The 121870-nt window shown below is 33.2% G+C and overlaps 5 protein-coding genes across 7 annotated transcripts; 4 read left to right on the top strand and 1 right to left on the bottom strand.

Moving 5' to 3' along the window:
• The first annotated feature begins 6850 nt into the window (after positions 1 to 6850).
• LOC127727172 (uncharacterized) lies at positions 6851 to 13970 on the top strand. The gene is made up of 5 exons (XM_052234620.1): positions 6851 to 7536; positions 8029 to 8172; positions 9415 to 9569; positions 12114 to 12262; positions 13352 to 13970. The coding sequence occupies exons 1-5, from the start codon at positions 7334 to 7336 to the stop codon at positions 13490 to 13492; spliced, it is 792 nt and encodes a 263-aa protein (XP_052090580.1). The 5' UTR covers positions 6851 to 7333; the 3' UTR covers positions 13493 to 13970.
• A 12882-nt stretch (positions 13971 to 26852) lies between these two features.
• LOC127727170 (galactoside alpha-(1,2)-fucosyltransferase 1-like) lies at positions 26853 to 42686 on the bottom strand. The gene is made up of 3 exons (XM_052234617.1): positions 42596 to 42686; positions 41937 to 41964; positions 26853 to 30677 (listed from the first exon to the last, which is right to left on the bottom strand). The coding sequence occupies exons 1-3, from the start codon at positions 42626 to 42628 to the stop codon at positions 29704 to 29706; spliced, it is 1035 nt and encodes a 344-aa protein (XP_052090577.1). The 5' UTR covers positions 42629 to 42686; the 3' UTR covers positions 26853 to 29703.
• Positions 42687 to 54876: 12190 nt separating this feature from the next.
• Positions 54877 to 68023, top strand: LOC127727169 (uncharacterized). Its single transcript, XM_052234616.1, has 3 exons — positions 54877 to 54970; positions 55274 to 55364; positions 64603 to 68023. Exons 1-3 carry the CDS (start codon positions 54932 to 54934, stop codon positions 65508 to 65510), a joined length of 1038 nt encoding a protein of 345 aa, XP_052090576.1. The 5' UTR covers positions 54877 to 54931; the 3' UTR covers positions 65511 to 68023.
• Positions 68024 to 69379: 1356 nt separating this feature from the next.
• Positions 69380 to 88335, top strand: LOC127727171 (beta-1,3-galactosyltransferase brn-like). 2 transcript variants are annotated; one of them, XM_052234618.1, is made up of 2 exons: positions 69380 to 69479; positions 86601 to 88335. In XM_052234618.1, exons 1-2 carry the CDS (start codon positions 69448 to 69450, stop codon positions 87586 to 87588), a joined length of 1020 nt encoding a protein of 339 aa, XP_052090578.1. In that variant the 5' UTR covers positions 69380 to 69447; the 3' UTR covers positions 87589 to 88335. The 2 variants fall into 2 exon arrangements, with proteins under 2 accessions (XP_052090578.1, XP_052090579.1); XM_052234619.1 differs by lacking the exon at positions 86601 to 88335 and adding an exon at positions 74230 to 76957.
• A 12091-nt stretch (positions 88336 to 100426) lies between these two features.
• On the top strand, positions 100427 to 115349 carry LOC127727168 (uncharacterized). Of its 2 annotated transcripts, none has more exons than XM_052234615.1 (5): positions 100427 to 100558; positions 101834 to 102212; positions 103309 to 103478; positions 108097 to 108314; positions 115063 to 115349. In XM_052234615.1, exons 1-5 carry the CDS (start codon positions 100463 to 100465, stop codon positions 115235 to 115237), a joined length of 1038 nt encoding a protein of 345 aa, XP_052090575.1. In that variant the 5' UTR covers positions 100427 to 100462; the 3' UTR covers positions 115238 to 115349. The 2 variants fall into 2 exon arrangements, with proteins under 2 accessions (XP_052090575.1, XP_052090574.1); XM_052234614.1 differs by having other exon boundaries at positions 101834 to 102416.
• The last annotated feature ends 6521 nt before the right edge of the window (positions 115350 to 121870 follow it).

Below are 121870 nucleotides of genomic sequence, written 5' to 3'. Positions count from 1 at the left end.
GGAGAAGTAATTGGATGCCATTATTTTGCAGTGTCGTCTTTTCAAGTTTCTATGTAACCCATACAAAATCTGGTGAACCCCCTACCGTCCAGATTCCCCGAAAGGTCTTTTTCAGAAAAAATGATGATTTTGTAAGCATTATTATGACAAACTTGAGGAGATCATCAATATGACATACCTGCGGAGATCATCAATATGACACACCTGTGGAGATCAATAATAAGACATACCCGAGGAGATTATCAATATGACATACCTGTAGAGATCAATAATATGACATACCCGAGGACATCATCAGTATGACATACCTGTGGAAATCATCAATATGACATACCTGTGGATATCAATAATATGACATACCCGAGAACATCATCAATATGACATACCCAATGAGATCATCAATATGACATACCTGTGGTGATCATAAATATGACATACCTGAGGAAATCATCAATATGACATACCCGAAGAGATCATCAATATGACATACCGGGCGAGATCATCAATATAACATACCCGTGGAGATCATCAATATAACATAACAGAGGAGATCATCAAAATAACAAACATGAGGAGATCATCAATATGACTTACCTGAGAAGATCATCAACATGACATACACGAGGAGATCATCAATATGACATACCGGACGAGATCATCAATATGACATAACAGAGGAGATCATCAAAATAACAAACATGAGGAGATCATCAATATGATATACCCGAAGAGATCATCAATGTGACATAGCTAAGGAGATCATCAATATGACATACCTGTGGAGATCATCGATATGACATACCTGAAGAGATAGATCATCAATATGACATACCCGAGGAGATCATCACAATGACAAACATGAGGAGATCATTAATATGACATACCCGAGAAGATCATCAATATGACATACCCGAGGAGATCATCAATGTGACATAGCTGAGGAAGTAACCAATACGGAATACGTGAGGAGATCATTAATATGACATACTTGAGGCGATCATCAATATCATATATATGAGGAGATAATCAATATGACATACCTGAGGAGATCATTAATATGACACACCTGTGGAGATCATCAGAATGACATACCTGTGGAGATCAACAGTAGGACATACCTGTAGAGATCAACAGTATGATATACCTGTGGAGATAATCAATATGACATACATGAGGAGATCATCAATTAAATAAACATGAGGAGATCATCAATATGAAATATATGAGGAGATCATTAGTATGACATACCTGTGGAGATCTTCAATATGACATACCTGAGGCGATCATCAATATCACATACATGAGGAGACCATCAATATGACATACATGAGGAGATCATCAATAAAAAAAACATGAGGAGATCATCAATATGAAATATATAAGGAGATCATCAGTATGACATACCTGTGGAGATCATCAATTTGACATACCCGTGGAGATCAGCAATTTGAAATACGTGAGGAGATCATAAATATGACATACCTGTGGTGATCAATAATATGACATAACTGTGGAGATCAGCAATATGACATTTCTGAGGAGATCATCAATATGACACACCTATGGTGATCAATAATATGACATACCTGTGGAGATCATCAACATGACATACCTGTGGTGATCATCAATATTACATACAAGAGAATATCATCAATATGATAAACCCGACGGGATCATCAATATGACATACCTGATGAGATAATCAATATGACATACCTGTGGAGATCATCAAAATGACAGATATGAGGAGATCATCAATATGACATACCTGAGGAGATCATCAATGTGACATTCCTGAGGAGATCATCAATATGACATTTCTGAGATCATGAATATGACACAGCCGTGGTGATCATGAATATGCCATACCTGTGAAATCATCAATATGACAAACCTGAGGAGATAATTGATATGACATAGATGACAAGATCATCAATATGACATACCTGAGGAGATCATCAATATGAAACACCTGTGGAGATTATCAGTATGACATACCTGTGGATTCAATAGTATGATATACCTGTGGGGATCATGAATATGACATACCTGATGAGATTATAAATATGATATACATGAGGAGATCATCAATATGACATACCTGTGGAGCTCATCAGTATGATATAACTGTAGAGATAATCATTATCACATACATGAGGAGATCATTACTATGACATACCTGTGGAAATAATCAATATGACATACCTGAGGAGATCATCAATATGACAAACATGAGAAGATCATAAATATGACATACCCAAGGAGATCATCAATATGACATACCTGAGGAGATCACCAATATGACAAACCTGTGAAATTATCAATATGACAAACCTGAGGAGAAAATTAATATGACATAAATGACAAGATCATCAATATGACATACATGAGGAGATCATCAATATGACATACATGAGGAGATCATCGATATGACATACATGAGGAGATCATCAGTATGACATACCTGTGGAGATCATCAATATGACATACCTGAGGAGATCATGAGTTTTACATACCTGTGGAGATCATCAATATGACATACCCGAGGAGACCATCTATATGACATACCTGTGGAGATCATCAATGTGACATACCTGTGGAGAAAATTAATATGACATAGATGACAAGATCATCAATATGACATACCTGTGGAAATCATCAATATGACATACCCGAGGAGATGATCAAAATGACAAACATGAGGAGATCATCAATATGACATACCCAAGGAGATCATCAATATGACATAGCTGAGGAGATCATCAATGTGAAATAGCTGATGAGATCATCAATATGAAATAGCTGAGGAGATCATCAATGTGAAATAGCTGATGAGATCATCAATATGACATAGCTGAGGAGATCATTAATATGACACACCTGTGGAGATCATCAGAATGACATACTTGTGGAGATCAACAGTATGACATACCTGTAGAGATCAACAGTATGATATACCTGTGGAGATAATCAATATGACATACATGAGGAGATCATTAGTATGACAAACATGAGGAGATCATTAGTATGACATACCTGTAGAGATCATCAATATGACATACCTGAGGCAATCACCAATATGACAAACATGAGGAGATCTTCAATATAACATACATGAGGAGATCATCAATATGATATACCCTTGGAGATCATCAATATGACATACATGAGGAGATCATATATATGACATACATGAGGAGATCATATATATTACATACACGAGGAGATCATTAATATAACATACATGAGAAGATCATCAATATGACATACCCGAGGAGATCAGCATTATGACATACCCGTGGAGATCATCAATATGGAATACGTGAGGAGATCATCAATATGACATACCTGTAGAGATCAATAATATGACATACCTGTGGAGATAATCAATATGACATACCTGAGGATATCACCAATATGACACACCTGTGTAGATCATCAGTATGACATACCTGTGGAGATCAACAGTATGACATACCTGTGGAGATTATCAATATGACATACCCGATGAGATCATCAATATGACATACATAAGGAGATCATCAATATGACATACTGTGGAGATCATCAGTATGATATACCTGTGGAGATAATCAATATGACATACATGAGGAGATCATAAATATGACATACAAGAGGAGATCATCAATATGATATACATGAGGAAATCATCAATATGACATACCCTTGGAGATCATCAATATGACATACATGAGGAGATCACACGTACATGTATGACATACACGAGGAGATCATCAATATAACATACATGAGGAGATCATCAATATAACATACATGAGGAGATCATCAATATGACATACCCTTGGAGATCATCAATATGACATACATGAGGAGATCACATATATGACATACAGGAGGAGATCATCAATATAACATACATGAGGAGATCATTAATATGACATACATGAGGAGATCATCGATATGACATACATGAGGAGATCATCAGTATAACATACCTGTGGAGATCATCAATATGACATACCTGAGGCGTTGATCAATATGACATACATGAGGAGATCATGAGTTTTACATACCTGTGGAGATCATCAATATGACAAACCCGAGGAGACCATCAATATGACATACCTGTGGAGATCATCAATGTGACATTCCTGTGGAGAAAATTAATATGACATAGATGACAAGATCATCAATATGACAAACCTGTGGAAATCATCAATATGACATACCCGAGGAGATGATCAAAATGACAAACATGAGGAGATCATCAATATGACATACCCGAGGAGATCATCAATATGACATAGCTGAGGAGATCATCAATGTGACATAGCTGAGGAGATCATCAATATGACATAAAGGGTCCCAAAATGACTAGTGTAAAAACAATTCAAACAGGAAAACCAAAGGTCTAATCTCTTTAAAAAACGAGAAACGAGAAACACTTATGCACCACATCAAACGACAACCACTGAACAACAGGCTCCTGACTTAGGACAGGTGCATACAAATGCAGCGGGTTTGAACGTTCAACAGGCGCTAACCTTCATCCTAACCTGAAACAGTAGCGTAACATTACAACTTAAAAAGACACACTATAAAATATCAATTGAAATTGCTTAACTGATTCAACCAAAAAGATATCTGAAACGGACTTCACCAAGATGCTTAATAATTATTGACAACATATTTGTTACATTTTGAGGGCTATTTTTGACAGACACTCGGCATTCATATGGACACGAACTGTACTCCTCTTCTTGGAGACTTGTTTCTTTATTTTGAATTTCCACGTAAGACTTTCAAGAAAAATTAAAATCGTTTGACATATCATTAAACTAATGATGCGTTTTATGATTTACAGAACGTTTAAACACAATTTTAATCATCTACTGGTTACTTTGACATGTTATTTGCCCTAAAATTAATCAACTACAATCCCGTCCTCCTTCCCCGAATGTGACCTACCGAATAAGACATATTACCGGGTTTGTACTTACATGAGCAACACGACGGGTGCCACATGTGGAGCAGGATCTGCTAACCATTCCGGAGCACCTGAGATCATCCACAGTTTTTGGTGGGGTTCGTGTTGCTCAGTCTTCAGTTTTCTATGTTGTGTTTTGTGTACTGTTGTTTGTCTGTTTATCTGTTTGTCTTTTTTTTTAGCCATGGCGTTCGTTAGTTTATTTTTGACTATTTATGAATTTGAATGTCCCTTTGGTATCTTTCGCCTCTCTTGTTCGTCTTAGCTACTATTGTTTATAAATAGATAATATAACATCACCGAATGAGACTTATTTCCAAATTTGTACATATATATGTAACACAACGGGTGCCACGCTGGAGCAGGATCTGCTTAACCTACAAAAGCACTAGACATCACCCCCGGTTATTGGTGGGGTTTGTTTTGCTTAGTCGTTATTTTTCTATTTCTATGTTGTGTTTCGTAGACTTTGGTTTATTCCGCTCTCTTTTAGAATTCATCTTGAATGACAGCTACCAGCAAAACATTTCAAATTAAGTTTTAAGTATGTCTATCAAACCTGATTTGATATTTATCTAGTTGGATACTTTTTCGGATAGATTATATGCCCAAACTACAATAGTTTATTTTGAATGACAGCAGCAATCTTTTTTTTCTCAAAATGAAAACACACCTCCTCCTTGTGAGTAGTGAGCATGTCGTAGTAATAAACTCAAAAAAGTCAATTATGGGTATGGGCTCACTTTTGCGTATTTGTGTACAGTTTCCTACGGCAAAGTTGTTTGCCAAGAATGGTGAGAATAATGGCCATTGATTGTCCTAATCCTATAAAGCTCCGTTATTATTTGCCGTATATTTGGTAATTTCTAGCTTTAGTAGAGACGCATTACAAAAAGAAAGAAGATTTACATTTGTGAGTAGTGAGCATGTCGTAGTAATAAACTCAAAAAAGTCCCCGTAGGATTTCGATAGAAAATACATGTTCATGGCATAGCTTCCTACAGCATGTAATTCCTGATATGTTCACTTCATATACAAAGAAATGGACATTTGTTAAGGGTTTTAAGGAAATACACAATATCTGATACACCGTAAACTAATAAAAAATTTGCATCGACATCTGTACTAAGATCGTTTTATTTTCTGTTCTAAAACACCTCTGAATCATGGTTTAGCCATAATGTACTAAATATAAATAAGAAGATGTGGTATGAGTGCCAATGAGACAACTATCCATCCAAGTCACAACGTGTAAAAAGTAAACAATTATAGGTCAAAGTACGGCCTTCAACACGGAGCCTTGGCTCACATCGAACAGCAAGCTTTAAAGTTATATAAGTTGGTATTAGTTCATCTATTTTTTATGTAGTAAATGTCACAGGCAAATCATCTTAGTTTAAAGTACAGCAAGCAAAACAACTTCCAGATACTTTTATTTCCTTAAATTGTTCATATGCTTTTGCCAAAATATCCGTTTTCTGTATTTGTTTTTTGGTTTTTGTTTTTGTTTTGTTTTTATGCTTTTTTTGTGTTTTTTCCTTTTTTTGGCAAGGAACGAATATCTTGATTCGTATCCTTGAACTTATATATTCTGTCTTTGATTGGATTTTGTTTCTAAACTAATATTTTATTTTCTTATCATGTCCCTTACTAACATTTCTGCCTCGTTGACTTCGGCTATCTCATACATCTCTGTGGACTAGACACTAAGGACTTTTTTCTAAACGCCTTCACATATTGAGCTGATTTTTAGTATGTGAGTCTACAATAATGAGTTGTTCCGCTCCGCTGATGTTTGCTGAAATTACGGACTGTAGATTTTGACAATTTTGTGAAAATAACAGTTATACGGACTTTCATTCTTAGATTTCCACAGAGCTTTTTTGCGCGAGCGGGTCCATTCGATCGTTCCGACACATCTAGTCTATAACTAGGTCCATAAAAATTTTGGAGAACTTCTAGTTATCGGGATTATATTGGAAAGATTTTCCTGTAAGTAGCGACCCTTTATCAAGTTAATAATGATCTATTGGAAACATAAGCCCTGAGATATCGCATCAACTGAAAGAGATGTTTGGCTCATTCTTTCAATCTGTCTTTCAGTTTGGAAAGAGTGATTCCTGTGTAAAACGAAGAGAAGTAACATATTGTTACACTAATGCACAAAGTTATTTCAGTAGCTTGGTTTAGCAATGCCTGTACTGCACACATATAATTTAAACCGCCAACTTAGACTTTCATACAATATGTTAACTCACATAACGAAACCTTTGTTCTAAAATCTCTATATATATAAATAACGAGAGGTCACGACTGATTAGAAAACTAAACATTGAACAAAGATACTAAACATAGAATAGATCAATGCTTGGCTTGAACATATCACTTATTTTGGTAATTTTCATAATGTGTTTTTCATTTGAACATGCATCGTGGTGGCACCTACATCCGCACATGGCCTGGAACGATGTGATAGGTGAATCTCACATCAACACTGAAATCCATGGTACCATGTTTGTCGTCGATTTGTTTGATGTACCTAAAAGCATTATTGATAATCTCCACAGGTATGTCATATTGTTGATTACAAAATATCTATTCTTGCTGAAAAATGCCTTTCGGGGGATCTGCTTAAAAAAATGGGAAACATAGAAATTAAAAGGACGACACTGCAAAATAATGGCATCCAATTATTTTCCGAAAGCGCATTTCTTTTCTGCCGTAAAACATATACTAAACACTTATGTAATTTCCATTTATTATGTATTTGGTACCGAACTTTATTAGTAAATTTTACTGCTTATTTTCTTTTTTTTTATTTAGTAATACTGAGTCGATTATATTACTGGTGAGCTATTAATCTTCTGGCTTCAGTAGCATTCCAATTATGTGTTGCAAACATACATCCTCATATGTAACTTATGAATTGTGTCGTTATGAATAATAATGACCCCACTACCTCTGACAATTTGTAATAAACTGTTGTTGCTACTATATTAAAACCGTACGTCATATTTGTACTAATTCTTTCCATGTAATATTTTGTTTTCAAAAATCAGGAATGGGAAGAAGGTGATATGTTACTTTTCGGCTGGAACGAAAGAAAATTGGCGAAACGATGCCGGCGAGTTTCCATCTAATGGACTTGGAGTTCCTAATAAGGACTGGCCAGGCGAGACATGGGTGGACATCAGAAATAGTCAGTGTGTATATATCATTTTTGCAACGCCTACGACGAATGCCACAGAATGCGAGACATAAGGATATAATCCGGCGGCGCTATTGGCGATGTAAAATATTTGTATAAAGCTTTATACTTCCGGTGGTAAAAAACATGTATGTTTCATACCTTTTATACAGATGCCTTTAATATGTAACAAATGTTCTGTCTGTCATATGTCCATTGTCCTCGAACTCATTTTAAGCGACAAGTTAAAAAAATAATAGTTTTATCGTCATGGGAGTTTTTCACTCATTATGCGTAATAGGACAACTAAATGTAATGTATGGAATAATTGTAAGGTGTAGATATCAGTTTGGCATCTTTCTTCTGACCTTGGCCTCATTTCGTGGTTTATTCGTAAGTTAAGTTTCCTTAGTTTGGTACTATAAGCAATAGGTCAACTATGTTTGGTGTGTGAAATGATTGTGAGGTGTACATGTATACCTCTCAGTGTTCATCTGATCTGACCTCAATGTCCAGGTAATTGGGCAATGTTAAGTTTCTTTGTAAAGTCTGTTCCTTTGAAACTGAAAAAGTCAGCTATATTTGGTGTATGGAAAGATTGCAAGGCGAACATGTCCTTCTAGCTTGGTTCATCTGGATCATTGGTATTACTGTATGTGATACATGTAGTAAAACCTTTATCAAGTTTATGTGATACACGTAGTAAAATCTTTATCTTTCAACTTAAAGTCAATCATGGTCAGTAAAGCAGGCGAGACATGTCATCAGCGTGTTCGAGTGGGTCAAAACAAAGACTTTATTATTATTTGCTGCTTCTCAGTGGGAGGCTGATCGGTTCTGGAGATGTATCTTCTCCGACTATTGACTTGAGGGCCAGCCCATTAAAATGTGTCAGTCTGGTTCATAGCATGATATATTTATGTCCCATTAACATGTCATTTTCCTGAATATGCATTTGGTGGTGGTACATCTTACAAAGTCTAACCGATTTATTTTGCAAAGAATACCACTCAAACCAGTGCTAGGGGCCGTCATTGAGATAAAGAATAGCAACAAATGCGCTGTTCCTTTGGTTTGTGTGCTTTTTGCTTTGCTTTGCTTTGCTGTGCATGTATTTGTTTTATGTCATGGATTGATACTCCATATCCTTTGTTTTTCTATTATGTAACATAATACTTAGCGCCGAAAGTTAATTTGCCATCAATCAATCGAAATCATTAAATCAATACAATATTTCATAATATTATCATGTTTGCAGAGTTAGACGTATAATGAGAGATCGGATTGAATATGCAAATTCCCGACATTGTGATGGTGTAGATCCGGATAATGTAAATGGATGGTCACAGAATCAAGCAGGACTCCATTTAACACAAGATGATCAATTAGACTATAACAGATATTTAGCGACAGGTAATACATGTTTATACTTTGACATCCTTTCTTCGTCCTTGTCAAACTTTGTAATAATGATACTAGTGAACTATACATATGTTACACATTAGAATTTCCTCACAGAATTTTTAATTCCACGTTGACTTTTAAAAGATATAAACGAACTTTAGATATCAAAATTTAGAGGTGGATATCAAGGAAATCCAATTTCATCTGAACGACGGTTTTTCGATTGGGCAATGTTTATTTCAACGTCCAACTATTGCATATCACGTGCACACAACGTATGATACCGATTTTTGTGGGCGAGACACGTGTTTCTGGATTAATCTTCATAAAGTACACTACGATAGAGACAAAAAGTTCCGAAAGCATTGCAATATGAAACATTAAAACCGGACACTGTGAAATTAAGTGTTTACATATTACATCTCCAGCAAAAACTGAAACTTGATCTTTTCAAGGACTTTATTTCTTATAAACAAGAAAACGTTCTGGTAAGTAGTGAAAATAAAAACAAATTGAAATAAAATCAAAATATCCATATATTCAATCCCCCCTAAAAAAGAAAACGACGAGTACAGCAGGCTATAGAAGCTTTATTTGAAATTGGTTTAAAATGTTGCTATGAGCATAAATTCCCTTAGTATCCACTTCAATTTATTTTTCTGCTAGTTGTTTACCTCTCTGGAACATGCCAATTATCTGTTTATGTTTGCATATGGAGATCAGAGATGTGCAGAAATCAAAATACCAAAATAATCGAATGCAGCAAATATTAACTCTTTTCAAATTAACTTACTTGGACCTTATCCCGATGTACACATTGAATGCGAATACATCGTGAAGACCGCAAATACATGTACAAAAATCGTTTTTTGTCTTTAATGTTTAAATCTGCACAGACACATCTTTTAAGTCGTTATATTCACGAAAAGACAATGTTTATATATTGAAAGTTCTCGTGACAAGAGCAGACCGGCGCACTCAAAAACTTAGAGGTGGAAAATAGGTATATTGTGGGGAATTGTGACATGCTAAAAACTAGGTGAAACACTCCAAAAATTGGTTATCACGAATTTACGGAATAAGTTAAAGTTTTTTTTTGTAATTCGCAATAACCGATTAAATTCGTGATCACATTTTTTGTAATTCGTGATAACGGATAAAATACGTGTTGACGAATTGTATTGCGCTGTAAAACTAATCATTGTAAATAATTAAAGTGAATTTATTTATATTTGTTTTCCTTATGACATTATAATCTTAATCAGAATCGAAACCACCAATATATATTAGATTCTCTTACCGATGATTATGACAGTTTGTCGAATAAGGGATTATTTGCTAGCACTTTTTTGTGATACACCAAGTCAAACTTCAAATATTAGTTGAAGACTTAATGGTGTAAAACATCAACAATGCAGCTTTTTCTGTGATAAATAGTGATTTCAAGTCTTAAATGACATACGGGCGACGCCTGCATGCGAAGTGTGTGTCTCCCAAATAAAACATTCTAGAGCTTTCGTTTCCGTGGTGGAGGAATGCTTCTTGCTGGAGTGCCGTTGGGCCGGCGGATTCGGGTTGTGGGAGTAATGGTTATCCTTTCGGGAGTTTTGAGTTTGGTTGACGATTGTTGAATTTTCTGTGTCACGAACGGCCGCGGGCGTGTTCCAATTAAAATGGCCGCATTACCGTACTTATGATTGATTGAGACACCATTGAATGAGACTTGTCACTACACATAGACTTATAATGAGAAACAGACAGGTGCCACTAGAAAAACAGGATCTGCCAACCCTTCCACAACACTTGCGACCACCAGCCGTTTTTGATGGGGTTCGTTTTGCTCAGTCTATACGATTTTTATGTAGTGTTTAGTGGACTTGATTGTCTTTTTGTAGTCTTCGTATTTTGTCAAGGCGTTGTCAGTTTTTCTTAAACTTGTGCAGTTACTTTTTTAATTTCAAATAATGTCAGTGGGTCCAATTTTAGGCCGAGATTTGTATAGTGTTTCAACAGTAGTCATATAGGTGTATTCTATTGGCTCATTTTATGAAATGTGTGTTTTAATTATAATGATCGCTCTTTCAAAGGTTTAGGACAGGAAAGATCACATTCAAATCATAAACAATCTCCATAATTTTAATTCCCCTCGTTGCTTTTAAGGTTTTGTGATTAAAATGAAATGTGTGTTATATTTCATTAAAATAACAGCCAATGCAACGACACATAGCTATTTGTTGTTTTTTGAACATATTTTTTATACAAAGTTTCGTTTTTTAAATGTGTATATAGATGATAATTACATTTTAATTTTTTATACGGAAATTGATATACATTTACATTTTCATAGAAAATGAAATACTTTGGGATCGACATCATTTTTTTTCAAACGAGTTACGAATCTTTTGCCTGTTTCTACTGGTTTACTTTGAAAGTCCCATTTGATAAAACAAGATATCATTATCTTTCAACAGAATACGAATTAAAGATCTCTGTCCAAGAAGAAGATTTTCTTGAGTTATGCACTATATTTTACTTTCGAAAATAAATTTGCAGTGGCACATGAAAATGGTTTAGCTATAGGACTGAAGAACGATGTAAGCCAAATTAGTGACCTGGTAGGCGACTTTGACTTCGCCATAAACGAATCCTGTATGGAGTATCACGAATGTGACCTGTACAAACCTTTTTTTGATGCTAGAAAGGTATACTGAAAATATATTACATTTTCCTTGTTAAACTCAAATCAAAAATATAATGAAAACTACACAATATGATATAACAGTTTATTTTATAACCGACCTGTATATAATGCGGATTTTGATTCAGTAAGAATTGTAAATCTCTATTTAAACTCAACTGGTGATTTCACTTTTCCTTGAAAAAAAAGCTAACCAGTTTCTGATTCTCATACTCAATTAATCAACATCTTCATCTGACAGAAGTAGTTTTTTCTTTCTCTTTTATTTACATCAGAACCATGAGTTGGTGTCTATCGACAGTTATCCATTGGAATCACTTTCAATCCCAATTTGAGGTTGAATCGAAGTTGATTAAAATTCAATTAAAACAATGATAAAAATTGTAAACATTAAACTATAAAAGAGAGGCGAAAGATATCAAAGGGACATTCAAACTCATAAGTCGAAAAATAAATTGACAACGTCATGGAAAAAAACACGAAAAAAAAAACCAAGAGACAAACAATAGTATACAAAACATAAGCCCACAAAAAAAAACGGGTGATCTCATGTGATTTGGAAGAGTCATCAAATTCTGCTCCACATGTGGCACCCGTCGTGTTGCTCATGTAAGTACCAAGCCGGTGATAACTTTAATTCGGTAGGTCACATTCGGAAAAATATGACGGGATAAAGTTAAGTTTAGTTTACTTACCACATGATGCAGTATGGATGTCTAAATGAAGTGCGTTATAATGTTTCTTTCACATCCACGCAGAATGTGTTCAAGAACTAAGACTGACACTCGACTAATATTTAGAAGAAAAAACAAACAGATCTTGATTTGGGACTTCATATGCTATAATTTTACTTCGGTAAAAGTAGACGAACTTGACCCAATATCAAAGAAGGCTGTCATCGCAAGTTTGTTTTAGGAAGTATGAATATAAGAAGAAGTTGAGTTGAAGTTAGTAAGACAATAATTTAATAACATAATAAACCAGAAACAAGTACTGAATTTTTTTCCGGATCAGGAATTTTTGTATCATTTATTATTTTGTCATCTTGGTAGGCACCGTTAGTCTTTCATACATTTGATTTATTCAATTTTAGCCGGTGTTCCACATCCAATACGTGAGCTCTATCACAGAAGGTCACCAGAAGCAAGAAGAGATATGCTCATCGTCAAACCGACCTCAGGACATGAATACTTTAATCAAAGTTGGAATGAAAAACTGGAAACTTGCTTGTTGAATTTTTTTCCAGTAATGAGCATCTTCGCGGCGTACTTGTTTTTATTGAAATCGTCTGAACAAACGACCATATTGTTTTATTTTATTAGTACAATACTGATGAATACTGCATATGTGTCATCATGATATGTTTTGTCCTAGATTATTGGCGGTTAGCTGATATATAACCTTATGCTAGCCTACTTGAGAAAAAAATGTAAATCATGTTAATAAATGCATTGATTTTGCTGTCGCAATTTGAGTAAATAGTACTACTTGCGATTGCAAAAGCAATTTGAAATCGGCAAGCATTGATTTTTTTTTATTTCTTATTTTGGACGTAAACGGAACCGGTACGACGCAGAGCATTCCGGCGGACAAATCTTTGATTGGTGTAAGATTTCAATACTGGTTTATTTTTTTTTTCTCATTTTGGTTCAGTTTAGTAGTAATTTTGACAGAATTAATCAACTGCGACGTGACTTCACGCCACCCAATGTTTGTGAGAGTCAAGCAAGTCACCTTATACCTTATTTATATAATATGTAGCAAAGGGACATTCAAACTCATAAGTCCAAAATAAAATGAAAACGTCATGGCAAAAAAATAAGACCAGAAGACAAACAACAGTATACAAAGCACAGCATAGAAAACTAAAGACTGAGCAAAACGAACCCCAAACAAAAAACGTGTTCATGGAAAATAAATGTATTCTATTCAAATATATCTACTAGTATGTCTAAATGATATATGTACAAATACACTTTTGAAAATTGTTGGGAAAACTCTGCAGCGTATTGGCCCTCTTTCTCTTATCAACAAAGTAGATAAGGTGATGGCTCTTGAAAATTAAAATAATAATCTATAAATTGATGCGTTCAAACTGATTTTCTGGATTTACTTTCATCAGGAACACAACAACCATAAAATGTGAAAGCCAAAGATGTACATGTACTGGAATACTTTAAAGCTTTTTTACCGAAAGGTTCCTCAAAAGAATAGCAAAATCCACCTAGGCTTAACTTGTCAACTTTGCCTCAGTGAATTGGAACCTTAGTGTTTTAATAATTTACAATATTATCAACAGATAATGAAAGTAAGGTGTGCTACTTTTGGAATGCTAGTTTAATATTTCTTTATAATGAAATGAAGGACAGAGCAACAAGAGGACACTAGTGAGTTAACAGTTGAAGAGGAAATACAAAATAGTTATCAAAGCTATAATAAGAATAATTCACTTGATGGTTGCTTGTGCATTAAATTGGTTAAAAGGTGGATCAAACTGAAGGATTACTTCATGAAAACAGCGTCAGTTCATCCAACATCGACTGGTCGGTTCATGATCGAACGAGCAATAGTATCTCACATTTATTTAACAAATGAGGTTATATAAGACCTCCTTGATTTAACTAACCACTATGGTGCTTTGGTTGAAAGGTGAACACCTGGAGTACCGGAGGAAAATCTAGTGACAAAAAGTAATCACCCTTACTGAGTCAGTGTTCGGCCCAAACACTATGGATTATATTTTCACAAGAAAACATTCTGGTCGATTTTAATATAATTAAAAATAATAGATAAAAAGACAGACTAACTATACAATGTTATCATGTGCCTCTTAATTTAGGAATATGCCATGGAAAGAATAGATGTAGACATAATGGGACCATAACCGCTCACTGAACGAAATAACAGATATGTAATCCACCCGACAAGGAAACAGAAACAATAATAAACAATAAAATGTGTGTTGAACATCTTGTGAAGCTTTATGGAGTGCCGATGCATATTTGCATATCAAGATACAAACTTCGAATCAAAAAGAAAAGAAAGGATATGGGGTATTCATCTATGACACAAAATCAGTACATGCTCAGCAAAAAACACAAAAAGCAAAGGAGCAGCGTTTTATTGCTGTTTTTATCTCAAAGTTAAACTAATGCCTTCTATACGGAGCAAAAACTCTCAGATCACTGAAAGGTACGGCCGGTTTGAAGGCTACTAGTAATCCATGAACTCTGTAAACTTTTATAAGTGGATGAAACGAGGAATATTGCACTTCATTCCCAATCCGATGGAATGGTTGAGCGTTAAAACTCATGTATGGAAGCAATGCTAGCTACATGTGTGGATAACGAATAGCAGAACTGGCATTACAGATGATAGCATATCGTAGCGCGGAACATGACACTACCAAGACACCCAATTGACTTGTTATACGGAACTGTTAGTAACGATGAGCATTTTGATAAACACCCGGATTATTTGATACACATGAGGACAATGTACATAAATTTGCCCGTGACAAAAATGAATATAAATTGCATGCGTCCGAAGCGCTTTTCTGAATTTATATTCATCAGGAACCCAAACAGTTGGAGACTTATATGACCAAAAAGGGCCTTAAAATTATAGCCAAATCCATTTAAGGTCAACTTTGCCTGAGGGAGTTAAAACCTTAGTTTCTTGATAATTCATAATAGATATAAGAAGATGTGGTATGAGTGCCAATGAGACAACTCTCCATCCAAGTCAAAATTTTATAAAAGTAAATCTATAAACGGACAATTTAACAAAGGTTTGTAATAAATCATGTCAGTACCGAAGTACTGACAACTGAGCTGATGATACTCTCGGGGACCGATAGTCCATCAGCAACAGTATCAAGAAAACATTAATAATGCCAGTGATAAACATGAATGGTTTTATTACTACAATGTTAATTTTAAACCGTAGGCTGTTAGAGATGCCGTATGGGTACATGAATCTAAGCCAAACGTTATGATTAGTCCGAAACTAGTATAATTTGGGTGGATCCTATCTTGTTAAACTGAACAGTTTTAGTTACTTGGTTTATCAAATTCAAAAGTCCGAATCAACAAGACCAAGAGTTGTGCAATGGACTAGAACCGTATTATGGAGTATGGAGTTTTTGACATTTGGTTAATTGAAACTGTAATTCAAAAAGACATTGATTCTCAGACTACCGCAGTTGATGATCATTTTAAATCTGACAATGAACATTACGATATCACTAATTTACCAACAGACAATATTAAATACAGTCGCGGACATCGTGTAAAGGATCCACATTTTCGCTTTTCATCCTGTATCTAAAGCTCGTACAAACACATTTTATATTTTCCGACAATATACATATATTGTATATATAAACAAGTCTAAATTGAAAACAACGTTCAAACATATGATTGCTTTGGATAAAAACTGCAATTTTTATACGTGTGCATGCAAAACAAATTTCTTGATAGAGGGGTCTAAATACAGCACAAACAACATTTTCCAAAAGACCAAAAAAGTGAAAAAGTATATTTTAACAAAACGCATTTGACTAGCAGGTCGAACAACGGATATTCTTAAATCCTGCTGACTGCCATGGCGACTGCCGAATAAACGGATCACCAGATGTAACAAAATGGATCTTAATTATTAATTTAATACCAAACAGAAAACAATAAACTTGCGGAAAAGATGGTATACCGCAAACATGAGGTGCAAAAATTTGTACCCCATATCCGGATTTCGACAATTAATGTCTCTTCAGTGATGTTAGGAATCGAAACGGTATTTGTAAGGCCATATGATTTACCTCAATTTAGAATTGACTCTTGGATTTTGAAGAGTCGAAATAAGATGAACGGATTATATAAACCCGAAGGCAAATATAATACAAGCCCAAACGAAAAAATATAAACAAGTCTAAATTGAAAACAACGTTCAAACCTATGATTGCGTTGGATAAAAACCGCAATTTTTATACGTGTACATGCAAAACAAATTTCTTGGTAGAGGGGTCTAAATACAGCACAAACAACATTTTCCAAAAGACCAAAAAAGTAAATAAGTATATTTTAACAAAACGCATTTGACTAGCAGGTCGAACAACGGATTATCTTAAACCCTGCTGACTGCCATGGCGATTGCCAAATATATATATAATATGTCTTTATTGGCACTCAAGATATTGAAATCAAAATTGGCATGTAAAACAAATGTAAATTATAGCACACTCATGAAAGTCTCTTTGTTTTCTTCGTAAAGTCCAATTGTGGTGAACTCTTTTTTTTCTTTTTTTCTTTATTGTAAAGCTGTTGTCAATTAAAAATGGTAATTGAAAAAAAAGAAAGAAATTCCGCAAGAAAAATCATACTGTTGTGCAATTTCATATGTTTCTCTTTACAAAATGTTTCTAATATTTCATTAAATTAACTTTTGAATTCCAATTTTAAATATCAATATATTTTATAGTATACGAATTAGAAACAAGAATATTTAAAACTGGTATGAATTATACAAGTCGATGCGATAAAACTGTAAATTATCGGCAATAATAGTTAATACATCCGTTTACACATTTCCGCTTCTGTACAATATCTGTTATTAAGCCCGAGAACACAGATATTTCGTAGTGCATTTCTTTTATACAATAAATTTAGATTTAAAAACTCGCACCTGCTCTATCTCAAAAAGATTTCTACAGTGCAGTTTACTACTATTGGGGCAAATTATATCAAAATGATAGAAAAGTCTACCAGTTCTAACTCAAAATACGGACAGTTCTATGTTAAGGGATTCAATGATTCAGTTTGACTTCAGACATACTAATTTTTGACCTTTTTTAACTGGACCAAATCAAAACATTTCCTAAATATTCATCAGCCAAATATTTTTGACATACTATACTTTGGACTATATTTGCAAATCAAATGACGATAACTGTGTCCTCGGACTATTAACTTCCCCGACAACGAAATCGATACGATTATCGACTGTAAATTAAATAAATCCCATCAAACAATATATTTATTATGAATGTATTTATTATGTCCCAGGAAAAATATAGTTGGTCATTGATCAAATGTGTCAAGGTCATTCAAATGATAAAAATATTAAGGACCATTGTTAAAAGAATCCATTATTTATAGTTTATTGGTTTCAAAAACATTTCGTTTTCGTAATTTTCATTTTTTCCTCGAAACACCTGTCTCATAATTAGACAACTCCGATTTTGGCCAACGATTGACAGCTTTTGACTCTTCAGAACAGAACGTATTGAATGAATGTGTCTAACAGTACAATACATTCGCTTCAAAAGCTTAAGGTAAACTGAATTTTTCTTCGTAGGAATTTTTTTCATTGTAAATATCTTTTAAGATATTTAAAATATTAGTTGTTAGATATGAAAAAATAAGGACAATATAAAGAACCCAAATTCAACATGTTAATAATTTATAAGTAAATTTCACATCACTTCAATTATTAATGTTATTTCTATGTCAAATGTTGATGACCTAACTTGGAATAAAAATATTCTTCAATAAGATTTTGAAACAAATTGACTCGCATGTAAATATATCATTGCACATTGAAGAAATATAAAGTGTGTGTAAAAATTACTTCAAATCATTTAAGTCCGATTAGTATAAGATGTTTAAAGTTTAATTTTACAAATTTTCCATATTGTCATATAGTATTGTTCAGATACAATCAAATGAGGCACTTGATTTCCCGGAATGCGGTAAAACGCTCATTTGAATCAGCTTAGAAGAATACTCCACAGCAATTAAGGATGTAGTTAGGTGAAATAAAAAAAATCTAGAATTTAAAATTTGTACTATAAGTCAGAAGAACATTATTTAAGGAACAAAATAAGCTAAAAATATTGATAGGTTATGGAACTCCTTTTTGAGATATTTGATTTTTTTAAGAAATGTCGGGAAAAGGCTGACTCCGACTGTTACCTTATATCTAACATTGGCATTATTTGGGTCTCAAATCGTAAGAAAAAAATCTAGAATCTGCTTAAATTTTTGTAATGACCTTTTTATGACCTATTAAAGTCTTCTGTGAAAAGAAAAAAAAGGGTGATATGGGGAAAAATATTTTACACTGTCGTAGGAAAAACCCAAGGAGTCCGAACATCTGACAAAAATTCCTAAACCTCACCTGAGTACATCCTTAAGAAGAAATCGAGAGGCCAGAAAAAAAAAACGTCAAAGAAAGACAGACAACACTCCCACAGGAACAAACAACCAGCCACAAGAACAAAAAACCAGCCATAAGAATAAATAACCAGCCACAAGCACAAACAACCAGCCACAAGAACAAACAACCAGCCCTATGAACAAACAACTAGTCACAAGAACAAACAACCAGCCACAATAACAAACAACCAGTCACAACAACAAACAACCGGCCAAAACAACAAACAACCAGCCACAAGAACAAACAACCAGCCCTATGAACAAACAACTAGTCACAAGAACAAACAACCAGCCACAATAACAAACAATCAGCCACAACAACAAACAACCAGTCATAACAACAAACAACCGGCCAAAACAACAAACAACCGGCCACAACAACACACACTCGGCCTCAACAACAAACAACCAGTCACAAGAACAAACAACCGACCACAACAACACACACCCGGCCACAACAACAAACAACCGGCCACAAGAACAAACAACATTGTCAAAAAAACAACATTACCACAAGAACAAACATCATTATCACAAGAACAAACAACATTACCACAAGAACAAACAACATTACCACAAGAACAAACAATATTGTCACAAGAACAAACACCATTACCACAAGAACAAACAACATTACCACAAGAACAAACCACATTGTCACAAGAACAAACAATATTGTCACAAGAACAAACAACTTTGTCGCAAGAAAAAACAATATTGTCACAAGAACAAACAATATTGTCACAAGAACAAACAACACAAAAGAACAAACAACATTGGCGCAAGAACAAACAACATTGTCACACGAACAAAAAATATTGTCACAAGAACAAACAAAATTGCCACAAAACACTAGAAAGAAAACTAAAGAGCAGTTCACGAACACAATCAAGATCCTTGGGTAGAATCAGGGGCTTGAACAATCGGAATGTACTAATATAAATAAGAAGATGTGGTATGATTGCTAATGAGACAACTCTCCACAAGAGACCAAATGACACAAAAATTAACAACTATAGGTCACCGTGCGGCCTTCAACAATGAGCAAAGCCCATACCGCATAGTCAGCTATAAAAGGCCCCGAAATGACAAATGTAAAACAATTCAACCAAGAAAACTAACAGCCTGGTTTATGTACAAAATAATGAACAGCAACAGACTACAACCACTGAATTACAGGCTCTTGGCTTGAGACAGGCACATACAGAATGTGGCGGGGTTAAACTCGTTTGAAGGCGCCGACCCTCCCCTAACTTGGGACAGTGGTGTAACAGTCCACCATAAGAACAAACTATAAAAATCAGTTGAAAAAGGCTTAACTCATCAGATGGAAACAAATAGAAATACATCTAACAAAAACACAGAGTGAACGTTGACGGGTACTTATACATACCCACAACAAAAAGACACTAAGTACAGATCTGAGAGTACTCGTAGGTACTGACAGCTAGTTCAAAGCCAATAACAACTAATAAAACAGATCATGCATCTAGGACTAAAATATCAATCAGTACACTTCCAACATCCAATGGATTTAGTGTAAAGACGTCATAAACAGTCAGAGAAAAACATGACCTTGTGCAATGCCAAGATACAGGTATCGACAGATTGTAGAGTCATGAATATGCATATGTATATACAAATAATATTTAGTTTGATTTTAATTTACTGATAACAAAATCAATATTAATAACAATAAAAACAATATTCAAAGATCTAATTACAGTGTTGAATTGGTAGCCTTTTAGAATAAGTTTATTTAAAGGATCGATAAGTTTACCCGGATCGTTTCTAAATTTCCGGGCACGGTAAACAACATCTCCGTAAAATGAGGATGTGCTATCCCGTTTGAAATAAGTTTTCTACATGTACAACCAAACTTCATAACCAAATCGTTATATCTATGTAAGAATTTAGTAAAGGTTTTAAGTAATTTGTGGTAACAAAATCCCTGACTTAATAATTTACCAGTAATACATAGATTACATACATTGAAATCCAAAAACGTCACAACAGACACCGTCATAGCGAACGAGTTGTGTTATATAAGCACCGTAAGATGGTGACAAGTATCTTTTGCGCATTTAGTTTGAAACAGTACAGTTTTTTTATACAAACTACGTGAATGCAGTGAGTGTTATTGAGAAAAAAAAAAACACACACAAAAAAACACAAACTCAGAAAAAGTGAATGGTACGGGCAACATCATGAATTCAGGAATACGTTTCTGCTGCGAAGTTTGGGTTTTTCTCAAGTAAAGTGGTAAGCAGAAAAGGCAGTTTTCTATACATCTAACTATTATGTATTATTCAAGATGATTTAGTAAGACCAACTTCGATTGCCAAGTCAGTCAGATGAACGTCGGACCAACCAATTTAAAATCTTATAAAATTCTAGCGTTTCAGTAAAGACCTCTTCTAATGTAAATAAATTACTGCAATAAATGCTTATATTTAGATATTGAATTGAATGTTATCTATTTCATTAAGTAAATGCAAATTGTATAAAGCTACATGTAGGTCCAAACAGCTCAAATATCTTGCATGTACGTAAAAGATGTTCGAAAGGACACTTTTATATATTCATAATTTCTCCACGATTTAAAGTTCATCATGCATTCGTTCTAAAAAAAAAATGTTTAGAAGAAATAAGTTGAAAGAAACCAAAAAGGTAATTGCTAGCAAATTTACTACTATTGTAAAGCTAGAAAAAAATTATTGTTATGCTCAAAATACGTGCGATACCATAATGATTTGTTTATCGAAACTTAACAATGACGCCAGTAAAGAATAATGTTAATCAAAACACTAGGTTTACTTCTGTAGTTTATTTTTTGAGGCATTGAGAGATATTTGACGCTCCCGCAAGTTTAAAAGTCTATTGTAAATAAAGTCCTTAAGTGGGTGTAACAGACACAGGTTTACCTGATCTGACCCAGCCAATTGGGTGACCTGACCGCGCCAAAGGATGGCCACAACAATATATATCATAGGCTCCCTTTATTTTTACAAATATTTACACCCAAGTTACTTTTCTGAACCTTTTATCTGATAAACAAAGACATATTTGTGTCTATAAATTTTCCTTTAAAATTTAGGTTTGTCTTCCAAAATAATAAGTTTTCTTACACTCCGATTACTCCATTTGTTTAATATGTTTCATCTGTTGGAAAACTGACAATCCTTGTCAATTAAGATTGGAGTCGAACGCACCTGTCACGTGCCGGTTTCGAACTCAAACCTTCAGTGTTGACAGGCTAGTGATACAGTAGTTCGACTTCTTAGACCACTCGGCCACAGATGCTCTCTTTGATGATGAAATCCGTTACATATTCGTAAGACTGATTCTGTCTTTTGATAGACCTTCACGGTTCCAATGTTTTCAAACGGACTAAATGTTAAAATGTTAGAAAAATTCTAAAAACCCTGAAGCTGATGTCGCAATGTTTGGCACATTCTAAAATTCAAATATTTATATACTTGTATGATTTTAGAAATTGATTCAACTTTAATCACGTGACTTTAATCTACGGTTACCTATCTACTTTCTGGAAGTCTTTATTACGGAGAATTATTTATTTTTCGTTTGATACTTATTTCCATGTATTATATAGGAAAAAATACTCATTTAAGGTACCAGGCTTATAATTGAGTACGCCAGACGCCCGTTTTGTCTTCAAAAGGCTCATCAGAGATGCTCGAATTAAAAAGGGGAACAGGATTAACAGGTATAAAAATGATACCAAAGGGAGAATTGAAACAGAAGTCATACAGAGACAAACATCAATCTACTATAGTATACGTGTCATAAAATACTGAAGAATGGGGAACACGAACCCCACCAAAATCCGTACGTGATCCCTCAGGTGATCCGGATGTGTAAGCAGATCGTGCTCCACATGTGGTAACCGTCGTGATACTCATGGTAAGTAGATCCTGCTCAACATGTGGCAACCGTCGTGTTGCTCATGGTAAGTACAATTTCTTGGTTAAATGAACCTTTATGAATATTCTTTTCTTGCGTTCGATGCTTTTTATGGATTTACCATCACCCGGAACGCTCAAAACTAAACAAATGAAAATCAGATAAATGTTAAGTCTCATTTGGTGGTGTCATTATATAGGAAAAAAGCACTCGAGAACAGCTACATTAATTGAAACATATCTGTGGTCATCTGTGGCAAATATTCAGTAACGGCAACTAACTCTTGATACCGCTCGTTTTAACCTCATCTAGTACTGAAAATGATACATTTTATTTACTGATGAGTTGACAAGTTTTCATTTCTTTCTTGAACCTGACAAAAATCCTACAATTTAGTTATAGTGAGGCTTTAGTGACCTTATAGCTTCAAACTCCTAGGGCATTTTTCCAATTTTCATGAGGTAGATATGGACGATTAACAATGATATGTAATTCAATATGGCATCAACCCAATATTATTGAAATATAGAGTGTATGTATCGAAATTGATGGCTTCGATCTCTTATTGAATGTGAAACTAATCTAATGTCTTAAATGGCAGATAATTTTAATAAGACAGTAATAAATACATGTCACATCGTTTGACCAGAGAAATATAAAAACATCGTATTTTTTTATTTTTGACAATTAGAAGCAGTTTTGTATTTAACATGACGAATTGAATTTGTTCGTCTATATAAATTTTTGCATATGAATAAACATTATTTTGTAAGTTTGCTCTAAAGTAGGCTCAATTATACTAAACCTTTTTTAAATATGAAACTACATATACAAATTATTAAGAAAAGGGGAATCCCCATGACAAATTATAAAGACAACTCAAATTTACATCATGGCATAATCCAGTTATTTTTAAAAGCAGGGAAGTTTGGGATTTTATGGATTCGACTTTGGATAGTGTGATTTTTTTCTGATTCAGTTTACTTGACTTTGAAAAAATAAATCCCGAGAAAGATGGGTACTACACACATTTTTTTTAAATTTTATATAACTTCAGAGCAGGTTACCATGATTTGTTTATTATAATATAGAAAAATGGAGATGGCAAAACATTGACCGCAGTGAAAAGAAATATACTTTATGTAACTACGGCGATATAGGCGATGGATTTATAATTATTTGTTTTGTTGTTCTCTGTTGAAAAACGAACGTAAGTTATCTTTGTAAATGTTCACATAGGCCAAGTATTATGTCAATTAACTCACTGTTTGGTAATTGAAAACATTCAGTTTTAAAAATTGCGTTAATTCATTAAGTGTATTAATAAAAAGGTTAGTCCCTCCTTGTACTTGTATATTGTCACTCTTAATTTCTTTATATTTCGTTTAACAGTTTAGTATACATGTATAACTTTGTACTTCATCTTAAAAAAAGCACAATTCATTTGTTTACCCTTAATTTTATAGTATTTTTATTGATATTCTCTGTAAACTTATACTTAGTTTTTAAAGAAGAACCCTACATCTGAATCCTCCGATGAATTACATTGTGACTTGTGCATTTAAACCAAGAAAAATTTTATTTTACAAGGGGATAACTACTTAGAGACATTAGTATTGCCCTCAGTTTTGAAGAATATGCGATATTTTCTTTAAACAAGTGTGCATCTATTTGGAAAAAAAAAGGTCGCAAATGTTCCGCAAAGCTCTATGTTCATAGTAGTTTGAAATAAAAAGACAAATTTACATCCAATAAAAATTCAAACAGTATATTTATATTGTTTCTTATAAACTACGACATTTCTAATAAGTATTTAGTTCTTTTGTTCAACACATGCAGAAGCCCCTGCCAGTGTAACATTTCAACCCTTTTTAAAACAAATATGCATTCAATTCATTTTATTTCCGTAGTAAGTATGATAGTACATTCTATTGTCCGTCAATTGCGATCATTCACTTGTACAATACGATTTTTGTTGTTTTGCTTGTATCAATCGGTGAATGAATAGGACTTTGCGATTTGTTTCGTTTGTGATTCGTAACAATGTTATATATGAATGACCAAACGCTAAGCTACTGTCTATTCGTTGTATAGAATGAAAACAAAAGAGAAATGTGCAACCCATTACAGGAGACGATACAACATTAAACAAATATTCTTTCAATTCATTTCACTTCCGTAGTAACATAGTACATTCCATTGTCGGTCACCTGTGTCAATTCACGAGCACGATTGTTGCTGCATTTGTATCTTTCGGCCAATGAAATGGGAGGTTACAACATGTTTGTTTGTGACAGGCCAGAAGGGTAATCAATGAATAACCAAACGCTAAACTTGGCTGCAGTTCAGTGTATTGTGGTATGAAATAATTATCTCACTAAACATATCTCCATTTTGGTAAATTAAAAAAATACATGATTTTCAATGAAACAACGCAGTATGGACACTCTGTAGCAATACCAGCATACAGTTTAGTTACATCCCTACCATATGGCTTACATTTAATATAGGCCAATATAAAAATAAAAGATGAGGTATGATCTTGTAAAATGTAAATAAGAAGATGTGGTATGAGTGCCAATGAGACAACTCTCCATCCAAGTCACAATGTTTAAACAGTTAACAATTATAAGTCAATGTACGGCCTTCAACACGGAGCCTTGGCTCACACCGAGCAGCAAGCTATAAAGGGCCGTGCTATATACCATTGAGGGATACCTATATACAAAAAATTAATACTAATCTTAATTTCAATTTTATTAAATCGCAATCAGCTATAACACTGAGGCATATCACCACACTTTTGAAGAGAAGTTTGCCAGTCATTATAAAGATCACCAAAAAATATATTAATGATTGTCTTTTATTGAGAAAATCTGTATAATTTTTATTTTTTTATTTTTTGATATGTATCCTTTTTTGTTCATGGACATTAATAATTGTTTATCTGTCAATACACACATGTTTGTAGTCTTCATTTTCGTGTGAATACCACTGTCACTCTTATTTAATTATTGTCAGTTTATTATTTCAATTGTACTGTATGCCATAACCATTTAATGTAAATGTGTTTGTGCTAATAAATATTGTCTATTGTCTATTGTCTATTTAATGAGACACCTATCCATTAGTGACCAGAGAGACGAGGCTGTAATCAAATATTGGACATATACAGACTTTAAAAAAGACCAAAGCCAATACCAAAGTGAGGTCCAGGTATACAAAAATGAGAAACAATTCAAAATGGGAAAGCCAAGACTAAATCCGACGATGATTCCAAAAAAAAAGAAAGAAAAATAAGTGGAACAAATTAGTTCCGAAATGAATCATAATAACCGTATATTAATAATGCTTACATGTCACATAAAACAATCCATCATGCGTTACCAAGTCTGCTGAATTAGAATAATGGTTCATGCTTTTCAATGAATATGAATACATGTAGTATTGGCACTCTTAAAAAAAGACAACACCGATTTTTATTAATTTATACAGATTACACCATCTGTATCAATTAACTAAAATTTGTGGTGTATTAGGTAACCTGTACAAAAAATTTAAAACCCTTTCAAAGTTAAGGTTATTTATCTGAAGCAGACAAGCAGGCCATCTTTATCACTACAATACCAGCCATGATCGCTAGTAACTGTTCAAGGTCTTTTGTCATGCTGACAGATCTACTTTTAACTGATTCGGAAGACAGGGCAGCTCCCTACCAAACCTATAGGCAGGTCTGTTTTTGACAGGTCATCGTGTTTTATCTTTGTAACACCATCTCTTTGTTTGTATTTAAAATCGATTCTTGTAAACATTCACTTAATTAGTCTTTATAATTGAAATTTGAATTTCCTTGTTACATCCTTCAAATGAGAATTTTTTCAAACTATATCTTGACATATATAATTTCTGTACCTTTTTTTTTTGATTTTTTAAATATTTTGCCAGAGCTATTGAGAAATACGCATACGGTACATATTATGGTATAACATTTAAACATTAACTTAATCCACCATTTTCTATATAAGGAATTGTCTGTGCCAAGTCGGGAATATGACAGTTGTTTTTCATTCGTTTGATGTGTGTGCTTTTGATTTTGCCATTTGATAAGGGACTTTCCGTTTTGAATTTTCCTTGGAGTTCGTTATTGTTGTTATTTTACTTTTTAAAGGTTAATACTTTTAAATCAAAGAAGAAAATATTAGATTGCCAAAACACGGAATACTTTTATTAAATGTATAGCAAATGTGTCACACATTTTTACAATACAATCCACGTTGAGTTACCAAGTCAACTGATTTTGATACTGAAATAGCCAACAAATAGGACCACGCTTAATTGATGCCGGTAAGTGTTTGTAATAAAATCCACCATTGCTGAACAAGTCTAAGGTTTTCTTATACCACTACATCATTTCAATTATTGATATAAAAAAAGAAATATCAGAACTATTGATTGAGAAGGGGTGTGCTTCTTACATAAAAACAGCTACAACACTAAATAATCCACATTCAGTGAGTACTTACATCTTATACATCATAGCAAACTTGATATCAATTTAGCTACACAAGAAAAATTATCTTCTTCATATCTTTATCTTTTCTTCGATATTGACAAGGACGGACGACTTCAAGCAAGAATCTATGACAAACGTGATATTTTCAACTCTCCAGTTGTCAACTTCCAATTTCTCAGCAGTAAAATATCCTCTGCTCAATTGTATGGGTTATCATATCTCAGGTAATACGTTTCGCTTTTATGCATGTTCCCAACTTTCGGACTTCGTTAACAGAAGTGTGCTTCTTACGCAAAAACTGCTCAAACAGGGTTATGAAAATGAATGATCGAAATCGACACTACTAAGTTTTACGTTGACCATCACAAATTAGCTGACCGATACGTTGTGTCGATTTCTCAACTCACAAGCGACTTGTGTTCGAGGTGCTAAATCAGTAGATACCAGTATAGTCGTCTGATCTGGAATTTTATCGACTGTGCCCTCTTCCCGATTGCGACATTATGACTTGGTATTGATTCGTATAGCGGGTGATACATACATAGCAGGAGACCCACAACCTGTCGACGCATCCGATCTCGCCCCTTCAGAAGGTTTTTGCGATTCCCTTAGTGTTTGTTTGTTACCTTGATTTGTCTATTTTCAATCGACTTTCGTGATTTGAACATCGGTAAACTATTGTCGCCTGCATTACTCATATATTTTTAGATTTTAATATCACATTGTAATCCGTGAAATATCAGAGACACATATAAGGAACAACGGAAAACAATCAATGTTATTTCTACAGAAAAAGTACCAAAAGAAATACAGGACGAAATTGCTCCAGGACCTGCGAGATTTATCACGACTCGATGATGTCTTATTCTTTGCACTTGTATAGTAGCGAACCGAACATCAGGAACAATATAATCTTCATATGAGTTAGATAAGATTACCAATATTGATATCTCGTTAACCTATCTTGAATTAACAAATCAAATGAGAACAACTAAGAAACTAGTATGCATTAAAAAAGTACCGACACCTACTGCGCCGTACGGGCAAGCGTATTATGCTATGAATGCATCAAACACATTACGAATCCAGACTCTGTCGAATTGTTATAGTATGGAATAGGACACAATCGGTAAATTTTCAAAGCATATGACTATCATAAACAACGAACTAGTGTCACTTGGGAGATATGACTATCATAAACAACGAACTAGTGTCACTTGGGAGTTGAGACACAGACACATAATATTCGTTAACCAATTCAAGATAGAAACCATTATGCAGTGTCGAATTGTTCTCCATATAACCCCACTACAGTAGTTTTTGCGTTATGCGCACAACCCTTATAATGAAGTCCGCAAAATGTCAATATGCATGTGGTATCCTATCAATTGTAATATGTTAACACAATACGTTGGTGCATAGTATAAACCTAAACCTAAACCGTTAGATAGTTTATCAAATGCGAGATTAATTATTGCGATTTCAAGAAAATCTGCATACAGATATATGTATCAGATATCAGAATGCGAGTTCTTATTATTGCGATACTCACCCATTTGAATTATTCGCAATGATAAAAACCTCGCAATTATTTCTTAATTTACAGTAATCAATGATCACATTCTGCAGTAGTTTTGATAGTGTTTATAACTGGACGGCACTTAGGTTTTACTTTTCCTCTAATCAAAATCTTCAAATCTGATTATATGTGTCCGCCAATGGTTAAATTAAGTTTTAGTTCAATGAATTTTCATAAAGATGTTTAAAACGAGATTTGTACATGATGCAGATTATCTAAAGTCCTACCCAGTGAGGATAGTAATGATCTTCAAAATTTAGTATCCTTTCAAATCGTGAACCCTTTGCTGCAGAATCCTTCACGAATACCACTTCTCCACCAGTTAAGAAGCCGATCCACCAGCCAAACGTTCCTATTGTCATAATTGTGTGGTCACAGGCAACTGCAGTTGCCATATCAAGTTCTCTTTTACCTAATGATATATATTCTACTGGAACATGAGAAGGCATATTTTTTTTAGACCATGACATTCCATCTGATATAACTAGAAATAAAACAGCTTCATATTTTTTAGTGTAATAGTTAACAGATCTACTTAAATACTCTGGTGTTGCGATGTTAAACCCATCATCATTACCAACCTTATCGCCTCTCCTTATATGAACACCAACCAAATTAACACTCTTGCGTGACGTTATGTTACGTCGTTGCAGTATTTTATCGATTGTCTGTTTTGCTTCATGTTGTATATGCTTTCTAAATGTTAATTGCTTCTTTAGCTGTTTATCATACATATGAAAATATTTCCACGACTGAAGCCCATATCCAAGTTGAATATTATCATGTGAGCTAAAGTTCATCAAGTTTTTATGGAAAGTTGGAGATGCTTTATCTAAAATCTTACGAAACCCCTTACACAATTGTCTTGCTTCATTGAAGGTCTCATTAATTTCAAAAACCATGCTGATTTCAGTATCAGACGGTATGATAAGATTCATATTCTTAGCCCTTGCAGCAGCAAACGCAGTAGAAAATTGAAACAATCTATTTCCGAGTCCACCTTGCAAGATAGGACATATTGAACCCTTCCTGTTTTCGATCAAACTGTAATAATGTTTTGTGACTGTTGATTCTATGTATAAAGGCACCTGTGAAATTGTTTCAGCTGTCGATTTTCTTTTTATTGACACTGGCGAAATGATATCAGTCAGACTGAGTATACAGCAAACTAAAAATAGTATCAGGCCACCTAAAATGTTAAAAAGTTATAACAAGAGTTCATTAGATATGTCTGTAAAAAATTTATAACTTTGTGGCAAACGGTAACTAGGTTGATCCCAGTTCATAATGGTTTTGGATTATTGGTGTGTTTTTTTAAAAGAGCAGACGTAGAATATGTGCAAGTTTTGGTTGAACTTTTTCACTAATTTCACAGATGACGACGGATATGTTCCAATTGTCGTAACCACAACCTGTCCTCTTTTACCGGAATGTGACCTACCGAATATACTTATCACCGGGTTTTTACTTACATTAGAAACACGACGGATGACACATGTGGAACAAGATCTGCCTACCCTTCCGGAGCACCTGAGATCACCCCGGTCTTTGGTGGGGTTCGTATTGCTCAGTCTTTCGTTTTCTATGTTGTGTTTTGTGTACTATTGGTTGGCTCTTGATCTTTTTCATTATTTGCCATGACGTTGTCAGTTTATTTTCGACTTATAAGTTTGAAGGTAATATGACAGTTGATTTTATAATCGAGCGTTTGATTTTTTCAGGTTTTATAGACTTAATTCCCGCTTTTTTTAATTCAACTGGGAGTTCGGTATTTTCAGTGTATATACACATGATGTATTTTGTTTTTAGTGTTTTAATAAGCTATTTAATTGAAGTAAATCATACTTCTTAGCAGTAACATACCCGCTGCCCCATCGTATGGTAATTACATATCTCAATTGATACTTTATGCTCGTGCATGTTCACACTATACAGACTTCATATACAGGAGTGTGCTCCTTACGCAGAAACTGCTACAACGGATTTAGGAGGCGGAAAGATTAAAAGTGACACTCCGTAAATTTTATGGACACCATCTCGAACGGGTTGATCTATAGATGTATCTGTGTCTAAAATAACTAAAGACATTTTACCACGTCTTAGATTGTGGTTTACCATATACGTCGTCTGGTCTTTTAAGTACCGAACGTGACCTATTCACGAATATGACTGTTGTGGGATTTATTAGTTTTTACACAGTTTTATTTAAAAGACAAACCGACTTGGTTAGAACATACAATTAATTGCTCCCTTACTAACACAATTCTACATTAATATTCTTGTAATTGTTAGAAAATACATCGAATAACACCATTACAAACTTAATCCCGATTTTGAATTCAATTTTTAGAAATTTACCTGTGACGTCACTTTGTGTGGCGTTGATACATTCGTGTGATGCACTGTTCATAATTCTATTATGCTGTATTTGTGTACTGTCGAAAATTAATTTTAGGTGTTCGTTTTTATTCTGTGGTTAACATGTGGAAATGTTATATTATTTATTTATGTAATTTCTGTCCTGAGTGTTTTTGCATTTATTTGTACTGTATTCCTGTCACGTAATGTTGTCATTTTAACGGTATTTTCAACATTGCCATATAAGCAGGAGGTTTGGCTAGCCATAAAACCAGGATCAACCCACCATTTTTTCTTAAAATGTCCTGTACCAAGTCAGGAATATGGCAGTTGTTATCAAATAGTTCGTTTCTATGTATGTTGCATTTGCGTTTGTTTTTGTTGCACTTCATTGTTTCTATTGTTCCATTGTTTTCTTCTTATAGTTGATGTGTTTCCCTCGGTTTTAGTTTTCTGACCCGGATTTGTTTTCTTTCAATCAATTAATGACTTTTAAACAGCGGTATACTACTGTTGCCTTTATAGATATCCATTTTTTTCTATTTTTTGAAAAAAAGGAGATGTGGTACATGTATAATCGCCATTAAGATAGAGTTCGACCCAAGACCAACTGACATTAATGTAAAAAATTATCGGTCACCGTACGTCTTTAAACAATAAGCAAAAAAAGTACCGTATAGAAAGCTATCAAATTCCCGACAATACAAAATGCTCAATAATTTATTTTAGAAAATCAACTCAACATAAAAACATATGGTTTCTTTTGGATAGTTGTCTCATTGGCCTTTATACCGAATCGCCTAATTATTCGAAACTGTAAAACTCTGTAGGAAAGGGTTTTATGATTCATTAGGGGATCAGCACAAAACAAAAACTCGAAACATGTAAAAAAAAAAAAAATACAAAAGACACAATGTATCGATCTTATTCCAGTTACCTAAAGCTTGTTTCGTGCCAATTGCAAATAATAAACAAAATTAATAATGTTTTCCTATGCATCGAGCGGATTCATAATTTGGTTATGATTTAACTTATTGAGATCAAATTAAATTTTAGTCCTGACAAAGTCAATATTCAAAGATCTCAGTACAGTGATTAAAATATATTAACTTTTAAAATAATAAATAAGTTTACGTCACTCGTACATAATTGTAAGGGTTATATAAACACCATCACCGTAAACAGTAGGATGTGAAACCCCGTTTGTAATAAGGTTCCTACGGGTACGGCTAAAATTCCGAACAAAAATTGTGTATCTAAGAAAGAATTTAGTAAAAGAGAGGCGAAATATACCAAATGGACATTCAATCTCATAAGTCAAAACTTAACTGACAACGCTATGGCTAAAAAAGAAAAAGACAAACAGACAAACAACAGTACACAAAACACAACATAAAAACTAAAGACTGAGCAACACGAACACCACTAAAAACTGGGGGTGATTTCAGGTGCTCCGCAAGGGTAAGCAAATACTGCTCCGCATGTAGCACCCGTCGTGTTGCTCATGTTAGTAAGTTTCAGTAATTCGTTAAAGACGAAATCCTTAACTAAAAATTATGCATATACTCATTTATTAAAATCTAAAACGTCAGTAAAGACAAAGTTAAAGCTAACTAGTCGGGAAATATAAACAGTTTCAGACGGTGTCAAAGGAACATCACTTTTTCAAAGTAGAAAAATTGCAAAAAGATAACAAAACATCGTCTTTGGTTTGTCGTTATTTTTTTTGTCTAGAATTTCCCGTGTTAAACTGAAATATTCAAAAAAAAATGTGGAAAAGGACACGTATTACTGTTTCTATAAGATTGTAAATTGTTTCGAACTAGCTTTCAGTACTTCTAAGTACTGTTAAATCGGAACTTTGTAGGCTTTGTGTGTGCTTTGTATCGATCTGACAAGTTTAGCCCTTTTTAACTGATTTTTACACTTTGTTCTTATGTTTTGCTGTTACATCATTGTCCAAGATAAGGGGAAGGGTTGGGCGCCTGCAAACAACATTAACCCCGCCCATTTTATATGTGACTCCCAAATCAGAAGGGTAACATTCAGTGGTTGTCGTTTGTTGCTCTATATAATATTTGTTTTTCGATTATTGTTTTTTTTGCTTATATCAGGGCGTTGGTTATTTTGTTTGAATTGTTTTACATTTTGTCATGTCGCACTTTTTATGGTTTGCTATATGATATGGGTTTTGCTGATTGTGAAACGCCGTACAGTATTACGCTATAGTTGATAACATTTACGTCATTTGGTCTCCGGTGGATAGTTGTTTCATTGTTATACAGATGTGTTTGCAAGCAGAGGATTTGCAGCTTTAATCACCTCATCAAAGATTGTGCGATCGCATACAGTAGGATAGAGAGTCAAAATGTCAAAACTGTCCACCGAATTGAAAGGACCATTACAAACATAAAATTTATCTTAAACATACAAAATTCTTTACACTTCAAACATAGTTATTGCAATATTTCTATATGCCATTAAAAGAAAAGTAAAAAAGTTGAAAACAATTATTTCTATTAAAGAAAGGGATTTAGTACTAGGGACAGAAATATCAGCAAGCATCGATCAATCAATCAACTTACGTACATACATGCATAGGTTCTTAAATGAAAAAATACAAAAACATTTGTTTATTTTTGGTTGTGTGTTGGTGTTTAACGCCACTTTCAGAGACTTGGCTTAGTGATGGCCGGTTTATATTGGTGGATGAGGCCGACGTTCCCTTAGAGAACCATCGACATTTGACAGGAAAAACTGTCAATCTTTGTCATTTGATATCAGGCACAAACGGTCCGCACCACGATCGAGGTTCGAACTCACAAAATCAGAGATCACTGTCGACCATCTACTCAGACTACATCAGTCAAAGGAGTATCAGCGAAAATCTTGGGCTGATTCTCACAAATGATAAGGTTAATACTGTAAGATATTATTGCACTAATAAATTGATTACAATTATGAATAACTTTATTTCAAATAATGTTTTCGGTTCCAAATGCCTTCATAAACAATTTTCAGAAAGGAAATTTCCATTGAAAATAAGGGGCTACAATTATTTCGACATTGCGTTCGAAAAAAAAAAATTCTTGTTCCTGTATAAGAGAGAAGCGAAAGATACCAAAGGGACATTCAAACTCATAAATCGAAATTGACTGACAACGCCATGGCAAAAACGAAAAAGACAAAAAGACAAACAACTGTACAAAAAACACAACATAGAAAACTAAAGACTGAGCAATACGAACCCCATCAACAACCGGGGGTGATCTCAGGTGCTCCGGAAGGGAAAGCAAATCCTGCTCCACATGTGACACCCGTCGTGGTACTCCTATAAAAGACGTTGGTAAGTTATGGCAAGTGATTAGGAATCACGCAATAGAATTGAAACAGGATGTCAAGATTACGTAAAACAAACGGATTAAAATGTTCAGCAACGCAGAATTATGCATTTCCTTCCAAATAGGCTGGACATAAGTTGGTTCTGCACACGTTTCTGATGCCAATAATTTATTTACCCTAGGGGTTGACTGGGGCATTTAAAATTGTTATTAAATTGGTCTTTTATCAACCGGCAGTAAAACCCTTGCCAAAGTTTGGCGTTCGTTTGGTTGTGCGGGATGTATAAATTCACAATCACGTACCGCACGATTTTCAATTTTTGTTCTAAAATGTTCATTTATACATAACTTCCCCAAAAATACACCGATAACAGTATACGTGCCAAATAATGGTTAACATATGTACTAGTATTTCAATGCATCGATCCATCGACCTGATAAATATCATTTTATATATTTAACTCCAAGAGCTTGCGTTTACTATCATGATTTCCTTGATAGAGGGTTACTACTCACGAGGAAGCTATTAAACCTAGATTTCCGAGGGATGAAGTTGAAATCATTCCTTTGTAAATTTTACAGACGCCATCACGAGTTGGTCAACCGTTATGGAATATCTGTTTCACAGACGACGACGGATATGTTCCAATTGTCGTAACTACAATCCCGTCCCCTTTTCCCCGAATGTGGCCTATCGAATAAGACTTATCACCGGGTTTGTACTTTTATAAGCAACACGACGGGTGCCACATGAGGTGCAACCGAAATCACCCACAGTTTTCGTTGGGATTCGTGTTGCTCAGTCTTTGGTTTTTTATGTTGTGTTTTGTGTCTATTTGTCGTTTTCTTTTTTATCCATTGCGTTGTCAGTTTATTTTCGACTTATGAGTTAGAATGTCCCGTTGGTATCTTTCGCCTCTCTTTGATTTGTAACAGGGACTTTGTAATCGTGTAGTTATCTTTGTCTATCTACTAGCTAACAAGAGTACGACTGTTAGTTTGAAACGTTGATTCGTAAAGTTAAGAAGCATTTGATTGTTGCATTCAGGTAGTTTTAGCAAAAGTATATTACAATTCCGATCAGCGCTACAATGAGCAAAATCTTAAACCAAAGGATTTGTAACTACATGACGATATTTGCAAAATACATATTTTGGGGTAAAGCCTTGGATTTTTCTCAATATTAATAACCATATCTCAAAATGAAGCTATTTCAGAAGGTTGTACCTATTACAAGACGTTTGAAGCCCCAAATGCAAATATGTAAGACATTGTTCAAACATTTAAATACTTTTGTATTACATACTTATCTCTTATGATCTTTTAGAGTACATACAATCTAAGACTCTCTCATCTTGCAATAGTATTAAAACATTTGACTTTTCTACACTTTACACAAGTATTCCCCATTCCAAACTAAAAGACAAATTGAAAGAGTTGGTATTACTTTGTTTTATTAATAAGAATGGCGAACGTAGATACAAGTATCTTGTCTTGGGGAGGGATAAATCCTACTTTGTAAAGAATCACTTTGATTCAAACAAAAAATTCTCTGAAACTGACATTATCAAGATGCTTGATTTCTTGATTGACAACATATTTGTTACGTTTGGAGGACGTGTTTTTCAACAGACTGTCGGAATTCCAATGGGAACCAATTGTGCCCCTCTTCTTGCCGACTTGCTTCTTTATTATTATGAGGCTGACTTCACACAGGAACTTCTTAGGAGGAAAGATAAGAAGTTAGCAATATCCTTTAACTTTACGTTCCGCTATATAGATGATGTTCTCTCACTAAATAATACAAAATTTGGTGACTATGTTGAACGAATCTATCCCATCGAACTAGAGATAAAGGATATTACAGATACAGTTAAGTCTGCCTCATATCTTGACTTACATCTAGAAATTGACAATGATGGTCGGTTGAAAACAAACCTTTACGACAAAAGAGATGATTACAGCTTCCCAATTGTGAACTTTCCATTTCTATGTAGCAACATTCCAGCAGCGCCTGCATACGGAGTATATATTCCCAATTGATACGATATTCCCGGGCTTGTATTTCCTATCATGATTTCCTTGATAGAGGATTGCTGCTCACAAGGAAGCTATTAAACCAAGAGTTCCAAATGGTTAGGTTGAAATCATCCCTTCGTAAATTTTACGGACGCCATCACGAGTTGGTTGACTGTTATGAAATAACCGTTTCACAGATGATGTCCTTATGTCGTAACTACAATACCCTTCCCTTTTCACGAATGTGACCTACCGAATTAGACTATTTACCGGATTTGTAATAACATAAGCAACACGACGGGTGCCACAGGATCTGCTTACCCTTCTGGAGCACCTGAGATCACCCCCAGTTTTTTGTGGGGTTCGTGTTGCTTAGTCTTTAGATTTCTATGTTGTGTCATCTGTACTTTATTTGTCTGTTTGTCTTTTTATTTTTGGCCATGGCGTTGTCAGTTTATTTTTCGATCTATGAGTTTGACTGTCCCTCTTGTATCTTTCGTCCCTCTTTTATGAACATTTGACGGATGTGATTTGTTAGATTAAGAAAATCTGTAAAACAAAATACCACAATAAATCATGTGCTCAATAATGTCAGATTAAGCACCAAGAGAGGTTTGATAAAGCCACCACTAATTCCAAAATTTTGAAAATAAAGTTAAATTGAAATTTTGGCATCAAAGAGAGCTTTATCATATACTCTCCTTTGCTTGAACTGACATTATTGAGTTCAATTCAAGACGAAGTAAATGTTTATAGCGGTATACACCCTGTATAACCCTACTAGAGGACATCTGTCATGAAGTTATCACTTAGTTTTACTATAAAATCAAAAATGATACTGAAGGGAATATATGGCAAGTATTATAATCCTTTTCAACAACAAACACAGTTTTGATCCTCAAGGTGTACCATCAACATGCTACAATGCATATTGTTTAGTGTTGCATTCCTCGAAGAAGCTAACGAATTAAATCTTGGGGAATGATGTAAGGATCTTGACAGTGTAGGCGATGCTTCTAGGTTTCACAGAACCATGGGTTCAAATCCCGCTGTTGCGTGGACAAAGATTCGTAATAGCAATTTTTTCATAACAGCTTTATTGGGCTTAATTTGAAACGAAAGATTTGCAATCTGAAGTTTTATCCTTTTGTACCCTGAATTAATCCAATGGATAATGTCTGTCGTTAAGTAATCATATATAGTGAAGTACATTATAGAATAAAATCGATGTGACAGCATCAAAGAATTGGAGACGGTATATAAATAACACATAGCTGAAAGGGTGATAGAGCAGATTGTTACCCCGAGAAAACATTGTCGATTGAGGCGAAGCCAAGGTTGACAATGTTTATTCGAAGGGTAACAATCTGCTCTATCAGCGTCTCAGCTATGTGTTATTTGATTTATTATACTGAATGTTTTGCCATTATTGTCTTTTAAGTTTTAGTTTGAGAGTAGTTATCTATGATGTCATGTACATAACAACGTTACATATTTTAGAAAAACGACAAAAGTAAAGCAAGATGTATCTTTATTTATAGTCTATGAAAAAGTTCTGAGGCCAAAACGTATAACTTGAGCATTGTCTTGAAAAATATTGATGTAAATTCAATTTATTGTCCTTTAAATTATCGATTTTGATTGGTCTGCGTCACATTCAAAAATTGTCTCCCGCTGAGCCATAGGATAGAGTAAATTATCTTCCTCGTATTAGCCAATCAAAATCTGGCATTTTAATGTGAAGCATAATAGACTAAAATAATCACTGTTTCTGTATTAGAGAATTTATAAGACGTAGTGGATTCGTAAACGATAATCAACGAGCAACGCTGGTCGCAAGTTGATCATCGTTTCCGAATCCACCACTTCTTATAAATTCTCTAGCTTAACCCATTTCTAGTAAAACGACTGTCTGATTTACGTTTTGACAATAAACCAACGGATTTTCATAAATATAATTTCGTATTTTGTCTTTTTTATTCTATAATAGTTGGAAATGATTATATCCACACGGTTCACATCTATATTTATACATTCGACAAGTTAACATAAGTTTGATATAACTTAAATGGGGTGTTAGCTTCCTTTTTTAACACCAAATTTCATATTGGTTAATAAATATTTCATTTATAATGTTTAATCATTACAAATTATTTAAATTTAAGAGATTTTGGTATTTTTGATTTATTCAAAAAAGCATATATTGATATACAGAATTTATTTATCTTGTTCTGAAAAGTTTAAGAATTTTAATTACCAAAATTTAGAACCTTTGAAATTTATATATTATATATAGTATTCAGCAAAATTTATGATATTGTCAGAGGGCGTGCTACCAATGTGCAGTACTAATCCAAATCTATAAGGTTAGCGCATCTTCCGTATACCTACCGTTTCATATAGCTACATTTCATTTTGCTTTCCAAAATAAATAAACTTATGTGCAAACGGTTTTATTTGAACAATTATATATAAATGTTGTTTAAACTGTTTCCGTTTCATTAAGTTTAGATTATTTTAGCGTTATTACATTTGGCATCCATCGTCAATCAGTCAATAAGCTAGTATAATCTTTGGTACGCCTCCCCGAATCCCGAGCAAAATTGCTCCTGCTACAGATGTTTAAGTATGTTAATTTTTTTTTAAATTTCAATCAAGCTGTTCATAACTGTGATGGTTTAGTCGTTGGTAATGAAAGTCATAGCGGTGACATTAACAGTACGGAGTGCAAACCTAGTACCCAGAATGAAATTTTTTCATCTTTAATTTTTTCTCGACCAATCAATTTAATCTTAGGGGTATTATATATTTCATTTTCATATAATGATGAACAAACCAAGACATAATATATATTTCATAGATTACAAAAGTTAATCATCAATGAGACAGAAATCCAGTTTATTGACATGTTTTGACAATTAAGCGTTTTAAGAGTATAATTTAAATATTGATTTATGTCAGCATTCGTGGTATAGTGGTATCATGCATATACTGAAGACTGTAACGATTTACGATGAAAATACGCACGAGTTCGAACCTTTCATATGAAACTCGATTTTGAGAGGATAGAAGATCGTAAGTTAAAAGTTAAAAGTTATAATATAAGTTTTCTTAAGTTAACACTGTGGTCAGTGGATTCTTAAAAAATAATCTAAAGTAAGAACTATAGACTGACGTCAGAGAAATGGGTCAATGTTTCTGGATCCTATTTTTTATAATGTATTATCTGATATATCATGATTCAAGTATGACGATTCTTTACGGGCTAAAACATAATGATCTGCAAGATTGACGATCTTTATGCAACAATATAGCTTGTACAATATATTGTGTTATAAACCTAGTTGACATGACAAGGAAAGATTAATGAAAGCTTAATTTGTACCCAGTCTGCCTAGTATTCTACGAAGCGAGGCGAAATTTAGTGCAGACAACGTTGCCATGAAGACATGGAAGCATGGGATAAAATCCTGCTAAGTGAAGTACAAAATTTTCTGCAGCATAATAAAGGCAACAGTAGTATACCGCTGTTCGAAAACTCATAAATCGATAGAGATAAAAACAAATCCGGGTTAATCATAATAACAAAACTAACATTGTTTAACTAAATTCAGACGAAACTAATTTTAGCAATGAGGATTGCCTTGTATAACCGGATCAGGAAGAGAAAGTCTGTCATAAAGTTGTGGCATATATATATAATGACGTATAAAATAAGGGTATATTGAATAGAGTGCAAGTTTATTTTTATAATCCTTTTTGAAATACAAACGCAGATGAATCCTCAAGGTATTCCATCGTCCTACCACAATAAATCATGTGCTGTGTAAAAACACTTTAATTCTTAAGACACAACTTCCAATCTGCAAATTTTATCGGGGTCCTTTTGGGATAAATTGCTGTTTGAGCATTGAGACAAAAAAACATTTACAAATTGTATGAAAGTCTGTCATAAAGTTGTGGCATATATATATAAAGACGTATAAAATAAAGTTATATTGAATAGAGTGCAAGTTTATTTTTATAATCCTTTTTGAAATACAAACGCAGTTGAATCCTCAAGGTATTCCATCGTCCTACTACAATAAATCATGTGCTGTGTAACAACACTTTAATTCTTAAGACACAACTTCCAATCTGCAAATTTTATCGGGGTCCTTTTGGGATAAATTGCTGTTTGAGCATTGAGACAAAAAAACATTTACAAATTGTGTATTGAAACATTTTAATAGAGAATTCCCAAATGGAAAAAAGCCGGGTTATGGCTATGGCAATTCGAACGTACCCGTAGTCATTTGTTACACAAATATTTCAAAACGGTCAATTAAATAACGACGGATTCAATTAAATTTTAAATAGGTTGTTTGCAAGGACGATTTTCTTCGAGAAATGCTTTTGGATTTTCCTCTCATTATCTCTTTCCTTTCATATGGTCATGATTATAAATTTACTGTTTATAAAACTTTGGGTTTGTTTCGAAATACTTAGGATTTTCTACCCCCAGGAATAGATTACCTTAGCTGTATTTGACAAAACCATTCAGAATGTGAGGTCCTTAATGCTCTTCAACTTTAAATATTTTTATTCGAGCGTCTCTGGTGAGTTTCTTGTAGACGGAAACGCGCGTCTGGCGTACAAAAAGTAATCCTGGTAACTATGATGAGTTTATTCAGTTAAACTGCACAATCTTACAAAATTATCTACTTATGCAAGAATAGGATAATACTCACATTGGGCTAAATATTTTAACTGCTTCGCCTACAAAACATATGTTAGATACCTGTATAATTGATTTAAACGGTTAATGTTTTATTATACTCTATTCACTAGAAGATAAAAATTAATGAGAGTAATAAATGTTTTTTTTTTTATTTATGTTTGTTTGCAATTTTATTTGTACTCTCATTATCAATAGCTAAAATGTTACACATTACATTTTCATTGCGTGGTAAGGAATATTTCTCTTTGTTTATAGTATTCTTATTTTGAGTACCTTTTTATCATCTAATCAAGTATGGACTGTATACCTTATGTATATGTAAAACAGCTCTTTCTGTAGGCATATATGCAGCGCTAAAATTTATTAAATATGATCCAGGATTATTATTTAATTGTGGTACGGAAGCAACCTATAGCGCAAAGGCGTGTGTTAACACTGTTTTAATAAATCTTGGTGTCTTTTAACATACACGTATGCGATCAAGGACAGGAATTACAGCTATAGCGCTATTTGAAAAAGATGAAAATTAGATTTAGACTTTTGTACGCACATTTTTACATTACATGACGGTATGCACAGCTTCAGTTGGCTTTACTATTTTTGTTTTAGTTTTTATGTTTTTGATTTAAGTGTCATTGCTTTCTTGATATATTATAATATGTTGGTTACCTTTTCTGTCATTGTTTCCAAATCGTGTTTCATTCCTTATTTCAAATTATTTATCAAAATATTGAATATGCGAAAAAATCACTCATGGGAAAACACGTACTTCTTCGTTTATTTTCAACATTGTTATTAGCAGTTGTTACTCGGTTAACCGAATAATCATCGAAAACATCGCAGCAGGTAAGATTTTTCTGCTTAGTGAACTTCACAAATCCTTTTGAAAACAAAATGGATATTGCATGACGATGATTTTATCTTAATCCTTAATATATCAGGTGATTTTTGAGAGAAAGGAGAAGCAATAATATGGTCATTTTATGTCTGTATTTCGAAAAACGAAAGTATTATAAACATATCAAACAACGTCACTCAAATGTTAACAAGACATTAGGCTGACAGATATCAGTATCAATATTTTTTCAGTTTTTCCTTACCTACTTGATCCAGAGCTTTAAGTTACTTGAATTTTATGCAAAACTGCAAGATCGGCCAATATACCCTGAATCTGAGATCTTTTTATCAATCCTTACTTATGAACAAAATCATATATTTTGCTACAAAGATGTTAATGCGGGTAAACAATATATTTAAAAAATTGCTTGGCTCATAACGAATTTAAACAAACACTTTATATAGAGCGACCGTTTTGGCTAATATACAATGTTTATAACTAAAGGCAACAGTAGTATACCGCTGTTCGAAATTCATAAATCGATTGAGAAAAAAAACATATCCGGGTTACCAACTAAAACTGAGGGAAACACATCAAATATAAGAATAGAACTACGACACAACAGAAACACAACATTGAAATGTAACACACACAGAAACGAACTATAATATAACAGTGGCCATTTTCCTGACTTGGTACAGGACATTTTAAGAAAAAAATGATGGGTTGAACCTGGTTTTGTGGCTGGCCAAACCCCCCACTTTTATGGCAATGTTAAATATAACATTAAAATGACAACATTACATGACAGGACTACAATAAAAATAAATGGGAGAACATATAGGACAGAGAAACATACGAATAATAGCTAACAAAAGGTACCAGGTTTAAATTTTAAGACGCGCGTTTCGTCCACACAAGACTAACCAGTGACGCTCAGATCAAAAAAGTTCGAAAGCCAAAACAAGTACAAAGTTGAAGAGCATTAAAGACCAAAACTTCCAAAAAGTTGTGCCAAATACGGCTAAGGTTATATGTCTGGGATAAGAAAATCCTTAGTATTTAGAATAATTCATACTTTTGCAAACAGTAAATTTATACAAATGACCATATAATGGATATACATGATAACACCGAAGTGGTGACTAACTACAGAATAAAAACGGATACATAAAAAAACATAAACCAGCACATAAAATTTCACAGCCGAGCTAGCCAAAGAGATCAACGCAAAAAAAAAAGGTGACGTCACATTTGAATTTCTGAAATTTCCTCAAAATAGGATAGAATTAGGATAGAATTTAAGATTTGGTTTAAAATACTCATATAACATTTATTAATAACAATGAAAATTAACGTTATGGTAACATTACAATTGACTTTTCAGAATTGAAGTGTCTAGATTTTATAATCTATTCATTTATCAGTAGAATCAGCATAGTTTGCAAGGAAAGAAGAATTTTACTATTTACTTTTCAATTTCAGGGTCAACTAAAATGGCTCTTATCATACCTCGTCTTTACTAAATGTTGTCGGGATTTTATAACTGTAAAAGACTATTAAAGGACGGTTATAATTTTTTATTTGCCAGAGTTTTTATATAAATATTTTGCAAATTACTTGCTATTGTTCATCTTTCTCAAACAAATATACACAGCGGTTTGTGTTCGAACTTGCAGACAAAGCAGCCAACCATGTGGTGACGTAAATACAACACATAAGTTCTTAAGACTGACATGGTAAGTTTTTTTACATTTAGGTCCTTGTGCTCCACAGTGAGTCATATAATAAACAATCATATTATGACCACATCTCAGCTTAAGGCTTCTTGTGAACATTTATTCCAATGTGAACCAACTGTGCCCCTCTTCTTGCCGACTTGTTTCTTAATTATTATGAGGCTGACTTCATACAGGAACTTCTTAGGAAGAAAGATAATAAGTTAGCAATATCCTTTAACTTTACGTTCCGCTATATAGATGATGTTCTCTCACTAAATAATACAAAATTTGGTGACTATGTTGAACGAATCTATCCCATCGAACTAGAGATAAGGATACTACAGATACAGTTAAGTCTGCCTCATATCTTGACTTACATCTAGAAATTGACAATGAGGGTCGGTTGAAAACAAAACTTTACGACAAAAGAGATGATTTCAGCGTCCCAATTGTGAACTTTCCATTTCTATGTAGCAACATTCCAGCAGCGCCTGCATACGGAGTATATATCTCCCAATTGATACGATATTCCCGGGCTTGTATTTCCTATCATGATTTCCTTGATAGAGGATTGCTACACACAGGGAAGCTATTAAACCAAGAGTTCCAAATGGTGAAGTTGAAATCATCCCTTCGTAAATTTTACGGACGCCATCACGAGTTGGTTGACCGTTATGGAATAACCGTTTCACAGATGATATCGGATATGTTCCTTATGTCGTAACTACAATACCCTTCCCTTTTCACGAATGTGACCTACCGAATTAGACTATTTACCGGATTTGTAATAACATAAGCAACACGACGGGTGCCACATGTGGAGCAGGATCTGCTTACCCTTCCGGAGCACCTGAGATCACCCCCAGTTTTTTGTGGGGTTCGTGGTGCTTAGACTTTAGTTTTCTATGTTGTGTCATCTGTACTATTGTTTGTTTGTTTTTTGGTTTTTGGCCATGGCGTTGTCAGTTTGTTTTCGATCTATGAGTTTGAATGTCCCTCTGGTATCTTTCGTCCCTCTTTTAAAGGTCCCTACTGTATATTTGTTACCTAGACAACTATTCGGGAACCTCGTTCATCAATTTATATAGTTTGTTTTCATTATTTTCACAATCAGTGTATGTGTTCTTAACCTGGGAGGATTATACATCTTAAACCTGTGTAAAAAGTAAAATAAAAAAATACCGAACTCCAAGGAAAATTTTAAACGGAAAGTCCCTTAACAAATGGCAAAATCAAAAGCTCAAACACATCAAACGAATGGAAAACAACTGTTATATTCCTGACTTGGTACGGGCATTTCCTTATGTAGAAAATGGTGGATTAAACGTGGTTTTATAGCTAGCTAAACATCTCACTTGTATGACAGTGGCATAAAATTCTATAATATTGACAACAATGTGTGAGCAAAACAAACAGACATAATAGGTAAAAATATTACCTAAATAAATTAGGGTACAGCAGTCAACATTGTAATACATCTAATTATCGAAAATGTTGTTACCAATTTTCTTTCTCATACGTATCTGAACAAAACTGCAAAGTCATTACGGAACCAATGAACATTTTCGTATAGACGTCATCTTTGACACAATGTGTGGCTTACCACAGAGTTAGTTACATTTATAACATTGAATGTGATGCCTTCAAACTGCTCATCACATATTTGAACTCTTTCTCTGTGAAATACTGGAAATTTAACTGTTCTTAAAATTACAAAATTTTCTCACATTCAGTTATATTTGACATTACGTTCATAATAACATTTATTCGGCTCATTGTGACATTGTTATTTTTTCAGCTTTTTACCATTTGTCAAATTTATTCATAGATTAAAGTATCAGCACCTGCCTGTCTACACTTATCCTGACGTGGAAATACAACGAAGCATAGTTCGTAATTGTTACTCAACAATACGCAGCACTGAATGTGTGTCCAATGCAGCAAACCAAAGAAGTTGTGGCAACGATGGCGACATTATATTTTAATAGTACAAACTGTTAGTTAATTAAAAACACGTAGAATGACAAGAAGGAATCGAGCGTCCGGAAAAAAAAATCCAAGCAGGAGCGGAATTCCAAGTAGATGCTGTACAGCCAGTAAAAAATCCCGAGACTAGGCAATTATGTGAACTCATTGAACTGGAGTACGACGACAGTCAAGGGCTGAGGGATCTTCCTGACGAAACTGAAGACAAACTCCAACGTGTACAAAACTTTGTTAACTAAAATCTGAATTCTGCAGTCGTGCCAGAAGCAACCGGCATGCGTGAATCTACACATACATAAAACATAGCTAGTCTGATTCATAATGCGCATGAGTTTGTTCCAGCTTAGGATAGAGACTCTCTATTACAAGAACCTGCTGCTTCACCTGCAAATGCTACGTCACCAGAAGTTACTTTTTTCCTAGATCTGGGAACAGTAACGAACAAACAAAAAACAGAGCGTTTCAGAGGAGATCCCCGTCGCTCACCAATCAACACCCGTGATTCAAACTTCCATGCCTACCAATAACAATCATTATATCAATCCGTCATCGGATATAACAAGATTTCTCCTGCGTAAGGACCTGCTGATGTTCAGGTTAACAAACTTCCATGACCGGGCTGAATCTTTTCACGCATGTAAAGCCTGTTTCAAGAACGTCAGGGAAGAGTAACCAGTTTCAGACTCGAAACAGATAAACCTTATGATCAAGTGGCTAGGACAAGAGTCTGTCAAACATGCCATTAGTAAGAGGGCGTCGAACGCCAACAACCAAACAAAAAATCTACAAAGAGTATGGCAGATACTTGACGAGCGGTATGGTGCTCCAGAAATGTTGGAGGCGTCTCTCGTGAATAAACTTGTCAACTTCCCAAAGATGACTAACAAGGACAAGTAACTTCTTTATGAATTGTCTGATATTCTATCAGAAATGAAATATCACAGGGAAAATCCCAAGCTGACATGTTTGCTTGCTTACTTCGACTATTCGGAATAAAACAAATGGTGTCAAAATTGCCTTATGGACTCCAAGAAAAGTGGATAAACAGGGCTTCAAGATATACGTCCAAATACGAACTTGCCTTTCCGCCTTATACGGAATTCTCTGCATTTATCAGAGAAATAAGCAATATCAAGAACGATCATGGATTCATCATCGAATTGGAAGTCACACTAGCTACAAAAGGTGCTGCACCAAAGTTCACACCTCAGATGCACTCTAAAACCAACGGAATTTAAACAGCAGCTTTGAGACAGCAGTCAACAACAAGATCTTTGTATCCTACACCAAACAAAGCATCCGTTGAACGAATGCCTAGTGTTCCGAGCCAAGCCAATTGAAAAACGCAAACAATGGTTAAAACTAAACAATGTTTGCTACAAGTGCGACAGAAATCTACATGGATCTTAAGAGAAGGAAATATTGTGACAAGATATTAACAGTAGATGTGTTTAACAAGGACAAGGCTAAAAAAGCGATCCGGATGCACGCCATCATTGACGACCCAAGCAACCGGCCTATTTCCTCGTCGTAATTCTCCAGTCTTTTTGGTGTACGAGATAAACTGGAAAACTATACTCTATTAACGTGCTCCGGCAGAGTAGCTACTTCGAGGAAAAGAGGAAGAGATTTCGTCATGAAATCCGTACATGGTGATGTACAATTCGATTTGCCTACATTAATTGAATGTGATAATATTCCCAATAATCGGAACGAAATAACGACACCTGGTCAAACTTTGCACTATCGACACTTACAATACCTTAGCGAAAGAGTTTCACAGTTTGATAAACAGTACAAAATTCTACTGCTTATTGGAAAAGTCTTAAAAGAGAGGCGAAAGATACCAGACGGACATTCAAACTCATAAGTCGAAAATAAACTGACAACGCCATGGCTAAAAAAGAAAAAGACCGTTAGACAAACAATAGTACACAAAACACAACATAGAAAACTAAAGACTGAGCTACACGGGCCCCACCCAAAACTTGGGGTGATCTCAGGTGCTCCGGAAGAGGCACACCACCACGTCCCTGAACAACGCCAAGGACCATCCAGAGCTCCATTTGCCCAAAAGCTGAAACTGGGTTGGGTCATAGTTGGAGAGACACACATGGAAAGCAAACTGTTCCTTTCGAGGTAAACGCAAAGATAACAAACATCTTGACTAGCAAACCACAGCAAATCTTGTCACGAGACCGAAAAGAACCTTGGAGGAGCAAAATCAACTCGTTGTTCCAGATAACGACCGAAATTAATTTCAACTATCAAGGTTGGAAAAACGCATGCCATACAATTATTTGAGTGTACCGGACTCGGATCGTAGTCTAATGTATTTAAGCATGTCTCTAAATGGACACTTCTTGTTGTCACCAAAGGCAAAATCTTTGACTTCTATGGGGAATTTTTTGGATGACGCAAATTTTATTCTGGAATCACCATGACCTGAAGTTAATGGAAAAGAAATAACTTGTATTTGCAGACAGCAACCTATCCCGAAGCAAGGCCCGATGGCCAACTTCAATCCGCTTTTACACAAGCAAGGACGACTCCGAATAGGAGACCGTATCGTCAAATCGGATTTCAGTCATAGTGAAACGGAACCAGTGATCCTATCTGGACGTCATCATATAGCAATGCCTTTTGTCCGACACTACTATGACAAGATCAAACATCGAGGTTGCTATTTCACAGAGGCAGCAACTAGATCTGCCGGATGAAACGTTAGGGTGAAACGCTCAATTTCGTCTGTTACTCGCAAAACATTGACATTCCGCAAACTCAGAAGAAAACCGATTACTAACTCTCGTCTGACTAACTGTAGGACCATCTTGGATCATAGATCGCCGCTATCTTATCAAAGGAGGCGTCGTTATTCAGAAGGAATAAACACTGTGGCATACCTAGTTTCCCATAGGATGAATTACGAACCTTTTTCAGACGACCGATCGTGGACATGATTCCTGAAGATGATTATTAAGTGTCTATAGATTAGTGAAACTATGTATTAATATAGTAATCTTATATTCATATATTATTTATTCGTGGAATAGTGATATCCGATAGATATCAGTATTTTGGAACCTCTTTCATCAATTTATATAGTTTGCTTGATTATTTTCATAATCAATGTATGTTTTCCAAATCTAGGAGGATTATACATCTTAAACATGTGTAAAACATTTGATAATCGAAATTAGTGTTACCAGTTCCCTTTTCACACGTATCTCGGACAGTACTGCAAGGTCATTACGGAACCGAGGAACAGACGTCATCGTAGACACAATGTTTGGCTCAACACAGATTGAGTTACATTTATAACATTGTATGTGATGCCTTAAAACTGCTCGTCACATATTTGAACTCTTTCTCCGTGAAATACTGGAAATTTAACTGTTCTTAAAATTACAACGTTTTCTCGCATTCAACGAACTGTGCTATCATTTATATTTAACACTTTGGTCATCATAACATTTATTCAACCATTTCAAAATTGTTATTTAATTTGTATTTTTCGGCTTTTTACCATTTGTCAGATTGATTCATAGATTAAAGTATCAGCACCTGATAGTCGTATTCTGCTTGAGCCCAATCGTCGGTTATTCGTAAAGGTCCGGCCATTACAAAAAACCCGTAAAACATCGTTTTTTCTCGGCTTCTAGTAAGTGTTCTACAAAAAAACGTTCGTTACTTTTAACCAGTTTCTTAACTACTATCAAAGAACTTATCATTAACTCTTGTAATAAAACATTTGAAATAGTGGAATTAACTATTTTAGAGTGTGAAAAAATGTTTTAGATAAATTACGTGCGTTTGGTTGATTGATTGATTGTTTTAACGCCACTTTCGGCACTATTGTGCTATTTCGTGGCGGTCAGTTTTTACTGGTGGAAGAAGCCGGAGTGCCCTGAGAGAACCAATGACCTTCGATAGGAAAACTGACAATCCTAGTCAATTAAGATTAGAGTCGAGGCTAGTGATACAGTAGTTCGACTACTAAGACCATTCGGCCACCGATGCCCCTTCGTGCTTTTATTGGTCCTTTTAATTCGGATGACAGTTTTGACTTTTCAACTCTTTACACTACACTTCCACACAATTTCATCAAACAAAATTTTTCATATTTAATTAAATGGTCGTGTGAAAAATATGATTGAAAATTTATTTGCTGCAACTCATATGAAGCCTTCTTCTTTAAATAGAAAGAATATGGTAGGTGTACTTACTAGATGTGTGATGAGATGATTGAAGCTGTAAATGTTCTCCTTGCAAATATTTATGTACGTTTCGACAATGAAGTTTATCGACAGATTGTAGGTATTCCCATGGGCACCAATTTCGCCCTTTTAATAGTAGACTTGTTCCTGTACTGTTATGAAATACAGTGTATGGCCTAAAACTCGTCTAAGTTCAATTTAGTTGATAAATCCAACAACAGCTGCTACCCTTATCTTCATATTTTTCGTTAAATAATCAAGATTTTTAAAAATATACTGGCAAAATGTACCCAAAGGAACTTACTTAAAATAAATCGATATTCCATTCGTTTGATGTGTATGAGCTTTTCATTTTGCCACTTGATAAGGGACTTTCCGTTTTGAATTTTCCTTTGAGTTCGGTATTTTTGTTATTTTATTTTTTATAAACGGTAATAACTGTCTTTTCCTAGATTTGGGTATTTCAGTTTTACACGAGAAACTCGATTTTTTTGTTCCATATTGTTAGTTTTCCTTTTTTGGACGCTGATGTTCATTTTGCACCATCTAACGGTGTTTATATATCCCAACGCATTCGCTATGCCTCTATCTATACTGATGTTTTGGATTTCAATGAACGTAATCTATGTATTTGAAGGATTTCGTTACCAAATTACTTAATACCTTTACTAAATACTTTTATCAGTATAAATATTGATTTTGTTATCAGTAAATTTAAACCAAAGTAAATATTATTGTTATACACATATTTATCTTATTCTTAGAGTAAATAACTTATAATTTTTACAGTATGATAATAGCATTTCATTTACGTGAATTCCGTATTTTCTGACATGTTGCTTAGCGGGCTGATATTAAAAATTTATCAACTGCTTCCGGCTATTATCCCATGCCTTTCCATAAAGTTATTGAATGGAATTCCAACGCGTACTCGGCAAATTCCGTTAAATACACCTCAATGGTACGTTTTCAGTGAAAAACTAACAAAGTAGGATACAAAACAAATATTAGGAAACAGAAAATTATATTATGCAAAATGCAAAACAAATTATACAATAAATGCATTTTTCAAAGTTTCCAGCATAATTTAGCAAGTTACTTTACAAATGTTGACTTTTCCAAACAGTGTTCATTATGTTTTGTTGATTTTTGTCAATATAAAAATATATTATACAGTTCTTTTTCTCCTCTGTTGAGGCATATGATAGAAAGATTTCATATCGGATGTATCACATTTGGCGTCCGTCGTTCGTAAACTTTTCACTTTTTGAGAACCACTTAACAGGATCATTCTTTAAAAAATCATGTGTCTAAGACTAACATATCAATCAGTACACATCTAACATCCAATGGATTTAGTGTAAAGACGTTATTAACATTCAGAGAAAAACATGACCTTATGCAATGCAAAAATATAGGTATCGGCAGATTTTAGAACCATGAATATACTATCAGATTATTACATGTCATTTTTCATATCAGATGTATTATCAGCCCTCGCTAAATATCAGCCCTCGAGTCTTCGGTTCTTGGGTTGATATTGAACCTTGGGCTGATAATACATCTGATAAGAATCTTGGGCTGATATTGAACCTTAGGCTGATAATATATCTGATATGAAAAATGTCATGTAATAATCTGATAGTATATTCATGGTTCTAAAATCTGCCGATACCTATATTTTGCATTGCCAAATATTGTTGCGGTATATCATATTTGTTTTTCGTTCATTGTTTTGTACATAAATCAGCCCTTCATTATTTATGAAGATGTAACAAAGTGTAGAATGAATACTTTTTAAGATATCGGGTGCATGAATTTAGACGTTCTATATGATGATGCGACGTAGGCAATATCTGAAGTAACGAATTCAAAACGATCATTACTAGCATAAAAACAATACGGGTGTCACATGGGGCCAGCATTTGTTTAGCCTTTCGCAGGGTTTTTGGTTGGGTTAATGTTGCTCAGTCTTAAGTTTTTTGTGTAGTGTTTTGTAGACGTTTGTATGTCTTTGTATCGTTTTTTGTTTTTCCCCTCGCATGTTTTGTCAGTCTATGTTCGACATATATGTTTTGATTTTCCTTTCTTATGTTATGATTTTTGTTTGTTTTACTATACACGTTAACGTTTATTTTTCATAATCTCATACTTCACATTATGATCATATTTGGTCGCAAAATTTTGTACTTACTTTTGCTTGACTTCATTCCTTCAATTTTTGTGTGGCAGTTCACTATAAATGAATGAGAACAAAATATAAGAGTGATTTTCAAAAGCAACGATGCGCAGAAGATACTAACACAGTACACCAAAATTAGATTATTAAGTTTAATATTGTTACACATGTTCTTGCCTAATATGACCAGGCCCTTAAATCTGAATGTAAACAAGTGTTCATAACGACAGGTGCCACGAGTGCCACCTGTGTAGCAGGATCGGCTTACCCTTCCGGACCACTTAGGATCCACCCGGCTATTTTTTTTGGGGGGGGGGGGGGAGGGGAGAGGGGGGGGGCGTTGCTCAGTCTTTAGTTTTCTATGATGTGTTTTGTGAAATGTTTGTCATTTGGTTGGTTTTTTTTCTTTTCGACTTGATAAACTTTATATAGATAAGGTCTCACTGAATCACATTAACGGTACCAATGCAACTGCATCAGATGCGCATTTCGACTATAAATGTCTCTTCAGTGGTGCTCAAGGTCAAATTCTTTGAAAATCCAAAACTTATTAAAACATTGGAGAGCTGATAAAAATAAACAAGACAAAAAGAATAGCTAAAGTCGGCCAGAAATCAGAGTTTTGCATGAGGGAGATATATTCCCTGTTTGCAAACATTCTGTAACAGCAAATGTTTATATCCGTCGGTTTTCCAATTGGTTCTAATTGTGCAACCCTACTGTCGGACTTCTTTCATAGGAACAGAATTCAGATGATATTTTTTGAGAGACAAAAAGAAAAAACCTGTCATGCAAAATTCGAACTAAAATTTATAACAAACGTAATGATTTCAACTTTCCAACTGTTACCTAGTTCTAGGCAGTTAAATAACCTCTTCCCAAACATCCGTTACCATATCTTAATTGATACATTACGTGTATACATGTTCACAATATACAGACGTCATCAGAAGGAGTGTGCACGAGACACAAAAATGATCGAACAGAGTTATGAGGAAACAATGACTGAAATAGACACTACATAAGTTTTAATGTCATCATCATTAATTGGTTGACCGTTACAAAAAGTAATATAAACCCCTTTGCAATATGTGTTCGAAGTTTAGATATGTTTTGACTGACAGAAGACGCTACTCTGTCGACGCACAGGGTCAGCACCTTCTCGAATTCATATGATTCCCTCAACTTTTGTTAATTACCTTGATTTGTCTCCTCATTAGATCGATAATATCTAAATATCGCTTAACTTGGGTCGCCTAAATGTCAGTCGATATAAAAATAAAATATGGTATGATTTCCAGTTAAACAACTCTCTTCTAGAGACCAACTGACATAGACGTTAACAACTATAGGTCATCGTACGGCCTTCAACAAAGAGCAAAATCCATACCGCAAAGTACATTATAAAATGTCCCGAAATTAAAAATGTAAGACAATTTAAACGAAAAATCTATCGGCCTGATTTATGCACAAAACAATGAACGAAAAACTAATATGGTATACAGTAACAAACGACAGCCACTGAATTACAGGCTCCTGACTTGGGACTTTTACATACAAATACTGGAGGGGTTAAATTTAGCGCCTAACCATTCGCTTAATCAGGGACAGTGGTGTTACAGTACAATATAAGAATAAACTATAAAAATCAGTTGAAAATGGCTTAACTCATCAGATATATACAAAGCACAAAACAACATAACAAAAACACAAAAGACACAAAGAACAGATTTGAGAGTACTCTTTGTGCAATGCCAAAATATAGGTATCGACAGATTGTAGGACCGTGAACGTACATATGTGTATAACAATAATATTTAGTTGTTCAAGCATTTTATGTATTAGTGGAAAATGTAAAAACAATATTTTCTTAGTTTTTAAAGATTGGATTGGTTGCTATTGAAGGTTGTAGAATAGATTTTTCATAACCTTTCAGAATCTAGATCTGATCGACACTGAGTTCATTAGAAAATTACCCAACCACAACAAAAATATGCTTTAAACTCTAATCAAGCAAATCATACTTTATTTTTCTTAAACTGTAAATACCTTTTTCAGCGTAAAATGGCTTTAAGGAATATCAGGAACATTTTTCATTTAAAGGTAAACTATGTAAATCGAGACACATATTTCTTTATCTTTCTTCTTGACGATAAAGTTAATTTCGTCGTCTGAAATCGCTTTGCTTCATTTCGAAAAATACTTATGGACAATTTTTGTGAAAGTTTAAAAAAACATAAAATTGAATCTCACTGACATGTATCAACATAATATACATATGCTTATTTGGATAAGAACTACCGGTTTTTTCATTAAAGTATTTGGATATGCATTGAAAAACTGTATTGCTTTTCAAAACACGAAAATGCAAATTGATATATTCACACGTAATCTATTGCATTTCAGAGATGGATAAAATGTTGCCAAACCTTGTATTGTGTCCCGTTACTGATTTGCACTTTATTACTTTTTATGCATATATTGAAAGTATATCAAAGTAAGTAGTTTTATTCTAAGAGACTTTTTTGTTCGGTTCTAAGTTTACAGAATTTTAAAATAAATGAAGTAACAGTTAGACCATATGGTTGTTATATGAAGGATCAAAAGTAATACACATATTGAATCTACATTATAGGTATCCATATTACATATCGTATTGTAAAAACTAGCCATTATCAGTCCTGTTTAAGCATCATATACTATCATATACTATAAAATAGCGTGAACACATTAATGCTATATGACCAAAACAAGCCAACAATAAAGTGTATTGAAATTTTGTTATAAGTAAGGTATGAAGTAGTGCACTGAAAAAAAAGATGTGAATAGCGACAAATGTAGAAATTGAATAAACTTATTAGGTTGGTCCCACCATTTAATCCGATATAGCAATTTCAGAAACGTAATAAAAAAAAACTAGGTAACATCATATACATGACATGCATACGGATTACATCGACGCGTATACCATCAGGAAATGGCATACAAGGCTAACATGGATAACATACAATAACATCAGCAATACCTTACAGAAAATATTTACAGGAGAGAAACAATGAGAAAAATTTCCATTTAAATCTTTGATAAATCATAATCATTTTAGCCAGTTATCTGTTGTTTAATACATATAAATATGATAACAAGTAATTTAAATAACAAAAAATCCAAAACAATCTTCCCAATGTACATCAATTGATACATCAGTATTGTAAGAAATGATTCATTATATTCAACATTATTGAATCTTATATATCTCTATTACCAGGTCCAAAAGGGTCTGTTGTAATCAGTATCAGACGTAAATATCTGGTTCATGATGCCGGTAAAAAGAGGCTGACGATAGACAAATTAAGAAAACCCAATGTATTTGATAAATTACCCGAATGCATGCCTCTAATCTATACATCCCTCGTCTTCATATGCGATATTAGAATCGTAACAAATCATTTCTGATATTGAGAAAAGCATACCCAGTTATATATTGTTCAGGCTGGTATCTGGTTGAAATTAAAAGAAAGCGATGTAACTGGATCAGAGAAGGTTAAAATGGCCCAGTTGGTACATTTGGGTTGTTGACGTCTGTTTCTGTGGCCTTTAAAAGTTTAATGTAGGTACATATTTAGGATTTTGTCTATCTCATAAACTTGTTATATACAGTACGGAGCGTAGATATATTTGTACAACTTTTGAATTAAACACAGATTTTCACAAAAAAGACGATTTCGGCAGTTGCAAATACATATGGATCTTTATAATGCATAAGCATAAATTTCACTGCAAAGCAAATCATAGAAAGATAAAAGAAGGGATTAATTGTATGGGGAAAGAAATTCTAAAGTGGGCAATATTCTTATCTTAATAAGAAAGTCGGGTACACTATTTTACGTTCAGACGTGTTTGAAATTAATGTTGTGTTCTAAAAATGTACTTAACACAAATATTGAGATATAACCTCGCTTCAAGTTTCATTATTTTAATTATGAAGGGCTACGTGTTAATATAATAACATTTATGATTCGCAGTAACCAAATTTATATAAATGATCAAGTGAATTACCTTTGTAATGAGTCATGAGTGTGTTTGAATAACAAAAAACAAAAGTTTCGTCCTATTACAAATATTTATATATATATATAACTTTCAGTGTATATCGGTACATTTTAAAAATTTATGTTAACTCATTTAAAAAAAAAAATTAGACATATTGATTGATTTATTCGTAAAATGTACTAAAACAGAATAGTCGGACACACCGTTCACTAAAACCGCCTTGAATTTTTTACCAAAAGCCTGTGACAACAAACTTTATTTTTTAATCTTAAAAATGCATAACTTATCTTCTTTTCTTTTTTTGTGTTAATTATCTAGGGCAATATTTTTCAAACTTTGGAAATTTCTAGTCTGCTCTACCACGAAATATCAAAATAGATGTTTTTAGTGTTTTATTGAACTTTATCCCTGACAATCAATCAGACAATAATTTTAGATTGACAAAAGGTCTAAAAGTAAAGTAAATGATGTTTAATAGCTAGTAGATACATTGGTTTCTTACAGTGCATCTTCTCAGGATTGGCATGATACCATGTCAACATATGTATCGGTTTTCAAGAGCAAATTTGACATATTGAAAAATCTCTTTTATCTGAGAAGTAAATTTGTACAAAATCGAGTCTTACATACGGATAGACACTCATAGTTCTATGTATCCCTTCCACAACCCGAGGTAGGAACTGTAAATTACAATGAAAATGACATTAAACATGGAAACGTGATGGCAAAGCCTGTGAAAATTTGGCACAATATAACTAATACAAATATCTATAATTTTTTTTCATTTCGAAAAATACTTACGGAATGTATCCCTTGCAGTATGACTTGCTGTCAACACTACCTGGACCTGTATCTTTTTTTTTATATATTCTGGTACTAACGATTATGTCGACATTAAAAAAGAGTGGCATTATGTTTTGGCTTTTATTAAAAATCCTATATCGGATTAGGAAACCCGCAGTCAATATACGTGTACCTCCGGAAGGATTTTTTTTATCAATAAAAATAAACAATTTTCAAATTGAAAGTGTCATTCCGCTCTGAGGAGAATGAACAATACATTCGTTAGTCATGTTGAGTTTTTTTAGACAATTGCTAGAATTATCCATCGTGATAAGTTCAGTACTGTTCAGACAATTCGAGTGCAGTCAGTTAAGATCTGTTCCGTCTATGTTGTGAATGTTCAATAGTTATTATCTAAGCAGAAGAGGGACGAAAGATACCAGAGGGACAGTCAAACTCATAGATCGAAAACAAACTGACAACGCCATGGCCAAAAATAAAAACACAAACAGACAAATAATAGTACAGATGATACAACATAGAAAACTAAAGACAAAGCAACACGAACCCCACCAAAAACTGGGGGTGATCTCAGGTGGTCCGGAAGGGTAAGCAGATCCTGCTCCACATGTGGCACCCGTCGTGTTGCTTATGTTATTACAAATCCGGTAAATAGTCTAATTCGGTATGTCACATTCGTGAAAAGAAACTGCTATCGATGACATGACGTTGTACAGCTTTTCGACTAAATGTGAGTGTGACTATTCCTTTTGTATCTTTAATAGGGTTTGCAAACGGTACTTATATCAATATCATCACAGATGACTGATACAACGCAACTGCTATTGATTGTATTACGCATATAATTGACTTGTATTTTAATATAAGCAAAATATGCTGAAAACTAAAAGTACTGATTTTGTTATTATAAAACACCCATGCAACCACGCATACTATAATGCCTGATAAGACCCGAAACTATTCTACTATTTTGGCAGTTAAAGCCTAAAATGGTCATCTTAAGATGTATGACTTTAATATAATCAAATATGAAATTTCTTCATGTGTATATTGATACATTTATATTTAAATTCATCATCAGTAGATATTATGACAGATTTGCCATCATCAGGGGTCCAACTGTCAATTTTATGTTATAGTCTTAGATCTAGTAAGCATGTCTCCTTCACTTTGTTATAATACAACACCCATGCAACCACGCATCCCATAGTGTCGGGTCCTATCAGGTATTATGGGATTTGTGGTTGCATGTGTGTTTTATAATAACAAAATAATGCACTTTCGTACAATCTTGGCTTTTTTATTGTAAATAAAACCACTGCTTTGTTCATTTTAAAATTCTTATTTATATAGAACTAGATCACAGATTAATATGTAGGTTTCTTTGTGTTTGACAATCAATTGTATTGGTCTGCATTAAACATAATAATTATTTAGAAAATAAAAAAAATACGTCATATTTTTTCAAATACTTTTTAATCTAAAATGGTAACATTTTACACCCACCAATATACCCGCTTTACTATCAGAAATTGTCGTTTATATGAAAGTTGTTATAGCTATTCAGGTTTCAGGGAGATATGTAATGTGATATTTCCAATTCAATATTTTTATTCCCTATATATATACCCTAAGCCCGTAATATCGCATTATATTCCATGTTTGAAACCATAACTATACTTCTATTAATGATTACTCTTGCCTTAAGATATATATTTTAGTGCTAGGTATTTGTTGAAAATTTCTGTGTTAGTTATCTTTTAATGTATTTCGACTACCAGAATTATTGATGAACCATACCTTTTATGTTTTCGCATACGTGAAACATTTTGTAATTTGCAGTGAAATAATTTTACGTAAAGTCCATACTTTAGAACAATACATTCAGCCAAAACTTAATTATTTTGTGTGCAAATAGCATGATTTTAAATTCAAAAGAACCATTGACAAATAATGTTCATGTGTTACCCTGAAGAAGTCTTTGAGTTGGTTGACAGTTATCACCCCCCAGTTTTTGGTGGGGTTCGTCTTGCTCAGTCTTTAGTTTTCTGTGTTGTGTTTTGTGTACTGTTGTTTGTCTGTTTGTCTTTTTCTTTTTCAACCATGGCATTGTCAGTTTATTTTCGACTTATTGGTTTGAATGTCCATTTGGTATGTTTCGCCTCTCTTTCACATTCCTTTACTGTTATGTGCCTATTTGGGTAACAAAACGCCTTATAATCCATTACTGATTCCGGAATATGCGCTGCCAACCCTGTGAAGTTATCAATCAGTAGCTTTTAGCTGTGAACGATGTACAAGTATACAGCCATGTCTGGTCCGAATGGGGACGTTAAATCCGTTGCCATTGCTCTCTGCACGGAAAGTATCTTTGTTACAACTCTTTGATGGATCCATAGATGGCATGTTGCTAGTCAAATTCTGTTCCTATCCGATATACTCTCATTTTCCAGTGGCAGTCCAAATTTACTCGACCTTCATCTCGGACAGGCTCTATCACTGGACCTACCTATTTTATGTATTGTTAAAGTTCCGTCGTCTGAATTTAAAACATTTCTAATCTATCTAGATGGCTAGATCAGAGGCAAGTCAAAATGTAAGCTTGGTTTCCTCGCAGTGCGATGCAACAATTAGTAAAGATTACAAAAAACATATTAAACATCTCCGAACAAACACACATATAGCTCTTCTACACTAAACCAATATAATATAATGTAAACAATATACTATGCAAAACGTGTTATACTTAAAATTACTGTGATCACCTCGATACATACTATACAAGTATCGGACTTATATATGGCTAAAGAACGCCACCCGTAACACCGTCAAAGAAATATCCGTGCAGTACTAACACATAGACTTATAATTAAATACTAATCAAACTAGTTCTACAAACTAGTTCCACAGTTTCTAAAGATAGAAATAGAAAAGGGAAAATCCAACTATAACGGAATTGAAATAAATTTTATTTGTCCTCGTCCTGAACATGCATGAAATATTTGCTACCGGACGTTTAATCTCCGGCGCAGAGATCATATCCGTTCCGTTCAATACTACGTTAAGCAACCAACAATCAATCAAATAATTAAATTTTTGTTTGTAACCGTTGTATAGTTTACAAATTTCACCCTTTGAGATCCATTTATGCAATTGTCGTACAAAATCGTTAGCCTTGTATCTTTGGTGCTTTTTTTAAACATAATTGTCGTTTGCACCAAGTAAATATTTCATTTACTGGTAAATTCATATAAACTGAAATTAAGAGAAAATAAAGAAAGACTCTGTCGTATTCATAAATATCTGTGTAAATGACCCGCTCTTGCGCGGACTACTTTCTAGTAATGCATTTGCGATCCATTTTTGTACTTTCTTAAAAATATAAATAAGATATATCAACTCTGAAAAACTCAACAGCCTTTATATTTTCAATTAGTATATTGATGTAACAGTTGTCAGATGTGGACATATGATTGAAATTACCAATATATATCTTGTTTCGTTTTAAATGTTATATTATATATAATAACAAACAGCGATTTTTGGCAAAATTACAATTACCTTCCCAATACCTAGATATTGACTCCAAACCGGTCTGCCTATTTAAAAACATAAAACTGATAGAAAAGAGACGAAAGATGCCAAAGGGCAGATTCAAACTCATAAGTCGAAAATAAACTGACAACGCAATGGCAAAAAAAAGAGGACAAAAAGACAAATAACAGTACACAAAATACAACATAAAAAAATTAAAGACTGAGCAACAGGAACCCCACCAATAACCGGGGTGATCTCACGTGCTCCGGAAGGGTAAGCAGCCGTCGTGTTGGTCATGTATTTACGAATCCGGTTATATGTCTAACTCGGTAGGTCACATTTGGGGAAAAGAGGAAGAGATTGTTGTTGAAACAGATAACGGTCAACCAACTCGTGATGGCGTCCGTCAAATTAACGAAGTGATAATTTCAACTTCACCACTTGGAAATCTTGGTTTAATAGCTTCCTTGTGAGCAGCAACCCTCTATCAAGTAAATCATGATAGGACATACAAGCCCTGGAATATCGTATCAATTGGGAAATATGTACTCCATATGCAGGCGCTGTTGGAATGTTGCTACATTGAAATGGAAAGTTCACAATTGGGAAGCTAAAATCATCTCTTTTATCGTAAGGTTTTGTGTTCAAACAACCCTCATGGTCAATTTCTAGATTTCAAGATATGACGCAGACTCAAAAGAGGGACGAACGATACCAGAGGGACAGTCAACATCATAGATCGAAAACAAACTGACAACGCCAAGGCCAAAAATAAAAAGACAAACAGACAAATAATAGGACAGATGATACAACATAGAAAACTAAAGTCTAAGCAACACGAACCCCACCAAAAACTGGGGCTTAACCGTATCTGTTGTATCTTTTATCTCAAGTTCGATGGGATAGATGCGTCCAACATAGTCACAAAACTTTGAATTATTTAGTGAAAGAACATCATCTAGACTAAGCAACACGAACCCCCAGTTTTTGGTGGGGTTCGTGTTGCTTAGTCTTTAGTTTTCTATGTTGTGTCATCTGTACTTTTATTTGTCTGTTTGTCTTTTTATTTTTGGCCATGACGTTGTCAGTTTTTTTTCGATCTATGAGTTTGACTGTCCCTCTGGTATCTTTCGTCCCTCTTCTATATAGCGGAAAGTGAAGTTAAAGGATACTACTAACTTCTTTTCTTTCTTCCTAAGAAGCTCCGGTATGAAGTCAAGCCCATATGAATAAACACGTCGGTAGGAAGAACATCACAGTTGGTTCCCATGGGACTGCCAATTGTTTGTTGAAACACATAGTAATAAATATGAGAGAGAACTAAAAAAATGTTATGTTTTCGGAAGAAACATTTCTGTGCGACTTTTTCCATTTGATTTAAAATGCACTTTCAGTATGAATATATAACCTATAAATCATAAATCTATACATATCAGGGCCAATAAATGAGTATAACACTTATTCAAGTTCGTTCGTTGCGAGTGCTTTTTTGGAATGACTTTAATCAGGAACGCTCAAACAAAATATTTGAGACCCAAGAATGATAAATAATTAGAAACGTAAGAATTTTTATAACAAAAGAGAACTAAAAAGAAATAGCCAAATTCATCAATGTCAAAAATGAATTAGCTATTTTTATTGCTTTGTAAATATTTCTACCGAAGATGAAGAACTGGATCCTTCTTCACACTGTATTGGATACTTAAATTACAAATTGTTCTTACAACCAACGTCACATTGCTGTGTCTTCCAACGTAACTTCTTCACAAACTGTTGTCAATATAATCAGCAATTAAAAGCCGAGCTTCAGAATTATTGTCAAACTACTAATCTAAGGGCGGTGTGCAACAGATGTGGATGCTTAAATATTGCAAAGATCTGTTAGTATACATGCATACAATCTAAGTATCACACAAGTATCACACAAGTATTCCCCATTCAAAACTTATAGACAAACTGAATTGGTCTCACTGTGTATAAAAAAAAAACAAAAAAAATGGCCAACGTACATTTTGTAGATACATATATCTTGTTTCGGGTAGGGACAAACCAAACTTCGTATAAAACCATTCTGATTAAAACAAAAAATACTCTAGAAATAATATTATCAGGAAGCTTCATTTCTTGATTAACAACATATCTGTTACGCTGAAGGACGTGTTATTCAACAAACATTTGGCATTCTCAAAAATCCAACTGTGTTCCTCTAATTTCCATCTTGTTTCTTTTTTCATACGAGAAAGACTTTTTACAGGAGTTCCTTAGAAAGTATGAAAAGAAGCTATCCTTTATCTTCACCTTTAAATGTTTTATTTATTTGTAGCAAAATTCTATCAGCGCTTGCATATGTAGTATATATCTCCCAGTTAAGCATGTGGAGCAAGATCTTTCCCCTTCCGGAGCACTGAGATCACCCCCAATTTTTGGTGGGGTTCGTATCTGTACCCCTTAACGTCATGAACAACCAATTTGTGACTTTTTTTCAAGCCTGAAAAACATGTCATTTCCTCAGATGTGTGTTCCGAGGCGTCATAGCACTTACATCTGAGGCCCTTTGTTAATCCAAGTCCATGTCCTTTTTATAAGGTAGACCTTGAGGTATGTGACATGTACATGTAAAATGTGGCGGGTTTAACATCTTTCCAAGAGCTCAACTCTCACATGAACCTGGGACCGTGGTGTAACTACATAAGAACAAACTGAATAAATCTGTTGGAAAGGGCTCGACTCCACATATCGGCACAAAGCACAAAAATAACTGGCAAAAAGAAAAAAGAGAGTACCGAATTTTGATTTAGAGAAAATAAGAAATTAAAACTTGATAATATTGCTTATAACTGACTGTAAGATAAAAGGTATAAGTTTTCTAACAATGTTTTATTGCAAGAAACTGTAAGTTCCTATTTACATAGTTCAACACGCATTCATTTTCCTTAACTGCAGTCTGGTATTTGATTAAATCGAACATAAAAGTCGTATAGATATGTTTGACAACAAAACGCGGTCCGCGAGGACGTTTGAATAATTCTGACGTCAACACATAGAATAGGGCCCATATTTTAGAAAAAAAGGGCATAGATTTGTGAATATTGAATAGGACACAAATGTGAGGATAGAACATAGCTGATAAATAGCGTAGAATTAGAATGAACCTTTTCTGTTGTCTCTTTTTTAAATTGTGCACTCGAAATGGTAATTCGATGAAAAGTTTGAACCACATTGCCTGCTTTTTAAATAACTTTTAAAAGATTAATATTACATGCTTTACTTACAAATTAAACCAATCATTCGATTTTGATGCACAGGTTTAATATATCGCTATAATCAACTACATTTTTTTTCAGATTTCCAGAATTATTTGTCAGTAAAGGTTATGGGTCGTGGAAATATCAATGATCATGAAAAGGAAGGCGAATTGACATTAATAACAGCTTATTTCAACATCGGATCGTTCAAAAAAGGTCCACATCTTATATATTCACCAAGCAGATATTATACTTGGATGAAAAATTTTCGGTCTGTGAACAATTGTGTCATCCTTTATACGGACGTAATTGATTTATCGGTGCAATTTGAATTATATCGTGCACATTTTCCAAAACATATGACTAAGGTATTTATAGTGAATCAAACAAGTCTTTGGGCTTTTCAATTAAAAGCAAGAATCGAAGAGATTTATAACCAACCGGGGTATCCGAAATATTATCCAAATGTAGGTGTGCCTGCTTATTCATCTGCAATGCATGCTAAGTATGAATTAATGGAACAAGTAATAAAAGAAAAGTTATTTAGGACGAAATATATTGCATGGATCGATATAGGCTATTTTAGAAAGAAAGAACCCGGTTGTTTTAAAATGGAAACTCCTAAGGATATTAGAGATGATCATATTTTATTTTCGCAAGTAGATTTTTTCAAACATCAGCTCAATCTGACAGAAATTATATATACAAGTAGATTATATATAGCTTGCGGTTTTTTCATTGGAAGACCGGACAATCTTATGTTGTTCATTGAGGATTATAAGTCTGCCGTTGAACGCTTGCTTGAAATGAATCTAATGAACTCTGATCAGCAAGTGTTGTATATATTGTATTCATTAAAACTATCCTTTCATCCTAGGATACCAATTCAAACTTTTTTTAACCCAATGAGTTTGAAAAAAGGAAGAAACGATCGATGGTTTTTTCTTGGTAAACTCTGTCAGAGGTTTATAAAATTAAATGACAGTGTAGACACATGTATCGCTTAATAATATTTAATATATCTTTACCTGTTCAGTTCATTTACTTGGTTTTGAATGTATGCAAACAATTACAATAATTATTGTTGTTACTTTCATAATTACAAATATCAGTTGCAAGGGATTCTTGCATCCTGTGTGGAGTTCTTACTGTCCAACGCTTGCAACACGTACAAAGAGAACTTTTCCCTGAATGTGACCTACCGAATTAGACTTATTACCTGGTTTGAACTAGCATGAGCAACACGACGGGTGCCACATGTGCAGCAGGATCTGCTTACCCTTCCGGAGCACCTGAGATCACCCCTAGTTTTTGGTGGGGTTCGTGTTGCTCAGTATTTGTTTTTTTATGTTGTGTTTTATGTGCTGTTGTTTGTTTGTCTTTTTCTTTTTTAGCCATGGCGTTGTCAGTTTATTTTCTACTTATGAGTTTAAATGTCCCTTTGGTATCCTTTGCCTCTCTTTTACATACACAGTGTATCGAAGGGCAGTGTATCTATTAAAAGAAAATTAAGATGACAGAAGAAATGCTGGAAAGTAAACATTACAGACTGAGGACACACAATCGGTTGGATTAAGGTAGATCGGTGATCTCGCCATCTTGTATTATAAAAGAGCAGAACACAATCAGTCTAGATCTTAAATAAAATATGCAAATTTTGAGAGAGGAATGTAATTTATTTGTTTAACTTTTCATTACATGAAGAAAACTACGTGTTAAAATAATAAAATTAACGGTACCAATTTTTCTGCACCAGATGCACATTTCTACAATAAATGTCTCTTCAGTGATCCTCGAGTCCAAAAAAAACTCCAAAGCTTATTAAAAAATGAAAATTGTATTATAACGACTGTTTTTAGAAATTAATGATTTCCTTTATTTATATTTTCTAATTTGCCATACAAGGAGAGATAACTCTGATAACTTAACGTTTATACGGAAATGTGTACTAAATTGACTTATTTTGTTTGTTTAACAAGAAAATGAGTCCTGTGACCCAATTTTATGATTATTTTCTGAAAGCAAATTCTAAAGGCTATTTTTTTTTTAGTTTTTTCGTCTGCATTCAACATGCTTACCCTAGTTCATCCGGTTTGTATCCGAGTAAATTACAAAACACAATATGCTTATTACGACAGGGATAACATTTATTCACCAAATTTGCATTAAACATGAACATAAAACAATGAGTCTTTACCATTTCATTTACAATACAATATAAGGCACCAATGAAAAAATGGAATTATCTTGAATGGTAGCTACCCCTCTCGAGTATTATTCATCTGCAATTCTGATCATTAATGTAGGTTAAGGTCATTTTAGTTTAGAGTCAATTGTTTATAATATAACATGATGCGTCATTTGCCATTTCTGTATGATTTGTAGTTGCTTCGATCCTGGTTTTAATGTAAAACTTAACTGAAGCCATTTATAGGACAATTGAAAGTCAAAATTACCTAATTTACTGTTGACCTTCATCAATACATGACATGACTAATAATAGTTTCTATCTAATAAGTAGCTCCTAAAATCTGGAAATTTATGCAGAACTTAACTCAAGTCTTTCTGGGGTAAAATGAAGTCAGGGTCAACTGAGTTTCATATGAAAAATATTGCTCACACATCAATTTATTTTCAGCCTCTTAAATGTAAATATGCCAATGACAATGAATGAAAGCAAACCTTATTTCCTATTGCGTTCGAATGCAAGTTTCCAAACTTTAAGGATGTTCGCTACTCTGTTTCAAAATAACAAGCTTTTAAAAAGACTATTATATATTGATAGTATGAAAATAAAGAAACGAAAAAAGCAAAAAAAAAAAAATATGGGTCAGTGTGCTCGTTTTCGAGATATAAGCCATTGAAAATTTGGCGGGAAATAATTCTCTCTAGACTTTTAATATATTTAACATTGACACCTTTTTTCTTTCAAAACCGATTAAAAAATAACAAGGATTTTATAAGATTTTCAAAGAAGATACTTTAAACTATGTTTAATCAAATAATGGAAAGAAAAGTAGGGGTTAATGGGCAAATTTTTTTAATGGCACTACATGGATAAAACCAGAGGATTCCGAATATCTGGCAAAAATTCAAAAACATGAGGAGCGAACTTCCTTAAAGCTATAAAAGCAAAGGTGTAAAGCAAACAGAAACCTTTCTTTATTTCCAGTAATATGAAACAACAACTGTAGATCGTAAGATATATCTAAGGTGTTTATTGTTTGTAAAAAACAAATTAATCTCGCACTTTAAAATGTGACCTGTAGAACAAGAACTGTTTAACCTTCCTGAGCACATGAGTTCACTGTGGTGGGGTTCGTGTTGCTCTGTCTTTTGTTTTCTATGTATTATTTTGTTATTGTATGTTTTTTGTTGTTACTATTTTTGGCCATGATATTGCCTGTTGCGATTGGAATTCAATACGCACCCTTGGTATCTTCTATGTATTTTTTGAAATTTTCATTGCATTATTTGTATGCAGCATTACCTGAAATCTTATATATTAATTTATCATATTTATTCATTGCTGAACAATCGCAATAAAAAGTACAATCAGATAATTAAAAATTAGCAGTACTTAGTTTTGAATAGAACCAGGTCTATGATTTCCGTGTCAATTTCATGAACAATTTACACCACACTGAACTGCATTCATTACATATGAATATAAAACAACACAATGACCTTTGGATTATCAGTTTGTTTCTGACAGAGTTAAATTAAGAAGTTCTTTGTATGGTCATGGTCTGAATGTTATGACATGAATATGGAACATCATTAACCTAGGTCATGCTGTCATTTTTAAATATTTAAAACTTACAAAAATATGATCAACCTTTGTGCAAGTCGCTATCAGTCTACCAACAATGTTTTGCATAAATAGAAATATAAGAAGTTGTGGTAAGATTGCCAATGAGACAATTATCCATCAAACCAAAATGAAATGGATAAAAGCAGCTATAGGCAACCATACGGCCTTCAACAATGAGAAAAACCCATATCGTATAGTCGGTTATAAGATGCCCCGACATAAAAAATTGTGAAACAATTCAATTGAGAATACTAACGGTCTAATTTATAACAAAATAATTTCATGAAAAACAAATATGACAAAAATTAACCAACGACGATCACTGAACTACAGGCCTCTGACTTGGGACAGGTAGATAAAGAAAGTGACGAGCTAAACATGTATGTGAGCGGTCTTCCCTCCCCTAACCTTAAGTATTCTTCAGATCCCCGTGCATCAACATGAATTTTCATTTACATTTCATTTCTTCTTATTATAAAACTACATTTAACCATGAGCAAAACGGACAAACATACTTGGAAACTGTATGCCCCTCACGTCTATAAAAGATGAAAACAACTCTTTATATATTTCATGCATCATGATAGCAGAATCAAATAGACCACAAAAGACCAGGTAAACCAATAAATAAAAGCCAACCATAATATTTAAGAGAATAATGTTCTTGAACAGCATACATTCAAGAGGAATTCCTGTTTGTACGCAATACACATTTTATTCCTAAGTGTCTCTATTTCAAACAGGAATTTAACCCAATAAACCCGCAGTATGGGACCCTTTCAAACTGATGCTGTTTTGTCAATGATGCACAATACCCTTCTGTAAAAATAAATCATTATTCTAAATTAAGGCGACAGTAGTTTACCGATGTTCAAACCTCCTTAATCGAGGGCCTTGACAGGTTGTGCTGAATACGGAGCTGGTGATACCTGTGAAACATAAATAATGTTTCAATACATTTTCATTTATATCATGAAGTTAGGTATAGTTTTTTTACTTAATTTGAATAAAAAATCTCTCATGCAGAAAACAATAATTATTTTGCCTGAATGTATTGTGGAAAACATTGTTCTACCTTACACCGGTATATGTATCTTTTATTGTTGAACAGTATACATTTATAATATAGTATGTTGCCAAAAATCATCTTACGTTATAAAAAGTAAGTACTAAATTTAAAATCGTTTAAATATAAAAAGTAAGATGGGGTATGACAACTATTTTCAAGGTTAACATGTTTGCGAGCTCAACCCTACTTAGAACCTTGAACATTAGTACAACATGAACAAACTGTAGAAATAATATCGATACGAAGGACACAAACAAAAACAACTAACAAAAAGACAAAAGACATAAACTAGAAATCAATGAGTACTCGTAGTTGGTGAACGTAAGCGCAAGGTCAATCATAACTAAATATAATAAATAAATTATGTTTTCCCAGACAAAAAATCTATATAAATATCAACGTGGTGATCTTAAATTTCAAGTTGAAATATAAATATGAATTTCGCGTTGATATTTGTTTTGCCATATAAATGATAAATTAGGAAATATTGCAATTTTAATCTTTAACCTTGAATATGCTTATGTAAATAGTAGTGATAAGTTTAAAAATAAAAATGTAAAAAGCTAACAACAGGGAACTATAAGATGAAGTAGTTTTTACTTAAATTCGTTTATAAACTAACATCGAAACATGGTACAATTATCTATACTTTCAAGATGTTGGGGATTTTTTTTCTAATGTGGGGCTTTTAACTTTCTTTCCAAAATCTATATACAACTTTTATTTCTCGCATAAGTCAGAGTTAGATTGCTTTCACCTATCAATTAATTTTTCCTAAAGAAAAATGATAAGATTCATAGGACGTCAATATATTTGAAAGTGTTTCGTCAGCCTTTTTTTCCTTTATGAACTGGCTAAGGACGTACATTAAAACGTATCTTAAATGTACGTGCTTTTCACCAAACAATCGACATTCCCATGGGAACCAACAGTGCTCCTCTTCTTACCGACTTGTTCCTTTATTCATTTAAGGTTGACTTCATACAGAAACTTTTTAGCAAGAAAGAAAAGAAGTTAGCAATATCCTTTAACCTCACTTTCTGCTATATAGATAATGTTCTCTCACTAAATAATTCGAACTTGATATCAAGGATACAACAGATACAATTAGGTCGGCCTTATAGCTTGACTTACATCTAGAAATTGACAATGATGGTAGGTACGACAAAAGAGATGATTTCAGCATCCCAATTGTGAACTTCCCATTTCTATGTAGCAACATTCCAGCAGCACGTGCATACGGAGTATATATATCCCAGTTAATACGCTATTCCAGGGCTTGTATTTCCTACCATGATTACCCTGATAGAAGGTTGCTGCTCTCAAGGAAGCTATTAAACCAAGAGTTTCAAGTGGTGAAGTTAAAATCGTCCCCTTCGTAAATTTCACGGACGCCAGCACGAGTTGGTCGACCGTTATGAAATATCCGTTTCACAAATGACAACGGATATGTTCTGATTGTCGTAACTACATCCCGTCCACTTTTCCCCGAATGTGGCCTACCGAATAAGACATATCACCGGGTTTGTACTAACATGAGCAACACGACGGGTGCCACATGTGCAGCAGGATCTACTTACCCTTCCGGAGCACATGAGATCACACCCAATTTTGGTGGGGTCGTGTTGCTCAATATTTGGTTTTTGTGTACTGTTGTTTGTTTGTCTTTTTCTTTTTAGCCATGGTGTTGTCAGTATGTTTTCGACTTGCGAGTTTGAATGTCCATTGTTAAAGTATTTTTTTTATTACAATAGGAAAAATGTACCTTAGTTCTTCTTTTGATTATACCTTGTTAAAATACTTTTGCAAATGCTCATTTCTCGCAATATATTTCTAACTTGTTTTATTTTGTTGTAATAAGATAATTATCTACGATACTTCATTTTGGCAGAATCGGATTTCATCAGAAAACATTGTAAATCAAATGACACATTTTCCTCTCATAATTCTGGCGGATCTGAAATTTTACGGAACTATATTAAATAATAGTCCATTAATAAAGGCGCAAAATTGAAAAAAATTCGCAAATAGCTGTCAATTTTGTACACTTTTGTCAAAATAAGCTCAAATACATCGTATTATTGCCTTGCAAGTCCACAGTTCAACTGATATGAATCCGATGTCATGCAACCTTTAATTATACCCCGGGTTACGCATGTGTTAACCGTGTTCAGTTATGAAAAAGGTAGGAATGTCAACATTTAAAAGTTAAAAAAAAGTAGCTACCAGGAAAAACCAATTAGTTGACTAGGTCTAAAATACGCACGTAATGCTTATACATTATAAAAAGTTCATGCATTGTAAATTGTTTCTGTTATGTTTTGGACTTTTTGTAATTTGAATATACGTCTTATATAGATATAAGAAGATGTGGTATGAGTGCCAATGAGACAACTCTCCATCCAAGTCAAATTTATAAAAGTAAACCATTATAGTTCAAAATACGGACTTCAATACGGAGCCTTGGCTCACACCGAACAGCAAGCTATAAAGGACCCCAAAAATTACTAGTGTAAAACCATTCAAAGGGGAAAACCAACGGTCTAATCTATATAAAAAACGAGAAACGAGAAACACTTATGAACCACATCAACAAACGACAACTACTGAACATCAGATTCCTGACTTAGGACAGGTGCAAACAATTGCAGTGGGTTTAAACGTTTTAATGGTACCAAACCTTCACCCTTATCTGAAACAATAGTGTAACGGTATGTTATAAATTAAGTTGAATTGGTGATCATGAATTTGACAGCTAATGCTCCTTTAATGGAATCCATTGATAGTTTCACTACCAAAACTTGAGATGTTCGTTTCTTTTAGATTTGCTTTTGCAGATTTATTTTATTTTTTGGATTACTTCTGTTTGTTTTGTCAAGAAGAACGTGTTGACTGTGTAACTGTGTGGATAATTATATTTTTACAAACGCAACCCTATGTCTCTAAATAAAAGGTTTTGTTTTTGATGTTGTAGACCTTTTTAATAATTATTATTATCATAAGCGTGGTCAGTTGCAACAAACAACTGTTCAACAATATTGTGAAGTCTTCAGTATTAATAAATCAGTTCTTGCTAGCCTGTGTTGACACGTTATTGACAGAACTACTGCCCTCAATGGCATATGATGGTCTCATGAAATCTGAAAATAAAACCATTCTATACAGACGCTTTTCTTTGAGCGTCTAATTTACTGACGTTTCTCTTCGTTTTTGCGTGCATTTATTATACAGATTATTGAAAAATGCACAAAAAGGCAAGTTTAATTATTACGATTTCAGAAAAATTATGTTTTTATTTTTTGAAACTTGTCCCGTCGAGGTTTTCGTAATTAAAGGAAACATCGCAAACATTTCTGATTTTACAGTAACTTATATTTTATTTGTGCAGATACATTGCTTATGAATTTTTTTCCATCTATTTATCTTATTTCAAAATATTGGTGCTTGGTTAACCTTCATAATGTTATTTCTAAATTGAACAATTAAGAAAGATAATTTGCTGAATTCATCAAACAAAAAACAATATTAAAAAGTGCCATACTATCCATATCTAATTGTCATATACACAATAATGATACGATATAGTTATTACGGTAAATGCTACATAGTTAAATAATAATACCTACACCAAACGATATTATGTACTCTGAAAGATACGAAGTACTCTCAACGATACAGTATACTCTAAACGATACAATGTACTCTAAACGATACCACAGACGCTGAACCATGCATCTTTACAACAGCAACAATATGTTTCTAAATAAAAGCGATTGATTTGGAAGTATTCGAATTTTGAATTATTATATTTTGTAAGAAGGTGGACAGTTTAGAACTTATTAAGGCTTCAGCTTCAATTTCCAAGTTCTTGCCAGTCTGTGTTCATATGTTTTTGTCCGAATTACGTACCTTACTTGCAAACAGCGGCCAATTGAATACTAAAAATATCTATACAGACACTCTCGTATGAGCGTCTATTTTGTTAATAGTGCTAGAGTTTCTTATTTACAACATATTGTTTTTGAATTCGGAGATAGACTTTTCAACAAATTGTCGGCATTCATATGGAACGAACTGTGCACCACTCCTTGTCAAACTCTTCTTATTTTCATATGAGTCGGAGTTCCTTCAGACACCTGTCAAAAACAAGAAGATCACAGAATCCAGATCATTTAACTTCACATTCAGATATATTGATGATGTTCTTTCCATTAATCCGAACTTTCTATTACGTAATTTAAGCAGTTTATGAGTTTCACTTGCTTATTAAAGTGTAAAAACAATTAACGAGCGTATGAATTTAAACACACAAAACGAATATGTGCACGCCCAAATGGTTATAGTTATAGAGTTATGCTTTAAGTGACCCTTGTGTTTTATTTCATGATGTTCAATTCTCAGGGGACAGTTATGAATATCTGTCTCACAGATGACGACATTTATGTTCCAATTGTCGTCACTACAATCCCGTCCTCTTTCCCCCGCATGTGACCTACTGAATAAGATTTTATCACCGGGTTTGTACTTACATGAGCAACACGACGGGTGCCACATGTGGATCCTTTCGGAGCACCTGGTATCACCTGGTTTTGGTGGTGTTTGTGTTGCTCAGTCTTTAATTTTCTATGTTGTGTACTGTTGTCTGTTTGTCTTTTTCCTTTTTTTAGCCATGGCGTTGTCAGTTTATTTTCGACTAATTAGTTTGAATGTCTTTTTAGTATCTTTCGCCTCTCTTTTTGTATGCGAGGTATGTGTGGACATTAATTCTTTACTTTTAGATATTTTTTCAGTTTGATATCCTTTTAAACAGTAATCAAAATATATTCATGAATTCTTTTTTCAGGCATATATGTTCCTTTATTTGTGTCTCATTCTTAGTTCGATATCTCATAAACAGACAGAAGGAAAAAGAATACGTTCAACTGAATTATAATCACAGAAACTTAAAGCACAGTATAAATGAAATACGATTGGCAGGTCAATCTTCGGTGCCGCCATTAAATAATCTAACTTCTTCTTATAGGCTTCTTAAAAATCCACTTCAATGTAAAAGTAAATCGACCGTGTGTCCTACTGTTGATATTATATACCTGGTCAAATCTTCTGTTGAAAATATTAGTCAGAGAATGGCAATCCGTGATACATGGGGAATTGAAACAACTTTGCGTATGGTTACAATATTTATCATTGGATATAGTGAATCATTTCAGTTATTTATAGATTTGGAGTCTAAAATGTACGATGATATTCTACAATTCGATATGCTAGATATATACGATAATCTTGTGTATAAAACAGTTTTCACGATTGCCTGGTTATGTGATATGAACATCCAGACAAAATTCGTTCATTTTGTTGATGATGATCGGCTGCTTAATACACAAAACCTGTTGAACTTAGCTTTCAAACGTTTACCCGTATTCGAAATGAAAATGATAGGATTTAAAGTTTCTCATGCAAGACCGTACCGGAAAAGGTCTTCAAAATGGTATATTTCTGTAAATGAATATGAGTTCGATTTTTGGCCTCCATATTTAATAGGAGGAACAGCAATTACAAATATGGTGGTTATAAAAGCACTAAAAGACGGTATTAACTATTCGAAAGTTATTAGAATTGAAGATGCATACATTGGAATACTGGCAAACATGCTTAATATTTCATTGGAACATAATGATGGGTTTTTGCCAGTCTTTGTTCCTGGATACAAACTTCTTGATAAAATATCAAGCCCTGATTATAAAAGTTACGATATATTAACCAAGGAATGGAACATTCTGACATCACATCTCATTTTTTAATTAAAATTTCAAGGTACATTATTGATCTCTTTGGTCAACAGTGACCTTGTGAATTTGATAATAACCTAAAAAAACCAATGAAAAATTTCGATAGCAAATATATTTTATCAGTACTAATTGACCTATGTATAATATAATGGCGATTAACTTTTATCTGAATCATAAAAAAAAAAATGCTTCCTATCAACTACGTTAGAAAACAAGCGTTATTAATCTTGAGCATTATACACAAGTTATATAAACAATCGGAGTTGTATTCCAAATGAATTGTTTTTGAAGAAAAGGATGGTTTATTGGCAAAAAACATCAGTTTATTTTTTTAATATACAATTAGGAAAATGCGATTGCATCGCAACATAGCAAAAGGCTGAAAATTTCACTTTCCGATTAAAAATAATTAATTCGTCTTTCTTTCAAGCACAGAACTATATTTGAATCAAATGTCCTCAATTGCTAAATAACAAAGGAATGAAATAAAACAAAAAATAACATCTATTTGACATATGGCAAAATCCTAGGTACATTATTCATATGATTTGCACCATGTGACTATAGCCCGTTAATTAAATTACCTCCCTTAGATGTAGATTGAAAGTATAAATTATGTAACAATTGCGGATAATTTAGTCTTTTTCCGTCTTAGGTCTAAAACTAACGTGTCTTTAAAAACTTCCTTTGACGGATATTTACAAATATATTGTGTAATTCCAAAGAAAAATGCTTACAATTTGACTATTTGCGAAATGGGAGAGTTGAAATCATCATGTTTATAAAGAATTTGGTCGAAAACTTAAGAAAGCAGGTGAGTTAAATGTTTTAACCTAATAAAAACAACCTACAAGGTGTTTCCCTAAATGCAAACTAATCATGAACAAAGTCTTCTTAGATCTTGATTTCTATTTTGAATCTTGCTTCTTTACGAGTATTCATTATCTTATATAGCAAGTATACTACTGCAACGCTTCCGATTTTTAAACTGAAAAGGCAGAATGTTTTCAAAGTAGACAATGTTCATTTGTACACGAACTGAAGGCTAAAATCATGTACATTTCACCTTTATGCGAACAAAATTGTTAATGTGACTTAGGAATTGGCATTTTTGCATTTTGTTTATAGGGCAGGTATAATCCTATTGTAATGGCCGTCCTCGTGATATGGCCGCTATGAAAATGTGAAAAGTACCACAAGTTTTGCCATATAAATTTTATATCTACAAATTTCTGCTAAAACAAAAGGAAAACCAGTGTTGAAACTATCAGGTTGTTCAAATTGAATTTAAGTTCATTTAAACATATTTTTAAAGAGGTTGGGCTTACTTTGTACATCTACCATTTTCAATTTTTTTACAAATCCAACTGTAAAATCCTCTCCCAAACAGGAAAAGTATTTTAATCAAATACATCAGTAGTTAAGTTGACCATCGAATGTGATGCTATTTAAACAAATGAGTTTTGTTCTTAAAGCAACCACGAGATAAGTAATTTCCAACTGATTTTTACAATCTTTTCTTATGTTATGTTTTTACACCATTGTCCAATAACCCCGACACATTATGTATGTGCCTGTCCCCTGCCAGGAACCTGTCATTCAGTGGTTGCAGTTGGTTGCTGTATGTAATATCTGTTTTTCGTTTATTAATTTGTCATAAATCAAGCTGTTAGTTTTATCGTAAAAATAAACTCACAATTTGTCATAACGGGACCATTTACAGCGGACTATACTGTATGGATGGATTTGTCTTATATTTGAAGATTGTACGGTGACCTATAATTGCTTAAATTCTTGTTTTTTGGATTCGTTGTTGGGTAGTTTTATCATTGGCGATCATACCACTTGTACATCTCCCTACTTTATAAAAGATCTACGCGATATTTTTAATTGTGCATTTCTATGTTTGAGAAGAAAGGAAGAAAGGGTGTAATACTATCATGTCTTAAAAGATTTTATTTGGGGATTTCAGGAGAGACTAAAAGCATAATCAACACAAATAAATAAGATGCAATATAGAATATATTTAGAATAAGTGACTTAAGGAGCTTACAAAAAAAGGTGCCTTCTCGGTTGGGTTGCTGTCACATTGAGATATGTGCACATCTCTTTATGCATAGCATATTCCTGTGGTACACTCTATCAAAGGTTTGTTATAAACACTACCGTTGGCCGTTTAAATCATTCAAATTAATCATACTGGTAAATGAATTTAAACTGAAATTAAGAAAAGGTATGACGTTTAGATATTTTTTTCAACAACACAGCCTTCCTGTCGGAATGATTTTGATGGCGTTGTTTCATGCTTTATTCATAAGATTCCTCCATACATGATTGTTAGTGGGTTCACCTTCTAGTACTTATTTAATATAAGTGTACTTTTTTCCAACTGGCGCGTCCATTTTATAAATATCCGTCATCAGTCAATCATCATTCGTCAATCAGTCTAAATTACGTCAATGATCCATGTCCTATTTTACAAATATGGAGTAATATGTCTGACTGGTATAGGCTTGTTTGGAATCGATGAAGTGTGTTCATATTAAGGAATTACGAGATAAGCACTTTCCAATTGATTTTTACAATCTTTTCTTACGTTGTGTTTTTACACCATTGTCCAATAACCCCGACACATTCTGTATGTGCCTGTCCCCTGCCAGGAACCTGTCATTCAGTGGTTGAAGTTGGTTGCTGTATGTAATATCTGTTTTTCGTTTATTAATTTGTCATAAATCAAGCTGTTAGTTTTATCGTAAAGATAAACTCAAATTTTGTCATAACGGGACCATTTACAGCGAACTATACGGTTTGGATGGATTTTCCTTATTTTTGAAGATTGTACGGTGACCTATAATTGCTTAAATTCTTGTTTTTTGGATTCGTTGTTGGATAGTTTTATCATTGGCGATCATACCACTTGTACATCTCCCTACTTTATAAAAGATCTACGCGATGTTTCTAATTGTGCATTTCTATGTTTGAGAAGAAAGGAAGAAAGGGTGTAATAACATCATGTCTTAAAAGATTTTATTTGGGGATTTCAGGAGAGACTAAAAGCATAATCAACACAAATAAATAAGATGCAATATAGAATATGTCTAGAATAAGTGACTTAAGGAGCTTACTAAAAAGGTGCCTTCTCGGTTGGGTTGCTGTCACATTGAGATATACGCACATATCTTTATGCATAGCATATCCCTGTGGTACAATCTTTCAAAGGTTTGTTATAAACACTACCGCTGGCCGTTTAAATCATTCAAATAAATCACACTGGAAAATTAATTTAAACTGAAATTAAGAAAAGGTTTGACGTTTAGATATTTTTTTCAACAACCTAGCCTTCCTGTCGGAATGATTTTGATGGCGTTGTTTCATGCTTTATTCATAAGATTCCTCCATACATGATTGTGAGTGGGTTCACCTTCTAGTACTAATTTAATATACTTGTACTTTTTTCCAACTGGCGCGTCCATTTTATGAATATCCGTCATCAGTCATTCATCATTCATCAATCAGTCCAAATTACGACAATGATCCATGTCCTATGTTACAAATATGGAATAATATGTCTGACTGGTATAGGCTTGTTTTGAATCGATGAAGTGTGTTCATATTACGGAATTATAGGTTTGTTTTATTTAGCCAAATGGCCAACACACACGTTCCTTGAGTGTACATTAAATAGTAATTATTAATTCTGTTAGATGATATGGAATACACTGAAAAGTATATGAAATAAAGCATCAGATGTTGAAGAGGACATTGAATTAAATTAACGTATTTAGAAATATTACCCTGAATAATGTTATCAAAAATGTATTTCGTATCAAACTTATGTATTGAAAAAAATTATGGTGACGGTGACATTTAAACATGGATAAGTTTGTTAAAGTTGACTAATCGTTTGTATTTCAATTACATTTAGACATAGGAAGACCAAAAGCAGGGTTCCACAAACGATATATCTAGGATAAATAGGTTCATTGTAACAATAAAAATATCTTTTACGAATCTTCATGCGCAATTGTGGATCTTAAACCCAATGCAATTTGGCCTTTTGTCATCGCAATTATGCTTATTTTGACTTAAATTAAGGCGACAGAAGTGTCCCGATGTTCAAATAAAAACGTTAAAAACTAATTAAAATGTCCCGAATTTTCAATTTCATTTTAAATGACAAAGTAAGCAAATTGTGTCAGAGGTCGAATTGGAAATTTTAAAATGAAAAGGGAGCAATATTTATTTTTCCAATAAGTTGGTAGTGTTTTATCAAGCCACAAAGTAAAATTTAGATTTACATCGCCGATGAAACTGGTTGAGTTGAAAGAAGAAAGTCGTCATTAGGACACTCTTCGTCCTATCAATTTAGATAAAAGCAATCAAACTTCTTTATGATATAACTCCTGCCCCACCCCGAATTATTCCACTGTAATTTACGTTATGCTGCCACTTATAACGAGTTCACAAGTATATGTATACTGTTCGCAGGTTTTAAACAAGCAATACTGCTTTACCAAACTCTTGGTTAACGTTTGATTAATATTTGATTCTATTATTTAATCAGCTTTTCAACGTTGCATAAGATAATATAATAATATTTTATCCTAGGGAATCCCTGAAAGAAATATAATTGTCGAAATGCGCATCTGAAGCAGTATCATTGGTACTGTTCATTTGAGAGTCAGAAAATACATTCATGAAAAATATAATAATATTTAACCTTGACCTTTAACAGTGATTCAACAGAATTGCACCGTAAAAAAATACATGAAAGATAAGAGGTTTATGTTTGTGTACGCCAAACGCACGTTTCGCCTACAAAAGACTCATCAGACATCTTGACAAAAAGAGGCGAAAGATACCAAATGGGCATTCAAACTCAAAGTCTAAAATAAACTGACAACGCCATGGCTATAAAAAGAAAAAGACCAACAGACAAACAATATTACATAAAACACAATATAGAAAACGAAAGACTGAGCAACACGAACCCCACTAACAACTGGGTGATCTCAGGTGCTCCGGAAGGGTAAGCAGGTTCTGCTCCACATGTGGTACCCGTCGTGTTGCTCATGTTAGTACAAACCCGGTAATAAGTCTAATACGGTAGGTCATATTCGGGGAAAAGGGGACGGGATTGTTGTTAAGGTATTTGGAACATATCCGCTATCATCTGTGAAACGGATATTCCATAACCATCAACCAACTCATAATGGCATCCGTAAAACCACTTGGAAATCATGGTTTAATAGCTTCCTTGTGAGCAGCAACCCTCTATCAAAGAAATCATGATAGGAAATACAAGCCCTGGAATATCGTATCAACTGGGAGATATATAATCCATATGCAGCCGCTGGTGGAATGCTGCTACATAGAAATTGAAAGTTCACAATTTGGAAGCTGAAATCATCTCTTTTGTCGTAAAGTTTTGTTTTCAACCGACCATCATTGTCAATTTCTAGATGAAAGTCAAGATATGAGGTAGACTTAAAAGTATCTGTTGTATCCTTTATCTCAAGTTCGATTGGAAAGATGAGTTCAACAAAATTTTGAATTATTTAGTGAGAAAACGTAAAATTGAGAATGGAAGAATACATATAAGAAGCGTTCGCATGGTTTATAATACAGTCGTATAGTATTAGACATACACATACTTAACCTAGAAAGTGTTTTTTTTTAAATTTGGAACTCAATTAATGTGTCATCAATGTAATGTTGATCAAAAGGTGTACTTGATCTTTTATTTGTCTTTGTAGATTTTGAATTTTTACTGTTTAGTCCATTTTTTGTAATATCCTTTTAGCGTGGCTCGGTATTTATACATCCCGCCATTGTCTAATTGTGCTATGGTCATTTTTTGTATTCTTGTCTTTCATTTTTGCATTTGTTCTTTGTCTATAGAGTCTCTACATGCCATTTTGTGTTTCTTTGTTGACATAGTTGTTTGTTTTTATAGTAATTAAGATAAAAACACAATGTTGACAGCTGTACCCTAATTTTCAACATTTTTACCTATTATTTCTGTTTGGTTTGCTCACACATTGTTGTCAATATAATGGAATTTTATGCGACTGTCATAAAAGTGAGAAGTTTAGCTAGCTATCAAACCAAGTTTAATCCACCGTTTTCTACATAAGGAAATGCCTGAACCAAGTCAGGAATATGACAGTGGTTTTCCATTCGTTTGATGTGTTTGAGCTTTTGATTTTGCCTTTTGTTAAAGGACTTTCCGTTTTGAATTTTCTTTGGAGTTCGGTATTTTTAGGTCTTTCCACTTTTCTGTGGAAAGACCTATTGTATTTGTTCTGATTATTATTATTATTAGGTCTTTCCACTTTTCTGTGGAAAGACCTATTGTATTTGTTCTGATTATTATTATTATTAGGTCTTTCCTCTTTTCTGTGGAAAGACCTATTGGTTTTCTTCTGATTATTTTTTTTTTTCTTCCGCCAAATTTGCGATAAATTTTTGTTTCGCAAGATGTCGCTTAGATGTTTCGTATATGATATCAAACAGTTTATGCGCCTTTGAAATTGACCCTGCTTAACCGAATACTTTTCATTGTAGGAGTTATCTCCCAGAACACTGCTTTCCTTGTGCATGCATCTCCTCCGTAACCGTAAAAGAAAAGAAAGAAAATTTTTGTTTCGCAAGATGTCGCTTAGATATTTCTTATATAGTATCATACAGTTTATGCGCTTTTTATTTTCACCCATTCTAAGCAGAACAATTTTCTTTGTAGGAGTTATCTCCCTGAACGCTGTTTTCCTTGTGACTGCATCTCCTCCATAACCGTAAAAGAAAGCGACAAATTTATTTTATAAAATTGCTCGTTATATCCTTCGCATGGTTTGTCCTATTTTGACCGAAGCGATATGAACACTCCATATGAGAGTTATTTCCCCTTATGCATTTGATATAAGTGATATACATTTCTATCTTGTAAACCATAAGTGATAGAGACCTAGGATCTTTTGATTTGAGGTCCTTGATCCAAAAATAAGATAATTAGGTCAAAGTCAGAGGTCAAGGTCATATTTTAAATTTTGATTTTGGCTTATTTTCAATTCTTTTCAAAAACCGTATAAGATATCGACAACATTACTAAATTGTAAGTTGCGACATGTCGTAACACATAAATTTTGGATGAAAGGGTAGGCTAACATTAAATTGGAGTTTTCTCCCCTCTTATATTAAAAATTAGACATATTGTGATATAACTCATTAACCATATATAATTTAGACCTATTGTCTTTTGATTTGAAGCCCTTGGTTTATGACCTTGAAATTGAGCTCAAGGTCATAGGTAAAATTGACGTTCTAGATTTTGACCTTTGCTTTTACCTCATATGTATACATGATAAAGCCATGGGACTTTTTGCATTACGTTGCTAGCCACTTGACCATGGAAAAGCCAACCGGAAGTGACCTGTGTTAACCGGAAGTAGCTATTTTTTGAACTTATTTAATGTTAAAGTATATTGAACTATATATTTTTGGAATCAGTATCAAGTAAACTATAAAATACAACCGGAAGTGACATATTTCAAACCGGAAGTAACAATTTATCTCCCTTATTTAGAAATAAATGTATAGAAACCATATATTTTTGGAATCGGTGTACAATAAGCTATCATTTGACGCTGAATATGGTATATCAAACTGAATTTTAATAGTTCTATATCAAAATTGATCTTTATGGGTGGAAAGACCTTCAATTGTTCTCTGAAGAATTGGTTTTTAATTATTATTTTTTTCTTCCGCCTAATTTGTTCTCACGTAAAATTTTTGTTTCGCAAGATGTCGCTTAGATATTTCTTATATAATATCATACAGTTTATGCGCTTTTTATTTTCACCCATTCTAAGCCGAACAATTTTCTTTGTAGGAGTTATCTCCCCGAACACTGTTTTCCTTGTTAATGCATCTCCTCCGTAACCGTAAAAGAAAGCGACAAATTTATTTTACCAAATTGCTCGTTATATCCTCAGGATGTTTTGTCCAATTTTGACCGAAGCGATACGTAAACTCCATATGAGAGTTATTTCCCCTTCTGTATTTGACATAAGGGATATATAAATGTATAGCATGAATGGTAAGTGATAGAGACCTAAGGTATATTGATTTGAGATCCTTGGTTCATTTGAATGAAATTGAGGCCAAGGTCAAAGGTCAAGGTCATATTCTAAATTTTGACTTTTCCTTGTTATTTGATCTCCTCTGTCACTTTTAAAATTACAAATTAAAGAACTAGTGCAAAATGTTTGCTTAATTGTGATTAAGATATGATACATTTGGTCTGAAACAATCCAATGATATCTTACAGGAGTTATTGTCCCTGAAATGATTCAATTTAAGGTTAATTGAATATTACTCCAACTTGGTACATGATAAAGCCATAGGGTCTTTTGCAAACTGTTGGTTGACATATGACCTTGAAAAAAGTAAACCGGAAGTGACCTTGAGTGAACCGGAAGCAGTCATTTTTGCACTTATTTCATGTAAAAGTACATAGAAACCATATATATTTAAATGGTCATACATTAATCTATCATTTGAGACCGGAAGTGACATTTCATAAACCGGAAGTAGCATATTATCTCCCTTATTACAGGCATAAGTATATACAAACTATATATTTTTGGAATCAGTGTGAATAACCTATTGTATTTGTTCTGATTATTATTAGGTCTTTCCACTTTTCTGTGGAAAGACCTATTGTATTTGTTCTGATTATTATTATTATTAGGTCTTTCCACTTTTCTGTGGAAAGACCTATTGTATTTGTTCTGATTATTATTAGGTCTTTCCACTTTTCTGTGGAAAGACCTATTGTATTTGTTCTGATTATTATTATTATTTTTTTTTTTTTTTTTTCCGCCAACTTTTGAAATTTTTGTTTCGCAATATGTCGCTTAGATATTTCTCATATTGTATCGTACAGTTTATGCGCTTTTAAATTTCACCCTGCTAAGACGAACACTTTTCAATGTAAGAGTTATCTCCCTATTCACTGTTTATCAAGTGTGTGCATCTCCTTCGTAACAAAAAAAGATATCGACAAAATTATTTTTCTAAATTGTTCGTTACATCCTCAGGAATTTTTGTCTAATTTGGATCGAAGCGATTCTACCTTTACAAAATAAATTTGTCGGTATGATTTTTTAACTTATAAACCTTTAACCATATAACCCTGGAACATTTTTATTTGAGGTCCCTAGGTCCTAACTTAGAAAATGAGGTCAAGGTCAAAGGTCAAGTTCTAAATTTTGACTTTTGCTTATTTTTGCATTTTCTCAAACACTTTTAAAGGTATATATAAAAGAACAAGTGCAAAATGTTTGCTTTATTGTAATGAAGATATGTTACATTTGGTCTGAAACAATCCAATGTCATCTTATAGGAGTTACTGTCCCTGAAATGTTTAATTATAAGGTTAATTGATTATTACTTCTACTTGTTTCATTACAAAGCCATATGACCTTTTACAAAAGGTTGGGTGACATATGACCTTGAAAAATGACAACCGGAAGTGACCTTGAGAAAACCGGAAGTAGCCATTTTTGCACTTTTTTCATGGAAAAGTACTCAGAATCCATATTTTTTATAATATAGATACATAAACTTCTCACTAATGACCACGAGTGACTTACGATCAACCAGAAGTGGCCAATTATCTCCTGTTTTACAGACTAAAGTATATAGAAACTATATATTTTTGGAATCAGTTCGAAAGAAGCTATCATATGAGACCGGAAGTGACATTTACTTCACCGGAAGTAATTAATTATCTTCCTTATTTCACTCAAAAGTAAATAAAAGCCACTAGATTATCGTATCAGAATGAGGAAACTTATGATTGGATGCAAATTTTAACTGTAAGTAAACAGGAACTAGCTTGTTTTCAATAACTTTGAAAATTGATGTGGAAAGACCTTCAATTGTTCTCTGAACAATTGGTTTTTAATTATTATTATTATTATTTTTTTTTTTCTTCCGCCAAATTTTGTTCTTGCGATAAATGTTTGTTTCGCAATATGTCGCTTAGATATTTCTTACATTGTATCGTACAGTGTATGCGCTTTTAAATTTCACCCTGCTAAGCCGAACCGTTTTCTTTGCAAGAGTTATCTCCCTATTCACTGTTTATAATCTGTGTGCATCTCCTTCGTAGCAAAAAAAGATATCGACAAAATTCTTTTTACAAATTGCTCGTTACATTCTCAGGAATTTTTGGCTAATTTGGATCGAAGCGATTCGAAGAAATTTTATAGGAGTTATCTACCTTTACACAATAAATTTGTCGGTATGTGTTTTCAACTAATCAACTGTTAACCGTATAACCCTGGAATGTTTTTATTTGAGACCCCTAGGTCCTAACTTAGAAAATGAGGTCAAGGTCAAAGGTCAAGGTCATGTTCTGAATTTTGTCTTTTGCTTGTTTTTGCATTTTCTCCGATATTTTTAATGTTTTATATAAAAGAACTAGTGCAAATTGTTTGTTAAATTGTGATGAAGATATGATACATTTGGTCTAAGACAATCCAGCGACATCTTATTGGAGTAATTACCCCTGAAATGTTTTATTTTAAGGTAAATTGATTATTTCTTCATATTGGTACATGATAAAGCCATAAGATATTGTGCAAAATGTTGGGTGACATATGACCTTGAAAATGTCAAACGGAAGTGACCTTGAGTGAACCGGAAGAAGTCATTTTTGCACTTATTTCATGCAAAAGTACATAGAAACCATATATTTTTTTAATGGTCATATATTAATCTATCATTTGAGACCGGAAATGATATTCTATAAACCGGAAGTAGCATATTATCTCCCTTATTACAGGCATAGGTATATATAAACCATATATTTTTGGAATCAGTGTAAATAAAGCTATGATATGAGACCGGAAGTGACATTTTCTAAACCGGAAGTAGCCAATTATCTCCCTTTTTACAGGTAAAGGTATATATAAAAACCATATATTTTTGGAATCAGTGTAAATAAAGCTATCATATGAGACCGGAAGTGACATTTTCTAAACCGGAAGTAGCCAATTTTCTCCCTTTTTACAAGCAAAAGTATATATAAACCATATTTTTTTGGAATCAGTGTAAATAAAGCTATCATATGAGATCGGAAGTGATATTTTCTAAACCGGAAGTTGACAATTATCTCCCTTATTTCAGGCAAAAGTCTATAGAAACCATATATTTATTGAATCAGTAAGAAGAGACCTATGTATGGACGCCAATAGTAGCTTTTAGTAAACCAGAATTAGCTTCTCATCAATTATTTAGAAAATTGATGTGGAAAGACCTTCAATTGTTCTCTGAACAATTGGTTTTTAATTGTTATTTTATTTTTTCTAGTACATATTAATTATATCAGCAACAATTATTCTTGCTATTTGTGTTTCAGATATCAGTTATCTATTGTTTGTACGTTGTTGATATGCTGTGTTTATCTGCTCTACACCACGAATCACGTAAATTCATTGAATCCTAATATCGAAAGATTAGTATTCGATATTAATCACAGAAACATTTTGAATAAGGACCCTGTGAACGATTTCAAGAAGAAAGACATGTACTTGATAAATCCTTCAGAAAATGTGTGTAAGGATTGCAGTTGCGATTCTTTGCAAATGTTATTTGTTGTAAAATCCTACGTTTTAAACTTTGGACAACGAGAAGCTATACGTAGGACATGGGGAGGCAAGACACAATTGCGATCAAAAACTGTTTTCATTATTGGATATCTTGACGACATTAAATATTTCGTTGATCTTGAATCAGCAAAACATAAAGATATCGTTCAGTTAAATGTGTATGATCAGTATCAAAATGTTGTTTACAAAACAATTTATGCACTACTTTGGTTATCAAAAATGAATATAACATCAACGTTCATTCATTTTGTTGATGATGATCGCTTTGTTAATCCAGTAAATATATATGATGTAGCAATGAATAACATTCGGTCAACAGAATTGGTAATGATGGGATACATGATTATTCGCTCGAAAACCGTCAGAAATAAAAGTTGGAAAACGTATGTATCACCTGAGGACTATCCATTTGATTTCTATCCGCCATATATTATTGGAGGAACTATCTTGACAAATACAAAGACTGTTAGAATGCTAGCAATTGCAGTAGCGTATATTAAGGTTATCCCAATAGAAGATGCATATATTGGAATAGTTGCAAACTCAATTAATATTAACATGAAACACAATGCGGCCTTTTTGGCATATACACAATCCCTTTCGACATTACTCAAAGCAGTATCTTCTCCTGGTTATGAAACCACGTATATTTTGCTGAGAGACTGGAATTGGTTTCAAATGAATTATCATACTATAGAGATTAAAAATACAAATTTTAAAAAAAAAATTAGCGGTTAAACACAGGTTTTTTATGCCTCACCATTTCGTGTGTATTTTAGATTTGATGCCATCTAATTAATCGGCGAGATGACTCCAAATAATGCCGATGGTCATAGAAACCGATATAAGCATAAATAAAAAATAGAACACAAACAAGAACTTACAATCGTATACTGACGACTTTTATAGTTAGAAACAAAATATCTCATTCTAATTTGTTGGTCTAAATCGTAGGTTTAATACCTGACTTTATTATACGATAAATGGTTTCAATTTTTTTAAGGGGATTGATAGGAATTCTGCGTAAGATAACATAATATTGAAGTTCAATAACAAATAATTAATAGCTATGTTTGTGATGACGTCAAAAAAAGATATTGCACTACCTAAATTAAACTTGAATGTCATATGATGGAAAGTTTTGAAATTGTATTTAAGCTGAGCATAAATTTACTTCATGGCTTACATTATTACGGTTAAAATTTCTATTGAATGTTTATTACTAATACAATTCAAACTTATTCTAAAAGGTTACCAATTCAACACTGTAACTAGATCTTTGTATATTGTTTTATTGGTATTAATATTTATTTTGTTATCAGTAAATTAAAAGCAAACTAAATATTATTTTTATATACATATGCACATTCATGGCTCTACAATCTGTCGATACCTGTATCTTGGCATTGCACAAGGTCATGTTTTTCTCTGACTGTTTATGACGTCTTTAAACTAAATCCATTGGAGGTTGGATGTGTACTGATTGATAATGTAGTCTTAGATGCATTAATTTTTTTATTAGTTGTTATTGACTTTGAACTAGCTGTCAGTAACTGCGAGTACTCTCAGATCTGTTCTTAGTGTTTTTTTGTTGTGAGGATGTATAAGTACCCGTCCACGTACAATGTGTTCTTGTGTTGTGCTGTTGCACCACTGTCCAAGGTTAGGGGAGGGTTTGACGCCATCTAACTAGTTTAACCTCGCCACATTCTGTATGTGCCTGTCCCAAGTCAGGAGCCTGTAATTCAGTGGTTGTCGTTTGTTGCTGTGGAACATATTTGTTTTTCGTTCATTTTTTTGTACATAAATTAGGCCGTTAGTTTTTCTCGTTTTAATTGTTTTACATTTGTCATTTCGGGGCCTTTTATAACTGACTATGCGGCACGGGCTTTGCTCATTGTTGAAGGCCGTACGATGACCTATAGTTGTTAATTTCTATGTCATTTGGTCTCTTGTGGAGAGTTGTCTCATTGGCAATCATACCACATCTACTTTTTATATGTACAACGGTTAATGATTTTCATGAAAGGACGCACACTAGCTTTAATGTGAAGTAGATGCAAAAAAATTCTACTTTCTAGAACACTTTATTGTGACGAGTGAATGTGCTCTACTTTTAATATTAGAACATACTGGTTCGACCAGAAATGCTCAGATCTATGTGAACTTATTAACAGGACTGTTTTTACGGAGATTACTTCATCCTCTAAAAATGTAATATTTATGTAGTGGATCCTTTAAAACAAACATGTTCAACCAATATTGCTTCAGACTACTATATATCATAAACATTATATGCAGATTTAGATTGATAAATTAAAATTACTCTATGAAGATTTGAGTAAATATCAATAAGACAGCAACAACTAAAATCTAGAGGTAGAAAAGCCTATTATCAACAGCAGACATATGTTTATACTAAACATCAAGCTTTAATTTGACACATTGTTAAACAAAAAATGATCATATATTTAACATTAGTAATTACATGTTTGTTTTAACACGTTTTACCCTAAAGACAAAACTCTAATAGAGATGTCAATAGAAAATTACTGATTTTAAGAGTTATAAAAGTTGTAAATATCTGTCGAGAAATTTATTCGACACATATCACAACGACTTGAATGTTTATATGCATGGAGATTCTCATTTATCGTTAAAACCTGTTATAGTATAATTTTTAACATTGTCATAAAGCGGGAGGTTTGCCAAACCATGAAACCAGGTTCAACCCACCATTTTTTTCTTAAAAAGTCCTGTGCCAAGTCAGGAATATGGCAGTTGTTATCAAATAGTTCGTTTCTATGTGTGTTGGCGTTTGTTTTTGTTGCGCTTCGGTGTTCCTGTTGTTCCTTTGTTTTTCCTCTTATAGTTGATGTGTTTCCCTCGATTTTGATTTGTAACCCCGATTTGTTTTCTCTAAATCGATTTATGACTTTTGAACACCGGTATACTACTGTTGCCTTTACTTATAAATGTTTTACTACACTTTACAGAAATATAAAATATCTATTGCATCTGCATATCCTGAGTCAACAATTAAAATGCAAACCAAGCTAAAATATAAGTACATTTATAATCTATCTGAATTTCACCTGTTATATTATCATAGCAATGTAAAATAAAAAAAAAATAGAATTTTTTGTTTGTGTAAGCTTCAGAAAACAAATAAGAGCCATTTCAACATACAAAATTAACCTTTTTAATAATGTATTAATGATGAAATAAGAATAAAACCATAATCGGTTGCGCAAGGGGTGACACCTTTACTATGATATCACCTGTGCAAGTGTCTCAAAAATTGTTAGAAATACATATAAACATAATATCATTTAGGGCATATACATTTTGTTTAAATAATCAGTGTCATTTTTTCGCATTCTTTATTACAATTAAATATTGTCACTCATTTACGTAGTTCATTTATTATCTTCACCATTCTTTCATTTTTCTGCATGTTCATGAGAAGTACAAAGAAAGGGTCATATTAGACGATAAGCTAATAAACTATTTCAAGAACACACGTGTCAGTGCAATTTACTATAAATTTATGACAATTGTTCTAGTTGTTTTTTTAATTCATTGATTCTAGACATTGTTGGTATTTTTTATATCGGCAATAGAGAAAAGATATTTATTTTTTAATATTATTCAGTTTAATTTTTAGAAATAACTAATTTTAAAATCATGCAAGAACTAATGAGAAATCAACATGATTTTGTCATGTTAACGTATATAACCAACATCAGTAACACGACGTGTTTAAGAAAGTCGTTCGTAGATAGTATCTTAATTATTCCAAATTATGTTTATACATGGAAAAATAATAGTCTAATTTTTTTTATATATATAAAAACAAAGCAGAAACAATACCCAAAACAAACAGAAACGCAAATCTATATTTAGAATCTAAAGGCCGTGTCAACTCAGTTCTTGTAAGGTCTGTTAGATTCATGCACTTGTGCACTAACTAAATAATCTCATATAGATTCACCGATAAAGTGTTCTACAAACGGTGAAATCGTAAAAAAAATAAAAAAATACGGTAGTTTTTGCTGATTTGCAGTTCGATTTCTTTAATTTCATCATATTGAATAAAATAATCTCCTGCATTAAATGATACCCCAAAACAGCACTAACGGTTTAGTTACGTACCAACCGTACCTGAAACGTATCAAATCGGGAAACCTTTAATAAGAGATACTTACCTTGTTGTTGCGTCACCACCCCATTGCGTATCAACCGGGCAGCGCAATTGTCACATATTAGACGACGATATATCAAGGTGTATATATGTTAAATATATAAGTCAAAAAGGGTCCGATTGGTTACTATTTGCTTTGCTTTACAGGGATATAAAACTGGTGAGAGTTCACACCCTGTTTAATTCTGTATTAAGGCACAACATAATGACCAATAATATATAATTATGAAGTTAAATTTACAAATATACGAAAGAGAATACATAGAACTTATCAATGTACATGTATGGACATTTATATATCAGCTCATTTACTTTATCTTAGGTGCAGTTGCACCAAAAAACTTTAGGTGCAATGCAGTTGTACCTCAAGGTTCAGGTGACGTAAACAGATCAGTCATTTGCGGAAATTAGTGAAATTAAATAATGATGCACCCGGTGCAGTTTATCTTGACACCCGGTGCAAATAAAGATCCAGAATGGTTTCCATAACAGAAACACACATCAATTTACAGTAAAATGTAAATGTAAATATCATAGTTAATCAAACTATCTCGACGACGTACCATTGCAATGTCCGAGGGAATAATTTGTTGAGACGTTTTATAAATATTAAAATTCTGCAGCGACTGTTTAACGTGTATTAATTGAAAATGAACTGAACAGTATGACGTCATATGAACGCTGACATCGCTTTAAACATAGAATGATATAAACCTATCAAATACTTCTATTTGCTGTCTCTGGGCAAACGTGCTGATTTGCGCAAAGATGGTGGTTATACGTATATATATTATTACAAATAATTCACATTTCGGAAGGTATCCCCACCTGTCCAGTTGGATAAATAAACATATAACTAAACTAGCAATGCAGGTTATAACTAGTGACTGAATATAAAGTACGTAAAAGAAATTATTTCGTGACCTAAAATAAAGTACGTTCTGAACTGCAAGTGAACAGTAAAAGTAGACAGAAACTACCATATAAGATGTAATATATATTTACATATAAAGTGCCTAGAAAATTAACCTAACAATGTTAGAGTAGATCTGATTCTGTATTTCCTCCCCGACCGGGGCTGGAACCTGTACTTTTCACTTCATACTTCTTCGACAACACCGCCTAGCATTGCGCAGACGCCTTATCCCCTCCTATAACTATAGCTGATAAAAATCAGCTTTTGTTTCGGGAGGTGTTACCTTCTCGTAGGATTTAAACAAGGTCGTCTAACGCAATACACAAAGTATTTTTAAGTGTACAGGAATGATCATCTACTAATCTTTTCAGTATGATTAGAGGGTGCTATTTACAGTTGTCACTACACATAGGCAGACATATATATATTACAGTTAGGCAACCGAAAATAACTACAGGATATTTTGCAATGTGACCTGCAAAAGTATGAATGTTATTTACATTCTAGAATGTTCGGTTTGTGGCCTCCAATATGTTGGTGAGTGAAAGCAGCCTTTCCACAAACGCCTCAATGGCCATAGGAGTGATATCTCAAAGAAGCCACTTCTCCCAGTTAGTCAGCATTTCAGACAGTCGGGTCACAAACTTGATGACTTTAATCGCATGAAAATCCTAGTGATTGAACAGAACACTCACTGGAGTGATGCCCAGCGACAGGTTCGGAAAAGCTTTTGGATAAAAGAACTAAATGTACTTCATCCAAACGGCATCAATAAGAAATACTTGCAGTTTTATAGAGGGACTCCTCTATTATTTTACACTCATTTTTACAATTTGGGATGTATATATACACAGGCACATCTATTGAGTATTGAGTTTTGATTTATTTGATGAGGTTCAAGATTTGGGATTAAACCAATAGACCAAAACTTACCTGTATTATTGAGCTATTTTACACAAACAATTAGTATTGTTAAAATTATTGACACTGATGAAGGCTTTTTGTTAAGCCGAAATATTTGTCAACACGATTTTATAACATCATCTTCGTATATTAACATCTTATATTAGTACCGTTGTGCAAATCTTTAGACTTCTATATATATATATATATATATATATGTGTTAGTCAAATGCGTTTTGTTAAAATATATACTTTTTCACTTTTTTGGTCTTTCGGAAAATGTTGTTTGTGCTGTATTTAGACCCCTCTATCAAGAAATTTGTTTTGCATGCACACGTATAAAAATTGCGGTTTTTATCCAACGCAATCAAAGGTTTGAACGTTGTTTTAAATTTAGACTTATATATATATATATATATATATAAATTTACAGTGATTGTATGCTTCTAAAAATAGAATAGCATCCTGTAACTATACTAAAGAGATGAGTAGGTGATCATTCTTATCGTCCAATATCTCCTCCATCGTTCATAACTAAATTTAGGAGCTTTATGTATAAAAGTAGTTTTATTACTTCATAAAAGTTTTGGTAACTAAACACTGGTCTCGCTTTATATCTTACGGTTCGACAAGAGACATCTTTATATATTGTACTTAGCTAAGCTCTACGCAAGGGCAAATATATGAAATTGATATTAATCGATATCAGTAAAGTCTTCGACCGTGTGTGGCATTACTGATTACCCTATAAACTTCAAAAGCTGGGCATTGTTGGTGACTTGTTCTTGGGGTTTAAAGATTACTCATAAAACCGAAAACAAAGATTTGCACTAAATGGGTTAGAATCTTCCTTTGATGATGTAAATGCTAGAATACCACATGGTTCAATGCTAAGTCCTTTGCTGTTCCTCATTTACATCAACAATTTTAAAGGAAGTAACTTGTTATCTTAAGGGAATATACATGTATTTATGTTTTTGTCGATAATCCGTTAGTTTTGACGATTTCTTTCAACACCAAATTGCGTAAAAGAGAAGCAAGGCGGATATATAGTGAGTTAACCGTAATACGTCAATGGTATTCTCATTGTAGATCGACAGAGATTATCATCCACCTTTGAATAGGACTGACAGCGTAATAAAAAGTGTCAAACACATAAGCACTTAGGATTAACTTTCGCGAATGATTGTAGATGGCATCTTCACATCGAAGAAATTATAGAAAAGACATCACCTCGCCTTACCCTACTGTGTCGCCTAACAAAATACTTGGCAGAATATCTCTTTAAAAGATGCATTCAAGCTGCGTTCGCCCATTTCTTTTTTGTTAAGTTAGTATATAGCATTTCAGTGATAAGGTTAGTACTTTTTAGTACACAATATACAGTTTAGCTAATAATATGCAACAGACTAAAAAGAAGGTAATAATATATATAAGAACTTTGAGTTTAAGAAGATAAATTAATTTTTTCTTCAACCAAATTGTAGAAGTTTTCATAATTGTCTTCTTTATTTGTCAATATTTCGTAATGTTGGAGAAGTTTATTTTTACAAATTTCAAACACATTAATTTGTTGTGTTGTCTGCTAGGATTTATAATAAACTTTATATATAGTAAAAAGTATAATTGTTAGAAAATCGTTAATATTGTAATAATTTGTATCGTTTATCTTGTATCCATACTAAAGTGATGCAAGTGATATTATATGATGTCTTAATTTAAGTTTATCCAGTATTGGTTTTATTTGATTCCAAAGTAGTTTCAGATATTTGCATGTCAAAAATAATAACCATAATTTTCAATAACATTACATATGTTACATGAAGGAGTTTTAGTTATTTTCCAAGAGAAAAGTAATTGTTTGGTTGGTCAAATGTAATTTAAAATTTCTTAACGTTTTCAATTTATTATTTTGGATATAGTTAAAGACAAAGTACAACATATGTTCTCTTTTTCTTGTATTGTTATCTAAATTAAGCATTCTGTCCCATTTTTGAAATCCTATTGCCTTCTCATAATATCTATTTAAAAGGGAGATGTAAATATCTTTGGAGGAAAATATTTTTTTGTTGATACCATTTTTCCTTTTCTATCTTGAAAATTAAATTCGGAGTCGGTAGCAACTTTTGTTTTAATTGATTCGTCTTTTGTTAGCTCTTGTAACCACTGTTTTGGTATTGATCTCATCAATTTAGAATATTCCGAAAACCAATTAGCATGGCATGATAGTTTATCTAAAATCATATTGTGATTAATTTTTCCTTTATCGTGAATTATGTCATTTACAAATACAATGTTACTATTTATCCAATTTTTGAAAATAAGACATTTAACATTTAATTTGATATGTTTATTGCCCCATATACGATGCTGTCTAATATGTTTATGATAGTCGGTCTGATTCTTTTTCAGGTTTTGAATTTATCCATGATATGATTATTTTTAAGTCAAATTCTGGAACAATTTCTTTTAGTTTATTAAACAAATAAATTTTGTTAAAGTTCGCCAAATTTCTTGATTATGTTGTTGTTGTCTGGGACAATTGTTTTGGGTATTTAAAACACAAGACTGAAGAAATAAGTTACGTTTACTTTTGGGAGAGTGTGTATCGATAACTTTTCAACAATGAAGAGAGAAGGATAAACTTCTAGTTTATCATAACATGGTTAATGAAAAGACCCAATGTTATCTACTTATATCTTTTATCACTATAATTGTACATTGTGGCATTCTTCTATGGTTCTACAGGCTAAATAATATTGACAGTTGGACATATCGTAAAATCAGATTACGACTAACATCCCAAGTATAAACGCAGATAATCATTACCTGTTAGATCTATGAACACTGTCCACACATCAAAACTAGTACAATCATTATCCTTCAATTTAGAAAAAAAACGAGTTAAAAGTGTATCTAAGAATAAAATATCATTCAGTACACATCAAATGGATTTGATGTAAAGACGTCATAAATAATAAGAGAAAACCATGATATTGTGCAATGTCACAATATGGTATCGGCAGAATGCTTGACTGTGAATATGTATAGCTGTGTAGGAGTTTCAGCATATTAACTTAGCAAATCAACAAATTGAAATAACGAGTGAATTTTTAAAATAAGAAGATGTGGTATGATTGCCAATGAAACGACTCTCCACCAGAGACCATATGACATTTAAGTTAACAACTATAAGTCACCGTACTGCCTTCAACAATTTAAAAAAAAAACCGAACCACATAGTCATCTATGAAAGGCCCTGAAGTAACAAATGTAAAACAAAACAAAAAATAGAAAACTAAAGGCCTGGTTTATGTACAAAAACAATGAACGAAAAAAAATATGCTATACAACAACAAACGACAACCACTATATTACATGCTCTTGTCTTGTTTTGAAGCTAGATATACATTAATATAACTATTAGATTGTTTTCTATTTCACTGTGTTGTTTGTTGTTGTATCACTGACTTATGTCCAACATGTTCTTATTAACAAATTTGATAACTTGATATGTATACATAACCAATTATCTCATACATGGTCCAATCCAATGCCATTAAGTCCTGTAAGTTTGAAATAAGCATATCCTTCGTAGCAGGCTTGCCATCATATCTGCTTATTGGAAAGTTTTTTTTCAGCAGATTATTTTAGAACTAACTTGATTTAATTGGTTGATAGATATCTTGCCTTTTTGTTTTTTAAGTTTTGTTGTAGTTTAGTTTCTACTTCATGGCTAGACTTCAATGGCCATCTACTTAGATTGAATCCAATAAATTTCTTTCCTCTTCAAATAGTTTTGTTTTTCTTGTCTTGTTTTTTCCGTTCTTTGCCTTGCTTAGTTCGTCCGTTATTTTTTTTTATATTTTACAAATTCTCTCTCATTCCTCAATCTTAGTCTTTATTATTATAAGATAACTTTAAAAAGAGTTCATTTTATTTTTGTCCATCCTTTGTAACATTTACATATTTAACATGTTAACGATCTTTTACTTTTCCCTTGTTGCTTTGCAGGTTGCGAGAGCCATCAGCATACAAAACTGACAAACTCTACATTATTGCTCTGTTGTCCCTTCAAAGTTTTCCAGACTTCTTCCTTTTTTACTTTCACCGTAAGGAATACAATCTTTTCACCTTCACAGTACTATGACATTGTAATAGTGTGTATTCATATCTAAAATATGTGTATTGTCAGATTCCATTATTTTCCAGTTTTGAGATATAATGAAAAATAAAATAGCAAAAATACCGAATTCCAAGAAAAATTCAAAACGGAAAGTCAAATGGCAATCAAAAGCCCAAACACATCAAACGAATGGACAATGCATACTCTTTAGGTCCATTTACTATATAATAACACTAAAATACCACAGTACCAAGAAACAAAGTTTATGGTTCAAGTGAAGGTAATTCGCCTTCAACTTCTGAAAATTTTTAGTTTGCTCTTCCATGAAATATTTAATTAGAATGTTTCAAATGTTATTGAATTTTCGAAAATTCATCCTAACAACCGATCAGACAATAGTTTTAAATTGACAAAAAGCATACAAGTACATTACATAAAGGCAACAGTAGTATACCACTGTATTACGCTTAATAGGTAGTAGATACTTTTGGTATTTTTTTAAATATAACTGGCATGTTAGAATGATAATAATGCTATGTTGATAAATAAATCGGTTTTCAAAAGCAAAATTGACAGCTCGTCGTACTCACAATGGCTTCTATTTTTGCGATTGAAAATAGGTGGCGTAATTGGGAGATAATTTGGACGAAGTAGAATCCTGACTGTCATTAGTTCACTCCAGGTGTTAATATGACCTTCTGTTTTAATGTTTTCTATGAAATGTTCATGTAGGTTATAAATAGACATCTATTATGGAAGCTTCATTTGGAATTATCATCTTATTTGGAAAGGTGTGTTTTCAGCTTAATGGAAGCGACTTTTTCATTGCCACACAACATACATGTACACAAGGAACAAACGCCTTACATACTTCTACCGTAATATTTTGAATTTCTGCAACCCTTACTACTGCCTTATTCAGCAGTGTGTGCTTCAACTCTTTACAAAAGTTAGCTCACCATATCCGCAATGTTGACTTAAAGATGCTGACCAAAACCGAAACTGTTTTTGGAAATCAGTAATTCGTCAGGTTCTGATAGGTCATACAAATTGGCCATGTTTGTTTTTAAAAGAGTTGTTCTGTTATCTTGCAGAAGTTGCTCGAAATTTATTTTATGCAGCTCGTTCAGACAATATATTTGATATATATTGGAATATGTTAAAGGACAAATTTAAACAATTCTGACTTAACAAACATTAAGTACGACCAACAATTTCGGTCTTACTTTCTTTCAGTTATTAGTTCTTTGTGTTTAAAGCTTTACTTGATATTTGCTTTTGTCGCAATTCACATGGTTCCACATTTCATTTGATTAAGGGAAAACATCATACCACTATTGTTTTCTATGTCCGTCTGTGTTAAATATTTTCAAAGTATACTTTGCTTAGTCATATCTATTTCTATAGCGTATTCATTGTTTTTTCTTCCAATTCTAAATCGAATAATTGGTTTTCTTAAAACTGCGATTTCTAAGCGATTCATTTTATGTATTTCTTCATCCGTTCATAAGGCTGTTTTAAAGTTTTCAAATTTAGTTACTGTTTACTGTTTTATTATGTTAGTTTGTGTTTTCTAATATCTTATTTCTCTATTTCTGTTTTTAATCTGTGCTTGGGTCTTTTTTCTGCATTTCTTCAGAGACTAAAATAGCTGAGAATAAATTTTTACTGTTTAATTAGCTTTGCATCTGTGATAAATTTTGGTTTTTCATGCTTCCGACATCACTTTTTATTACAGGATTGGGGTTTGAACATAAATTTCTGTTTGCTTCTCTGCGTGTTATTTTACTATTTCTGTCTTTCAAATTATTTATTTTCCGTATCTTTAATTTTGCATGCGTATATTTGTCTGCATTAGATATTTCACTTTTATGACGCTTACATGTCCCTTAAATGTCCAACACAGCATCAATGTCTATTGAATTTTTTTTATAAATATTTTACATTAAGTTTATTGTTCTTTAGGTTTAAAACTTTTGTCTAATTTTGGTTAGATTTTCTTTTCTCTAGAGACTGAGTTCACAGTTGAGAACAACATGGTATATATAAACAACATTAACCTTTCTTTAATTCTGTTCAATTCAAGAAGTAGTATATATACGTAATAAATATGTCTTTTTCTTTATCTAGTTTCAGTTTTTCTATAGAAACCTAGTCCTGGTAGAAAGTAAATTTCTCCATTCTACTTCAAAAATAGAATTAACAAATATTCGATTAAATATCAAATTATTGAGGACACATTACAAAGTATATACTTAACGTGGCGCGACCATTTAACAGTGCGCATTTTTTAACCTTGGTTTCTCACAACGAGCGTATGTTTTCTAACTTAGAAACGATCGAAAGGTCTTCTCAGAAATATGTTTTTAACATTCATTAAAGCCCGGTCGTGTCAACAAATCGATGTGAAACAGAAGCACAGATAGATTTCGAATAAGAATCGTGTATTGTAATGGCAAAGAAAAGCGGAATGATTCCCTGTATTTTTTCTACAACAAAAGCAATATGGTCTCGAGAGTGCAGATGTCCTTATAAGTATATACTGCTTGGGTTTTTAATTTTTCCAGTGACATGTAAAAAAATGACAAACATATATAAGCTAGTGACAAACATTAAATCATATACAGTAGATGCTTATTATATGTCATGAAATAGAATAGAATACTGTATTTACAATAAACAACCGTCAACCATTTTTGAATACACTATTGGATAAATATCGTATAAATAACTTAAGCTATATCTATTTTACGATAAGGAACATATTAAATCAAATAAGACACAACATTAGCAGAAAATAAGACTGACTCTATTATACAAAACACGAACACAAGAAATGTTTTCTTTTATCTCCGTCTTCTAGGTGAAGTCATTTAAAAGACAAAGATGCATAGTCTGCAAATTTGTGCATCATGTCAATATAAGCCTTCTGTCAATTTTGTTTAAATCCGGAGTGATTACTCAACTTATCATTCACATATTAAGTTCATGAGGATCTAGGTGTCACTTCAGACATGGAAATAGATATGCAAACTATAGGAAAGGCAAGGCATGCAAATAGCCTCTTTTTTTTATCGAAATTAAGTTTCCTTATGGAGCAGAAATACCCCTGGCGGAAAAGTTACACAACTCAAAGCCATTGACAAGTAGGGAATATCTCACCAAACAATTTCCTTCAACCAGTGATTCCAAACTTTATGTGACCATTCAATGACTGACGTTTAAAATGGTAGAAGCACTTGATTACGCTATTCCTCAACTGGCTACAGTTACGTAATAGATAAGATAAGATGCCACCATAAGCCAAAAATTAAGGATTACAATAAACGTTACTGTTTATAAATAATTCATTTGCTAGTGTAACCGCAATCTCTACATGAAATCCAACATATTGAGTTTTTAATATTTTTTGTGATGTTACGGTTAGTTGAGTTTTGTCTTTAAATTATTATATATAAATAGTATGATCAGGAGAAAATATCGGAGAATAAGGAATGTTATACTTTGCCTAGTGTTACTTTTCTGCATAAGCTTGCTGAACTTTAATAATGATAAAACTGTAAGTATACACATCGCTACATCTATTTAAACTGAAACGAATTTGATGGTTGCAATTTGAAAAACATCTTTTTTACTAAATCTGACATGACTTTTTCAAAGTTTTCCTTTTATTTAATTGCGTTTTCATGACATGATCAACACAAAGAAGAATGTCAATACTTACATGATTTACTTATACATCCATTGTCTTTCAAATATCGGGGTTTGAGCGTTCCTGCGCAAGTTTAACCTGAAAAAGCGCTTCAGACGCACGAAAGATAAACATATTATTTGTATATATCCAAGCTTAATTTTAGTTTCTTGTGTATAATTTGGAGTTTAGTATGACGTCCATTATCACTGAACTAGAATACATATTTGTTTAGGGGCCAGCTGAAGGACGCCTCCGGGTGCGGGAGTTTCTCGTTGCATTGAAGACCCATTGGTGGCCTTCGGCTGTTGTCTGCTCTATGGACGGGTTGTTGTCTCTTTGACACATTCCCCATTTCCATTCTCAATTTTACAATGTTATCATTCAATGTAGCGAACAAAATATTTATAGTACATATATATATATATATATATATATATATATATATATATCGACGTTATGATTCCATCCTCACATGCAAAAGTTAACAATATATCGACATGCATGATACCTTTTTTAGGACGCACTGTGGATGTTTCTTAAATAATGTTCATCGGGTTTTACGGTGCAAAAGTATAGAATATGAAAGAATTCCAAAAAGGGCAAAACTTAAAACAATTCACCTTCTTATCGTCACCTCCACAGAAAGAGTAACATTTTTAGTTTGAGTACACTTATATTAATCTAAACTATAGATTTCGGTTTTCCTTTGATAGATCATGTCAGAATCATAACACTAGCTACAGCTGGTGAGAGTATTACAAATGTCATCTGTAGCGTACTGTGCTACACCCTGTTTTTGAAATCATTCGTCGTTACATTATTCATTGTTCAAGCTAATGGTAATCTTCTTTGTAGCTTGAATGTGCTGGATTTTTCAATTTTGTGTTTAACTTTTTCGACATTTGATTAAGACAAAACAGAGGTTTTTGCATACGTAATACTTGCTCGTGTATTAACCTTTCGATATGTTATTTTATGATTTATACCCAGTTGTTTCATTGTAATGTAAGGATACTTATTATGTTATACTGTTGAAATATTCTCTCATGATGCTATCAAGCATGACACATGTGAAAACTAAAACAGGTATTGTTCAAGTGATATCATACTAAAAAAACAAAACAATGTTTTTTCTTTCAGGAAAAAGGATATTGTCCTTCTGATACACTTTTTGAAACTGTGCATATATTTAACGCCATAGCTGAAGCTAAATCAGAATGGAAATCGGTGGAATATATTGTGATAAATGTTCTTGATGGTTCTACATTCCGATCAATATTTGAATGTTGTATGTTTGGAAAGAACAAGTCAAACATGCATCGATCTAAGGCATCAGTCGAAGACAGTTTTAAGCACAGATTGATGCAGCCTGAACTAGCGGCTAAGCAATTTAAGTGTTCAATAAAGACCATTAAGTTCAAGCCAGTGCATATAGGACTGGTTGAAAATGGAAACTCCTGTGATCCATGTATTACAGTCACGTCTCTCATTTATCCTTTAGTTATGGAACATGGTGCAGGTGTGTGTGCGAAAATTGCTTTTAATTATCTCAATCCTACAAATCTAATTGAGTGGTTTGAATACCAGATAATGATGGATGTAGATACAGTTGTAGTTATGTTGCAATACATAAATGACGAAGCATTCAAAGTTTTTAAGTACTACAAGAAAAAAGGTTTATTGAAAATTTTGCCTTATCCTTTAGAACTACCAGGAAAAACAGGTAATACTTTGTATATTAATGGCTGTTTGAAAGGAAAAAGATATTACCTTATGTATTGACCCTATCATCAGTTATTGAGCTATATTCGTAGCGGTCAGTTTTTTATTGGTGGAGGAAGCTAGAGTGCCCAGAGAGAACCTTTGACCTACGGTAGGAAAACAGCCTAGTGATACCGTAGTTCTACTACTTAGACCACTCGGCCATCGAGGCCCCCTATAGAATCTATGAAAAACTGGAATAATGTTTGTACTATAAAACATAATTGTTTGAGAAGTGAACAAATTGTCCATATGAATCATAAAAAGACAACTAGTTTTAATCTGCAGTCATTCATCAGAAGGGGCATAACTTCTAGTATCATACTGGCACACTGAACGGATCTGAACTCGATCATATGTTTTATGTTTGTCTGATTACGTCTAATACCGTATTAACAGACCTAAATAGAACGTCATAAGCTTCCGTTTTGTTTGTCTTGACATGACTGACAAGACAGAACGGACTGAAAAAATTTCATATTTAATTTTTTTTCTAAACTATGTGGTAGCATATGTCTATTTTAACATGTTTATGACAGCATTTGTGACACTACAAATAACATTTCTAAAATCAAGCTTCCATTAATATCAACCTGTTCTGTTATAATACAATTAACATACTTTTAAAAAGTATTGAATAAGTTTATTTTTTTGTAATTTCAGGGTAGAATAATGGATCTTATAATTTTTCCTCCTTAAGTCAGATTTTTTACATGATGGGCGATTTTGCACTTTTCTTATTTTGCAGACAATTCTAGAAGAATGTTTGATATTTATTCCGTAGTGTTGTTCTCTCATTGGAATATTTACTATTATTAATATTATTTGTAATACAAATAACACAATGATTTCAGATCGTGGATTTGAATCAACTAATTGGAACATTGAACAAAGCGGTCATGATGAGCAAGTTGCTGTTTATACATGCCAGGCATATTTACAAGGATATGGACTAGTTGCAATCATCGATTTTGACGAATTCATTGTGCAGGATAAATTCATATCATACAAACACATGGTAAAGGTATGTAGATTATCTTATAAAATAAACCTACAAAGATGACAGGATTATAACTCTGTACGTCAGACATGCGTTTCTTCTACAAAAGACTCATCGGTGGCGCAATTTAAAAGGTAAACAATGTACGACGTTGAAGAGCACTGAGGACCCAAAATTACAAAAGGTCTAATTACCGCGTATTTAAACAGCCCACCGTCGTCAATTTATATTAACTATATACAAAAAATAAAAAGATGTGGTATGATTTCCTATGAAACAACTCTCCTCCAGAGACCAAATGACGTAAAAGCTAACAACTAAAGGTCACTGTACGGCCTTCAACAATGAGTCATACCTATACATCATAGTAAGCTATAAAAGGCCCCGCAATGACAAATGTGAAACAATTCAAACGAAAAAAACTAACGGCATGATTGATGTACAAAACAATAAACGAAAAGCCAATACATTATACAGCAACAAACAACAACCACTTAATTACTTAGTCACCACTTCGGTGTTATCATGTATATCTATTATATAGTCATTTGTTTTATAAATTTACTGTTTGCAAAAGTATGAATTATTCTAAATACTAAGGATTTTCTATTCCCAGACATATAACCTTAGCCGTATTTGGCACAACTTTTTGGAACTTTTGATCCTCAATGCTCTTCAACTTTGTACTTATTTTGGCTTTCGAACTTTTTTGATCTGAGCGTCACTGGTTAGTCTTGTGTGGACGAAACGCGCGTCTTGGGTATTTGATTTTAAACCTGGTACCTTTTGTTAGCTATTATTCGTATGTTTCTCTGTCCTATATGTTCTCCTATTTATTTGTATTGTAGTCCTGTCATGTAATGTTGTCATTTTAATGTTATATTTAAAATTGCCATTAAAGCGGGAGGTTTGGCTAGCCACAATACCAGGTTCAACCCACCATTTTTTTCTTAAAATGTCCTGTACCAAGTCAGGAAAATGGTCATTGTTATATTATAGTTCGTTTCTGTGTGTGTTACATTTTAATGTTGTGTTTCTGTTGTGTCGTAGTTCTCCTCTTATATTTAATGTGTTTCCTTAAGTTTTAGTTTGTAACCCGGATTTGTTTTTTCTCAATCGATTTATGAATTTCGAACAGCGGTATACTACTGTTGCCTTTATTTCTGACTTGGGACAGACACATACAGAATGTTGCCGGTTTAAACATGTTAGCTTGTTCAAAATCCGCCCCCTAACCTTGGACAGTGGTTTTACAGTACTACATAAGAACTACAAAAAGCAGTTAAAAGGGCTTAACTTATCAGATCGATACAAAGCACAAAACATCCTACCAAAAACAAAAAAGTCACAAAGTATATATATGAGATTACTCACAGTTACTAAAAGCTAGTTCAAATCAATAACAACTAATAAAATAACACGTTCTCATGTTGTAATGTTACACCACATTCTGTATGTGTTTGTCCCAGGTCAGGAGACTGTAATTCACTGGTTTTCGTTTGTTGCTTTATATCATATTTGTTTTTTAGTTTATTGTTTAATGTCTGTCTAAACTAGATAACAATATTTTTACCACGTCTTAGATTGTGGTTTACCATCTACGTCGTCTGGTCTGCTTAGTACCGAACGTGACCTATTCCCGAATATGACTGTTTTGCCGAGTGTGAATTTGCATTGCTTTACGACGTGTCTCGGTATTTATATATCCAACATTCATGTATGTAGTTAAGATGTTTCTTTTGTAAGTCCGGTTGGATATTTTGTTATGTCTTATGTTCGCTGATGGAGACGACGTTGTTCGGTATTCATATATCCCGCTTTTGGGAATTTTGTTGTTACTTTTCTTATATGTGTTGGTCCGGTGGGTCATTTTGTGCTGAGTTGTTGTCTGTTTATTTCGTTTGTGGTTTGAATTCTGTATTTTCTGTACATTTCACATATGTCTTATTTTTCAGTATAGTCGAGTTACTCGTGGTTCGTCTACAGGGTTTTTGTTTTATGTTGTTTGTTTTCTTGTGTGTTTACTGTTTGGTCTTACATGATCTTGCCTTATACAAATAATGACACCATAACAAACACAATTCCATTTTTATATTCTTGTCATCGTTAGAAAATACATAAAATAACAACATTACAAACTCAATCCCCATTTAATATTCTTGTACGTATCTATAAATAAAACAAATCTTTTTTTATTTTTAGAAATTTACCTGTGATTATATAAAAGTCAGAAAAAAATATGTCACTTTTTGTGACGTTGATCCATTCAAGTGACGCGCAGTTTATATTTCGTTTGTGTTGTCCTGGTGTGCTATCGTAAATTAGTGGGAGATGTCCGTTGTTATTCTGTGGTTTACTTGTTGTAATATACAATCATATTATTTGTTTATGTAATTCTCTGTGCTGAGTGTTCTTGCGTTTGTTTGTACTGTATTCCTGTCAAGTATTGTTGTCATTTAAGTGGTATTTCTAACATTGCCATATAAGCGGGAGGTTTGAATAGCCATAAAAGCAGGTTCAATCTACCATTTTTCTTGAAATGTCCTGTACCATATCAGGAATATGGCAGTTGTTATCGGACAGTCCGTTTCTATGTATGTTGGCGTTTGCTTTTGTTGTAGTGCAGTTGTTTTCCTCTTATAGTTGATGTGTTTCCCTCGGTTTTAGTTTGTTACCCGGATTTGTTTTTGCTTAATCGAATTATGACTATTGAACAGCGGTATACTACTGTTGCCTTTTTTTATTATATAAATCAGATCGTTAGTTTTACATTTGTCATTTCGGAGCTCTTTATAGCTTACTATATAGATATAAGAAGATGTGGTATGAGTGCCAATGAGACAACTCTCCATCCAAATCACATACACGGTATAGGTTTTGCTCATTGTTGAAGATCGTACGGTGACCTTAAGTTTTTAAGTCTCTGGTGGGGAGTTGTCTTATCGGTAATCATATCACATCTTCTTATTTTTTATTTATATGATTTGCAGTAAATAAATTTGTAATCAGATATATTTGCAATCAGGTATAAAGTATTACATCTTTTTTAGGGGGAAGGCACTTTTTTTTTATCTTGTGAAAAACAAGTTTGTCCGACTTTGAACAGAAACTCTTTATTAACACTAATTGTTTTTAAAACTCAATTTTGAATTTATTTGTTTCCCCTAAGTTTCAAAGATTATAAAATCATGGGGGGAAAGGATTTTCCGGATGGAATACTAATTTTCATCTTGTTTTAGTATGGCTCAGTTGTTTCGAAAATTAATTTTCAATCATGTACACAATTATATTCTGCATTGTCCTAGATTTTGTTGCGCAATGCTAAGGTTTTTGTCCAAGCGAAGTGACCTTTTGATGTCATATTTATGTTATATCTGTTGAATCCTAATATGTGTCTAAGCCTCATGAATGCAAACCAAAACCAACTGATATACAATTGGAAAGATCCTTAGAATTTATATGACATCTTTAAATCAGAGCTATTTCTTTTAGTTTTATGGTAATAATTAGTTACAAACGGGCGACATTTCTAAAGTGTACTACCACCAAATCATAGTACGTCACATCCGGTTGCATACGAAAATAGGTCAAAAAAAAATATTCCCTTGAATTTGACAGCTGTAGGTTATTAATCCTACATTTCATTGCAGTAAAAAATTTCTGGGTCATAAACATATATCTTGGGTATTTAAAAGCACCATTATTTTTTTATTTGGGGTTTCTATAGAATATTTTGGAAACTTGAGGTTACATGGTTACTAAAGCTTGTACACAGGTTATTAAAAGGGGAAAATTTGATTGGTTAACTTCCAGTGTTGATTATTTTCTTATATGCAATGAAATTTATGTGAAATTTTTTCTTTAATACTGGACAGGATAAAACTTTACTCATGCCAAGTATTTCTTTATTTGAAACAAAGATAAATTCTGCACAATTTTTTGAAAAGTGCAAATTTAACAAAGACTAATAGGGGAAAGTCAATGGTGGTATTACACATAATAATGCTGTTCGTTTGCTTAATTTTATTTTTCGTAAACTTCTAGAATGTTTCGAATTCGCGTGTTTGTTGAAAGATATCAAAATTTCATTTAAAGCAATATAGAAGTACTTATAAACCTGTATAGCATGGATGAATATAATGTTTGATAAAATATACTTGATATATACGAAATTAATGTGGTAGTCTTATTTCCCTTTTGCGTAATCATTTTAATGTAAATTTATCTTTCATTGTGAATTTTTAAACGTAAAAACCGACTATGACTTAGAATAAAAGCAGAAGATACTGTATTTACTATTACTTTAAACGCATCCGATATCGCCTCTGTAGGAGTTTCTCTGATCCCTCGGTTGTTTTTTTTTTCATTTTACTATTGTTTTCAAAATTAAAAATTATTAAAATACTATTGCTTATTTTTCAATGCTTTTTCCAGTATGGAAAGAGAGATGTAATGAATGTCATAGCATTATTTTGTTATTTTCATGTATCATTTCTTGACAAAATAAAATGAAAAGTTAATGCATTTAAAATGTAACCTTCAACAATCTCAAGCATCTCTTTTACAAACACATGTATATCCGTATTAAATAGAGTGTTAAGTAAGTTTAATAACTGTACCTTTTATATTTTCTCTCTTTCAGTCGGAATTATTACCATTGTATCCCCAGGCTGCAGCATTTACATTCAATGTTTCTTTCTTTATTACGGATTGGGGAGTTTCAGGAGTACAACCACTTCTCACAAGTCAATATATTCAAAGAACAAATCCCCGATATGAGCGATATAAAAATATGTACATCCCAAAAAGAACGCAAAATGTGAACACACATGAAGTCCAGCCAAAAGCAGGATACAAAAGGTATGTTTCACATATGATATCCTCGAAATCATAGCACGTAATATTTATTTTTCTTATATTGCACATTTTATTTTAAAATAGACTTAATAAATACTAATTCAAATTTATAAATCGAATAAAATTTTAACCTTTTGCTCACGAAAATGGCTTCATCTATCAAAATGGACAACGACTTTGTCATAACTTTTTTTATAATTTCTTTTTTGTTTGTTTAATAAAAAAAAAATAACACTGATGCAGCCGCTGAATGTGTTTGCTGCAATAAAACAAGATTAACAAGGGTTTACATATATCGCATAAGCCTTCAAGGTCACAAGCAATGCATATAGATAATCATTTCAACCCGTAGAATACATTAGTAGTAAAGTAATTTTGTTTGTCAGTCATTGCTACAATCTTTTCAATTGGTACAAAAGAAAGAACAGTGTGTATACATAGAACATGTGAACAAGTTAATAATTTTGACATCTCAGTCAACAAAACACAAAGTTCTTCGTATGAATTAAATAATATAATGTGTTGTCGCGGTTCCAACTCATTTCGATTGATTTTGGCATTTTAAGTAAATAAATTGAAATATATTATCATGACCTTTTTGCAATTACAATCATGACGACCTAGCAAAGGTTGTTGATTCTGCATCATAATATTTCAAACGCTCATCTTCGTTCCAGGATGACATCCCAAGGTATACATGTTATTTGACAAGAAAAACCCTTAAAAAAATGCATTATCAAGCGTATATACCGTAAAACATAATTATTTTCTGCAAACATTTGCGGGAAATTGCATCTCGTTTTACCGATCCCATTAAAATGGCATATTATTTTGTTTCACGACTTTAGGTATAACAACGCCTAACGGCTGAATTATAAATAACTCACTAATCTAGAACTAAGTTAGTAATCGCTGTCCCGGTAAATCCAAATTTTACTGTAATTGCTTTTAGCAAGAAATAAAACAATAGTTTCGATATATGAAAAATTTGAGTTACTTGGTAAGTATTTTTTTATATTTACTTTTATAAAGGGGATGTTAGGGTTTTTTGTCTCTGGTTTCATAACATTTCTACCTCGAAAAAGCATTTTTTTTCAGCAATTTAAAATTTTAAAGGAACTCATTCAGAATAATTGTTTTCTCTTTTGTGATTGTCAATATAATTTTTCTTTAAAAATTGAGAATATGGATAGAATATTATACAATTTTATTTAATGTAATTGTGCGTGAAAGACGTGGTCTGGTACTTGTATTTCAATCTTATAAAAAGATTATATCATTGTTTCTGTCTAAAACCTTTTAGGAATATTTAAGTTGGAAAATTGTATAGAAAACCCCCAATTGGCAACAATAGACGATTACATTTTAATGTTGTGTTTTTGTTGTGTCGTTGTTCTCCTTTTATATTTGATGCGTTTCCCTTAGTTTTAGTTTGTAACCCGGATTTGTTTTTATCTCTATCGATTTATGAGTTTCGAACAGCGGTATACTACTGTTGCCTTTATTTACTACCAAATGATGTTTAACAAACTGTAGTTTGCATTATCATCGGGGTAAATAATTACCCATATTATGCTTTGAAGCACTTTTCATGGAAACTTGGTATCGTCCGGGTTGTTTCGTACAAAGAATGATTTATCGTTCCGAAAAGAAATAACTTCATACAGGTATATAACTTTGAATATCCATATTACAAATTCTGATGTACGTATTTATTTATCTGTTTCTAAATAAAATATTGTTTACACTAGGCCTGTACACATCAACAACATACTTAATTGTCTGGAAAGCTACTTAAAAGAACTGAATTGACGGCAAGTGAATTATCTGAATGCTTATATAATAGTGGATAAGTCTGAAAATTTACTAAAAGACTTATTAATTAAGTATTCCGAATTTTCAGATGGTATTAAGATTAAAATGACCGTTTAAGACTAAAACTTGTTTACTAGTGCAGATGAAACAGATGAGTTCAATCTTCCATTGATGCAATACATTCATTGTTAACAGTTAACTTTCTATCAAGGAAATCATGATAGGAAAGACAAGCACTATCTCCTGAAAAAGATATACTCTATTTGCATGCTCTGCCGGAATATTTCATAATCGAAATTGAACGTTTACTTTTTGAAAGGTGAAATCATCGTTCGTAGGGTACTGTTTAGTTATTTCAACTGACCCCCATGGTCAATTTTAGATGTAAATCCACTTATCTTAAAGTAACATACTGTCTGCCTCATCGTATGGAGTTTTACATATTTTAATTAATGAGTTTTGCTGGTTCTTATTATACAGACTTTAACCACTGTAGTGACGTCAGCCTTTGCATTTTCTGTGGTTTCTTTTTCTAGCTCAACGCTCCTTTTAACTTTTTGTGTTTAATTTCATTATTATTTACTGATGTCTGTTGACAAATGGAATAAGCTTTTAAATTTACCTTCGACTTTTAATTGTGATTTGCTGTCACTGGGATTCGAACACACTCATTCTTTAAGGTCAAGATACGGTAACTGGGCTATGTCACAGATTTTTATACCATTGTGTATACTACTTTGCCTTGTTTAACTTACAATGAAAATCGACAAAACAATGCATTTATCTCTTTGATTTTTTTAAATGTTACTCAATTTTTTCAAAATAGGTGAACATTTGATAAGAAAGCACATAAAATAGGCGTAAAACGTTCTTAAATTTGCCTTCAAATCGCCAAATCTCAAATAACGAATCCATAGATTTTTCTTTAAAAATGGCATGTTGTTGATACATTAATTTCCATTTGATTAATATAAATATAATCAACGAGTCTATTCAGGAAATTCAGTAACATATCTATACCTGGTAATTTGTGTGAAAATGCCTTATTTTGTTACAGATAAATATCTGAATCATTATCATTCAACGGAAATTTAAATACAGCATACCAATATTGTTTGCGAGATGGATAAATAAAGGGAGATGGAAGATACCAAAGACGTTTTCAAACTTATAGGTCGAAAACAAACTGACAACACTATGGCAAAAAATCGAAAAAGAACCAAAAGTTTAACAACAGTCTACAAAACACAACATAGAAAACTAAAGACTGAGCAACACCAACCGGGTGATTTCAGGTGCTCTGGAAGGACTCATATGATTTTGTTATGATATTTTTCCAAGATTTCTACCATATGTGTACTACTAGTTAATGTTTTTGTAAGTGCATCACTAAAGACAAATAGGTGGTTATTTTGGGTTAATGGGAATTAAATAAAAAAAAATATATTCATGAAATTACATCACAAATATAGTTATATATCTCTTAAAATTCATTAACAAAGGTTTATTACTGACAAAAAAGTTGCTCTCACAAAGCTACGCCAAATGAAAGATTGAAATCAACACGATTTGGTTGACCGAAACCATTAGCCTATGTCTCAACTCACTAGCGACATGTTTTCGCAGTCTCAGATCTTCACACATAATAGGCGTCTGATCTTTAAATTATCTGATTGTGTCATATCCTTATTGAGATATTTTGACTAAATGTGGATTTGCATGGGGGTGGGTGATACATGCATATTAGGACACCATTTGCTTTTCGACTCACCCAAACTGGTTTCTTTTTTTTTAGTTCATCCGATTAACTCAGCATGTGGTTTTTATACCTTGATTTGTATCATTTTGTATCGATTTATGTGATTGGAACATCGGTAAATTACTATTGCCCCTAATTAATCGAATCACAAACTGTAACAGATGAAAAGAGTCAAGGGACGTTATTTGTAAAGACTGTTAAACGACCAAGCCTATCGATGCGATGTTTTATAGATGAGGGAATTTCAAGCATGTTTTATGTTTGTGTCTATAGTAATTGAGCGATCCCATTGTAGTTTTAATCTTTTAGCGTAAAGAATTCACTTTCAATAAAGAACAAAATACAGGATACATACGTCTAGGTATATTCCTTTTGTTGCATTCATTAAACAATATTTTATAAAAGATGATTACTGAAGGGCTAATAGTGGATTACAGACAAGCGAAATTTTACGTAATAAGTTAAATAAGTAGTGAAAATTTTTTTCACTTAACCACCGCAACGTTCTGTTTGTGCCAGACCCGAATCAGGAGCTTGTCGTTTTAGCTGTCTGTAACATTTGTTATTTTTTTTTATTAAGTACATGAATCGGCCCGTTAGTTTTCCCGTTTTAAATGTTTTACTTTTTGTCATGTCTTGTCTTTTATAGCTGACTATACGGTATGGGTTTTGTTCATTGTTAAAGGCATTTGAGTGACTTGTACATTTAAGTTGTTTACATCTACATTGTTTGGTGCCTATTGTTGACAAACAAAAACTGAACTCCCAAATTGAGTGAAACCGGAGGCGTCGACAGGGTAAGCGTCTCCTTATTTGCATACATCATCAATATGCGATTTCACATCACTCAAAATGTCACAATCGGAGAAAAAGACATAATCGGTTAATTTACACATTAGAGTACTATACTGGTATTTTAGACTGAGAAAAACATGTCGCTAGTGAGTTCAGAAATCGACACATCGAATCGGTCAACCAATTCGTTATTTAGTGTCGATTTCCTGTTTGGAGAACTTTTTCCCTTCCCTTTTAACGGAATTCGTTTAATGACACCAGGCCAGTATCAGTTGGGATATAAATAAACTTATCATAGATCACAGGATTCAATTTTAGCACGCCAGACGCGCGTTTCGTTTACACACGACTCATCAGTGACGCTCGAATGAAAAATTTTAAACAGGCCGATGAAGTTCAAAGTTGAGCATTAAGGACTCAAAATTCTGAAACGTTTTGTCAAATACAGCTAAGGTAATCTAATCCTTGGGTAGAAAATCCTTAGTACATGTATTTGGAAAAAATCTAAGTTATGTAAACAGTTTTTTTTATAATTATGACCATGTCAATGATAATCAACACAAAGCTTAGTTTTCGTAAAATTGACCGCACATGCCTGTGGATTCATTATTATTTCCTAGATACTAATGTTCATGGATGTCTTTGTTACAGAACAGGTGAACCAAGAGTTTAAGTGGTCAACGAATAACAAACTTTCTTTTGGTTTGTATGCAGACTTTGACAAAACCACGAAATCAAATATCCCCGAAAAAGCAATTTTTTTTCGATCCACAAAGATTGGTATAAAAGAAAATAAATGAATCCACAGTAGTGTGAACATGCGTAACGTATTGATTATTTAAAATCCGCATGCCAAAAAAATTCAACCGCCGTCACTTCCATTCACCTTTTAAATTTATCAGTTGTCACAACTGCGTCATAAGAGCAATGCTATCAATACTGTAAACTTATATCATAAAGTCAACACAACTTTATTACTGACCTTTTTGTGTAAATTACGGAATGCCAATAGTTATATTTGTAACAAAAACCAAAAGTTGTCTTCGATAAGTTTATCGGATAATTCCCGTCTAGTTGAAAAGATAAAAGATGTTTCTTAATTTTGTGGGTTTAAAAAAAACAGAATTTTTGTTCCTTTTTATCGTTTAGACGACTGATTGAGAGAGAGTAAAAAATTCCGTGGATCAAACAAACGAAGTCCGACACGAGCACGGAACCAGAATGCCAATGGAACAGATTTCCTTTTAGCTCACCTGGCACGCAGGGCCATGTGAGCTTATGTCATCACTTGGCGACCGTCGTCGTCTGTCGTCGTCTGTTGTCTGTCGTCGTCGTCGTCGTCGTCGTTGTCATTGTCGTCGTCGTTAATTATTTCGAGAATCTTCTCCTCTGAAACTACTGGGCCAAATACTTTCAAACTTTAACTGAATGTTCCTTAGGGTATTCAATTTATAAATTCTATCCGAAGTTTTGATCCATCAACAAACATGGCCACCATGGCTAAAAATACAACACAGGGGTCAAATGCATTTTCTGGCTTATATCTCAAAAACTACTACAATTACAGCAAAAGTGAAAGGGAGTTAAAGTGTTAAATGGGTCATGATCTATATATAATGAAATTTTCAGACAAGTTCAACAACCCATTATTGGGTTACTGTTGGAAATAGTTTATTTCTATTAAATTTTACTGTTTTTGGTTATTTTCTTTAATATTATAATAGATGGAGAGAAAGTATTAATGGCAATAAATGTTTAGCTATGTAAGATCTACAAATAAGTCAATATGATCAAAATAGTCAAAAGGAGTTATTGCCCTTAAAACGTTTTTTTTAACATTTTTTGCGGAAGTTTCTAAAAATAGAACAAAGGGGTCAAATGAAGTTTTTGACTTTCAAAAACTAAAGCACTAAGAGCAAAACTGACATAGGTCAAAGTGTTAAACAGGTTTAGATCTACCTGTCAAGTAATCTTCAGACCAATAGGACAACTTATTGTTGGGTTACTGTCCAGAAAGTTTATTTTTAGGACATTTTACATTTTTGGGTTATGTATTATCTTTAATATTATTATAGAAGGAGAGAAAGTGTAAATGACAAAATTGTTCGGCAAAGTAGGATCTACGAATAAGTCAAATGCATTAAACTGAAATTACAGTTGAGCGATATCAGGCTCTCATGAGCGTCTTGTTTTCATAACAAAGTACTTATATACAATATGAAATGAACTGACTGAAATGAAATGATTTTAAAGTACGTAATTAAATTTGTTATGATAGACGTCTTTCTGATGATGCATCTACAATCGGAAACGTCTTTACTTATATCATAAATATTTTATTATTATTATCGTCATTTACTATTATAACGATTTTCTTTTCAGAATTTCACTAAGATCCCATAATGTTGTTTTACATCACTACAGAACATGTCCAAATGATCTCAAGTGGAAATATTGCATGCATTTTACACCAATTATAGATAAGAAGATGCTGAAATTGATGCCAACGTTGCTTAGGAATGTGATGTCTGTCAAGGAGCAAATTGGTATCATCTGATGTTTGATATGAAGAATAGCAAATGAAATATGCAATTGTTTGCTTTTTCAAGTAAAGAAATTAATGTGAAATGATGTTGCAAATTAAAAAAAATGAGGGTTTTGTTCTACAACTTGTTATTTTCAATCAGTTTTAATTATTATCATAGAATGAACCTTTAGATTACACGCAAATCTTACAATAAAGATTAATTTTTGAAACAAATAAATCAATGAAACTGGAAAAACATGCGAGAATGGGGGATCCTTTGATTTTGGGTCAATTACAGCCAAATCTAAGTATGGGCAGTCTCACCTTTTGTGAAAAGATATATTAATATCCTTGCATTAAAATGCTAAGATAGTGTAATAACCTTACGGTAATTGCAATTAGAGATGGCAGACTAATTAACAGTATAGATTCTAGGTTCTGAAGTTGTGTATCTTTTTATGTACATTAAAGTCTTTCCTTTATTAGTCTTTTTTGCTATTATATGTAAATACTGTGACCTATAATGGTTTACTTTTATAAATTTTGACTTGGATGGAGAGTTGTCTCATTGGCACTCATACCACATCTTCTTATATCTAAATAAGAAGATGCAGTATGATTGCCAATGAGATAACTGTCCACAAGAGACAAAATGACACAGAAATCAACAACTATAAGTCAACGAACTGACTTTAAGAATGATTAAAACCAATACCGCGTTATCAGCTATAAAAGGCCCCGAAATTACAATTCAAACGAGAAAAATAACTGCCTGAGTTATGTACAAAATAATGAACGAAAAACAAATATGATATACAGTAACAAACGACAACCAATGAATTACAGGCTCCTGATTTGGTACAGACACATACAGAATGTGGCGGGGTTAAACTAGTTTGAAGACGCAACCCCCCCCCCCCCCCCCCCCCCCCCCCAACCTGGGTCAGTGGTGTAACAGTACAACATAAGAAAAAACTTTATAAATCAGTTGAAAAAGGCTTAACTCATCTGATGGATATTGCTATTACGTCCTTTTGGTCGTATTGCTCTTGACATGACAGGATATTTGTTCGTTCACCTACCGAATTTTTGGCTTTTGGCTTTAGGCGTTCGTGGTGCAGGTGGGCCTAGAGGTGCGAATCGGACGCATGAAGCTTTAGCAGTGTTGGTTTCATTTTGTTAACCCTTGTATTTTTTTTTACTAATATGTACTTTATTGGAAACGTGTATACTATACATAAATTGGAAAAGAACGGCATTATTATTTATGTGCTATAAACTACAAAAACTCTTTTTGATTGTGTCTTTGTCAGATTTACTATCAACTAAATGACTATACTTGTGGCCTTTTTTTTATATCAGTCCCTGAACGTTTGTTTTTCAAATATTGTGGCCTCGAGTATCACTGAAAAGACATTAATTGTCGTATTTTGCATCTGGTACAGTACAATTTGTACCGTTTTTTGTTTTACTATCATTGGGTCGATACCTCTGCTGGTCGACAGACAGTCACCTAAGATATCCCTTCCCCAGTAGGCCGTACTTCTGTACCGGCATATACATACGGATAGTGTTTTATTGACATTTGCTGTAATACAATTTTTGAAAGCAATTTAAATAAAGGACAGTATCACACTCATGCTAAGCTCTGATTTAATTTCCTGGTTTGGGTCGACATTTGATCCTTTTTTATCAGCTCCTCAACGTTTATTTTTAATTTCAGATTTTCAATATATTTTTGCTTCGAGCATCACTAAACTGACATTAATTTTCAAAATGCGCATATGATGCAGTTAAATTTGTACCAGTTATTTGACGGGCGCTTAAAGATTTGACCATCTATAATATAAACGATGACATATGCGAATACCAAAATTCTGTCAAAGCTTATCTGACAGAGAAAATATCAAGATTTTTTCATTTACGATAATAAAAAAATACCGTTCTGCACAACATATACAACCCTTTGAACCTTTTCCCATCCGATATTATACTTAACACCAGCATTGAAGCCTTTATGGAAATCTGGAACTGTAACTCATCAACCGAATGTTTAGTACAGTCGTAGTATTGAAATGCAATAATTGCACATTTAATGGTGAAAATAATCTATCAATACGTCTTTTTAAAAATCGCTATGTTGGTTCAGGGTCATTGACGAAGGTGATATGAAATCGAATAAAGAGGAACAAGAACTTAATGTGTTCATTCATCATACCGTTAACGCACATCCCTCTACAATATGATTCACTGATGAACAATGTGCCTCTAACATCACATTTTTTACACAACTATACAAGTGAAAAATGGAATCATTACAAACAAGTATTAACAAAAATACTGAACTCCAGGACAAAAAAGGCGAAAATCTATAAAAGTTGCACTTCTGTAAATATAGACAGTGCAATTTCCCATTAAAACTCCTTTTACGTATAAAACTGTGCCAATTTTACGATGGAATTTCGTAAAAAAAAAACATATATACCCTTGAATGGAAAATTCATATGCACTACCCCTCCCTTAGCTTTTTAGGAAGAGAGATAAGAAGTTAGCAATATCCTTTAACTCTACGTTCCGCTATATAGATGATGTTCTCTCACTAAATAATACAAAATTTGGTGACTATGTTGAACGAATCTATCCCATCGAACTAGAGATAAAGGATACTACAGATACAGTTAAGTCTGCCTCATATCTTGACTTACATCTAGAAATTGACAATGAGGGTCGGTTGAAAACAAAACTTTACGACAAAAGAGATGATTTCAGCTTCCCAATTGTGAACTTTCCATTTCTATGTAGCAACATTCCAGCAGCGCCTGCATACGGAGTATATATCTCCCAATTGATACGATATTCCCGGGCTTGTGTTTCCTATCATGATTTCCTTGATAGAGGATTGCTGCTCACAAGGAAGCTATTAAACCAAGAGTTCCAAATGGTGAAGTTGAAGTCATCCCTTCGTAAATTTTATGGACGCCATCACGAGTTGGTTGACCGTTATGGAATAACCGTTTCACAGATAATATCGGATATGTTCCTTATGTTGTAACTACAATACCCTTCCCTTTTCACGAATGTGACTTACCGAATTAGACTATTTACCGGATTTGTAATAACATAAGCAACTCGACGGGTGTCACATGTGGAGCAGGATCTGCTTACCCTTCCGGAGCACCTGAGATCACCCCCAGTTTTTGGTGGGGTTCGTGTTGCTTAGTCTTTATGTTGTGTCATCTGTACTATTATTTGGCCATAACGTTGTCAGTTTGTTTTCGATCTATGAGTTTGACTGTCCCTCTGGTATCTTTCGTCCCTCGTTTGAGTCTTTCTGAGTATACGATTTGTCCACTATCTAACAGTTTTTATACTGATAAAATTCCCAAGTTGTGTCTATATGATTTGAAACATGCGGATCATTTCTGGGAACCAGTAGGTAAGCAAAACAAAGTATCTATTAATTTTAATATCTCCCCAAAAGAGGCGTGGTTTGTGAATCAACTGTAGTTACAGAGTGCAACCTATAACATGACAAAATCAAACGCTAGACTACTTAAGTAAATCTATTAAGAAGACAAATCAAGGTAAAAAAAACTGGAGAAAACCAATGAACTCCAAAAGATGTGAGACCGGGGTACGTCGACACGGTAAGTATCTCCTGCTTTGCATGCATCACCCGTCATGCAAATCCACGCACAATCAAAATATATTTGGTATAATTGACATTGACAACTATCCATCAGAGACCAAATAAAGGCAACAGTAGTATACCGCAGTTTAATAGTCATAAATCGATTTAACTGAAACAAATCCGGATCACAAACCAAAATCGAGGGAAAAACATAAACTATAAGAGGAAAACAACGGAACAACAACCAAAGGACGTAGATGTTAGCAACCATGGGTCAACGTACTGCTATCAACAGCGAGCAAAACCCATACTATATATTTAGCTATACATATATAATCATTGTGTTTATTTATTTATTTATTTATGTAGTTATTCATTATTCATTGATAATTATTCATCTATTATTTATCTTATCGTTCTTTTTATAAAAATAAGGAGATGTTGTATTATTGCCAATGAGACAACTATCCAACAAAGTTCAAATGAAGTAGATATAAGCAATTATACGTCACCGTATGGCCTTCAACAATAATTTATTGGTGTTTAACGCCACTTTCAGCACTATTGTGCTATTCCGTGGCGGTCAGTTTTTATTGGTTGAGGAAGCCGGAGTGCCCGGAGAGAACTACCGACCTTCGGTATGAAAATTAACAATCCTAGTCAGTTAAGGTTCGAACGCACATCCTCAGTGATTACATGCTAGTGATACAGTAGGCAACTCGGCCACCGAGGCCCCCTTCAACAATGAGAAAAACCCATAATGTATAGTCGGCACATAAAATTGCGAAACAATTAGAATCAATTTACGAAAACAAAATATGCCAGACAGCAACCAACGGCAACCACTGAACAACAGGCTTCTGACTAGGGATAGGCACATAAAGAATGTGGCGGGATTAAACATGTTTGTGAGCGCTGAACCCTACCCGTATCCTGGTTCAGTTATGTAACAGCACATCAGAGCAAACTGTAAAAATCAGTTGCAATTGGCAAAAAATCAAGGACCGCTACGACGCACAAAAACAAAAATAACAATATATCATAAAAACAATAGACACAAAGCTCTGATATAAGATTACTCGCAGATACTGAAAGCTAGTTCAAAGTCAAGTACAATTAATAAATAAATCATGTTCTCGTGTTAAGACGTCATAAACAGTCTGAAAAAAACCCTTGACCTTGTGGCATGCACTAATATAACTAACCAGTATCGACAGGATAAAGGATCATGAGTTCTCATAGAAGTACATATATCGCAATATACATTTAGTTTTGTTTTAAATTTTTTTCAAAAACAAAATCTATGTAATATGAATAAATTTCGCGTATCAAGATTGCATATATATTGTTCAGTCGATTTTCAAATGCTCCAAACATTTTTTCAAATAATTGATCAGCAATCATACCCTGGATTCAGTGTTATTGAAAAACTACCTACTCTAGAAATGGTGTGAATCAGAAATGCATAAACTCAAATTATATGTTAGTTAATTTGTGATCTAAATTCCTCTTCTCGTGCATATATGACTTTTCTATACTTAGTTTAGTATTACCCATTTACAAAACAAAAGACACACTCAAATATGTATTCAAACTATTTATTAACAAGAATGGGCAATAGAGATATGCATATATATTTCTTAAGGAAGGAAAGTGTTATACTTTGTCAAACAACATTATGATTCAAATGAACAGTAGAGTTAAACTGAAATTATCAAGAAGCAGCATTTTTTCATCGACCTCTTTTTTGTTATATTTGAACAGACCATCAGCATAATTATACTGTAAACAATATATATCGAAATGAATTCAAATCACAGTATGATTCCGTCTGCCCATTTTCTAGTACAAATATCAAGGTTTTAAAGGTTATTCTGTCTCTTAATGTTATTTGTCGCATATTGAGGATGTTTTTGTATCTTACGGGATGAGGCATTTATAAGAAGAAAAGATAATGATATGTCTGTAAATTATGACAACAGTAGTTTAGTGCCGTTTAAATATCATAAATCTATTAAGAAGACAAACGAAGGTAACTAACAAAGAATGAAAAACAATTTTAACGAGAAAACTAACGTCTAGATTTATATACAAAACAATAAATAAAATCAAATATGATTTATAGAAACAAACGACAACCAATGAGTTTCAGGCTCCTGACTTGGGACAGACACATACAGAATGTAGTGGGGTTTAACATGTGTGCTGGTCCCAAACCCTCCCACTAGCCTGGGACAGTGGTGTTACAGTGGTTTTTCAAAACAAACTATTCAAATCAGTTGAAAAGGGCTTATCTCATTAGATCGATGCAAAGCACAAACAAACGAAACAAAAACACAAAAAACACAAAGTATAGATCTGTTTGCAGTTACTGAAAGCTTGTTCAAAGCCAATAAAAACTAATAAAACTATCCTGTATCAAAGACTAAAATATCAATCAGTACATATGCAACATCCATTGGATTTTGTGTAAAGACGTCATTAACAGTTAGAGAAAAACATGACCTTGTGTAATGCCAAAATATAGGTAATGACAGATTGTAGGACCGTGAATGTACATTTGTGTATTTATATATCACAATAACATTTGGTTTGGTTTTAATTGACTGATAAAAAAACTCAACTTTTATACTGGTAGAAACAATACTCAAAGATCAAATTATACTGTTGAGTAGTAACCTTTTAGAAAAAGGATCGGTAAGTTTACTCGGATCTTATCTAAATGTACGGACTCGGTAAACAACATCACCGTAAAAATAAGGATGTGCTATCCAGTTTGCAATAAGTTTTCAACAGGTATAGCCAAACTTCCACACCAAGTTTTTGTATCTATGGAAGAATTTAGTAAAGGTTTTAAATAATTTGTGGTAACGAAATCCTTGACTTAATAATTTACCAGTTATACATAGATTACGTTCATTGAAATCCAAAACGTAAATACAGACACGTGCATAGGGATCAAGTTAGGATATATTAACACCGTAAGATGGTGCCAAAGGAACATCACCGTCCAAAAAAAATAAAACAATAGG

Source organism: Mytilus californianus, unplaced genomic scaffold, assembly GCF_021869535.1.
Source record: "Mytilus californianus isolate M0D057914Y unplaced genomic scaffold, xbMytCali1.0.p SCAF_19, whole genome shotgun sequence".
In the NCBI taxonomy this organism is placed as follows: Eukaryota; Metazoa; Mollusca; class Bivalvia; order Mytilida; family Mytilidae; genus Mytilus; species Mytilus californianus.
This window is presented reverse-complemented; position numbering and strand designations above follow the sequence as displayed.

Excerpts from the sequence above, each read along its gene's own strand:
- LOC127727172 (XM_052234620.1), top strand. The coding sequence starts at position 7,334 with ATGCTTGGCTTGAACATATCACTTATTTTGGTAATTTTCATAATGTGT. Across the intron at positions 7,537-8,028 it reads ATTATTGATAATCTCCACAG|GAATGGGAAGAAGGTGATAT; the intron begins GTATGTCATATT and ends TTCAAAAATCAG. Across the intron at positions 9,570-12,113 it reads TAACAGATATTTAGCGACAG|TGGCACATGAAAATGGTTTA; the intron begins GTAATACATGTT and ends ATAAATTTGCAG.
- LOC127727171 (XM_052234618.1), top strand. The coding sequence starts at position 69,448 with ATGTTGCCAAAAATCATCTTACGTTATAAAAA. Across the intron at positions 69,480-86,600 it reads ATCATCTTACGTTATAAAAA|ATATCAGTTATCTATTGTTT; the intron begins GTAAGTACTAAA and ends TTTGTGTTTCAG.
- LOC127727168 (XM_052234614.1), top strand. The coding sequence starts at position 100,463 with ATGATCAGGAGAAAATATCGGAGAATAAGGAATGTTATACTTTGCCTA. Across the intron at positions 103,479-108,096 it reads CATACAAACACATGGTAAAG|TCGGAATTATTACCATTGTA; the intron begins GTATGTAGATTA and ends TCTCTCTTTCAG. Across the intron at positions 108,315-115,062 it reads CCAAAAGCAGGATACAAAAG|AATTTCACTAAGATCCCATA; the intron begins GTATGTTTCACA and ends TTTTCTTTTCAG.
- LOC127727169 (XM_052234616.1), top strand. The coding sequence starts at position 54,932 with ATGGCTTTAAGGAATATCAGGAACATTTTTCATTTAAAG. Across the intron at positions 54,971-55,273 it reads GGAACATTTTTCATTTAAAG|AGATGGATAAAATGTTGCCA; the intron begins GTAAACTATGTA and ends ATTGCATTTCAG. Across the intron at positions 55,365-64,602 it reads TATATTGAAAGTATATCAAA|ATTTCCAGAATTATTTGTCA; the intron begins GTAAGTAGTTTT and ends ATTTTTTTTCAG.
- LOC127727170 (XM_052234617.1), bottom strand. The coding sequence starts at position 42,628 with ATGAAACACGATTTGGAAACAATGACAGAAAAG. Across the intron at positions 41,965-42,595 it reads TGGAAACAATGACAGAAAAG|GCGAAGCAGTTAAAATATTT; the intron begins GTAACCAACATA and ends TATGTTTTGTAG. Across the intron at positions 30,678-41,936 it reads GTTAAAATATTTAGCCCAAT|GTGGCCTGATACTATTTTTA; the intron begins GTGAGTATTATC and ends TTAACATTTTAG.